A 144,179-nucleotide genomic window follows, 5' to 3' on the forward strand; every position below is an offset into this window, starting at 1 on the left:
TAAACCAAGCTTTATGACCTTTATAGTTATATATTTATATATATTAGTTTAATAAGGGGTATATCTCTAATTCTATCAATTGAATTCAATTGTTACTTAAGATTTATTGGGAAGTATTGGAATTTGGGTCATCTTCATTAATGGGGGGAATTATATAATAAATAAAATATATGTTGAATAATTAATAGGAATTTATTGTGTGGGAAATTGGATTCTGGAAATTTGGTTGAGTTCTAATTTTTTCATAATAGATTTTCTTATGATAATTATAAAATAATTGAAAAATCTTATGATAATTATAAAATAATTGAAATTTCGTTATATTAAGAGAGAAAACTAATTATTGTGGGTTTGTAATTTTGTCTCCATTATATTTATCAATTTCGGAACGAAAACAGGGAGCAACGAGGTTGTATTTAATTAGTTAAATTTTATGGTGGGTTATAATCCGGTTCTTCTTAATATTATTGTAATTGACATGTGGATTGAATCAAAAAGTTAGATTTTATTTACGTTATGCGGAAAGATTGAGATAAATAATGAAATATTGAGTATATTACATTACACGAATACCATTTGAATTATGATATTGGGAAGAATTTGATTAAACTTCGACTTGAATTAATAAATATGGTAGTTGGAATGTTAATTGACATCAAGATTTACGAACATGATTATATTGGGTGAATTTTCGGGTTTAGACTCAACACATAGTATCATGAGTGTTGTTAGTTTTGAAATCTTACAGTATTTTTTATTTGAATAGATTGTAATTATTTTGAAGTCCAATGAAAGGAAAAGATTCAAGTTTCGGAGTGATTGTTCAACTATTTCAGACAAGTGGATTTCTAAACTCTTGTCAGGTGTACGAAATGAGTGTATTTCCTTGTTGTATATATTTGGGAGTAATGAGATTTAGTGATGTGTTGACCTCTCCACATTGATTAACTCTAATGATGAAAAAGTGGTAACAAAAGGCAATGTGATTAATTGTTTATTTGTGATGTGTTGAGAAAGGTTTGAAGGCTTGTTGAATCATTGTTAATGTGATATCATGTTTGAGTTGCTGTGAAATGTGCAATTTTATAAAAATGATCATTTTCTCATTATTTGTGTGAACATGTCATTTGCATTATTCTGAGACATGGTCTTGACAAGTATCATATGCATTGAGAGAGAATGGGAACTTAAACAGGATGTACCATTTCGAGGGACGTCTCAAGCGCCGTGTTGGATACTATATTTCGAGGGATGTATCACGCGCCACGACGGTTTCTTTTTTCTACGGTCGTGTCATGTGCCGCGATAGATGCATGGAAAGATATATCCCCCATGGGTCCTATACTGAGAGAATGCGGGTGCGTATCACTAGGTCAGACATGCATCATTATACTTGACATTGCATTCCATGACATTACACATACTTATCGTTAGTGAACTTGATATTATGTTTTGCTGATCTTGTCAATCCCTTTCTGTGGAACTTGTGATAGATGAATATTGAGCTTGTTGTTGGGGATTGGAAATTGTTAGAGTGTTGTTCTTGAGGATATTTATTTTGTTAAAGTGTTATTGTTAAGAATATGTAATTTATCGAAGTGTTGTTGTTGATCTATGTGCTATGTAAACTGTGAGTTGTTAGATTGGATTGTGATTTATGCAAGTTGTAGTTGTGGAGGTTCGGTTAGGGAGGTAGGAGTACCCATATTTCATCCCCTTAGCTTATGTTTAGACGTTTACATGCTGAGTACCATGTGATTTGGTACTCACCCCTTGCTTCTACAATTTTTTTTGTAGGTTACTATCTAGGATTTTTGTGACATATACTCTTCTTTTCTGAGGCTTCTTGGACATTTCTGAGATAGTTTTTTGTCATCTAAGAAGACCTTATTACTCATATTTATGATCTTGTTCTACTCTAGAAAAATATCATATGAAACTTGTATTTTTCTTTTGACTTAATTGTAATACTTTAGAGGCTTATACACGTGACAACCAGATTTTGAGGGTATTTTTTTTTGTTGAACATAAATTTCCGCATTTTTGTTGTAATGGTTGAGTTTTTGGCTGTCTACTCTTGGTGGAATAATACGAGGGCAATCAAGTACATTTTTAGATCCTAATAGTTCTGAATTTGTTTTATTTATGAAGTCTGTTGAGATCGTCCGTAAAGACACGTGGAGATCGTCCGTGTCGTTATATAGACCTCGCATGTCCGCCATGGGTTATGAATTCTCGATGTATTTCCAAGAGATATCATGTATATACGATTGAGAGAGTAACTGGTATTCTGAGGCATATCACTTCATTGTGTCATATTGCATTGCATCACATGACATCATTCATTCTTTATGATTATGTGTTTTATATGTGGTTGAAAAATACATTATATTTGATTACCTCTATTTGATGAACTTGATCTTGCATATTGCTTATATTGTGAGTGCCTATTTATGAAAGTTGTGATTGTTGAATATTGTCTTTGTAGTTGAGGATGTGTAATATTTTGAAATAATTTTGAAGATATAGGTGCTATGAAAACTGTGAACTGTTAGGTTGGGCTGATTTTTATTCAAGTTGTAGTTGTGGAGGTTCGGTTGGTGTGTAAGGAATACCCGCATTTTATCCCCTTAGCGTGTTTTTAGAAGTTTACTTGCTGGGTACCATGTGTTTTGGTACTTTCCCCTTTCTACTACAATTTTTTTGTAATTTACTAGCCCAGACCTTTGTGATATTTCTCTTCTCCTTGTTCGAGGCTTCTTGTGGAGAATTGTGAGGTAGCTGCTTGTTATCTCAGCAGACCTGCTTAATCCTATTTATGACCTTGTCCTATTCGAGAAACAATGTCATTTCAAACTTATTTTTTTTGTTGAATCAACATTAATACTTTAGAGTCTTGTACACGTAACAATCAGCTTTTGGGAATATTTTTGAGTAAATTATGAAATTTCCGCATTTTATTGTAATGGTCGAGGTTTAGGCTGATTTTTCTTGGTGGGACAAAATGAGTGTCACCACGTCCATTTTTGGGTCGTGGCAAAATGGTATCAGATCCCCAGTTTCATAGGTCTCACATGTATAGAAGTTGAGTCTAAGTAGTGTCTAGAGGATCTGCACAGAGACGTCTATACTTATATTTAAGAGGCTATAATGACTTTTATGAATAATCTGCACTTCTTGAATCCTTATCGTTCAGCCTTTGTTCGGTATAATTCTTATGGCAACCTCCCATTCTCTCTCACTTATGTGTTGACTCGTGCGTAGTTTCTCATGTCAGTAGTTGGTGTTGTTGAATTTTAGAGATGGTACTAAGGTTAGAGTGATATACTTCTGAAGATGTTGTGTGATCAAATTTTAAATGTGTAATGATTCGAAGGAATTACGTGAGGTTATGGTTTGATGCTTCAGTTTGAGGATAACTAAACGATTAAATTTAACAAAGGTTTAAAGGACATCATAAACGTCTTATACAATTCTTTTTTGGTATTCATCTAGTAGTAGGGATTATTAATTCTATGGTATAGAAAATATCTACAGTATTTTGACAGTTAAAAGTGAAATTATTAAAATGATGGCTAGATTATGAACATTTTAACCTTGAATAATATAATTGATATAGTTGTCATAACATTAATGGGGTTTTTAGTAATAATGATGCACCAACTAAGATTAAAATTTCTACTACAATAGTATCGATACTTACTTGGTTAGAGTTATGCAAGGTATTACTTTTAATATCGACCAGACCTATGAAAGAATATATATACCATGGGCTAGGCAGGAAACAAATTTTATAATACTTTACAACTATTCGATTGGTAGAAATGTGTGAGCTATTTTGGAAATATCTTCTTTATAGATATAATGTGTTCTAGTGGTGCATCTACAAAATTTTTGGATATGGTACTAGTGGTATGTAAAAAAATGAAGATGTTGATTTTCTAGTGTGAATACTAAATATTTAAAAAGTTAATAATTGTATCACATGCTTGTATAATGAGATTTAGTGTTGCATTTACATTTAAGAAATCAATTAGGTTGTTAAACTATATATTTGGGGTTAAGCAGTGGATATAAGAAAGATTTTAGTGGTGGATCGGTGTTAATGTGTTAAGTTGAGAAATGTATCACGAGGGTTCTAATAAGAACCGATAATTTTATTTTAATGTCCAAGTGTCACGATAAAAAATGAGTCGTGAGTGGCACCCACACTTAACCTCCTAGGTGGGCGAACCAAGGAATCCAAACCCCAACATTTACCAATAATTTAACCACGAATTACAAAATAATGCGGATGTTCCAAAATATATCAATGTAACCAATCAGATTAACTTCTAGAGTCTGTTACATATTATCCCCAAAATCAAAAAGTCATCACAACAAGGACATCTAATCTCCAAATACTAAGTTTAATAGTATTAAATGCACCAAAATACAAGAATAAAATGGTATGTGTCCAAAAACAAAGGACATCATGCCATTACCAAGATGATCGAATACGAGCTTGAATGAATAGATCACCCTGAGACCTGATATGCTGGAGATTGATTAGAGCTGAGGGTCAGTCAGAGTCGTTGGTACACTCGCTGCACTCCATAAAAGGTTAACAAAGAAAAATATAAGTAGAGCTCAGTATAGGGATACATGTACTGAGTAGAATGACCAACTCAAAATAGAAATTAATATACAATGAATAATAGTATGAACTAAACTATAACACTTAACAGGTGATAAGCAACAAACAACATGAATTAGTGTCAAGAACAGTAAAGTAAGTATGTAAAGAAGTCAACAATATCAAGATCATTCATGAGAAGTCATGCCTCCAACAAAACAATTTGGGGAATTGAGTTCTTTGAGATTGAGTACATTTCGTTAATTCAATATGTTTTTCCTTTAATACTATCGTGTCAGAAAGTGACATTCCGATCCAATTATATTGTGTCGGAACTGACACTCCAATCCAATTATATCGTGTCGGAACGTGACACGCCAATCTAATTATACATTTTCGAAACGTGACAGTCTAATCCAGTTATATCGTGTCGGAACGTCACACTCTGATCTAATTATATCGTGTCGTCACGTGACACTCCAATCAAAGAATACCGTGTCAAAATGTGACACTCCGATCCAATAATGCCATTAATTTATCATTTATTATCACCACTTTCAATCATTGATAATATTTCATCAAGCCTTCTTTATTCAAGACATCACTTCGATAAAGAGGTTCAATATTATAGGTTTTACGGTCTCAGGATTTCAGACCAAATAGAAAAACACATAATACAAGTCACACAACCACATCATCAAGTACATAGAAAAATTCACAATATCATTCATTGCATGACAATCACTATTAAGAGTTTACTATAAAAATAACATAAGCTAACATACGTCCATTGGAGAACCGAAGTCAAGCGAGCTTCTTTCCCATAGCTTTTCCTTTACTCTAAATCCAAATGCTTTCATTTTATGCAATATATGAAATTTGTAAGTTCACGAGTATATAGGCATTCACATTAAACTATTTATATCCTAGCCCTAAAAATTATCAAAAACAAATTTATACTCAAATTTCTAATCTTGAGGTCCATTATTGTGCAAAGTCACTTATTTGCTTAAGGTTAAATCCTTGTTTCTTTGAATAACATAATCTTAATGATATTCTAATATACTACACTTAACATTGAATTATCTATCTTAGTATATCAAAATTTGATTTATAAAATAATAACAAGACGAGAACTTGCAAACTCAAATTTACATTACTCATATGACGTAGATTCATAGCCCCTTAAAATATTTAATTCGTTAAGACATTACATTCCTACAAGTAAAGGACTATGTTGCATTGCAGTACTCAAAAACTGCAAAAGTTAATCCAAAGAAGCCATTTTTCTTCAACCCGCAATGCTATGCCAACCATTTTCCCTATCATTACCAATATAACCCAATAATTTATGATTAAATAATAACAACAATAATCCAAACCCCATTGGTTTTCAACTAGACACATAATAACATGCCATTGTATAACTTAAGACTAAATCTTCAATATACCTAATTCCATATATTTATATACCAAAAGTAAATAGTATTAAATATTGATTCCCTAGAGTAACTATAACAAATAAAATAAAGAACCCCAAAATTGTCAACTTACATACTGTAACTTGAACTGGAAAACGAACAATCATCCATACCATAATAATATTAATTTTATTCCACCAATCATCACCTCATTATTTCCTATCATTATGACAATTATTAGTCAGTATTCTATGTCTTCTTAAGGAAACCATTCTTCTTTTATACAATTAAATAATATTGAATTCCCTCCACGTAATATCACAACAACTATTTAAAAATATATCTGGCTAATACACGTCTAAGATTAAAGCTTTAAAAAACTATTACGTGATTGTAGAACTTGACGCCGCAACAAGTTTCTAAAATGACCTTTGTTTTCTTCTTTTTAACAAAACAATTTTCGGCCATTAACTATAAACTAATAAAAGTTAATTATTTATAAATTTGTGTGAACTAAATAAATTATTAAAATTTACCCATTAATTTTATAATTATTATCACGAATAGCCCAAAATACCAATTTAAAATTTATTTCTATACTCATTTAAAATTTGTTGAAATGTATTTTATGAAATAAAAAGTCTAGTACTCAAAATGACCAATGGATCGTTACTTTAGATACCAATTTACCCATTATTCGTCGTCGAACGATCAAAACAACGTGAGTGTAAGAAAGGGTAAAAGAATTGACAAATATGTGCAAATATCTTTTGTGCATATCATGCTAAGTCTCTGAAATTCTTACCTTAAATGCATTAAACCAACGAATGGGAGAGCTATAGCTCCTCTCATACTACGTCTTAGGTCATATGACTTCTCAAGTGGTAGCTATTGTTGTATGTAAACTCAACTAACAACAAATGAATTTCAATAGCCATAAAAGTTTATCGTACACCCATATGCAACATGTTCTCATGGACCTTGACATAACAATTAGGTGGAATCTTTGTTTTCATAACCATGATAATATGTTGAACCAATATGGATTCAAATCAGAAGTGAACCTAAAATCAATCACCACACACTCATAATGCACAAACCAACATAGATCTTATCAATATTGTTTTCTCACAACATAAATTTCCACGAGCTTAAGTTATAAAAATTTAATCTTTATACACCAGGTACTCATCAAGGGAGAACCAAACTTATCCAACCCAAAGAAGAAAATGATCAAGTAACCACCCATGGAGCGATACACCCAAGCATACATAACCTATTAAAGCATTATCAAAATGCTAGATTAGTAACTATTATGAACAAACTCCTTATCACAAAACTACAATGGTCCTCACATTCCATCACACATAGACAAAACATAATATCGATGATGGGATAAATCGTAAGTCTATCGAAATACTATAAATTTTCATGATATCTCTCTTATAAAAATTCTCATAAGCAAGGTGGTACATGTAGAACAACTCAAATACTTGAACTACACCAAGACAACACTAAATATGTCTTACAGATAATAACCAAGGTGGAATAACTCTAAATACTCCTTCCATAATGTCCATATCAAACATTTTCATTCAACTGACTCTATCTCTTTGATTTTCTAGCCACCCACAATCATCAATTTAGTCCCTACTATAATTGCACGACACTCTTAATACTAACAAAACATCATAACCACTATCTTACTCCGAAACCATCATTATTATTCAAAGTATTTTTTTTATCAAATACATATTCAAATTATAACTATCTCTCTTTCTATTTAAGCATTTCATAACAAATACGATTCACATACAAGTATAATAACACTAATTTAAAATTTTATGGTACCTCTCCATTGAGATAAAACTATTAAATCACACTCAAAATCAACTTCACATACCATGCTTTATCTATCATTCTAAAACATCACATACCTCATGCCAACACTTGGGAAATTCTTGATCACTCAAAATATTTTTTTACTATAAGTTCATAACCTCTATTCACCATCAAATGTCTATATAACATTCTATATAATCTCATCAATAGAGTAGTATTAATCTACCTCTAAATTCTTAATAACCATGTAAAACTGTATATCACCTTGTGCATCATTCTTACGGCATCTATATTAATTTGAGCAATCTAACCCCACATAAAATTCTAAATTTTCTATACCCCTCACTATTTGTCAGCCAAATCAAAATTCAATCATTATAAAAGTCGATGATAAATTCCTAGTAAGTCTGTACTGTACTAGTTCACATCTTACAATCATATCTAAACTCATAGGCAAAAATCAATACAACCTTCGACTACACTCCAAGGTTTTATACGAGAGATCTTTTTCCTTCACTTTTGTGAAATTCTTTTTCATGTGGAGAAAAAGTTCTAAATATTTAGACCCTTCAATATACTAGACTCTTGTTTTTCTAGCTCGCCTACCGACCTCATACTTTTACCAATCACCTATGACATCTTACTTCACACTCTAAACCAAGGCTCTGAGGGAAACCCTTCCTTAGATCCTTTAACAATAACAAAATAACACATTTAACGAATCCAATCATGTGTAACTCCTTTCCAATCTATCAAGTATACCATATTTGTAAATACGAGTCTATAGACATCTATATTGCTATATTTCTAGCATAGATCCTAAGTCATATGTAATTCCTTTACTAATCCGCACTCTACAGTAGACTCTCACCACATTTTGCATCTCCGCAAAACACATTAGACTATCACAACATTTTGCATCTCCCCAAAACTAGTATGTCAAAACTCAACACTATGCCGCCCCATTATATTTATTTCGTGAAGCAACTTAAAGAATCAACAATGACTGCATAATCCTCTTCATAATCAATACACATAAAAAGCTAGGGTTTAAAATTTAAGACCTTAATAAGAAAATCATGTCAATCAATAGTCATTATAAGTCTTGCAATTAATCGATAAATATACCTATTTCAAAAGACACATTTGTTTTTATTTCTGGTGTTGTTATTTCAACTACTAATATTGTACTCTAGTACTAACCACGTATGAAATAGAGTGAAGGAGTTCAATACCAACTTGTATCAACTAGATACAAATTGGATTCAAGTAGTAGCAAGAAAGAAAGAAAGAAATGAGTTTTCCTAAGTTCTTATAGCCTCTCGAATAAAGGTGTTCTCATACAGTTCTGCAAGACTCTACTAGACTTATTTTTGTGTGATGAGATCACCGAACCTAACGCTCTGATACAAACTTTGTCACGACCCAAAATGAGTAGTGAGTGAAACCCATACTTAACCTCCAAGGTGGGCAAACGAAGAAATCAAAACCCCAATATTTCCCAATAATCCAACTACAAATAAAAGAATAATGAGAAAGTTCCAAAACACATAAAAGTAACCAATCATATTAACTTCTAGAGTCTGTTACATATTATCCCCAAAATCTAAAAGTCATCGCATCAAGGATAATTAATCTCTACATACTTAGTCTAATAGTATCAAATGCACCAAATTACAAGAATAAAATGGTATGTGTCCAAAAATAAAGGACATCATCTCATGACCGAGATATTCCAATACGAGCTTGAATGAATAGCTCACCCTGCGAACTGATACGATGGATATTGAATAAAGCTAAGGAACAATCAAAGTCATTGGTATACTCGCTGCACTCCATAAAAGGAAAACAAAGAAAAACACAAGTAGAGTTCAGTACAAGGCAAGCCCAAAATAGAAACTAATATACAATGAATAATAGTATGAACTCAACCATAGTACTTAACAGGTGATAAGAAACAACAACATGAACCTGTGTCAACAACACTAAAGTAAGTATGAAATAAAAGTCAATAGTATCAAGATCATCCATGAGGACTCATGCGTCCAACTAAACCATTTATGTAATTGAGTTATTTGAGATTGAGTACATTCCGTTAATTGAATGTGTTTTTACTTTAATACTATCGTGTCGGAACATGACACTCCTATCCAATTATATCGTGTCTGAATGAAATACTCCGATCCAATTACACCATGTCAGAATGTGACACTCCGATCCAATTATACCATATTGGAACGTGACACTCCAATCCAATTATATCGTGTCGAAACGTGAAAATACGATTCAATTATACCGTGTCAGAACGTGACACTCTGATCCAATAAATCGTTAATTTATCATTTATTATCACCACTTTCCATTTATTGATAATATTTCATCAAGCCTTCTTTATTAAAGGCATCACTTCAATAAAAAGATTCAATATTATAAGTTTCACAGTCTCAGAATTTCAGACCAATCACAAAACATACAATCAAGCCACACAACCACACAATCAAGTACATAGAAAAATTCACAATATTATTCATGCATATTAATCTCTATTAAGAGTTTACTATCAAATAACATAAACCATAACCTACCTCCTCCGGAGAACCGAAGTCCAGTGAGCTACTTTCCTATAGCTTTTTCTCTACTCTACATCCAAATGATTCAATCTATGCAACACACATAATTTTTAAGCTCACGAGTCTATAGGCATTTACATTACTATATGTATATCCTCGACCTAAAAATCATCAAACACAAATTTATACTCAAATTCCTAATCTTGAGGTCCATTACTATGCCAAGTCTCTTATTTGCTCAAGGTTAAGTCCTTGTTTCTCTGAATAACATAACCTTAATGATATTCTAATTTACTTCACTTAATATGTAATTACCTATCTTAGTATATCAAATTTTGATTTATAAAATGATAACAATACGAGAACATGCAAACTCAAATTCACATTATTCATATAAAATATACAAGTAAAAGACTATGTTGCACTGCAGTTATCAAAAACTGCAAAAGTTAATCCAAAGAAGCCAGGTTTCTTCAACCCACAATGCTATGCAAACCATTTTCCCTACCATTACCAATATAGCCCAATAAATTTATGATTAAATAATAATAATAATAATAATCCAAACCCCATTGCTTTTCAAATAAACACATAATAACATGTCATTGTATAGCTTAGGACTAAAACTTCAACATACCTAATTCAATATATTTAGTTGTATAAAATAAATAGTATTAAATCTTGATTCCTTAAAGTAACTACAACAAATAAAAGAAAAAACCTCAAAATTGTCAAGTTACATACTGTAACTTGAATTGGAAAACGAACAACCATCCATCCCATAATAATATTAATTTTATTCCTCAAATCATCACCTCATTATTTCCTACCATCATGACAATTATTAGTCATTATTCTATGTCTTCTTAATGAAATCAATCTCACTTATACAATTAAATGATACAGAATTTACTTTAGATTGTATCACAACAACTATTTGAAAATATATCTGGCTAATACACGTCCAAGATTAAATCTTTAAGAAACTATTACCTGGTTGTAGAAATTGACGCCGCAATAAGTTTCTACGATGACCTTTTTTTCTTCTTTTTAACAAAATATTTATCGACTAACGGTGTTAGACTTTATCAACCTATTTTCATATATAGGTTAGCCTTAGGGTATTAAATGAATAATGGGCTTGGGCCATTAACTATCAGCTAATAAAAGTTAATTATTTATACGTACTCGCTAACCAAATAAATTATTAAAATTTACCCATTAATTTTATAATTTTAATTACAAATATCTCAAAATACTCATTTAAAATTTTTTGAAATGTATTTTATTAATTAAAAAACTCTACTAGTCAAAATAACCAAATGGGTCGTTACACTAACGGAATGGATAGATATCAGAATGACAAGCTTATGTGTAAAAGAAGTCCCAAATAGTATTCTTGTGGGAATGTAATTAAAGATGTCAGTAAGAAAGTCCATATAAAAATGAGTTAGTCTTTTTGATTCAATTGGTATAACTTAGTTTAAGGTGTCATAGTGACAAGAAGGTTAACTTCGTGGTGATGAAAAGAGCTAATTGAACATGATAGTAATAAGATTTCGTAATGGATTATGATTGAGATGCAACTATTTAATAAGGATTGTTGGTTTACAAAATTGTATTCTAATGATGGCTTGCGATTACTAAGGTTGTGGATTGATACTATTTCGTGAGTAGCTTGACTGAATGGAAAGTTATAGGAGGTATCAAGACACTGCTTGTATAAAAATTTAAAACTGCTAGTTTCATAAAGGGAAGGAATTACTTTAATGTATATTAGTTTTTGGAAGGAGGCGATCGAGAATGAAGATTTCTACTCTAAGTGCAAGGACAAAATATGTACATTCAGATAGTAGAAATAAATGATTTTTAGAGAAGTGTGGTTTTATCTATTTAGCTTTACTTATGTTAATAGTGTCACAAGTTAATCATAATGATTAAAAACAGTTCGATAAAATTTGAGAAAGAAGTGTACAGAGCTCGAGTGTGATGATATATTTTGTGGTTTTGAGTTCGATAATGAGTATGGTTGAATTTTTAGAAAAACATATGATATGGTCGATGTATAGGCAATCAATGATAATCTAAGATACATGAATTCATACAAATCTTCAAGATAAAAGCTAATGTTGATATATAAAAGGAATGGGCTACACAGTTGGATTCAACATTCAAGTTTTTCATTGTAAGTTTAGGTTTTTGGCAGTGTGTTTTCTCAAGATATGAACTGGTAAGGTAAGAAATGATCGATCGTATTGAGTATGAAGCATATGAAAGGACTTAAAAATAAATTGAGTAGTAAATTTGATTTTTTTTATTGAATACCTGAAGGGGGTTTCACGTAATGTTTTGATTTAGAGTATAAGATAAAATGTCATCGGTTATTGATCAATTGTTTATAAGTGAGTCGGTAAAACGAACAAGAGTAAAGTGTATTTAAGGGTTTAAGATATTTAAAATTTTGCGTCATGAGAAGAGCTTAAGAAGAGCTGAAGGAATAAGACCTTTCATATAAATCTTTGGTTTGAAGTTGAAGGTTGTATGAATTTTGTCTTTGAGTTGAGAAATGAGTATGAGATGTAAAATCATTCAGCATGGACCTACTATGGATTTATTAGAATTTTCATGAAAATTGAGTTTTAACTTTGGTGAAAAAAAGTGAGGTGTGTAAAATTATGTGTTGTTATGTGGGGCTAAATTGTTCAGATTATGGTGGGTGACTTATTGATACACAACAGTAGGGACCTACATTTACACATGATTATTGAGGATTATGAGGTGTTTGAAACTACAATTTTTTTTGAGACAATATAGATTGTTATGATGCAATAGTAGTGGGTAAATGTTATGAGCTTATAGTATATCAAATTATTGGAGTGACCAAGAATTTTTTATGTTTTGTTTGAGGTATATAATGGTTTTGAATATTAGTTGAAATTTGGTATCTGAAAGAATATATGGAGTTGACATTGTATGTGATTTAACAAATTTATATTGATGGGAAAGTACTTTTAGATTTGAAATTAGTGTTGTCAGCCTTTGGTGGGTTCTGTATCCATCATAAAATATTTATTTGGACAGAGACAACCATTGTTTGAAAGTTCTAGAGGCGATAATGTGTTTTTAAGAAGACTATTATACTAGTGACGACTTGAGAGTAAGTTAAATAACGGGTGAGATTATGATATTTGTTAGTATTAAGAGTGTTGATTTTGGTTTGGTACTGTGAGAAGTATGTGGGTTTAATTAATCGAGTATGCTTACAATTGTAATAGGAACTAGACTAATTGATAGTGGGTAGCAAAAAATCAGGGAGACGAAGTTAGATGGATCAAAGTGTTTGATATGGGCACTATGGAAGAAGTATCTAGTGTTATTCAACTTTGTTTCTCTATTTTCTTATATGACCATCTACCTTGTTTTGGATATGGTTTGAAGTGTGATTTTCTATCAATGAGTGGATTTCTAATGGTGGATCGGATGTACCAATCCTCTATTGTCCTCTTGATTTGGTAGGATCATTTGGTAGACTTGGTCATTTCTGTTATAATATATTTGGTGTTGTCGTGGAGAATTGAAGCATTTCAGTTGTTCTATACATACCATCTTTCTTATGAGAATTTATAAAAGAGCTACCACAAGTATTTACAATTGTTCGAATGTTTTAGTATTCATCCACATGTTGAGATCACGTTCCACATATTTATGATTGAATGAAGGGATAGTTGGGTCTAACTCTACCATTCTTAAAGGTTATCTACAAAATAGCTATTGATCTAGCATTTTGATGGTGTTGTTAGAGGTTCTATTAGTTGAGTATATCGGTAGCTAAGTTGTTACTTCATCTTGTTCTTCTCTGTGTTAAATAAGTTGGATTGTCCCTTGATTAGTACTTGATTTCTAAAGATCAGATTCTTATAACTTAAGTTCACAAAAAGATTGTATTGTCATGTGGGAATCTTGATAAAATTTGTGATGGTTTGAGCATTATTGATGTTTGATGGTTGATTCAAGCTCATTTATGGTGGTATCCAGTATCGATTTAGAAGTTTAAGTGGGTTTGATTTGAAAGTTCTTTTCTTAGTAGTTGATCGTGATGGAACGGTCTTACGGAGGAACTCAATTAGAGATACAAGCATAAACTAGTAGATCATAACTCAAGCTTTTCGTGACTTTATTTATTCTTTATTCTTCTTCCTTATGTTCGAGGACGAACATTATTTTTAGTGGTGGATAATGTAATCACTTGCAAGGTCATTTTTGGAAAATTTCACAAAACTATCATTTTTATCCTTTTCGATAGTTGGCTGAGTCAATTTTGATCAGTTTGTGAAGCTGGATTGAAAATTTTAAACTATTCGATAACTACGATTATTTAATTGATGGACATATGGTAAAAAAGTAATTTATTTAATGGGTGGTTAATGGGTCAACCCATGTTAAAATAACTTATTAAGGTTTATTCCTTTTAATATATAACTATTTTAATAAAATAAAGAAAAGGACGAAGAAATACTTCTGGTGCAAAGCGGCGACCGAATTTATGAACTGACATCTACTGCACATCCATGTACAATTTCTAATGCCTTAAATCTTCTCAATACATATTATATTATAGTCAATTAGGATGCTGAGTGTTACTGGAGGATTTTAGATTTATTACTTTATAAACTAAGAAGAAATGAATTTCTGTTAAATTTTTTCGTTACCACCTTGGTGGTTTGGGAAATTGGTGGGGACAAAGTTATACAATATGTCGATTAATATAATCATCTCACATTACAAATTAGTTAATGTTTATAGGTTGTACCTTTGTTTCATGGGATTTTCACCACTGATTTCGTAACCAGTGATTTTCACGTTTTGTAAATCTTATTTTACTATCACAATATAAATTACGTTTTTGATGTATTGATATAGGTAATTAATTATTAGATGTATGGTATTATATGAATAACATTAGATTGGTGATATCGGAGAATTTGAAACCTAACCCTAGACTTGAAATTTGGAGAAATTAGTTTTTGAAGAGAATTGGCATGTTAATTGAAAATCGACCTCAAGATTTAGGAACTCGATTTTAGTTTCAAATGTGTTTGGGGTATAAGATATACATATGTTCATGTGAGTATTGTTAGTTTCAAAATCTTATTGTAGTTAAGTAATTGTTTGAATAGATTGAATTTATTTGGAGACTCAATGAAAGAGTAAGACTCGAGTCTCAGAGTGATTATTCGACTATTCGAGGCAAGTGGATTTCTAAATCCTTGCTAAGTGTATGAAATTAGTGTATTTCCTTGTGGTATGTGTTAAGAGTAATGAGACTTGGTGAAGGGTTGACTTGTCTACCTTGATTAATTCTATTAATGAAGAGGGATAAACCATATGATCATTAGCTGATATATTATTGACTTGATTTATTACATGTGATTTTGTTTTTTATTGAACCCGTATAATTCTGATAATTGAGGTGATTATATGGCATAGCGACATTTGATTTATTGAAATGTTGCATCATCTCCTTTGTTTCATATAATGTTGTCTACATGCATTGACATGAGATTGGGTACGAGTAAAGACCTAACACGTAGAGATCGTCCGTGTTGAGATCGATTTGTAATTATTTGGACACATGGACATCGTCCGTGCGATTGAAAGGTTATGATTATAATTTGGGCACTTGGAGATCGTCCCTGATGAACTTGTTTGTTTTATGATAGTGCTGTGAGAACGTCCGCATAGACACGTGGAGATCATCCGTGTCAGTATATGGACCTCGCAAGTCCCCCATGAGTCATGAATTCTCGATGTATTTTCGAGAAGTATCATGTATATATGGTTGAGACTATAATTGGTATTCTGAGCCATATAACTTCATTGTGTCATATTACATTGCATCACATGACATCCTTCATTCTTGATGATTATGTGTTTTATTGGTGGTTGAAAAGTATTTGATATTTGATTACCTCTATTTGATGAACTTGATCTTGTGTGTTAATAATATTGTGAGGGTCTATTTGTGAAAGTTTTGATTTTGAATATTGAGTATGTAGTTGAGGATGTGTAATTTTTAAAATGATTTTGATGAGATGGTGCTATGAAAACTATGAACTGTTAGGTTGGCTGATTTTTATACAAGTTGTAGATTTGGAGGTTCAGTTGGTGTGTAAGGAGTTATCCCCATTTTATCCCCTTAGCTTTTGTTTAGAAGTTTAGTTTATGAGTACAGTGTGGTTTGGTACTTACCCCTTGCCACTACAATTTTTTTGTAGGTTACTAGCCTGGATATTTGTGATATTTCTCTTCTCCTTGTCCGAGGCTTCTTATGGAGAATTGTAAGGTAGCTTCTCGTTATCTCAGCAGGCCTTCTTACTCCTATTTGACAATCATATTTTGGGGGTATTTTTGAGTAAATTATGAAATCTTCACATTTTATTGTATTGGTCGAGGTTTAGACTGACTTGTTTTGGTGGGATAAGAAGAGTATCATCACATCCATTCTTGGGTCATGACAAGTTTAGTTGGTGAATATAGTGTTTGAATTAAGTTAAAACTAAACTTATTAAACTTAGATAGTTGTTAAGTTGTTTTAATAAGTTAAAATATATAATGTGTTTAATTTGGTGAATGTAGCGTTTGAATTAAGTTTAAAATAAATAAACTAATTAGACTTAAAAAGTTGTTAAGTTCTTCAAACAAGTTAAAATATATGATGTGATATAGTTGGTGAATATTGTTGGAATTAAGTTCAAAACAAAATTAATTAGACTTTAAAACTTGTTAAATTCTTCAAACAAGTTAAAATATATAATGTGATTTAATTGGTGAATATAGTGTTGGAATAAGTTAACGCTAAACTCATTATACGTAAAAAGTTGTTAAGTTAATTTTATAAGTTAAAAATATCTAAAGTGGTTTAGTTGGTGAATATAGTGTTGAAATTAAGTAAAAATAAACTAATTAGACTTAAAAAGTTGGTTAATTTTTTAAATTAGCTAAAATATATAATGTTGTTTAGTTGGTAAATATATTGTTGGAATTAAGTTAAAACTAAACTAATTAGACCTAAAAAGTTGTTATGTTCTTCTGTCATGATCCAAAAATGGCCTTCACCTTATCCCACCAAGGCAAGTCATCCTGAAACACAACTAATACAATAAAATGCGAAAAATTTACTACAACTTAAATTATATCTCAAAACCTGGTTGTCACGTGTATAGGCCTCTAAAGTATTACAATTGAATTAAAAGAAAATATAAGTCTGATATGACATTGTTTCTAGAGTATAACAAAATCATAACAGGAGTAAGACGGTTTGCTGAAATGACAAACAACTACCTCACAAATATTCAAGAAGCCTCGAAAAAGAAGAGAATATATCACAAAGGTTCGGGCTAATAACATACAAAAAATTGTAGAAGCAAGGGGTAATCAACAAGTAAACCTCTAAGCATAAGCTAAAGGGATGAAATACGATTACTCCTACCACCTCAACCGAACCTCTAAAAGTACAACCTGCATAAAAATCAGTCCAACCTAACAGCTCACAGTATACATAGCACGCAGCTCAACAACAACAACACCTAGATAAGTTACATATCCTCAATAACAACACTTTGATAAATTACATATCCTCAATAACAATACTTTGCCATATTACATATTCTCAACAACAACACTTTAACAAATTTTATATCCTCAACAACAAGGTCAGTATTTATCAATCACAAGTTCCACAGAAAGGTATTTACAAGATCAGGAAAACACAATATCTGACCTAGTGATACACTCCCGCTTTCTCTCAGTTTGGAACCCATAGGAGACATATCTGTCCATGCATGTGTCACAGTGCACGATACGACTCTCAATAATAGTAACCATCATGGCGCACGATATCTCCCTAAAAATGTAGTATCCATCGCACGTGCGATATGTTTCTCAAAATAGAATATCATCTTTAAGTTCTCATTCTTTCTTAATGCTCATAACACTTGTCACAACCATGTCTCAAAATAATGCAAATGACATGTTTACACAAATAATGAGAAGATGACTATTTACATAACATTGCACAATCCACAACAACACAAACATGGTATCACATCGACAATGATTCAACAAGTCTTCAAAACTTTCTCAACACATCATAAATAAAAAATTAATCACATTGTCATTTGTTACCTTTTTTCATCATTAGACTAATATGTACAAGTCAACCCATCACAAAATCCCATTACTCACAAACCTATACCACAAGAATATACACGCATTTCATACACTTAATAAGAGTTAAGAAATCCACTTGCCTCAAATAGTGGAACAATCACTATGGGACTTGAGTTTTCCCCTCCTATAAAGCTTGAAATTAATGCAATCTATTCAAATAAATGACCACAATGAGAACTTGAGACTAACAATACTCATATTACTATGTCTAGTCTAGACTCAAAAACTTATTCAAGTAAACAATCAAACTCCTAATCATTAATTTATTTTCTAAGTTCAAGCCTAGGGTTAAGTTTCATTTTTTTTCAATATCATAAATCTATTACTTTTCACACCTAATACTTAATTTACCTATGTCAATATTTCAAATTTGAATGATAATGTGTTGTTCATAGGAAAATTCCATACCAAAAAAATCAAGAGTAGAAAAACCGTATCTTTACTAAATAACAAACAAAACTTTAACCAACTTATCATAACCCAATTATCAAACTCATTAGTAATCATTGGTACCCAATGATTGTCCATGTTGTTAACTAAATAAACAACAATGACACTATTTATATTTCTTTCGGCCGATTCACAGTGTAAAAAAAAATTAATATTTTATTCTTTCTTTCATAATGCCATGTGCTACTTGTATGCTTATTTTATAATATACCATACCTTGTCCATTTATTATACCAATTTTTTATGTCGTTTGAGGAAGGAAATAAAATCCACCAAATTATTCTATTTATACTCTAATCATAATGATTTTCTTAATCATTAGCATTAACTATACCATAACAATCTCTCAAAATATTAATTCCCTAAGCAACAGAAATAATTTATATGCATATTAAATTAAATACTAAATTCAACTCCTTCATTCATTATTATATTAATATATATTCATCCTCCAAACTTCAATATAATGCAACGGGACTTGGAACAATGCTAGTTCTGAACTACAGAAGTATGCCTCCAATGTTTCATTCGTCTGACGCAGCAGCATATGTCCTCGCGTATTCCCTTTTCTATTGTTTTTATTTTCTATATAAACTAATTTTGTACCAAAAGTGGCAAACCCTAATGGCTTAATTTAATAGGTATGGGTCAAATTATATAGGGAACTAAATTAATAATCAGTTTAGCTCATTTACTATCAATTAAGTCAATTATCTACAATTGTCCATTAATTATAACTCAAGTTAAATGAATAATTCAAAACTTTTACAAATCACCTTACGGGTCATCACATTATCCACCACTAAAAACTATGTTCGTTCTCAAACCTAGACAATGAGATGAGGAATAACAATTGTTAGTAAAAGCCATAGTTATGACCTACTAGTCGAGGTTCATCTCTCCAAGTGAACTCTTTTTTTAAGATCATTCCATCGAGATAAACTATTATGAACTGAACATTCGAATCAAACCTTACCAACCTAGAAATAAGGAATTATTACCAAACCATAGATTAACAGATTAATCCGTTATGAACCAAAACCCTTTAAAACATGACACGACCACAAATAAAAATCTCCTCTAACATAACGAAGATAACCTCCTGAATCTATACTAGCTACAACCAAAATTTAGCTTGAACCAACCACCACACTCATAGTGCACAAACCATCACATATCTTACCAAGATTTCCTTTACACAACACAATTTTTTCACGAGTTTAAGTTAAACAAAATAAAATATGATCTTTAGACATAACATACTCATCAAGGGAGAATCAAACTTATAGAAAAATGATTAAGTAAACGTCCAACATTCAATACACTTCAAAATGCAAAACCTCTATGTACACTCTTAGACAATTGTAACCCTTCACAGTAGTTCTTATATAAGTCCTTATAAGTAAAATTGTGTGTAGACCAATTGGTATACTTTAACTGTGACACCCCGTATCAAGAACAGACGACAAATCAGCTTTTCAAAAATATGTAGGTTAAATCAAAGGTTGACATCGATGGACCGTAACCTAATCCACGGCACGTTCTGCACATCCATCAATTGTGAGTGAAACTCCACAAAGAAATAGCCTAAAAAATTTGAATAAGTATCGAACGACGGAAGTACCTACCGTTCGTAGGTCAAAATACGGTCCGTAGTCCGTATATGTCGATCAAGACCCAATTTATCCACTCTCTAAAAAGAACCAAGATTGACCAGCATGGTCTTTAGATGGACCTACGTACCGTAAGTATGACCATAGGTGGAAATTCACAGATAGTTAGGGGGAAAATGCATTTGGGTCAATTTTAAATGATCATAACTCCTAGAAAAAGATTAATTAGGTGTCCCATGAACAATGAAATGATAGATAATTGAATTAATTTTCCATTACTACCGAGTTTTCTAAAATCAAACCTCCTAGTAAAAAGTTATGCCTACTTTAGTAAAAGTCAATCGAACAGACCCGACCAACGGACCCAAACGACGAAACATCGATTGAACGATGACACATCAGTCCATATCATCATTTGGTCCGACAACAATTATTTCAGTGGTCTTTTGGTTTTTTGCCACTTGGTTTAAACCCTAAGATAGGTCGTTTTGACCCTAAATCATCAGATTTTCGTCAGTTTAAGCCTAGAAACATAACTAAAATATACCTAAGCCAAATCATTAATAAAAAACAATGAAAATTAGAAACAAGAAAGGAGAAAAAGGTCAAGAACCCTAGTTCTAGAACGCAGAAAGGTTCTAAACCTCGAAATCTGAATATTTCTCCATGAATTTCATCACCAGGTATGTGCAATTTTACTAGTAGGTTCCTTTCACCCGTTAGGTCCCTAGTTTTCAGTTAGATTCTTTATTCCCTTATCATGATAAGACCTAGGGTTTCGAGAAATTAAACATAACTTCTTGAATTAATTAGTTATATGTTCTAAATCATACTTCCATGTTATTATTCAGTTTATCGCATGAATTTAATACCCTAGCTATGTATTTCTTTAACCTTGCAAATCTCCCTTTTTTCTCCTTATGTGTAAGTGACTCTTCTCTTTTCATGTGTTTATTTTTTTTACTCTTGAGTTACTGTTGTTTTGTACTTTCTTCCTCTTTATTCTCTCAACCCCACTTTCCAGAGTATTCCTCATAACAACCACCCACAACTTATGACTTTGCCATGAGTCAAGGTTCACAATACCCAAGATTGGGTCAGGGCTATGACAAGGTTTTTTTCTACATTAGCCACCTTCAACATATGCTTTTGGTATAAGATGAGGTGCACATGTCCAAGAAGGGACCAGGGCAAACACATTGTTCCCAAAAGAAGATCAGATGGGGTGAAAAAGAAAGGTCTATTTTAAGCTCAAACTATTTGGATCAATAAAGTATTACTTCATTTGGTTTTACTATTATTTTAGGCTACTGATTGACTATTTTGAACAAGGGCCTATGATCCTCTCCTAATTATCTATTACGACTTACTTTTAGCAGGACTAACTAGGCAAGTGCTAGCTCAGTACCAATGGTGGAATATTCAAAATTTCCTCACTCTCACTTGACATCTCATTACTCTACCAGATTATCACACACCTAGTTCGAATCTTAGATTTAGGATCATGTCGTAGTGTATCTCTATGTCATGTTTAGAGCCACACATTTATCAGTTAAGATGCCTAGTCATGCATCATTTTCATAACATCAACATATCATTTCTGTTTTAGCCATCATGCTTGAGAGTTATACTATGTACACAAGATGTAGGGATGCCGGTTCAATAGTACAAATAATAAGTCTCTTGGGAAAAAAGAACATAGGCAATAAAACTCAAAAAGAGGATCGTGAGTTGGGCTACTCAGACTTCACCCTAACACTTACTTACCATTTACCCCACCCCAACAAAAAGATATTTAATTGTCCCTAATGCATAAAAGAATCTAAAATAATAAAGTGGTAAGGGAAGCAAACCTGAGGCGCAAAGCGCCGGTGATCAACAAGATGGTGGGTCCGGTGTCTCAAAACCCACTCCCATTGTAGTCTGGACAACCTCAGTAGTGTCCTCAGCATCAACATCATCATCAGTAGTTCCCCTCTCTACAATCACAACACCATCAGTAATGGTCTTCTCCGCCTCAACAACTCTGGAGCTAGATGCCCCAGCAGCCAACTCAATAGCCCTCAATGGGCGGGCCTCCTCATCAGTAATCGAGAATCTCCTCGCAACCTCCTACTCTCGGAGCTCCCTCTTCTTCGCCCTAGCCTCATCCTCATCTCAACCTCAACACCTCTTGGCATGCTCTCGTGGCTGAGGTGGTGGCACTGCAGCAGTGGAGAGTAAGGCTGCCAAAATAGTATCCTCGGCAGGCTCTACAGAAGAGGCCTCAGACTCGGGCACCCTAGCCTCTAGAATTGTGCCCTGGTATGCTCTCAGACTCTCTACAGCAGCCTGAAGGGTCGACGGTCCATCGCAGGCTCGACGGTCCGTTGTGGGGGTCATTCATGCGTGACCTAACATATAAAAGTTTGAAGAACATACCAGGACAAGAGGGATGCTGTCCACGGTCCGTCGTAAGCATGAAGGTCCATCGATGGGTACGTCAAAAGGTGCTGCAGACCAATTTTCTGCAGATTTTCTAGTGATGTGATACCTGCAAATTTAACACCTATTAAGCTATTTTTTTCGTATTTTCTGGACATTTTTTTGGACACGGGCCCTAAACTATGCTCTATCCAACACTTCTAAAAAAAGAAAACAAATATTTAGACGGGACGTTTGAGGAAATAAAAGCAAAGAAACATGCAACTATAACTAGAAAATCACGAAAAACCTATTGTTGGCTAGTGGATACATATTGGGTTTCCTCCCAACCAGCGCTTGATTTAACGTCATGGAACGACGTAGGACACTTTATTAATTTAACTTCATCAAGATGGTATGCGTCGATCACTTCATTTGCCGTTTCATCATGCCCCAGATAGATTTTGATTCGCTGTCCGTTAACCTTAAACCACATACCCTCCTTGTTCTCCAACTAAATCGCTCCGTGAGGGAATAGTTGGGTGATCAAGTAAGGACCAGCCCAATTGGACATGAGTTTTCCCTAAAACAAATGCAACCTAGAATTGAATAAAAGCACCAAATCCCCGGCAGTGACGCCAAAAGTTGATACACTCACATTTACTTCTCGAAATGAAGTAAAAGCAATCGCATCAAGTAAAGAACCCAACTAGTGAGGTTTGGATCGTTCTCACGAGAAAAATGATTCAGACTTAACTTTATTATATTATTACTTATATATAATCAATTATTTACCACAAAAAATAACTAATGGGAGGTTTTGATTAATGAAAGCAATTAACTAAATTAAAGTAAACAACTGACAAGTTCAATTGTTGGAGTTTAATCAAGTAATGAGAGTAACTACGTGGTAAGTGTTCCCCACAGGCTCCTAACTCGGTAATTCTAGCTATAACAATCCTTTCCTAGTATCATGTACGCAAAGTGATAAGTTTGGTATACATAAATCCTTGGTCCGGCATCTAGAGAATTCCACTCCGCCCCTTGGTCCGTCTGCGCGTGTTGCTTTACTAAACCTTATCTTTACCTCATATTAAACATCATATTTGATATTTGACTAAGTTGTTTCATTGTACAAGCCGACACTAGCCTATTAGATAGTATAACTAAATCTATATTGGTAATTCTTTTTCTATTATCTACCTCCTTGGTTCGGCAAGTAGCAATAAGGCGAAATCTAACTTTGGCGATCCGTTAAAAAGACTTCTAAGAGAAAGAATTATCAATACATGCAAGATACTATTCTAGAATCATTATTTTATCTAGGTTTTACCTTGTTATTTACCCATGGTTCCCACAACTCTCGTTATGAGTTTAGTTACCCATGTTAATAATCACATAATTCATAATAATAATAATGTCAGAATTCATGCACTTACTTTGATGAAAATGAACAAAATCCATAAATTTACTTTAATAAATCACAAAACACCAATGATCGATTTCGGAAAAGTAATATCAAATCCCAAAAAAAAAAGTTCAATACTAGGACAACAAAACAAAAAACTATCCAAGATTCTAAGCCCAAAAACAAGGTATTTTGGACTATTTATAAGAAACAAAACCTAATAAAAGAGAGAAGTCTATTTAAGGAAAAATCTGCCTGAAAGGCGTGTGAGTCGACGACCCTTGTGATGGACCGTCGTGGACACGACAGACCATCAAGGTCTTCGCACCCCCAAACTACAACCGCAATGGTTATGTGAAGCCCCATAGACTCACACAAACAAGTAGATAAGATAGGAGACCATAGGTAAAACTTTGTTTCATATAACTTGCGACATAATTAGTCATCACTTCATATAGAAATATAATCCAAAAACATATTCATCATAATGACCAACATCAGATAAATGTAACATCATGTATCATAAACATATGCCATTCACGTTATCATGTTACATAAGAACAATCTCCTAAGACTTCCATTAGAGTAAACTTGTGCAATATCTAGGTAGAGTCTCATACCCCTACCTCTTCTAAGTAGACTCCTCAAGTAACCCCAGTCAACATTCATTTACATGACTTTCATTTTACATGAGGGAACATATGCCTCAATTGACATAGACCATGTGATCTAAATATGGAATCGGGTGTTATAAAACCCACACCGAAAAAAAAGTGTCTACCAGCCAAAGTAGAACCTAACATGATGTGTCATTCTAGGTGGATCCAATAGCTAGTATCCTATGGTGGCAACATTGTTCAAGAACTAGGAGATATATTAGAGACCCATAGTTCCACATTACATCGTAGCCTCAATATCATGACAGTCATTGTGAACCTACCTTCCCTCTAGGGATAGGGAAGGGATACCTCTCATATATAGTTCATCGGTGCTTAGCTTAAGTCCCTTTTCTTGAAATAACCTTTAAGTTGTCTTTTATCGTTAACTTATCATAGGTCATAGGAGATTAAATCCTTTTATAAACATGGTCATGATCTCTTTATGATTAGATAAGAATTTCCTTTCATCATAACCCTTCGTATGTGAGATTAATATAACATATCATCCTTGTAAAAGCATACAAGAGCATATCTTAACTTGCAGTTATCATTCTCTTTTCATGATCTCACAAATAACATGTTCAGTGACCAGCATATTCAAATTAAAAAATCATATATACTATTATAACCTAGCATCATGATTTATAAGCAAAGATAAACATTGTAGAGTAATCAGAACATTAGAAGACTTACCTTTTGCTTCCAAGAACCTTACACTACACTATTTTAGGTCTACGACAACACTAAATCTGGACAACGCTTATAAAGTGTTGCCTAAAATACTTTTGGGGACGTTTTTAAAGTGTAGCCAAAGATTTTGACTTTTAGTTACACTAATATTAGCAACACTTCTAAAGTGTACTCTTTAATGGGATAACCTACACTTTATAAGTGTTGTTATAGTTGGCAACAACTATTTACATAAATGGCCACACTTTTAAAGTGTGTTATTTTTATAATTGTTAATACAACACATGAAAAATGTTGCCTTAGTGTTTTCCCAAAATTTTATATTCCCTCTAACATTTTAACATTAAAATTTGATCTCCCTCCATTTTTATTTGGCCAAAAAAATAAAACATTAAAGAAATATTAAAAATAATAAAACATTAAAAAAACAAAATGGGAAACATTACAGAAACTTAAGCTGAAACTTTCACTTTCAGCTGAAGAACACATTTTCATCCAGAATTGAAGAACCCATTTGCAAGAACTGAAAAACAGGATCGAAGAACGGAAGAAATCGATTTTTGTCACAAACTCTGTCAAAGTTCAGTTGAAGAACACCATTTTCAGTGGAAGAATCAAAGAGCAACACGATTCGTCTAAAGCAAACTGAAGAAGAAGATCCTCCTCTCCGAGCTTCGTTGTTCAAGATTGGAGAGCTGAAGAAGACGATTTTCTTCAAAGATTCTTGGGTAAACTGTTGTTCCATCAGATTTTCTTTTGAAAGTTGAAATAAAATGCTTCACAAATCAACTTGCTTCATATCTTAAAGCTTTAGGGTTGTTGGAATAGAGTTTATCAGGTAAGATATTTTATCTTCAAAAGTCTAAATTATAGCTCTAAGATTTTGATATTCTTTTGTGTCAGTCCAAAATTAAAGTTAGGGTTTTTATGACTTGTGTTATTGATACGAATTTTGTTGATTTAGGGAGTTTAGTTTGTAGTTGTATGACGTATAAATGGGCAGATTATCTTTGACAGACTAATTTTTTCTCTTGAATGTTGAATGTAGAAGCTGAAGCTAAGTCAAAAGTATCTGAAGAACTGAGTTGTAGCTAAGTTATCTTTCTTCGAAGAACTGAAGTGTTGAAGTTGGCGATACCTATAATATTTTGTCCCTAATATAGATTTCGTCAAGTGTAAGTAGCTACTCTACATGAATTTGAAAAAGTTTTAATGTATGTTTTAATGTCACTGTTTTTTTAGTCTTTTTTAGTCTTCCCGAGTTCATGATTGTGCTCGTCTTAAGCTTGGTTTGTTCCTTTGTTAACAACATTGATTCTGTCTTGTAGCTATTTGCTGGTAAATTTTTTCTTTTTTCGACTACATGTCTTGAAGTGTCTAGAAGTCATTTGTTGTTTGTCTAGTGCATTTTTCAAGTATAGATCAGAAACATTGGTTCAATATTGCTTAGTTGTTTTGGGATCAGCTTGACTATGAATTTGTTAAACTTGTTTTGTAGTTTGAGTTGCACTATATAGAAAATAAATCATATGCCTTAGAAATTGGAGATATACCATATATTTTTAAAGTCTAGAACGGGTGGAGAGGGAGCAGTAACTTGTGACAGTCTTTTCTGCTAACTGTTACTAGCAATAACAGAATAAAAGTAGAAGATTTGTTTTTGTGGTATGGACAACTTGTTGAGTTTTGGATATTGTTGAAAGTGAGGCTTGCTTCATCTAAGTTTTAGAAGAATTAGGAGAAGTTAGTGCAAACAAAATGGAGAGAAAGTCTTGTATGATGCTAAAGTCTGACCTATTTGATGAGTTAGATGCAACAGATGAGAAAATAGCTTGTAACTTTCCAATTTCATTACATGTCAAGTTCTTCCATATAAAATAGTAGTAAATGAATTGTAAAGACAGTCTATGGTCAAGTGCTTTTTTCCTCACTGACTTTATGTTTCTCCTTCCTATCGACTTCAATGGTTCTGTCATGCTCCACAAAGTGGTGTTTCTTTTGAGCTTCAGGGGGAAGAGACCTATGGTGGTATCCACCAACATGTTTTCTCTGTGACTTCAGTTGTTTGATGCCTTTCCTTTTAGTCTATGTCAAACTGTGGATATTCCAGTTAGTAGTGAACAGGAATAAGCCTACTGAAGAGCTTAATATACATTTATTCTTTTGTAATTTTTGAAGAATAAACATGTTGTAATTTGTACGCTTTCAAGTTTGAAACTTGTGACCATATCTATAAGACTATAGTCTATTCATCTTCGTGATGAAACTAAATAAAAAAATAGTTTTAACATATAAGAATTAACATCAGAAAATAATGTTGTTTTCTTCTTTACATTCCTAATCATAGAGAACCTTCTCACTTTTTAACTATGTTTATCGGACTCTCCAAATATGTTATTACACCATTGCATATTCTGATAAGTGAACTAGAAATTGGACTCTCCAAATTTGAGTTTCACTAGCTAAGTCTACTTTGTCCAAAAAAGTGAACTAAAAATCATCTTTTAAGACTGCATATTCTGCTATCTCCTGTTGTTCTGTCCTCTTTAATATGAATTTTGTCATACATACATAAAGCTTATACTTCTGTTCCTTCGCATGTTTTAAACTCTTCCAGCCAAGGACCTATTTAAAAATGAGAAATTTGGGGTTGTTCTTTACACTTCTACTCCTCACGATTTTCTTGCTGAATAGTGAATTCAAAAGCTCTAATTAGATGATTCATGCTATGTTACTTACCTAGTACTGATTGGATATCTTTTTTATAGTTTGAAGGTTGATCCACGCTGATCTTACTTGCGACTTGTACCATTTCCATGGATCAGATGAATTGATTGAAAAAAATATAATGAAATATGACTTGACAAGTGTAGCATGTGCTAATGAGATAATCATCTCATTTTGGTATATTGAGGTCAGTTTATTCTCCATGTCTTTATATGTAAACATGAATATATAACTTCTTAAATGTCTTTAATTTATAGGACACATGGTAGAAATAAGGTATTAAAACTAGCATCTCTCACTTTTAGGACATGAAGTAACTCATCAAGTATGTAAAGAATACTGAATCAAAATAAGTGATACATACAACAAATATTATCCATTTCCTTTATCAAATTATGTGAAAGTTTCTGCTTTGTCACGATATATGTTAGATATGATATCCATTTCCTTTATACAGTCAATGGCATAGTGACAAAATTTGCTATAGAAAATGTGACGAAGACTAGGATAGTAATTGCAGATAGAGAGATACATATATTGGGATCGTTTTTGAACATTAGGATTGCTAGAGATTCACTTTGTAGTCTCATTATAGGGTCTTCCGCTGGTAAGGTTTATTACAAGGCCAGAGTTGTTATTGCCGAGTCGAGATGCTTTGAATTTTTTTTTATAGGATGTTTAAGTATCAAAGTTTGATTTTTTTTAAAATTATTGGATCTTTGACCAAGTTCTGTCTTTTTCAAAAGATGAACACTTTAAGTATGGAGTGATTATATGTGTACTAGGCGATGACCATATAATTTTGGTTTCATGGTTATATCTTTGTGTTATCTTATATATGCTAATGTTATATAATTATTCGTACTTCTTATGTGGTTTGTTAGACAATAATATGATTATTTCAATAAGGTTAGCTAGGTTGCCAGTGCACATTGTGTTTTGAAGACTTGATTTTATTTTTAATAACAGACTTAAACTTTTTGATTGCTTAACTACTCATTTCAGAGCAAATTAGAATAGTTTGAGACCATTTTGTTGGTGTCTATAATTTTCAGAATTATTGTGTGGATTGTTCTGGTCTATGTTTCTTCCCTACTGTACATGCCAGATATGATCATAAGAGTCTGTGTTTCTTCCCACTTTATATGACAGATATGCTCATAAGACAACACATCTGCATAGACATATTTTTTTGTGAAGTAAGAAAGATGTCATTAATAAAGCATCAAGCAGATGCACAGATTACAAAAGAATGATTTTTCTGTGTCAAGCAAACAGTTAACAACACTTATGATAAATTCTACGTAAGAATCCACACTAAATACGGGAGAAAGATAAACACAACATAAAGAGTAATTAAACATCCTACTTTAATGGTAATCCAACTGAAACAAATTTTTCTGTGTCAAGCAAGAGTATTTTAGAATAATCCAACTGAAACAAATAAATTTAGGCCGGTAATGGAGGTTTCATATCGTCATTCTGATGCTTTCATTATTTCACTTAAAGTTATTTCTTTCTACTCTTATGCTTGACCTTTTGAATATCTTTGGACTATGACGCATAATGTTTTTATTGATTGGGTTGGGTGCATTGTAGTTCTTTAGTTTACATTCATTCATGCCGAAATCTTAATAACATGATAACATTTATAAAAAATATTACACTCACAAAACATTCACCACAAAAAGTAAGGATAAAAAAGATCTTTCTTCATGTATCACAGATACAACAGTTCAGAAATATAAAAACTTGTTGTGTCACTAATACAGTGAAATTTGGAAACTGTTTTATTACTAAGACAACAAATATAAAAATTATTGTATTTCTAATACAAAGAGACATTCATAAGTCGTTGATCGAATATCTATTATAGGATCATAAGAATGTTTGCTTGAATGTTTAAACATGGTATTAGATATTTGATACTTCTCTGATTTTGTGTGCACAAGAATGAGATTTTAAAGCTTTAACTCTAAAAGCTCATAAAACTCTAAAAGTACTAAAGCTCCAAATTCAATTACAAAACTTTAACTTTTAATCATTTGAGTTATATTTATTTATTTTCTTTCTTAATTGTGTATATCCTATTAATTGTACTTATTTTTTTATTTATAGTATCATCAGCATTGAAAAACATTTGTGGAGGTTTAAAGGTTTGATTTGACATAGTGAACGCCTCATGACTAGGTAAGAAATTTTTATAATCTGATAACACATGATTCTGATAGATTACTCGTGACTTTTAAAACTTATTTGTTAACTGGTTCATGATTATTGCTGAAAGACTAAATATTGATATATTCTTCTAGGAGTTCACATATCCCATCCAAGGATTGGATGAATTTAGCAAGGTATAGCAAAGAGTATATTGATGGCATTGAATCATTTCTAGATTTTGCTTACTCTTATGGAGATCCTCATGGAGAGAAAATTCAGTGTCCATGTGTGAAATGTTGTAATATTCTTTGGAACCGAAGGAATGTAGTGTATGATCATCTAATATGCCATGGATTCATTAAAGGCTATACTAGATGGATCAATCACGGGGAATGGGATATCAAGTTGAATGTTGATGATGATATGGATTACTCGTGTGATGATATTGATGGGTTGTTGAATGATCAATTTAGAGATGTTGCACAGGCTGGAGGAGTTTATGATGGTCCAAATGAAGATGCCAAGAAATTCTATAGCTTACTTGAAGAGGCAAACCAAGAATTATATTCTGGTTGTATAGGTTTCTCTAAATTATCATTCACACTTCGCTTATATTTGTTGAAGTGTTTACATGGATGGAGCAATGAATCATTCACTTCTCTTCTAGAGTTATTAAAAGAGGCGATTCCCGAGTTGAACATTCCTCAGTCTTACAATAAAACCAAGTCTATGGTTAAGAATCTTGGTCTGGATTATGATAAAATTGATGCATGTCCAAATGATTGCATGTTGTTCAGGAATGATCATAAGGAAGACGAATTTTGTCACACTTGTGGAGCTTCACGGTATATTCAAGCTCCTAAAGTTGATAGTGAGCTTGAGTCTTCAAAAAAGCAACATCGGGTTTCTGCAAAGACTTTGAGACACTTTCCATTAATTCCTAGACTCAAAAGGCTATTTATGTGCTCAAAGATGGCAGATTCGTTGAGGTGGCATGAAGAGAAACGTTCTAAAGATGGAAAGTTAAGGCATCCCGCTGATGGTCTAGCATGGAAAGACTTTGATAGGGTACATCCAGATTTCACACTAGATTGTCGCAATGTGAGACTTGGCTTGTCAAGTGATGGATTCAATCCATTTCGAACCATGAGTATATCACATAGCACATGGCCAGTTATGTTGATGATTTATAATCTGCCGCCTTGGATGTGCATGAAATCTGAATATTCCATACTTTCTTTACTTATACCTGGACCACGATCACCTGGAAATGACATTGATATTTACTTACAACCATTGATAGACGAGTTAAAATTATTATGGGATTCTGGGGTTGAAACATATGATGCTTCCAGAAATGAAACTTTTCAAATGCGGGCAGCTCTTATGTGGACAATCAGTGATTTTCCTGCATATGCTATGTTATCTGGTTGGAGTACAAAAGGCAAGTTTGCTTGCCCTTGCTGTAACTATGGCACTAATTCTCGCTATCTTAAACATAGTCGAAAAATGTGCTATATGGATCATCGTGTTTTTCTACCGATGGATCATCCATGGAGATCAAACAAAAGATCATTCAATGGAAAAACTGAATTTAGGCCTCCTCCAGCTCCTTTAAAGGGAATTGATGTTCTTAATAGCTTACGTGATTTTGAAAATGTGTTTGGGAAAAAGAAAAAGAGATCAAATGATCGCCCATGGAAAAAAAGGTCAATTTTTTTTGAATTACCTTACTGGCAGCATAACTTGTTACGTCACAACCTTGATGTAATGCACATAGAGAAGAACATAGTTGATAGCATACTTGGAACTCTTTTGGATATTTCAGGAAAAACAAAGGATCATGCAAAAGCACGGTATGATTTGAAAGATATGGGAATCAGGAAGAACCTTCATCCACAAGATACAGAAGATAGTAAGAGAACAAAGCTTACAAAGGCATGCTTCTCAATGACAAATGGAGAGAAATCCATCTTTTGTGGAGTTTTAAAGACAGCCAAGCTACCTGATGGTAGTGCCTCAAATATATCTAAGTGTGTGCACTTGGATGAAAGAAAGGTGTCTAATTATAAAACCCATGATGCTCATTTCATGTTACATTACTTGCTTCCAATACCAATTAAAAGCATTCTTCCTGATCATGTGGCTATTCCTTTGATTCGTCTAAGTTCCTTCTTCCATCGTTTGTGCCAAAAAGTAATCACATTGGAGGAACTAGATTGCTTAGAAGTAGAGATCATAGAAAAAGTAAATCAGTTGGAGCGAATTTTTCCTCCTTCATTTTTTGATATCATGATTCATTTGCCTATTCATTTGGTGAATGAAGTGAGATTAGGCGGCCCAGTGCAAAATCGATGGATGTATTCCACTGAAAGAGAAATGGGTACATTCAAATCATACATTCGCAATAGGCGTTTTCCAGAAGGTTGCATAGCAGAGACACGAGTGGGAATAGATTGCATGAATTTATTCTCAAAATATCTGCATCGGGGTGTGCATACCAGATTTAATAGGAGAGCGCGAAATAATGATGAATGTGACCCAAGTGACGCAGAACCTGTGAGTTTGTTTTCTAACAATGGAGTTCCTTTAGGAGCAAAGAAAACTGATCCAATCATTTTAGATGACAAGTCACTAAGTCAGGCACATGCATACTTATTGGGAAATTGTGACGATGTTCAAGAATATATTAGGTACCTTAATTTGAATATAGTATTCTTTTTGTATAATTAATTTTTATCTTATTTAATTTATTATTTTAACAAATAAAATAAATGTTTTGTAGAGAGCATGAGCAAGAGGTTAATAATCAGTCACGAAGATCTAAATGGAGAAAAGCAAAGAATCATTGTCAAAACTTCTCTCAATGGTTTGAAACTCGTGCTTTGCAAGAGGATGTGTCTGATTTGATAAAACAATTATCTAGAGGACCAAATTCTGTTGCGAAAAGATATTCTGGGTATCTCATAAATGGATATAGATTCCATGTTAGGCAGCATGATACAAGGCGTAAAACACAAAATAGTGGTGTTACACTAATTTCCTCAACTACAAGCTTTGCAAGTTCAAAGGATAAAAATCCGATTGCTGCAGATTTGACTTATTATGGTAGAATAGTTGATATTGTAGAATTAAACTATTACAGCCATTTTAAGGTTGTTTTATTTAAGTGTGATTGGTATGAGGTTGAAAAAGATGTTTATGGTCTTACTTATGTCTATTTTAACAAGAGATGTTCCCAGGAAGAGCCTTTTGTGCTTGCATCTCAAGTACACCAATGCTTCTATGTGCAAGATCCATATGATCAAGATAAACATTATGTTATGAAGACTGTTCCAAGAGACCTGTTTAACATGGGTGATGAAGTTGAATCTAATCTCCCACAAAGTTATGAAAATGAGCCATCTGAACATTCGAAGGGTCCATCTATACCAAAAGATAATGGTGAAGTACTCTTAACAAGGACTGATTTACCAGAAACAATCATTGATGTGCCTGTGGAGGAATTTGTCAATCAACAACTTGAAGTCGAGTATGAAGAAGAGTTTGAAGATGAGTTCGAAGATGAGTCTGAAAATGAGTATGAAGATGAGTTTTCAGATGCGCTTGAAGACGAGACTGAAAATGAGTATGAAGATGAGTTTGATGATGAAGTCGAGTCTGAAGAAGACACACCATGAGTTTCATATAGTGCTCACTCACTGTTTTTTTTTGTAATATAATAGTTTTGTTGTGATGATCATATAGTGCTCACTCACTGTTTTTTTTGTAATATAATAGTTTTTTTGGTAAAACACATTAATATATCTAATCTGTAGAATGTAATATGTTGCCTTCTTATCTGATTATTATTTTATTGAGGAACCTATACTTCTAGATGATTTTTGCTTGATTTGGTTGTTTGTTATTAATATACTTTCTGGTTTCATTTTATTATCAGGCAGTTGGCATTAGAGGCATTCAACTCTGTAGTTTGAAGTTGCTTCTGATTTGGTCGTTGTCCGGAGTTTGTCGCTCCGAGAGAGGTACAACTCTTTACCTTTTATTAATTTAAGTAATAAGAAGCTCTCCAGTTTTTAAACAGTCGCGTCTGCAGTTTTTTGAAATATCTTGTTTCATATGTTATCAATTTTTTCTGTTTGTTCATGTAGTTCTTCCAATTTCAATCCGTCCTGTTTTACTGTGGTATTCAGTTACATAGTGATATTAAGTTACACTCCTCAGTCCCTATTCATTCTGCTTTATTAGAGCCCATTTCTTTACAATATTGAGTTATGCCTTACAAAAAATTCACTAAATCCCACATGCACATTGTTAGCTAAGTCTATAAGCAGACTAATGAGTCTTATGACAAATACCAAATTTAATTAAATTGTATCAACAATTATGCTTTATATCAGTTAGTTGGTATTGCATATATGAATCCTTTATATGAGAGATCCTGACTCTGTGTGTATGATTTTATGTCTACTTCCTCTTTTAGCACCTTTACTCATTATAGTGTTGCACCTAGATTGTTGTACGTATGTGTGTTTGACTTATTATGTGATTTAAAATGTGTTCTGTAATTACATTACTGTTTTGTATAAGTTCTACAATATTATACAGTACTTTAATGTATAAATTCAGGAAATTTTGGAAGTTCTGGATATTAGAGAAATTCTGAAAATTTTAGAAACTAAAATGTTGCAATCTACTATAAGAAGCTATCCATCTGTGAACCTTATATCAAAATTACATTGCTGCTACTTCTTTCACTTAAACAATCTTATTATTTTGTAGGTTTACTTACTATTGGGAAACAAATTGAAGAGATTTAAACAAAGCAAAAACAATGAATCAATCAACAATGCTAAAGAAAAAGGGTTTAAATCCAAACAAAGGTCAAAGTCCATTGAATAATCTGGATGTTGATATGCAATACCGATAAAGTGCTGAATTGGCCAACAAATTCAAGATTAAGAGAGAACAACTTGCAAATGAACGCAATGATAAAGCTAAGAAAGAGCAGGCACTAATATCACATAAAAGAAAGAATTTTGAGGATTTCATTCCACAACAAGGAAAGAGTAAATTGCTTGGGAACAAATCAGTCATTCAATCATCTTCAAGGTTCCATACGTCATTGAAGAAAGATGTTACTGCTTCAGCACATAAGACTGGAACAACACTTGGTAATGGAGAGGCACGACATGATATTCTTGATCTACCGAATTGCAAACAGGTAAAGAGGAAGCCGGTCATACCAGCTAGTACTCTTGATCAGTTTCTAAAAGATCAAGGGATACACAAAGATGATGAAACAAAACGTGACAACAACACAACAAGTGATGTCGAATTTATGCATGCTCCTTCTATTAATGAACATAACAAAGGATTGGATGATCGTGTGGAACAAGAAGAATTCAGTAAAGATAAATGTGATGTCGAAAAGGAAATTGACATGGATTGTAGTACAAAAGGTATGTTTTAAACCTTGTATGATTTAGAACTCATTATAAAAGAAATATCTTATTTCACGTCTGTTAAATCAATCTAGAAATGTCGAAGCCAAAAAAAGTTCAAGGACATACAACATGTAAGGATATTCATGCAAGAAATTTGGAAGAAAGAAAGGAGGTTACATTTGATAAAGGACAAGCGGTGGGACCAACTAATAAGATAGTTTCACAATTAAGCAACTTTATAGGAACAATTGCAAGGAATCCTAGATTCATCAGCTTGATGTACACTAGTTGGCATGTGGTGCCAAAGGATACTAAAAAGCGCATGTGGGAATACGTCAATGTAAGAACTACCACTCATGAGAATTCATATTTTTTTTACTTACTGAAACTAAATATATTTTATATTGCATAGTCCAAATTTCTACTTCCAGTAGAAGGAAAGAAGTGGGTGATGACTGGTCTTCGTGATGCTTGGAGGCGACACAAGCAAAAAATTAAAAAGAATTTTTTTGATAAAGACAGTACCCTTGAGGATATGCTAGCAAAATGTCCTGATGGCATTCCACATCATCAATTCCGCCAGTTGATCGAGTATTGGAAACACCCAACTGTTCAAGTAAGGTTAAAATGGTGCATTTCCACTCATCGACTAATTCTGTGTCATATCTTTTCTTTTTATAGATATCAATTCAATTATCTCTTTGTTTTTAACAATAGGCTATATGCGAGATGAATTCTCAAAACAGGAAAAAACAAAAGTGGAGGCATCGAATGAGACCTATTAATTTTGCTAGAGTACGCGTGGCATTGGTAATACTTAGCTGACATTTCATACAAAATTTGATTTTCATTTTTTTTGTACTTTATAAGAACTTACTGATTTTTTAAAATTTCTTTTGATATAATCTATAGCGTGCAGCCAAAGACAACAACGAAGAACCATCAAAGCCTGAAATATTTATTGCAACTCGTACCAAGACGGGAAAGGAAATCCAGGCTGATACCCAAGTTGCAATAGTAAGTTTTTCAAAGAGGATTATTAGTGAACTTTATTCAGATTTAACATTTATATCGTGGGGAGTTTGACTACATTAAATTTTAATCATGTATGCCTTCTTCTTCTTCTTCTTGTGCAAGTTCAAGGAGATATCAATTATTTGTCGACATTGTTTAATTATTTTTTACGAAAAGTTTTCATAATGTTTTAATGCTTGATACTACTTACAATTCACTATGGATGCCAATTTTATTCAATAGGCTGAACTTCAAAGTCGCCAAAATTCTGGGGAAACAGCTGATGATGCATTTAGGGCAGTGTTTGGAAAGGAGCAGCCTGGTCGAGTTAGGTGCTATGGTAGATCAGTGACAACAAGTTTTTTGAAGAAAGATGAGGAAATTAACAATCTAAAACAAAAGCATGCCGATGAAATCACTTCTCTAAAGGAAGAATTGAGAGAAGAAATGCGACATTTATTCACTCATTTGCTGCAAAACAACCCTGGATTGAATTTTCAAGATATACCCGGGTGTGTTGGATCTAACCTTGCTTCACCTATTGATGCAAGTAGTGCACAAGCTGTAAAAGGCACAAATCTTCCATATTCTTCGGGGTCAGCTCAAGATTCGGTTCATCAAAAGGTATTTTATATTTCAAATTCTCTATTAATAGTGTCAATATTGTTTTTCTTCTAGTTTAGTTGGTGTTATTTGTAATGAAATTCAAAACTTATTTTTACTTGTCTAAGTTTAGTCCACCTATTTATAGCTGTTAAGAATGTTTTTGTTTTTGGTTTAAGCATTCGAATCGTTAGTTGAATAATTGTTCTATTAGTATTGTGCAATTGAGGAGTCTGTGGCTAACACATTATGTTTTATGGAATATTCCAATGGTGTTCAATTAAAAAAATGATGACACTATTGTCTACCTTTAGCTTCTGAATCCAGCTCATTGTAAAGGCTATTGTAGCTGGTCTTTTAATGGTCTGTCTGCACCTTTATGAAGCTATTGCTATTTTATTCATATTGGTGTCTATTAGCTAGGTGGTTGTGGCTGTTAGTATTAATGTGGTGCAGCCTGTGATCTTGTGGGTAGATTTATTATGTTTGATAGATCCTTAATGGTTACTTGTTAAACTACAGACAAGGCAGAGAAAATTGGAGAGGAAAATCTGCAGGGGTTTTTCTTGCTACTGGTCCTCTATTTTTTGTTCATTGTCTGTTTAATCTTTAACTTGTTCAAGATTTTGTTTGTGTCTTTTTATAGCATTCCTTCTCTTCTTACTAAACATTTCTCTTGTCTGTATTTTTTGTTCACTGTCTGATGATGAACCTTGCCCTAGAGATACAGTCTGATGATGTTTGTGTCTTTTTTGTATGTACTAGAGATGCAGTATGATGATGAACCTTGGCCTATGCTGCAGTTCTTTGAAAATATCATGTTCATGTTGTTATGTATTGATTTTTGTGGACACTTCTAGAGTATGTTATGAACCTTGTTTCTAGTGGTCATCACTGGTTTGTTTGAACTACTTGTGTGTAATTTTTACATTGAAGTTTACAACAAAAGACTGCATAAATTAAACTTTTGAAGTTTAATTTTTGAGAGCCAACAACAGAAGACTGCACAAATGTTGTAGTCCTTATAATGTGTAATTTTTACATTGAAATTGTATTTAGATTTTGATTGGTTGTCTTGCAGTGAATTCTCTATGATTATGCACTTCCACAATTAATTCACAAACTTATAATTTTATTTTAAATGTGCAGGAAAATGTAGGTAACTAAATTTGAATTTGGCCAGAAGTAAACTCGATCCATTGTGGCAAAAGATGAAGAAATTTTTGTATTGTTGTCATATACGTTTGAATGACACTTTTGGGTTTTTGGAACTTGTTGATATTAGAGATCTTTAAGCAATCACTTTCTATGTTTTGGTTGTACATGAAATATTTCTCGAAGTTTATTTGAAATATCTCTTCAATTTAATGCTTAATTAGTTCATTTTGTGTTTTAGGTCACTTGTATGTATGTAAATATATTATATATATTTATGCTACATGTAGGCTTATAAATGTTTAAGTTACACTTTGTAAGTGTTGCTCTAGGTAGATAAAATGTTACACTTTGAAAGTGTTGCTCTAGGTAGATATAAAGTTACACTTTGTAAGTGTTGCTGTAGGTGAGATATAAAATCAACACTTTATAAGTGTTGCTATAGATGAGATATAAAGTTACAATTAATAAGTGTTGCTATAGATGACATATAAAGTAACACCTTATAAGTGTTGCAATAGATGAGATATAAAGTTACACTTTATAAATGTTGCAATAGATGACCAATAAAAGGTAACACTTTTTAAGTGTGACCAATTAATCTAAAAAGGCAACGCTTTTAAGTGTAGTCTAACAAAAAATAGGTGTTGCTAATGCACGTCTTCAAAGCGTGCCTTTATACCTATTTGGCTACGCTTTATAAGTGTTGCCAAAGGTGGCAACATTTAAAAAGTGTTGCCTAATGTCAAAGGTTACGCTTCTTTTAGGCAGCCCCTAAAAAGTGTTGCTGAATGTCCAAAAGTGTAGTCTTTTATCAAAGGCCACACTTTATGCTAGTTTAGGCTACACTTACGTGGTGTTGCTGTAGGCCGAAAATGGTGTAGTGTTATTCAAGAACTTAGTTAAACTTACGACATTCATAATCATAACATAGTGAAATACTCAATATCATAATCAAGAACAACTCCTCAAATCATGTACAAGATCAATGCATAATGTAGGGTATAGGAAAGAGTCATTTAAGAGTTTGTGTGGAATAGAACCTAGAAAATACTTACTTTTCATTGAAAAGCATTAATCTAGGGTTAGGAAGAAAATCCATTTCGTAGAGTAAAAAGCCTAGTATTTGAAGTTCTTGAAAACTTATCTTTGAAAGGAACTCTTGGGGAAAGGATGCTAAGAGTGAAAAACCTATACCTTATTGATGAAGAATCCACAAAATTTTGATGAAAAACTTGAAGTCTTCGTCTTCTTCCTTAAGCTTTTTTTGTTCTTCAATGGCATTTGGAAAAGAGAGCGTCCTTGACAGAGATGAGAGAACTTATTTGATCTTATTTAGGACATGTAAAAGTTGTCTAAAACTGACCTATTATAAATATATAGTCTTCCTATGAATTACCAAAAATACCCTCCACTTAAATGAGTTTTTTAAATAAGTAAAATAACCAAAAATACGACTTAAACAATTCTAGGAAGTAGTTGCGCGTTGCGGGCCAAGTCATGTCTTTTTTATTAAATTTTGAGTTGAGGCCGTGAGGTGCGTGGCATCCTCGCGTTTCAAGGTTGACTCTCAAATCTTGAGGCTGAACACCTTGTGTTCACCTCGCATCGCGCACCACACCTCCATATTTTACCTAATAGCAGCCTGCCAGGCAGCCTGCACACCCAGGTTTGGGTCCTCCTGAAGGACCTCTTTGAGTGGTCCTTGGGATGTCGTTACGGGACATTTGGAACCTTTGTACTAAACATACTACCTATACAAGGTCACTTTAGAAGTTTTGGACTTCATTTGACACTTCAAAACATTCACCAAACATAGGGACGTCAACTAGTTCGAATTAGCTAGTTTCCCGACGTGAAGGTCTTTCTTAGTCATTTTGGATCTAACCTTTGGGAAATGAGTTTATTACATTAATATAGGTATTTAAACGTCATTTTAAGATTTTTTTAATATATGAATCTCTAGTCTAATTCATGACATTTCTTGTGTGTTACACTACCATCCAGTATTCAGATGGCCCCTTATGAAGAACTGAATGGGCTTAGATGTAGATCTCGTTTGTTGGTTTGAACTAGGTGAAGCAACTTTAATAGGTATAGATTAAGTACTTTATGCTATGGAGAAAGTGAAATTAATTAGAGATAGACTTAATACAGCCAGAGTCGTCAGAAATCTTACGCAGATGTAAGGAGACGGGAACTAGAGTTCCAAGTTGATCATTACGTACTTCTGAAAGTATTACCTATGAAAAGAGTGATGATATTTGGTAAGAAAGGGAAATTCAGTCCTAGATATGTAGACCCTTACAATATCTTGAAAAGGGTTAGCAAGGTGGCATATAAGTTAGAGTTGCCAGCAAATTTAGCAGCAGTGCATCCGGTCTTCCACATCTTACTCTTGAAGAACAGTGTGGGTGATCCACCCTCTGTAGTGCAATTAGAGAATGTGGTGGTAAAAAATAGTCTTTCTTATGAGGACGTACCAGTTGAGATTCTTGGATGTCATGTTAGAACGTTCTAAAATAAAGAAGCCGCTTTATTAAAGATTTTGTGGAGGAGTTAGTCTATAGAGGGAGCTACTTAGGAAGCAGAAGCAGCCATGAAAGCCAAGTATCCTCACCTCTTTCCTCCGATTCCACTCTAGCTTGAGGTAATTGTTCCTCTTTAATTTTTCAGTCATTCATGCATGAATTCAACTTTAGAATCATGTTCCCTCGGTTTATACTTGCATTTTTCACGTATTTTCATTTTCTCGAAACTCAATTCAGTCAGAAACTCAGTTCTCAATGTTTAGTTGTAGGGATTGCAGTTCTCTCCCTCTATTTTAGCTAGTTTAGTCTTTATTTGAGGACGAATATTCACAAAGGGTTGATAATGTAATACCATGTATAAAAAACAGGCTAAATCATCTTTTCAAAAATTTGCGGGTTCAATCGATGGATTGAATCCTACCCACTGCTCGTGCTGCAAATCTGTCGATTATGATTGAAATTGCCCCAAGACATAGCTCAGAAAATATAACTTAGTGTTGAATGACGGCCGCACCTACAGTCCATAGGTCAAACTACAGTTCGTACTCTATATCCGTTGATCAAGACCCCATTTATCAACTCTCTGAAAAGAACCATGATTGACCATCACGGTCCGTAGATGGACCTATGGACCATAGGTATGAGCGTTTGTGGAAATTAGCAGAGCGATAGGGAGAAAATGTAGTTGGGTCAACTTCAAAAGTTCATAACTCTAAGTACAAAATGAATTAGGTGTCCCATTACCTATGAAACGATAGGTAATTTAATTAGCTTTCCATAGCCATAGAGTTTGCTAAAATCACACCTTCGAGTAAAAAGGTATTCCCTTTTTGGTAAAGATTTATCGAACAGACCCAAACTACATACCCAAACACCGAAACATCAATTTAAAGACGACCCATCAATCCAGGTCGTTGTTTGGTCCGACAACAGTTAACTCAAGGGTCTTTCGGGTTTTTTCCACTTTGTTTAAACCCTAAGATATGTTGTTTTAACCATAAATCATCATATTTTATTTATTTTAAGCCTAGAAATATGACTAAAAATTACCTAAGTCAAATCATTAATAAAAAACATAGAAAATTAGAAACAAAAAAGGAGAAAAAGGTCAAGAACCCTAGTTCAAGAATGCAACAAGGTTCCAGCAGTTCTAACCCTGAAATCTAAATATTTCTCCGTGAATTTCATCACCAGGTATGTGGGATTTCACTAGTGGGTTCCTTTCATCCATTGGGTCCCTAGTTTTCAGTCAAACTCTTGATTCTTATATCATGATTAAACCTAGGGTTTTTAGAACTTCAACAGAACATCTTGAATTAATTAGTTATACATTCCAAATAAGATTTCCATGTTATTATTAGGTTTATCGCATAAATTTTAGAACCCTAGCTGCCACGCCCCGAGCTACCCCCCGAGACGTGGACACGGATCATAGGACCACAAGTAATCCCAAGCTAACCATGTCGGCATAATCATGAGCATACTAAAGATAATAAACTGTTGTGGAAGATAAATCATAGTTAAAATGAAAAGATGAAGAATACCCATATTCTAAAACTGAGATATTTGAAAACAATGAGTTTAATATAAAAGAAATATTAACTTTATACTAAGCTGAATCTAACTATGTCTAAGAATAGCCTCTAAACTAAACTTGAAATATTGGTACAACCCCTTAGCTAAATCTAGCAAAAACTAAAAAAAAAATGACTAAAAACTGAAATGAAACTCATGACTGTTTTTCTCGGAGAATGCGGACTCACCACTGAATCTGATGAACTGGAGATCGGTAAATCGATCTATGTGTGATCTGGATGATGAGAACCTGAACCTAAATCACGAGAAGATGTAGCGCATGTTTGCGTCAGTACTTGAAAGGTACTTAGCATGTAGGATAGAGTAAAGTTGAAATATAACATAACTGAGCAAGCACAAAAAAAGGTATAATAATCTGAACGTGATGTGCTGATTTGTGAGCTAACTGGATGAAATGACTAATTTTTAACATGCTGAAACTGAATACTAAATATACTGATAAATGATCAATGCAGAGAGTCTAACTGAACAGTGGGAGACAATAATAACCGATAATAAAACCACATGAGCTAAATGTGGAGTACGATGTATATGAACCATCGAGAGGACCCAATATGCCCTGCCAAAGGTATAAAGGCATGCTGGCATGATCACTAAACTGATTGCCCACAGAGGGGACTTACAACATACTAGGCTCGTAGTTCGGGGACTATTGGGTACGCTAAACCCTAGTCCAACTCGGTATTATGCTACTCTCAATGAATTTTATAAATTAACTGATTATATCTGAATTTCTATATATTTTGGATAGCTCAAAACTGAACTTGCAAACTAAAAATGCAACAATTAATATGGTAATTATGCATTTATAACTGAGGCATGTATATCTGATGTGTCTGAAATATATGACCTAGCATATGTAATTCAAGAACTAAAGAAATACAAAGCTGAGGTTCAGAAATTCATGCAATAATCTGAGTAATAACACGATAATTTAATGATTTAGGGGAAAACGACGTAACATAGGGTTTAAATGGAGTGGGAAAGGTCAAAAAGACCACTGGGAAGGTTGTTGTCGGGACTCACGATGGCCAGGACTGACAGTCCGTCGTGCGCCCGATGCCCCTTCGTTGGGTCTATCATGAGGTCCATTTTGACAGTCCTTTACTAAAATGGGCATAACCTTTTCCTCGATTGTCTGATTTTATCAAGGTCGGTGGCTATGGAAAGATTATTTATTTATCAATATGTGGGTAGGTCATGTTAGACCTAATTTTTTTTGTGGTACTAGTTATAATAATTTTAAATTGATCAAACTGCATTTCCCCCTAACTGATTGCAAATTTTCTACCAACGGTCCGTAGGTCCACCTACGAACCATGCTTGTCATCCATAGCTCTTGTCAGAGAGTGGTTGAAGAGAGTCTTGATAGACGGTCATGAACTATGGGCCGTTGTTTGACCTACGGGCCGTAAGTCCGTTCGTCATCCAAGACTTGTCTAATTTTTCTAGGCTTAATTTTTTGGGAGTTTCTGAATCCATCGACGGTTTGGCAGGACGGACCGTGGTGCAGGCTACGGTCTGTCGATTCCATCATTGGTAGCACCTGCAAATTTTTCTAACAAAATAATTTTTGGTCTATTTTATCTATGGGGTGTTACATTATCTCCCCCTTGGGAACATTTTCTGAAATAGAAAGAGAGAGATGCAAACTCTACTACTAAACACTGATAACTGACTTCTGACTGAATTGAGTTCTAAGTAGATGCAATTACGCTAAAAATGAAAGTACAAACTGAGGGAACATGATTTTATAATTGAATTTACGCATGAATTACTTTAAAATTGAAGAGGAACTATTACCTCAAGCTGGAGTTGAATCAGAAGGAAAAAGGTAAGGATACTTGGCTTTCATGGCTGCTTCTGCTTCCCAAGTAGCTCCCTCTATAGACTGACTCCGCCACAAAAACTTGACTGAAGCGACTTCTTTGTTTCTCAACCTTCTAAATTGACGATCAAGAATCTCAACTGGTACATCCTTATAAGAAAGACTATCTTTCACAGCCACACTCTCTAATGGAACTATAGAGGTTGGGTCACCCATGCACTTCTTCAAGATTGAGATGTGGAAGACCGGATGCACTACTGCTAATTTTGCTGGCAACTCTAACTCATATGCCACCTTGCCAATCCTTTTCAAGATCTTGTAAGGTCCTACATATCTAGGACTGAGCTTCCCTTTCTTTCCGAATCTCATCACCCCTTTCATATGTGAGACTTTAAGAAAAACACAATCATCAACTTGGAACTGTAGTTCCCTTCTCCTTACATCTGCATAAGATTTTTGACGACTTTGGGTTGTCTTAAGTCTATCTCTAATGAGTTGCACTTTCTCCATCGCATAAAGGACTGAATCTTGCCCTATCAAAGCTGTTTCACCTACTTCAAATCAACCAACATGAGATCTACATCTACGCCCATATATAGCCTTATAAGAGGCCATCTGAATGGCGGAATGGTAGCTATTATGGTAGGAAAACTCAATAAAAGAAAGGTGATCATTCCAACTACCTTTGAAATCGATCACACAAGCTCTCAACATATCCTCTAAGGTCTGAATGGTACACTCTGCCCATCCGTCTGTCGATGAAATGATGTACTAAGGGTAACTTGAGTACCGAGACCTTTTTGAAATGACTTCCAGAATTGAGAAATAAACCGAGGACCTCTATTTGAGATGATAGACATAGGAACCCCATGCAACCTCACAATTTCAGTAAGGTAAAGTTTGGCATTGTCCTCTTCCGAATATGTAGTCTTGACCGCCAAAAAGCGAGAAGACTTAGTCATCCCATCAAGTGTCACCTAAATTGAGTCATGCTGTGTGCGAGTACGAGGTAACCCTGTGATGAAATTCATATTGATCACATCCCACTTCCAAATAGGAATATCGATCTCTTGAGTCATACCTGCTAGTGGTTTATGATGTTCTACCTTGACATGCTGGCAATACGGGCAGTTACTCACAAAGTCTGCTATATCCCTCTTCATTCCATTCCACCTATACACTTCCCGTAGATCAAGGTACATGTTAGTGGCACCTAGATGAATAGAATACCTGGAGTTATGAGCTTCTGCAAGAATATGCTGCCTCAACTCTCCCATATCAGGAACTCACAATCTACCTATTTAGCGAAGTACACCATCTCACCCTTGGGAGAAAACCTCCACTCTATGATTGTTGAATGCACCCTTTAGTTCTCTTGCTTTTCCTTAACCTCCACAACCAAAGACGATTCTTCCCCATTCTGAACTGTTAAACCGATGTCTGATATGATCATAAGGCGAACTCCCAAGCGACCAAGCCTGTGAACATCCTTCACTAGCTCCTTTCTTTTTTCCTCGACATGGGCTACACTACCCATAGATAATCTACTAAGAGCACCGGCCACTACATTCGACTTTCCAGGATGATAATGCACACCTATATCATAATCCTTAAGGAACTTAAGCCATCTCCTCTAGAGAAGATTCAACTCTTTCTGGGTGAACACATACTGAAGGCTTTTATGATCGTGAACACATCTACATGAACACCATACAATTAGTGTCTCCATATCTTGAGTTAAAACACCACTGCTGCAAGCTCGAGGTCATGAGTTTGATAGTTCTTCTCATGCACCTTAAGCTTTCTAGAGGCATAAGATATAATCTTTGCATCAACACACAAGAAAGGCCAACTCTGGATGCATCACAATAGATCACATAACCATATGAACCCTCGAGTAGAGTCAAGACAGGAGTTGTAGTCCATCTAGTTTTCAATTCTGCGAAGCTTTTCTCTCAATCATCTGACCATTGGAACTTGACCATCATCTAAGTCAACCTAGTCAATGGTGGGGCTATGGATGAAAATCCTTCCACGAACCTTCTGTAATAACCTGCTAACCTAAGAATCTTCTTATATCTGTAGTAGAGGTAGATCAGGGCCATTGTTTCACTGCCTCATATTTTGTGAATCTACGCGGATCCCTTCGTTAGATACAATGGGACAAAGCAAAGCAACAGATTGCAACCAAAACTTACATTTACTAAACTTAGCGAATAAATCGCGATCTTTGAGAGTCTGCAGAACAACTCTCAAATGACTTGCATGTTCTTCCTCACTCCTAGAGTAAATGAGGATATCATCAATGAAGACGATAACGAACAATTCTAAGTATTGTTTGAACACTCTGTTCATCTATATTCATCAAATTTCATGAAAGATGTAGGAGCATTGGTTAGTCCAATAACATAACTACAAATTCATAATGACCATATCGAGTTCTGAAGGCTATTTTTGGAATGTCGCTATCTATGTGACTCTAAGCTGATGAACCTGATCTGAGGTCTATCTTTGAGAAATGACTAGTAGCCTGAAGTTGGTCAAATAAGTCATCAATCCTGGGGATGGGATAGTTATTCGTGATTGTGACCTTGTTCAACTGTCTATAGTCAATACACATTTTGAGAGAACTATCTTTCTTCTTTACGAACAATATTGGAGCACCCCATGGTGAAATACTAGGTCTGATGAAGCCCTTATCTAGAAGGTCTTACAACTTCTCTTTCAATTTCTTAAGCTCTGTTGGGCTATTCTGTAAAGAGGAATGGAAATAGGCTGGAGATCAATTCCAAAGTCGATTTCCCTTTCGGGAAGAACCCCGAGAAGAACTTTTGGAAATACTTCTGGAAATTCACAGACTAATGGAACTAACTCAAGAAATGGGGTTGCCAAGATAGAATCCTTATCCCAAACTAGATGATAGAGTTAAACCTTAGATATCATCTTTTTGTCCTTAAGGTAAGAAATCAATCGACTTATAGGCGCTAAGCTACTACCCTTCCATTCTAAGATTGGTTCGTCTGAAGACTGAAAATGAACAATCCTAGTTTTACAATCGACTGAGGCATAACATGAGTGTGACCAATCCATGCCTAGAATGACATCGAAGTCTAACGTTTCTAGCTCTATTAGATATGCTGAGGTGACTTTCTAAGAGACTATGACAGGACACTTTCTGTATACCCGTCTAGCTATAACTGGGTCACCAACTGAAGTAGAGACTGAGAAGGGTTTGGAGAGATTTTCTTGACTGACACTGAATTCGGCTGCTGTATAAGGAGTTACAAAAGAAAGAGTAGCCCCTGGATGTAATAATGCATAAACATCACGGTCAAAGACTCGTAACGTACCAGTGACTACATCAGGAGAACCTGATCATGGTGATCTTGAAGAGCATAAATTATGTTCTGCACGCTGACCTCCACCTGTACCAGATGAGTTACCCTGCTATGTTGGGGGACTTGCTGGTGCTGTTGACTTTGTAGACTGAGCTCTACCATTACAAGCTCCTTGACCCTTTATAGAAGGACGGTCCCTTAACTTGTGATCAGACTTACCAAATAAAAAACATCCTTCTTTTTTGCAAAGACACACGCCTGGATGGTTCTTACCACACTTAGGGAAAGTGGGATAAGTGTTGGGACCTGAAATACTTCCCTGAGACTTAGAACCTGGTGCTCTTCCCTTCTGGTCGTATCTATTCTTGGAGGATGGAACACTAGCTGATGAAGGGGCCGGAGATTAAAACTTCTGCTGACCCTACGAGCGATTTCCACCACCCGATTTCTCTTGAGAATAGTCATAGTTCCCAATCCTAGCCTTCTTATTTTCCTTAGCCTGTTCCCTAAGTTTATCATCCTAAACCTGGTGAGCATGAGTCATAATCCTAGAGATATTCTTATCTACCAGCAACAAAGCATGCGCTCTATCTTCACCAAATCTAATACTCCATACAAGAACTTATTCATCTCTGCCCTGGAGTCAGCAGCCATGTGAGGATCATACCTGGAGAGTTGGTTAAGCTGTAACCCATACTCTTGGACTGACATGTTTCCCTGCCTCAAGTTCATGAATTCTTGGGCCTTTGCTTTTCTTAACTCTATTGGGAAAAACTATCGAGAAAATTCTCAATGAAGCACTCCCAAGTAATTGGAGCTGCATTTGCACCTTTTTTCTCCTTCCACTGAGTGAACCAAACATGAGCCACGTATTTCAGCTGGAATGACGCCAACTCAACCTGATAATTCCCAGTAACCTGCATCAGCTCAGTGATCTTTTTAATTTCGTCCAAGAAATTCTGAGGATCTTCATAAGTCTACCATCCTAATAACTCAGGCAGATTCATCCTAACAAAGTCACGGACCCTTGCTGCTGCTGATCCACTATTTTCATTCATAGGATCATAAACCCGATTGTCCAGGTGAGTCATACTCTGAGCCAACATCTGTATGGTATTCCTGAACTCAATATTGGTGACTTATTGATCTGGGATTGGAGGAGCTGCGTTTGTGTTCCTGGCATTCGCATTCCTAGCGTTAGCTCTACGAGAAGGCATGATCTGAAACATAAAACATCAAGTTAGAATGGAATAAGATCATACCTTACGCAAGATGAGAGTAACAAGAAAGTGAAGTTTTTCCTAAAACACTTTATAGCCTCCCTAACATTAGATGTGGTGCACTTCACACCCATGAAAAGGACTCTACTTAGTGTGGCTTTTTTAGACATTATAGGACTCTTGAACCTAGTGCTCTGATATAATGTTTTGTCACGCCCCACGCTACCCCCGAGACGCGAACACGGAACATAGGACCACAAGTGAGCCCAAGCTAACACTGGTGGCATGATCATGAGTATACTAAATATAATAAACTGTTGCGGAAGCCAAATCATACTTGAAATAAAAAGATAGGGGATACCCATATTCTATAACTGAGATATTTGAAAACAATGAGTGTAATACAAAAGAAATATTAACTCTATACTAAGCTGAATCTAACTATGCCTGAAAATATCCTGTAAACTAGACTAGAAATACTGGGAAAAACCCCAGCTAAATCTAGCAAAAAAAAAAAACTAAATTACTAAGGATTGAAGTGAAACTCATGACTGTTGTCCTCGGAGAATGGGGGCTCACCACTTAATCTGATGAACTTTAGATCGAGAAATCGATCTTTGCGTGATCTGGATGCTGAGAACCTGAACCTACATCACGAGAAGAAGTAGTGCACGTATGCGTCAGTACTTGAAAGGTACTAAGTATGTAGGATAGAGTAAAGCAGAAATAAAACATAACTGAGCAAGCACAAAGCAAGTATAATAATCTGAATGTGATGTGCTTATTTCTGAGCTAAATGGATGCAATGACCAATTTATAACATGTTGAAACTAAATACTGAATATACTAATAAATGATCAATGCAGAGAGTATGACTGAACTGTTGGAGACACTAATAAATGATAATAAAATCACATGAGCTAAATGTGGATTCCGATGTATAGGACCCATATACCCAGCCAAAGGTATAAAGGCATGCTGGCATGATCACTAAACTGATTGCCCACAGAGGGGAATGACAACCTACTAGGCTTGTAGTTCTGGGACTATTGGGTACGCTAAACCCTTCTCCCAATAAATTCTGTAAATTAACTGATTATACCTGAATTTCAATAAATATTGGATAGCTCAAAACTGAACATGCAAACTGAGAATGCAACAATTAATCTGGTAATTATGCATTTATAACTGAGGCATGTATATCTGAAGTGTCTAAAATATATGACCTAGCATGTGTAATTTAAGAACTAAAGAAATACAAAGCTAAGGTTCTGAAATTCATGCAATAATCTAAGTAATAACACGATAATCTGATTTGGAACATATATTTAATAAATGCATGAAGTTATATCAAAGTTATAGAAACTCTCGGTTTAATCATGATAAGAGAATCAAGAACTGGCTGAAACTAAGGACCCAATGGGTGAAAGGAACCCACTAGTGAGATCCGACATACCTGGTAATGAAATCCACGGAAAAATACTTAAGTTTTGAGGCTGAAACCGCTGGAGCTTGTGGTATTCTTGAACTAGGGTTCTTGAGTTTTCTTCTCCTCTCTTGCATCTAATTTTCTAAGTTTTTATTTAATGATTCGACTTGGATATGTTTTAATCATGTTTCTAGGCTTAAACTGCATAAAATCTGATAATTTAGGGGGGAAACGACGTAACATAGGGTTTAAACAGAGTGGGAAAGGTCAAAAAGACCTCTGGGAAGGTTTTTATCGGGCCTCATGATGGCCAGGACTTACAGTCCGTCGTGCGCCTGACGCCCCGTCGTTGGGTCCGTCATGAGGGCCAGCTCGATATTCCTTTACTATAATGGGCATAACTTTTTACTCGGAGGTCTGATTTTATCAAGGTTGGTGCCTATAGAAAGCTTATTCAATTATCTATCTGTTAGTAGGTTATGGGAGACCTAATTCATTTTGTAGTACGAGTTATGATAATTGTAAGTTAACTCAACTACATTTCCCCTTAACTGGCTGCAAATTTTCCACCTACGGTCTGTAGGTCCACCTACAAACCATGCTGGTCATCCATAGCTCTTTTAAGAGAGTGATTGAGGGGAGTCTTGATAAACGGTCACGGACTACGGACAGTCGTTTGAACTACAGAGCATAAGTCCGTGTGTTGTCCAAGAGTTAACCAATTTTTCTAGGCTGAAATTTTTGGGAGTTTCCGATCCCATATATGGTTGTACAGGACGGACTGTGGTTCAAGATATGGTCCGTCGATGCCACTGTTGGTAGCACCTGCAGATGTTTCTGAAAAACTACTTTTTGGTCTGTTTTTGCTACGGGGTGTTACACAAGCTATGTATTTCTTTAGTTCTTGAATTAGACATGCTATGTCTGATATTTCAGTTACTTCAGATATACATGCCTGTGTTATAATTTCATAATTACATGATTAAATGCATTCTCAGTTTGCATGTTCAGTTTTGTACTATCTAGTATTTACAGAAACTCAGTCATAATCAGTTAATTAGATAATTCATTGGGAGTAGCATAATACCGAGTTGGACTAGGGTTCAACGTACTCAATTACTCCACAACTACTAGCCAAGTATGTTCTAAGTCCTTTCTGTGGGCAATGAGTTTAGTGACCACGCCAGCATGTCTTTATACCTCTTGCAGGGTATATTGGATCCTCTTGATGGGGCGTATACATCGGACTCCACAATTAGATCATATGGTTTTATTGTCCGTTATTAGTAGCTCCCATGGATTAGTTAGACTCTAATGCATTTTTTTTAGTATATCCATTATTCAGTTTCAACATGTTATAAATTTGTTCATTGCATCCAGTTAACTTAAAATTCAGTAAATCACATTTAGATTATTATACCTTTTGTGTTTGTTTAGTTATGTTTTATTATAGTTTTACTCTATCCTACATGCTAAGTACCTTCAAGTACTGACGCATACATGCGCTACTTCTTCTTGTGATATAGGTTTTGGCTCTCAGCATCAAGATCGCGCTTAGATCGATTTTTGATTTGCAGTTCAGCAGATTCAGTGGTGAGTCCTCATTCTCCTAGGACAACAGTCATGAGTTTCTTTTCAGTATTTACTCCTTTAGTTTCATTTTTTCTATATTTAGCTTCACCCTATCCCAGAATTTTTAATCAGTTTAAAGGCTATTTTCAGACATAGTTAGTTTCACCTTAATGTTGAGTTAATAGTTTATTTGTATTAAACTCGTTAGTATTTCATTTATCTAAGTTATAAAATTGGGTATTCGCTATGTTTTCAATGTAAATTATGATTTATCTTCCGCATTCTGTTTATTATATTTAGTATGCTCATGATCATTCCAGCAGGGTTTGCTTGGGATCACTTGTGGTCCTAGGTTTTGTGTCCGTATGTTAGGGGTAGCTCGAGGAGTGACATTAATTATTTCAAAAACACCAAATCCATCATAACATAAATGACAAAGACCCAAGGATCCCAACCAATCAATAGGAAATAAGAGGACCGATACATCCAATCCACCACTAGGAATTCACCCATTGATGTTAAAACACACGTAATATAAGTAGTGAATCATATTCCAAATAGTGTCCAATACGAAAAAGGTGATCAAATAATTAAGAATATATAGAACCAAGGTCGAATAACACTAGATACTTCATCCATATTACTCATATCAAACATTTTCCTTCATATAGCTCTATCTCTTTGATTCTTTTAGCTACCTTCAATCCACCTGTATGGTCCTTATTACATTTGTACATGTAATCTTCACGTTATTTCATTAAAGTTACTCTCTCAATACAAACAAAACATCACCACCACTTCGGTCATTTACCTTACTCTCAAACTGTTACTAGTATGAAAAGTTTCTAAGCAAACAAATTATTGCTTCTAAAATTTTCAAACTATGCCGCTCCCTGTTTCAAAATAAGCATTTTATGGCATATATGGGTCTCACCAAAGGCTGATAACACTAGTTTCAAATTTAAAAGTACTTTCTCATCAATGAAAAGTTACCGAGTCACGTACAATGTTAACTCCACGTAATTTTTCAGATACCAAATTTCAACTAATATTTAAAACCATCATATACATCATACCAACACTTGAGAAATTCTTGGTCACTCTAATAATTGGTCTACTGTAAGATCATAACATCTACTCACCATCAAATGCTTATGTAACCATCATAACAGTCTATATTACCTAATAAAAATAGTAGTTTTGATCTCCTCAAAATCCTCAATAACCACATATAGATGTACGTCTATAAGGTTGCATATCCAAAAGTCACCTACCATAATCTAAAAAATTGCCCCACATAACAACACATAATTTTACACACCTCACTTTATTTAACCTAAATTAAAATTCAGTCTTCATAAAAATTGTTGATAAATATCCTAATAAGTCTATAATTAATAATTCACATCCATAGTCATGTTAGAACTTATAAATGAAAATTTATACATCCTTAAACTTCTAACCAAGACTCTATATGAGAGGTCTTATTATTTTCATCTCTTAAATTCCACCCATGGTGCGAAATTCTAAATATATTCAAATCTTCAACATTCCAAACTTCTTGTTAATTTTTTTTAACTCCCTTATCAATTTTATTCTTTGACCAACAACCCATGATATTTTTACCTTATCTACTAAGCCAAAAAATTACGTGAAATTGTATGTAAGTATAACAATCAAAAGTTAAAAAATGTACTACTCAAATTATTTTTAAGTCCCTCCAAATGCTTCATACTCAATGTGATCAATCAATTCTTACCCCTTAACAATTCATACCTTGACAAAACACACTACCCCAAATCTAAACCCACAATGAAAAAGTTGAATTTTGAATCAAACAATGTAACTCAATCCTTTTACCCATTCACATTATCTCATACATTCAAAATATTTACAAATTCACACATTTTAGTTTATTATTTACCACCGATCTAACAATCTTATCATATGCTCTACTTAAAGTTCAACCATATCGTTATCAAACTAAAAACCATGAAAAAATTTATAGTCCCCCTCGAGTTGAACGCATGTACACTTCTTTCTCAAGTATTATCCAATAGTTTCCATCCAATCTAATGAACCCATCAAACTATTACCATAACCAAAGTAAAATAGGTTAAACCATACATCTTTGAACCCAATTATCCACTCTTTTTCAAGAAACATATTTGGCCCTTACAATTTGAGTAAATATCCTTGCTCTTGCCTCAACCTGAAGGTTATAGAGCCTCTCACTGATTCTTTTCGTTGAGGATCTAGCTCATTTAAATTCTATTCGAGTGGTATCCCAAAACCTCATAAAACTTTCCAAAAAAAATATCAAACTAATAACCAATTCAAATAGTTATAAATCATAATCTTAGATACTCACAAGTCGTCATTATAACACAAAAATTCATTTAACCAATAATCTTTATTACATAGTTGCATCTAACTCACAATCCATCACGAGCTCTTATTACCTCATGCTCAATTTACCCTTTTTATCAACACGAACCAACCATTTCATTAATATAACACCTTAAAGTCAACTATATTGACTAAATTCAAAAGACTATCTTAATTTTATACGCACTTTATTAATAAAATTCTCAATTAACTTCACATAAATGTAGTCGGTGAGACTTTCATTACAATAAACTTGTCATTCTGGTATCTATCCATTCCCTTGGACCTTAAGGTCAATTCACTTGTCCTCATTTAGAACCTTCATGATACACTTCACAACTTAACACATTATATTGTATCAACGATCCATCACTAAAATTTTTCTTATACAGACAGTTTAACTCCAAAAATCTGCAATAACAACCTAGTTGGTTTCTCAAATGTGACTGCAACATCGAATCTCATTATATGGGCATGTGATACAACCGATAACTTTTTAAGTAGTTAGTACTCACACTTGACAATTGATGTTTCCGCTTTCATATACCACTAGTACCACATGTGAAAGTCCGTTAAATCCACCACTAGAATAAATCATGCTCTTGCTAAGATTACACTAAAAAAAAAAAATTTCCCATTAATTTACCACAATACACTATCAAATTTCTATTTTTGGTCTCTCATCCAAGGAGATATTTATTATTTCATAGATTAGGTCGACAACAGAAGTAAAACACTCCATAACTTTAACCAAGTAGGCATCGATACCATTCTAGTAGTTGTATATGACCTTTTTTAATGTATACACAATTTATAAAGTCAGTGTAGAGATTTTGTCCTCGGTCAATATAATATTATTCTCCTGATACAGTAAACAACCCATATCTATAAAACTGTATTAATTGTAATTTCCAAAGTTACATGTTCATTATCTAGCAATTCCTTTAATTATTTAATTTTCAATTGTTAAATCACTCTAAATATCATATATACCACACAAGCACTATTAATTTTACTAGGGTAACTAACCTTACACAACCCTTTCAAGTTATTTAACATTCTAAATCTAATCACACATTTTATTTGTAAGTCTATCACTATTACTTTATTACTGAATATAACCTTCAAGTCATATACGACACTCCTACTATTCTCATTAGGAACTACGCACAAGTCATCACATAAATGAGAGCTCATTGAATAAAGCCATAAGAATCAAATCCGACCAAGTAGGCACGATAGAGATTCAAGAAGGGAAGATTTTTCCTAAAAGTCACTATAGCCTCTCGAAGATAAGTATAGACGTCTCCATATCGATCCTCGAGACTCTACTTAGACTCAATTTGTACACACGTGAGACCTATGAACCTGGGGCATTGATAATATTTTGTCATGACCCAAAAGTTGACATGATGACAATCATCATATCCCACCAAGACAATTCAACCTAAAACACAATTAATACAATAAAATGCGAAAAATTTACTACAACTTAAATTGTATCCCAAAACCTTATTGTCACGTGTATAAGCCTCTAAATTATTACAATTGAATTAAAAGAAAATTTAAGTCTCATATGACATTATTTATAGAGTAGAATAAAATCATAAATAAGAGTAAGTAGGTTTGCTGAGATGACAAATAGCTATCTCACAAATCTCAAAGAATCCTCAAAAAAGAAGAGAATATATGACAAAGGTTCGAGCTAACAACCTACAAAAAATTGTAGAAATAAGGGGTAAATATCAAACCATAGGGTACTCAATAAGTAAACCTCTAAACACAAGCTAAAGGGATGAAGTACGGGTACTCCTACCTACCCAACCGAACCTCCAAAACTACAACCTACATAAAAATCATTCCAACCTAAGAGCTCACAGTTTACATAGCACATTGCTCAACAACAACACCTAGAAAAGTTACATATCCTCAACAATAACACTTTGACAAATTATATATCCTCAATAACAACACTTTTGCAAATTACATATCCTCAACAACAACACTTTGACAATTACATATCCTCAACAAAAGTACTTTGTCAAATTACATATCCTCAACAACAACACTTTAAAAAATTTTATATCCTCAACAACAAGCTTAGTATGCATCAATAATAAGTTCCACAGAATGACATCACAATTTCAAGTTCACTAATAGTAAGAATGTGCAATGCAATGGAATGCAATGACAAGTATAATGACACATGTCTAACAAATGATACACACCCGCTGTCTGTCAATTCGAGACCCATGGGGTAGTATTTGTCTATGCATCTGTCGCAATAATAGTAACCATCGCGGCACACGATACTTTCCTCGAAACTTAGTATACATCGCTACACGCATACGTCCTTTGAAATAATATATCATTTTTAAGTTCTCATTTTTTTCTCAATTGACATAACACTTGTCACAACCATGTCTCAAAATATTGCAAATGACATGTTCACACAAATAATGAAGAGACGGCCATTTTCATAACATTGCACTATTCACAATAACACAAACATGATATCACATCAATAATGATTTAACAAGCCTTCAAACCTTTCTCAGTACTTCACACATAAACAATTCATCACATTGCCTTTTGTTATCCTTTTTCATCATTAGGATTAATCAATATAGATAAGTCAACCCATCACCAAATTCCATTACTCACAAACATATACCACAAGAAAATACACGCATTTCATACACTTAACAAGAGTTATGAAATCCCCTCAAATAGTCGAACAATCACTCTGGGACTTGAGTTTTCCCCTGTCATAAAGCTTTTAAATCAATGCAATCTATTTAAATAAATGACCACAATTAGAATTTGACACTAAACAATACTCACATTACTATGTCTAGTCTAGACTCAAAAACTCATTCAAATATACAATCAAATTCCTAATCTTGAGATTTCAATTATCATATTTTCCATGTTTCAAGCCTAGGATTAAGTTCCATGTTTTTTTCAATATCATAAATCAAACACTTCTCGCACATAATTTTAATTACCTATCTCAATATTTTAAAATTTGAATCATAATGTGTTGTAAATAGAAAACTTCCATACCAAGAAAATCAAGAGCATAAAAACCATATCTTTACTAACAAATAACAAACAAAACTTTAACCTAGTTATAATAACCCCCAACTCATTAGTCATCATTGGTACCAATAATTGTCCATGTCCTTATCTAAATAAATAAAAAATGCCACTATTTATTTTCTTTCGGCCGATTCACAGTGTAAAAGAAAAATTAGTATTTTATTCTTTCTTTAATTGTGCCAAGTGCTACATGTATGCCTATTTTATAATATACCATACCTTGGACATTTGTTATACCAATTTTTTAGGTCGTTTGAGGAAGGAAATTCAAGCCACCAAAACTATTTTATTTATACATTATTCATAATGATTGCCTTAATCATTAGCATTAACTATACCATAACAGTCACTCAAAATGCTAATTTCCTCAGCAACAGAAACAATTTTATATGCATATTAAATTAAATACTAAATTCAACTCCTTCATTCATTATTATATTAATATATATGTATCCCCTAACTTCAATATAATGGAAAAGGACTTGGAACAGTTCTTGCTCTCACCTAGAGAAGTATGCCTCCATTTTTCATTCCTCTGACGGTGAGTAATTCCTCGCCTATTCCATTTTCTATTTTTTGTTATTTTCTAAATAAACTAATTTTGTACCAAAAAGTGTCAAACCCTAATAGGTTAATTTAATAGTACGGGTCAAATTATATAGGGTATTGAATAAATAATCACTTTAGCTCATTAACTATAAATTAAGTCAATTATCTAAAATTATCCATTAATTAAATAATTCAAGTTAAACGAATAATTCAAAAACATTAAGAATGACCTTCCGGGTCATTACATCCTCAAATAAGTTAAAATATATAATATGGTTTACTTGGTGTATATAGTGTTGGAATAAAGTAAAAACAAAAATAGTTAGACTTAAAAACTTGTTAAGTTCTTTTGTCATGATCCAAATCGAGTCGCAAGTGACATCCACACTATAACAACCCATTCAGTTTTTTGAGCTCTAGAACTTTTCCTTCAATAAAATAGTGTTATATATAGGTGTTTTGGACTATTTGTAATTATAGTTATAAAATTAGTGGGATAGTTTTAATAATATATTTAGTTAGAGGCTAAAGGAAATAAAATTAAAATTAATAGTTGGTCATTTTACCATGTATAGTTGGTCTTATATAATAATTGGAGAGTTAATGTTCTAGAGGAGGAATAAGGGCTGAGGCGAGTAAAATGGTGATTGCATCAGGTAAGTTTTCACATTCTATGTGTGCGTACTTATGCTGGATTTGACAAATATATTAAGTCGTCATATTATGTATATTGTTGTTATATACAGAGAATAATTGATTATAGTTGAAGTTTAGAGTTCTTAAAAGGCTGAAGGACAGTTCTACTTTAATATGCCTTTCAAATTGGATGATTTTTGAACAAGTTTTGGATGGGTAATTAATAAGTAATGATGACTATTTGGGGAATGATAATTGTCAGCATATGATAGATTTAAACTTGGGATATATGGTTGTTCATGTTCCTCGTGGTAACGTGATTGTCCTTATTTGATTGTATAATATTATAGCATCATGATTATGTCGATGGCTATATAAGGAAGGAATATTAAATATTTTAAGGTGAATATGATTGGAAAATGGAAATTAAGTGTCCCGACCCAAAACGTGTCGTAAGTGGCACCACATTTATCCTCCTATGTGAGCGAACCAACCAATCTAAACCCCAACATTTCAAACATAATAAATAGAAAACAATGCGGAAGACATAAACTCATTAATGAAAATCAATTAAATAACTTCTAAAAACTCAACAACTATTATTATACCCAAAATCTGGAAGTCATCATCACAAGAACATCTATCCTCAAATTACTAATTCTAAGAGTATCTAGAAAGCTAGAACAAGTAAAAGCTAGTCCATGCCGGAAGTTCAAGGAATCAAGACATGAAAAGGAAGATCCAGTCCAAGCTAGAAGCATTAGCTCACCCTGAAATCCAGTGTAATGAAGACTAGCTAGAGTTGCGGTTGAGTTATAGATGACGGTACGTTTGCTGCACTCCACAAATAACAAAGAAAAACAATTACGAGTAGGGGTCAATACAACCACAAGTACTGAGTAGATATCATCGGCCAACTCAAAATAGAAAACAGTATATATAAGATAATATCATAAAATAAACTACAATACTCAACATGCAGCATTTACAATTACCATAATCCTTGGTCACAACACCAAGCACATCAATGAGGACTCACGCCTCCCCATTATACTCATTTGGGAATTAGGTTCATTAAATTAAGTATATTAACATATTTTTAGGATTCATTATCTTTATTCCTGTTGTGTCGGTACGTGACAATCCGCTCCCCTACTACTATGTGCCGGAATGTGACACTCCGATCCCCTAATTCTACGTGTCGGTTCGTGATACCCGATCCCCTAATTCTACGCGTCAGTTTGTGACACCCGATCCCCTAATTCTACGTGTCGGTTCATGACACCCGATCCCCTAATTCTACGTGTCGGTTCATGACATTCGATCCCCTAATTCTACGTGTCGGTTCGTGACACCCGCTCCACTAATCTCATTCTATTAATTCATCAAGCCTTCTCTTATACCAAGGCATCATAAATATCATTACTTTAATTCATCAAGCCCTCTCTTATACCAAGGCATCATCAATCTCATTACTTTAGTTCATCAAGCCTTCTTTTATACCAAGACATCATCATTAACAAGGTAAATTTAGGATTAGAGATTTAATAGACTCATCATGCTTATTCATCACAATTATATCATCACATCATGCAACCACACAATTAAGCATACAGAAGGGTTTTACAATACTACCCAATACATATCATTCGCTATTAAGAGTTTACTATCAAATAGTATAAAAACCATAACCTACCTCCACCGAAGATTCGTGATCAAGCAAGCAATTTTACAAAGCTTTGTTTCCTCTTCGTTTCCCTCTTCTCTCGGTCGTTCTCTTTCCCTCTCCTTGTTCTTTCTATTTTTCTTATTCAAACCCTCTTTCTTTTACCCTAATTGGCATATAATTTAGTATAAAAGATGATGAAATAACCCATTAATTAATTCAAGAGTATCTCCTTTAACCCTCAAGTAGTTAAATTATTAACATTAGCTCGCTAGATTTATAATTATAACAGAAATAGTCCAAAATGTCCCTTAAAACATTTAGAGAAATCCGAACCAGCTTGGGATTACGCAGCCTGTGACGGGCCTTCGTGCCTGCGACGGTCTGTCCTGCTGAGTCGTCACAGAGTTCAGAGACTCAATTTTTACTCAAGGATCTTGGTTGTGTGGTGTGTGGTTGGCCTAAAATTCTGAGACTTTTGAATTTATAATCTTGAATCCTCTCTACCAAATTGACTCCTTGAATAATGAAGGCTTGACAAAATAAATTATTGAGATAATTAGATTGGACTGTAACGTTCCGACACGATAACATTAAAGGAAAGGAATCTTGAATTAACTTAATATACTCAATTTCAAAGAACCTATTTTCCAAATGAGTATGGTGTGGAGGTATGATTCCTCATAAGTGTGCTTGATATTGTGATTGATGGTGTACCTACTATGGTGTTGTTGTCACTATTCATGTTCTTTGTTTTTTTTTCCACATGTGAAATATTGTAGTCGATTTTATATTATTATTCAATATAAATTGGTTTCTGTTTTGGGTTGGACAATGATACCAACTCATTACGTTTTCCTTGTACTGACCCCTAATTTTATTTTCTTCGTTGTTCTTTTGTAGAGTGGAGCAAGTGTACCATCGACTTCGACTCGCCCTCAGCTCTAGCCAGTCTCAAGAACATCAAAGTTAGGGGTGAGCTATTATTTCTAGATCATTCTTGATTCTCTCATTCACGTCTTTATGTCCTTGAAATTTTGAAATGAACAATCTTTTTATTTTGCCGTCTTAAATACTCTTAGACTTAGTAATTTTAGAATAGATGTCCTTGATGTGATGACTTTAAAATTTTGTAAATAATAAGTGTTGAACTTTAGAAGCTTATTTAATTGGTTACTTAATATATTTGGAGGTTCTGCGTGATTGTGGTTATTCTAGTCGAATTAGTGGTATATGTTGAGGTTTGGATTCTTTGGTTTTCCCACTTAGGAAGTTAAGTGTGAGTACCACTCACGCCTCAATTTGGGTCGAGGTGAACTTTGCATCAGAGCATTAGGTTAGATGATCTCATCACACAAGGACATGTATAGTAGAGTCTTGCGGAATGGTACGGGTATGCCTTTACTTTACTTCGAAAGGCTATATCGCTTAAGAAAGTTCATATTTTTCTTTCTTTCATGCTATTACTTAGATCCAATTGGTATCTAGGAGATACAAATTGGTATCTTACCTTCTTCACTTTATTTCGCATATGGTTAGAAGTAGAGCAACAGTTGTGTCAACACCAACTCTAGCAAGAAAGGGTGCTCTTGAGACAACCATTGGGGATGCATATCGAGGGGAAGCAGTAGCGAGAGGTCGTGGTAGAGGTCGAGGGAGAAGGCCCACTAGATGGAGAAGACAAGTACCTGGTCAAACAAGGGATAGAGGGGTGACTCCTCCACCGATTGAAGAAGTAGTGAAAAAGGGTGAGGAAGGGGAAGATGAGCAGATTCATGCTAAGGAAGTACCACCCCAGCCTGCTCTAGACATGATAAATGAGGTTATTCACTTATCTTAGCGGGTTATCTAATCAAGGACAGACGCCCTAGTGTTTTCTACAGCAGCACCTCAGGTTCAGGGAGTACAACATGCAGTTTTTGTTGCTCCACGCATAGATACATCCTTTGAAATATGCTCGTTCCCTCGATTGACTACAGGGTCTATCATAATATGTTACCTGCATGACCTTTTCAATAAGTTCTTGAAGTTGAAACCTGCGGTCTTCAAGGGTGCTGAATCTGAAGATGCCTATGATTTCCTAGTTGATTGTAATGAGCTGCTACATAATATGGACATAGTAGAATGAATCGGTGTTAAGTTTGTGACCTACCAATTTCACGAGATGCTAAAATATTGTGACGGACTTATGTTTAGTGTCGACCAGCAAAGGCACCACCTCTGACTTGGGCATCTTTTTGTAGTTATTTATGGAAAAGCATATACCCCAAACATACGAGGGTTAGGAGGAGAGATAAGTTCTTGAGCCTAGAGAAATGAAGGATGTTTGTTTCTGCTTGTGAGGACAAATTTCATGCACTATCCAGGTATGCCACTCAGCTTTTCTTCAGTCAACAAGAGAGAATTCATCTCTTTGTGAAAGGATTGAGGTAAGATTTGGAGATTCCAGCCTTACATGTAGCTGCTGCAGCAAAATCCATTTAGGAAGTGGTTGATTTTCTGATAGAGGTAGAGGGTGGGTGAAGCCGGATAAATTCACCAAGGTGTCTACATTTAAGAAGTTCCGTAAGGAAGGTGGGTTTAGTGGTTCTTACTCCAAAGGGAAGCGTTCAGGGGGTTATCCATCCCCTCTTATTTAGTCTTCATTAAAGGCTTCAACTGAAGGTCTGTCGTAGAATAGTCAGCCTTTTTCTCAGTCTGGAGGTTATCATCTTCATTAAGGCTTCAAGTGAGGGTCTGTCACAGACTAGTCAACCTTTTTCTCAGTCTTGAGGTTATATCAAGACTTCTTCCTCTTCACAAAGTCCTACACTTGACTCTAGGACTTGTTATGGATGTGGAGGGGCTTAACATATTAGGAAATATTGTCCAAAACAGAGTTACAGATCCATAGTAGTTAGAGGTAGAGGCGGTCACGGTAGAGGTCGCCATTTTGGAGGATGTGGTGGCCAAGGTAATGGTGGTCACCAGTTCCGTCAGGGTGGCGGGCAAGTTGGAACTACTGCAGCGCAGCTTGGTAGGGGCAATAGACGGACAGGTGATAGGGCCCATTGTTTTGCTTTCCCTGGGAGGTCTCAAGCAGAGATATCTGATGTTATTATCACAGGTACTATGTTTAGTGTCGACCAGCAAAGGCACCACCTCTGACTTGGGCATCTTTTTGTAGTTATTTATGGAGAAGCATATACCCCAAACTTACGAGGGTTAGGAGGAGAGATAAGTTCTTGAGCCTAGAGAAATGAAGGATGTTTGTTTCTGCTTGTGAGGACAAATTTCATGCACTATCCAGGTATGCCACTCAGCTTTTCTTCAATCAACAAGAGAGAATTCATCTCTTTGTGAAAGGATTGAGGTAAGATTTGGAGATTCCAGCCTTACATGTAGCTGCTGCAGCAAAATCCATTTAGGAAGTGGTTGATGTTGTGATAGAGGTAGAGGGTGGGTGAAGCCGGATGAATTCACCAAGGTGTCTACATTTAAGACGTTCCATAAGGAAGGTGGGTTTAGTGGTTCTTACTCCAAAGGGAAGCATTCAGGGGGTTATCCATCCCCTCTTATTTAGTCTTCATTAAAGGCTTCAACTGAAGGTCTGTCGTAGACTAGTCAGCCTTTTTCTCAGTCTGGAGGTTATCATCTTCATTAAAGGCTTCAAGTGAGGGTCTATCACAGACTAGTCAACCTTTTTCTCAGTCTTGAGGTTATATCAAGACTTCTTCCTCTTCACAAAGTCCTACACATGACTCTAGGACTTGTTATGGATGTGGAGGGGCTTGACATATTAGGAAATATTGTCCAAAACAGAGTTACAGATCCATAGTAGTTAGAGGTAGAGGCGGTCACGGTAGAGGTCGCCATTTTGGAAGATGTGGTGGCCAAGGTAATGGTGGTCACCAGTTCCGTCAGGGTGGCGGGCAAGTTGGAACTACTGCAGCGCAGCTTGGTAGGGGCAATAGACGGACAGGTGATAGGGCCCATTGTTTTGCTTTCCCTGGGAGGTCTCAAGCAGAGACATCTGATGTTATTATCACAGGTACTATTTTGGTCTGTGATTGAATGGCTTTTGTATTGTTTGATCCAGGATTCACATTTTCATATGTATCTTCCTCATTCTCTACTGGTCTTGATTTACATTGTGATTTTCCTAAGATGTCTATTCTTCTCTCTACTCCTGTGGGTGAGTGTGTGTTAGTTGAGAAAATGTATAGGTCTTGCCTTGTGACTTTTTTAAGGAGCAATACTTATGTAGATTTGATAATTCAAGAGATGGTTGATTTTGATGTAATTCTTTGTATGACTTGGCTTTTTCCAAATTTTGCTATCTTAGATTGTAATGCTAAGATTGTGTCCTTGGCCAAGCATAGGAAAGATCCACTAGTGTGGGAAGGTGACTATATTTCCACCCCAGTTCATATTATCTCTTTTATTCGAGATAAGAGGTTGGTGAGTAAGGATTGTTTAGCTTTATTCGCACATCTCATGGATGGTACTTTCAAAGTTCCTTCGATTGAGTCTGTTTCGATAGTCCATGAGTTTCTAGATGTGTGTCCTGTAGACCTGCCTGGTATGCCACTGGATAGAGATATTGATTTTTGCATTGACTTGGAGCTGGGTACTAGACTCATTTCCATTCCACCTTATAAAATGACCCAAGCTGAGTTAAGAGAGTTAATGGCCCAACTTCAGGAGTTGTTAGGTAAAGGTTTTATTAGACCGAGTGCATCCGGTGCTCCTATTTTATTTGTGAAGAATAAAGATGGAAGTTCTCCGATTTGCATAGACCACCCGCAGCTCAATAAGTTAACTATTACTAACAAGTACCCCATTTCTTGCGTTGATGTTTTGTTCGATCAGTTAGAGGGTGCTTTTGCCTTCTCTAAAATTGATTTAAGGTCTTTTTATCATCAATTGAAAATACGGGCAACGGATATGCCAAAGACTGTGCCAAAGACTGCTTTTCAAACTAGGTATCGGCATTATGAATTCTTAGTAATGTCTTTTGGGCTTAAGAATGCCCCTGCTGCTTTCATTAGCATGATGAGCAAGATTTTAAAGCCATATCTGGATATCTTTGTTATTGTATTTATTGATGATATACTGATATAATCGAAGATCATAAAGGAACATAAGGAGCATTTGAAATTTTTATTGGGGTTGCTAAGGGAGAAAAGGTTTTACGCGAAATTCTCCAAGGGTGAGTTTTGTCTTTATTCGGTGTCCTTATTAGGACATGTAGTTTCTAAGGATGGGGTGATGGTGTATGCCACTGACAATGAAGTAGTAAAGAGTTGGGTATGACCTTCTAATTTTTTAGATGTAAGGATTTTTGTTTGTTTACCTAGCTACTACCGCCGATTTGTCAAAGGATTCTCTTCTATTGCTTCCCAACATGACCAATTTGACTAAGCACAATGTTTCATTTGTATGATCGAATGGTGTGTGAAAAAAGCTTCCAGAAACTCAAGACCTTGTTGACTACTGCAACAATTCTTTTCTTGCAAGTGGAAGGTAAGAATTTTGTTATTTATTGTGATGCATCTTATTCCGGTTTAGGTGCAGTGCTAATACAGGAGAGGAATGTAATTGGTTATGCTTCAAGGCAATTGAAAGTGGATGAACGTAACTATACAACCAATGATTTTCAGTTAGTAGTAGTCATATTTTCATTAAAGCAGTGGATGCATTATCTATATGGTGTCAAGTGTGAAGTTTATATAGATCATCGCAGTTTACAAAATGTATTTACTCAAAAAGATTTGAATTTGAGGAAGAGGATGTGGATGGAGTTATTGAAAGACTATGATATTACTATTTTATATCACCTTTGATGCCTTATCTAGAAAAAAGGGAGCATGGGTAGTTTAGCCCACTTACAGGTTTCTAGACATCCATTTTTTAGAGAGGTTCAGACTTTGGCTAAACACTTTAGGCTGGATATAATTGAGAAAGAAGGATTTTTGTCCTGTGTGGAGGAAAAATCTTCTTTTCTTGACATTAGTAAGGGAAAGCAGTTTGTCGATGAAAAAGTTAGCTGAATTTGAGATATAGTGTAGTGAGGAGAGCCTAAAGAGGCTGTGATTGATGAGAAAGGTGTCTTTAGAATTATGGGGCGAGTATGTGTTCCCTATGTTGATGATTTGATTCATACTATTCTTGCAGAGGTGCATAGTTCGAGGTATTCTATACATACTAGTGCAACAAAGATGTATGGTGATATGAGAAACATTATTGGTGGAGTAGAATGAAGCGTGACGTTGCTGATTTTGTTGTACAATGACCAGATTGTTGGTAGGTAAAGTATGATCATAAGAGGCCAGAGGGACACTTAAGAGAATGCCCATTCCTGAACGGAAACAATTGCAATAGATTTCGTGGTTGGTCTTCCAAAGACATTGAGTAAGTTTGATTCTATTTGGGTAATTGTTGACAGGTTAACTAAGTATGTTCATTTTATTCCGGTCAGGATGGCATACAATGCAGAGAAGTTAGCCAAACTCTATATCTCTTAGATTGTTCGATTGCATGAAGTTTCAATTTCTATTATATGAGATAGAGGTATGGAATTTAGTCTTAATTTTTTTGAAGGACTTTGCATGTAGAATTAGGTACTAGATTGGATCTTAGTACTGCATTTCACCCTCAGACCGATGGGTAGTCGAGCGAACAGTTCAGTCGCTAGAGGATATGCTTCATGCTTGCGTGATACACTTTGGTGGTTATTGGGATCAATTCTTACCCTTTGTAGAGTTTCGTACAACAATAGCGACCACTCGAGCATTGCTATGGCCCCACTTGAGGCATTTTATGGAAGGAGATGTAGGTCTCCCATTGGTTGGTTTGATGCATTTGAGGTGAGACCTTGGGGTATTGACCTTTTGATGGAATTGTTAAAGAAAGTGAAATTCATCCTGGAGAAGCTTTTGACAGCTCGGAGTAGGCATAAGGAGTATGTAGATCGAAACGTTAGGGACTTGGAGTTTTTGGAGGGTGAACAAGTCTTGCGGAAGGTTCCACCCATTAAAGGTGTGATGTGGTTTGGTAAGCGAGGTAAGCATAGTCCGAGGTATATTGGTCTATCTGTTGTTTTGAATCGTGTGGGAGAGGTGGACTATGAATTGACCTTGCCTCCATGGTTGTTAAGAGTGCACCCATTTCATATGTCTATGCTAAACAAAATATCATGGTGATGGAAACTAAATTTTTCATTGGGATTCAGTTTTGCTTGATGAGAATTTATCTTATGAGTAGAAGCCTGTAGCTATTCTAGATAGGGAGGTCCACAAGATGAGGTTAGAGGAAATTTCATCCATCAAGGTTTAGTGGAAAAATTGTCCAGTTGTACAGTCCACTAGGTAGAGTGAGACTGATATGGATAAAATATATCCCCACATTTTTACCGATTCAGATACCTTTTCTTTCCCTCGCCTTTCTTTTGATTGTTCGAGTACAAAAAATGGGTAAATTGGTATCTATTGTAACAACTCATTTAGTCGTTTTGAGCGCAAGAACTTTTTCTTTGATAAAATACTTTCTGATAGATTTTAAATAGGTGTTTTTGACTATTCGTAACTATAATTATAAAATTAGTGGGGTAATTTTTAATAATTTATTTAGTTAGAGGTTAAAGGAAATAAAAATAAAATTAATAGTGGTCAATTTACCATGTAGAGTTGGTCTTACATGATAGTTGGAGAGTTAATATTCTGGAGATGGTATAAGGGTTGAAGCGAGTAAATGGTAATTACATCAGGTAAGTTTTTACAACCTCTGTGTGCGTACATATTTTGGATTTGATAAATATATTAATTCGTCATATTATGTATATTATTATTATATACAGAGAAGATTGATTATAGTTTAAGGTTAGGATTCTTAAAAGGCTAAATAACTTTGATATGCCTTACAATTTAGATGATTTTTGAACACATTTTGGATCGGTAGTTAATAAGTAAAGATGATTATTTGGGTAATGATAATTGGCAGCCTACGTAGATGGAAAGGTTAGGATATATGGTTGTCCATGTTCCTAGTGGTGACGTGATTGTCATTATTTAATTGTATTATATTATAACATTATGATTATGCCTATGCCTATATAAGGAAGGAATATTAAATATTTCAAGGTGAATATGACTTGAAAATGGAAATCACGCACTTATGGGACGAAACTTTGGTGGTAAAATGATTGATAACCAACTTTAGGTTCTGGACTTGTTGTTAGTTGGCCGTTGGTTTCGTAACTAGTGGCTTTCACCTTTGTATATTTAAATATTTTGTTATCACATTGTAGACTATATTTTAGTTATATTAAGATAGGTAAGTAAAAATTAAGTGTATAGAATTATTTGAATTTTATTAAAGTTGTGGTAATTGGAGGAAATAAGACTTAATCTGAGGTTTCACCCTTTAGGAAATGGATTATAGAATTAGGTAAGTCAATGGGTATAGGCTAGATATAGAATAATTTAAGTGTTTATGGGCTTATTAACTTACATATTATGCATATATATACTTGATATATTGGAAGGGTTCAGAAGCATTGAGAAAAGGAAAAGCATAGGAGAAGTAGTGCTTGAACTCGTTTCTTTGGAGGAGGTAGGTTATGATTTATTTCTATTTAGTAGATAAACTCTCAATAGCTATTGATATGTATTGCGTGATAATGTGAAGTTTTCTATGTACATGATTGTGTGGTTGTATATCTTGGTTATGTGGTGTCACGCCTTGAGCTACTCTCGAGATGCAGACACGAAACCTAGGACCACAAGTGATCCCAAGTTAACCCTGGCTAGCATGATCATGAGCATACTAAAAAATATAAACTGATGCAGAAACTAAATCATAATTCAAACTGAAAGGATGGATAACACCCATATTCTATAACTGAGATATTTGACCACAATGAGTTTAATACAAAGCAAATATTAACTCAAAACTAAGTTGAAACTAACTATGTCTGAAAATAGCCTTTAAATTGGACTAGAAATATTGGAAAAATTTCCCAACTAAATCTAGTAAAAACTAAAATTAAAAGACTATAAACTGAAAAGAAACTCATGACTATCAACCTAGGAGAATGAGATTTATCTAGTGAATATGCAAAACTGAATATCGAAAATCGATATAAGCGTGATTTAGATGCTGAAAACCTAAACTTACATCACGAGAAGATGTAGCACACACATGTGTCAGTACTTGAATGGTTTTGAGCATGTATGATAGAATAAAGCTGAAAGAAAATATCACTGAACAAGCACAAAAGCAAGTATAATAATCTGAATTGGATATACTAAATTTCTGAGCTAACTTAATGCAATGGCTAGTTTATAACAATCTAAAACTGAATACTGCGTATGCTGATAAATTTTCAATGCAAGAGAGTCTTACTTAATTATGAGATCTAATAATAACTAATAATAAAAACGCATGACCTATATGTGGAGTTCGATGAATACGCCTCATCGAGAGGACTTAATATATCTGCCAAAGGTATAAAGGCATGCTAGCGTGATCACTAAATTGAATGTCCACAGATGGGACTTATAACCTACTTGGCTAGTACATCTAGGACTAATTGGGTACACTAAACCCTAGTCAAACTCGTTATTATGCTACTCCCATTGATTTATGTAGTTAACTGAGTATGTCTGAATTTTCTGTAAAAACTAGATAGCTTAAAATAGAACATTCAAACTGAGTATGCAACATTTAGTCTGATATGATGCATTAAAAACTGAGGCATGTATAACTGAATAGCTATAATATCTGACCTAGCATGTGTAATTCAAGAACTAAAGAAATACAAATCTAGGGTTTTGAAATTCATGCGATAAACTAAATAATAACTTTACAATCTGATTTGGAACTAATAAATTCATGAAGTTCTATCAAAATTCTAGAAACCCTATGTTTAATAATGATAAGAGAATGAAGAATTGACTGAATTAGGGACCCAATGGCTGAACGAAACCCACTAGTGAAACCCCACATACCAGGGGATTAAAATTACGGTTGAAATACTTAGATTTCAGAGTTTAAACTGTTGGAACCTTGCTGCGTTCTTTAACTATGCTTCTTAACGTTTTTCTCCTTTCTTACTTCTAAATTTCTAAGTTTTATTTAATGATTTGACTTAGGGTAAGTTTTAGTTATGTTTCTAAGCTTAAACTTACTAAAATTTGATTATTTAGGGTCAAAATGACGTATCTTAGGGTTTAAATGAAGTGGGTAAAGACCAAAAGACCCCTGGGTTAATTGGTGTCGGATCAAATGACGACCTGGACAGACAGTTCGTCGTTCTATCAATGGTCCGCCATGTGGGTCCGTAGCTAATTTTTCATGTGGGTCATATGATTTTAGCAAGGTCGGTGGTGATTGAAAGCTTATTCAATTATCTGCGTGTAGTGATTCAGTTCTGATACATAATCAATCCTATTAGTTTTGTTTATTATATATCATGGCTCACCTAATTAATTTTTTTCTAAGAGTTATGATCAATTGAAGTTGACCCAACTGTATTTACACCTTAAATGTCTGTTAATTTCGACCTAAAAACCATAGGTCAGTTTACGGCCCGTGCTGGTCAATCGTGGTTCTTATTAGAGAGTGGCTGAATAGGGTGTCGATCGATGGATACATAATACGGACCTTAGTCTTACCTACAGACCGTCAGTTCGTCTATCGTTCGACACTTAGTCAAATTTTCTGTATTAAGATTTTTGATGGTTTCTTACTCCATCGATGGATTTGTAGGACGAGCCGTGGGTAAGGCTACGGTCCTTCGATGAAAACCGTCTGTTGCACCAACATATTTTTCTGAAAAAAGTTGTTGGTCTATTTTGGATACTGGGTGTTACATTATCTCCCCCTTGGGAACATTTGTTCTCGAATGAAGACTAAACTAGCTCGAATATAGGGAGAGAGTTGCAAATCCTACAACTAAACACTAAGAGCTTAGTTTCAGACTAAATTGATTTCCGAGAACATAAAAATACACTTAAAATTCAAGTACAAACTGAGGGAACATGATTCTAAGACTGAATTTACGCATGAATGACTGGAAAATTGAAGAGGAACTATTACCTCATGCTAGAGTGGAATAGGAAGGAAAGAGGTGAGGATACTTTGCTTTCATGTCCAAGTAGCTCCTTCTACGTACTGAATCATTTACAAAACCTTGACTGAAGCGACTTCTTTATTTCTAAACCTTCTAACCTAACTATCAAGAATCCTAACTGGTACATCCTCATAAGAAAAACTATCTTTCACTGTCACACTATTTAACGGCATTACAGAGGCTGGATCACCTACACACTTCGTCAAAAGTGAGATGTGGAAGACTAGATGCATTGCTGCTAATTTTTCTGGTATGTCGAACTTATATGACACCTTGCCAACACTTTGAAATATCTTGAAAGATCCTACATATCTAGGACTGAGCTTCCATTTCTTGCCAAATCTCATCACCCCTTTCTTAGGTGAGACTTTCAGCAAAAACCCAATCATTAACTTGGAACTCTAATTCTCTTCTTCCCACATATGAATAAGATTTGTGACGACTTTGGGCTGTATTAAGTCTATCTCTAATGAGTTGCAATTTCTCTATAGCATAAAGGACTGAATCTGGCCTTATCAAAGATGCTTCACCTATTTCAAATCAACCAAAAATAGATCTACATCTACGCCCATACAAATCTTCATAAGGTGCCATCTGAATGCTGGAATGATAGCTATTATTGTAGGGGAACTCAATCAGAGGAAGGTGATCATCCTAACTACCTTTGAAATCAATCACAAAAACTCTCAATATATCCTCTAGGGTCAGAATGGTATGCTCTGCCTTTCCATCTGTATGTGGATGAAATGTTGTACTAAAGTTAACTTGAGTAACAAGTTCTGAAATGACTTTAATAAATGAGAGGTAAAGTGAGGACCTCTACCTGAGATGATAGACAAAGGAACCTTATGCAACCTCACAATTTCATTAATGTAAAGCTTTACATAGTCCTCTGCCGAATCTATAGCACTGACCGCTAAAAAGCGAGAAGACTTAGTCATCCTATCAACTATTATCCAAATTGAGGCATGTTGTCTGCGAGTACGAGTTTAACCTGTGATGAAATCCATATTAATCACTTCCCACTTCCAAGTGGGAATATCGATCTCTTGAGTGATACCTCCTAGTTTCTGATGCTCTACCTTGAGTTTGATGGCAATAGGGGCACTTACACACAAAATAGGCTTTGTCCCTTTTCATGTGAAATGCACCATTAGACTTCTCGTAGATCCTGGTACATCTTAGTGGCCACATCATGAACACACAACCTACCCTGGTAGCGAAGTACACCATCTCCCTCTTGGGAAAAAACCTCCACTCTGTGATTGTGTACTGCATTCTTAAGTTCATGCAAAATTCGGTTACTAGCTTTGTTTTCCTTAACCTCCACTACCAAAGAAGATTCTGCCCCATTTTCAACTATTACAACATTGTATGATGTGCTCATAAGGCGAACTCCTAAGCGAGCAAGCCTGTGAACATCCTTAACTAGCTACTTCCTTTCTTCCTCAACATGGCCTACACTACCCATTAATAATCTGCTAAGAGCATTGCTACTACATTCGCCATACCAGGATGATAATGCACACTCATATCATAATTCTCACGCCCCATTTTTCGCAAAAACGGGTTTTGTGTGCACGACCTAAAAACTCTTTTTGGATTTTGAGTTTGGAGTCGCAACCTAACGAATTAAGGAGCGTTAGGGCACCTATCTAACCTAACTAAGTCTAGCTAAGGTCAACGAGCCAGAGATTAGGGTAAGAATTCAAATTACCTCGAGGGGAAGGTGTTAGGCATCTTTCGAGGTCCATAAATGTGGGTCTCGGCCGTATCTCATGCAATCTAGGTGGGGGTTACAAGTAGCAAATAAGATCACTTCATTTATTAATTTATTTAAGCTTGCTAAGTGATAACAAATATAAAATAATTAAGAATATTTTCTTATTTTTATTAATTTAAACTTGCAAGATTAGGTGATACCAATAAATAAACAATCAAGTTTATTTTTATTTATTTTAACATCCGAGACTATGTGTTAACAAATCCAACAAAGATCTCATATTATAATTTTAATTAATATTTATATATGCGATTCTAAGTGATAAAATATTCAACAATTGAGAAATAAACTTATTGTTATTTTTTATTAGTTATATAAGCATGCAAAACTAAGTGATAACAATAAATAAACATTAACTAAAAACATAAAGATACGCGAGAGGGCAGAAAAGACGCAAATATATAAGCATACAATTTTATTATTTCTATTTTAATCTACCCAAAATAAATTGTCAAATGGTTAAGACTATTTAAATTATTTATTATTTGAGTATACGATCTATGTGATAAACAAATATTGCAAATATTAAGCAATTAATAAAGAGATAAACAAGAAGACATACTATGCACAAAAGATATAGAAAATTGCTCGATTTAATTTATTATGCTACACCAAACAAGAATAATATGTGCGAAAGTAATGTTTTGAAAAATTGAGTAAGTTTTGAATAGAAATTTTATTAAATTTTTTTTTCTTTATAGGGGTGATGCCACGATATTGTTAATCGCGCTCCTCCACCACAGGATTGAACAATGACTCTTTTTAAAAAACATGTTGCAAAACATAAAAAAAAAATAGTAGAACATTAATGTAGTAAATTTATTAAATGCAAAGATTTTAATAGGAAAAATATTCAAAAGCCAAGTAATTTGTTAAATGCAACAAATGATTTTATTTTATTTTATTTTTATGGTTAGATCTAAAATTACATTACCAAAAAAAATTCAAATAAATTACGAACCTATATGCATGCTTTCTAAAGAAGATAAGTTTGTAAAAAAAATGAATAACATACAACTTCCCCTCATGCGGTCCCCAAATATTTCTTATGCGAGAGCTTTAGAGTTATACAAATATTACAAAAATTCGAATAAAAAATATATATTCAAATATATGAATTAAATGAATTAATCCCTCTTCATAGCTAACCTTCAACTTGAACTTCAAGTTTAAAATATGCCAAAACAATCAAATGGCTATACAAGTAATCACATTTATTTAGACAATATTAGACACATATGCAATTGTTTAACAACAAGTTATATATATAGGGGAATAGAACAATAAACTTTTGTAAATGTATGAACGTGAAAGGAATATTAACCGGTTTAGCAGAAAGGGATGGTAGCAATGAGAAAGAGTTGATCCAAATTCTATTTCATCAAAGCAAAGTAGCCAAGTAGGAGCAAAGAAGAATTCCAAAATCTTAATTTGTTTATTAGTAGTAATAGTATGAGTGGTAAGAGGATGATAGCTCTTGTATTGAGAGAGAGTGAATAAGTTGATGAAATAATGAAGTGAAGGGATTTAATTTATATAGCAAAGAGGGGGAGAGCACATAAGGAAAATAAATTTTTTTAAGGAATCAATTATGATACCATTTCCTTATTTTGAAAGAAGTCAAATCAGCCAAATTAATTAAATATTTTTCACCAAATATAAGCAAGTAAAAAAATAAGAAGAGTAATATATATTTCTTTAAATAAAGAGGAGCCAAAATCATAAAAATATTTAAAATTTTCATTATCAAAAATAAATAAGTAATCATAAAGTTATGAATACAATATCCTTTTACCTCAAATAAAGAAGAACCAAAATAATATTAAATTATTTTTACGCTACAAAATATAAATAAATAATAATAAATTAGGGAGAGTAATATATTCCTTTAATAAGGAAAGGCCAAATCAAATTTGTTATTTTACCATATAAAAACAAGTAAGAAAATAATTTTGAAATAGGGAGAAATATTATTATTATTTTTAATAAAGAATAGCTAAAATCAACTTTTAAATTATTATTATTATTTTACCAAATATATGAGCAATTAAATATGACAAGAAAATAGTTTAAAGTTGTCAAACATCTACCTGATAATAAATTACCATGAATACATCTACACAAACAATTTAAGAAAAGGGGGTCAATTAATATTATTCTTATTTCAAGAGAGTCAAATGAGTTTAATATATATATTATTTTTCTTTACCAAGAATGTAAAAGACAATAGAAAATTAGTTAAAATAAAGTAAAAGAGATCAGTAACCATAACAGCACAATATATGACAAGTAAAGAACATAAGAAATGGTAAATTGACATAATCAAACAATGATATATATGATTAAATAAAAGAAGGGAAAACACGAGAAAATATTATGATCATAATTTCATGGGCATGTTCCACTAATTTAGTCAAATATATTCTATTTCAAATAATCATTCCAAGTTATCATGAATAAGAGAGTACCGAACTACATCAACGGATATAAACTGACTCAGAGATAACTAAAAAATTTTCCGAACTAATCACAATAAGTCACTTCAAAGTTATATAAGGGAAAACTTATCAATGAGACATAATGCAATACTGACAAATTCTACAGAATTTGAAGATCAGACATGCTCAAAATGAGCCGACATAAGCATATAGAATTATCTGTTTGAAATGTAGGATAGAACGAGAATTAATACAAGCTTTTGACAGCACATCACACGTAAATGGATTAAAGCGAAAGATAAAGAATGCAACTATTTTACCAAATGAGCAAGAGAAGAGTGGCTATTAGGGAAGAATTTTGATCAAAAGCAATACCATAACAATATTAAATAAAAGCTATTTAAGTAAAACAAACTAAAAAATATATCAATGAATTATAACACGATATTTCGAAAACAAACAACCATATTCATGAGGAATTGAATTCTGGATAAAGGGAATCGTACCTAAGGAGGATTTGAGAGATCCGCCTTACCTTTGATTTGCTTCCCAATTTCTGATCTAAGCATAGACTCTAGTGAGGTCTTGTTGGTCACTTTTTAATGTTGCTCATTGCTGGTTCATGCTGGTTGCTCGTTGTTGGAGAAAAAACACAGTTTTCACCAGAAAAAAAGGTGAGAAGTTGGAGCTCGTCGGCTGCTTAATGTTTCTGTGCAGCTGTTGTTGTTTTAGAGGAATTTCTGGTGTTGCCGGCTGTCACTGCTGCTGGACTGCAAGCCGTCAGTCCTTCAAAAAAGGAGAGGGAAAAGAGGACGAAGGAGAAGAGGTGAGAAAGAGGGGGGGAAAAGAGAAGAGGGAGGCGAATAGAGGGATTCAGGCGGGGAGAGAGAAGGGAATAGAAGAGACGATGAAGAAGAGAAGAAGAGGAGGACGGCGGAGAGGGGCAATTGTTGGTCGGAGAATGGCGAGAAGAGAGGGGAGCATCGCCGGAAAAAGAAAAAGGAAGAGAGAAAGGGAAGGCGGCGCTGATAGAGAGAGGGGAGGGAGAGGAGAAGACTGGAGGGAGAAAGAGGGGAAGAAGGAGGGAGAAAGAGGAGGAGCGAAGGGAGTTGGGAGGCGGCTCCCAGAAAAGAATAGGGAGAAGGAGAGATGGGTTTGGCGGCTACCAAGGAGGGGGAGGGAGAAGAATGATTTAAAATTTTAGGTTTTGGGTCTTTTGGTGTTAAACAAAGGAAAAGTTGATCTCAACTATTTGATTAGATAGAGATGAAGGGTTAGGATTCAATTGGTATTTAATGGATGGGTGAGATTGAAAGGTAATATTTTAAAATGAGATTGTATGGAAAAAATTGATCTAAATATCGGCTACAATTAAAATGAAGAGATGACTATAATTGAAATAAAATTGCAATTGAATATGCTAAAATTGAAAGAAATTTAACTAAAATAGGCTAGAAGTTAAATTTTGAGGAAAATTGATGAAATTTCATCCAATTAAAATACTACAAATTTTGTAACTATTTTTACATAATCAAAGATTACTTGAATTTTAAAACATTCTAGAATCATCAATGATTTAAAATATTTTAACAATAATTTTATAAAGTAAACATAAAAAAATATATAATTTCATGCAAAATCGACTAAAACTTTTTACAAAAATTTAAAATGCGTTTTTAACCGAATAATATTCCTAAAAATGGTTAAAGGTCGGTCAAAATTGGGTGTCAACAACTGTCCCTTGGTTGATTGAGAATGAAGAATGAAATGTCAGGCAACCATTGTTTACATAGAAGAAGATTTTGTCCGACCGACGAGAGATGTCAGTTTGATAAATTGAAACGATATAGAGTTGAAAAAGGGTAAGACCGAGACTTTGCTATCAAGTCGCCTACATATCTCTGGTTATACGAGAATCAGGTCGTGTGTAGTTCTAGATTCAAGAGCAAATGAAAATCTTTAAAATTGAGAGAGAGCCAAGGTATTCGGAGGGCACCATATCCTCTTGAATGGATAAGATTAGAGTAGCGAGAAGAGAGAAATTGAGAGGCTAAAAGAGTATGACAAGGAAATGAGTAGAGCATGATAGAGTGAGATTATCAACTTTTGAGCGAGGTTTGGAGTATTAGTTATAAAGAATTGATAGGGTCTTTGTTGTGATAGATGATAGCAGGATAATTGTAATCAAAGGGCGATCGATCATATCTGCAAATTCTATTATGACTAGATAAAATGTTACCTTATAAATTGATAAAGTATGACCAATATTAATAAAATATAAGTTCTAAATAAATGACAAGAGGTGCTAAGAAGTGTATCTGTTTTGAGACGTAGTGCAAGCCTTGGTAGTCTTTGGCTTAAATTGTTGAAGAATTGCAACCTATCTCCATAGGTTAAAGTCAACCTCCAATAGATCTTATAGTATATAGATATAATAATATAAGGAAAATGCCTGGTTGTACGGTGGATGTACGTAAGCATCCTGTTTCAAGGCAGAAGAGTCTAAAAGCCGTTTTTAGGTAGACGAGCCTAAGTGTCATTGTAAGGTGGACTACCTAAATGTCGTATAAAGCGGACGAACAGAAATGTCCTATGAGGCGGACAAGCCCAAATGTTTTTTTAAGGCGGATGACCTAAATGTCCTTTTAAGGCGGACGCGCCTAAATGTCCTTTTAAAGTTGATGGGCCTAAATGTCATATAAGATTGAAAAGCCTACATTTCACATTGTAAGGCGGATGAGCCTAAATGATGCATTGTAATGCGGACGAGCCTAAATGTCGCATTGTAAGGTGTACGAGCCTAGATGGAGATACAGTAGGTCACAGTGGCAAGTTGAATCCGAAGATATCTTCATGGTAGCTGAGTAGCCGAAACGATAATGTGAGTAGCCAAGAATTTGTCGAAGCCTTCATTTGTTAGAAAGGGAACAACCATTCAAAAGGCAATTTTGTTTGTAATCTACACAACTGTAACTTGTATTAGACTGGCTAGAGCGGAATAAGCGGTAAATGGAAACATGATGCAATTTCCCATATTGACCATGAATGTTTTCCTTAAGACCATGAAAATGATTTGTTAGGCTATGATGCCTAGGGCCATGATACGCAAAATGTATCCTCAAGTCATCAAAATGTTGTCTGCAGAAAATGACGCCTTTAGACTATGACACCTTCGGATCATGATAGACAGAAATTAAACCATGATATGATGTCCGCATGCCATGAGGATGATGCCTTTAGACTATGATTGCTTAGGAACATGGTAAGCATAAAATAAGTTCTCAAGCCATGACATGAAGTCCGCAAGCCATGAAAGATGATGCCTTTGGAGGATGACGACTTTGGAATACAAATAATGAGTAAAGAGAAAGTATCTAATTTTTTTTGGCATCTGTTGATACTTGTGACTTTATTTGACTAGGGAACATGCAAACTTCGAGCACGATGCAAGCTTGGGATTATGCAAACTCCGGGTGCAATGCAGTCTTGGGCATAATGCAGCGATGCATTTCTTCGCGTAAAGTGGAATGATGCATTTCTTCGGGCAAATGCTTTATCGTCCACAATGCAATGATGCATTTCTTCAGGCATATGCAATGATGCATTTCTTCGGGCACATGTAATATCGGGCACATGCAATGATGTATTTCTTCGGGCACATGTATTATCGGACACAATGTAATGATGCATTTCTTCGGGAAAATGCATTATCGGGCACCTGAAATGATACATTTCTTCGGGAACATGCAATATCGGTCACATGCAATGATGCGTTTCTTCAGACACATGCAATATCGAGCGCATGCAATGATGCATTTTTGTGGTCTCGAGCATAGTATAATGATGCAGTTCTTAGAGCATAATGCCATATCGGGCATAGATGCAAATGATGCAATATCGGGCAAAATATAATTTGGCAGCACAACAGTTGCTTGAGGGCGAACGATTGCTTGGGCATTCCTCTTATTGGAAACCGTGTCTTTGAGTTTCGATTTGATTTACTCAGAGCAATATTGGAGATGTTTTTGCGTAGGTGCCTATACTCTCTATATTCAAAGAAAATTCATGAGTTTAAGAAATGGGGGGAAGGTTGATCTGCTTGGTCTGATGTGTTATCCTTTGGCTCTCCATCCATACCTCTTCGAGCGCCTATTTTTTCATAAAAAGGGAGAGGAGCTTTGAATGTTTTTGAAATCACCATTTAGTAAAAATTGATGTCGAATCCTTGACCATGGCATAGGTTGAGACTTTACAACACCTGAATCAAAAGTAGATCTCTCATTCTGATCGTTATTGTAAGCTGACTGCTTTTTGAGAAGAAATACTTTTGGCAAAATTTTTGAGTTTACTCAAAAAGTCAGCCCTCGTATGAAGATGTGCAAGGAGAAATCTTGATGGAATTTTTGAGACCCTCTCTAAAATTCTTCCCCAGTTATAAATAGAAGGGGAAAGTGAAAGGTTTATTTATAATACGACCGAACCACATAGGAGCGCCTACGTATCCCCTCTTAAACGAGAATCAGGTCTTACGTAGTTAAAAATTACAAAGAGAATGAATGAATCTCTAGATTTAAAATTTTTTCACAGAATCTAAATTAACAGGGTTTGGCCAGACTTCTCTATCCATTTTTGCAAGTATGCGGGCCATGCTTGTCAATACGCGAGAGACTATGTACGGACCTTTCCAAATTTGTGAGAATTTATCCTTTGCTTCGTCTTGATTTGGGAAAATGCGCTTCAAAACTAGTTTCCCAAGTGAGAAATGTCTGGGTTAAACCTTCTTGTTGAAAGCTCTGGTCATTTTATTCTGATAGAGTTGACCATTATAAATTACGTTAATTCTTCATCCATCTATTAATCACAATTCTCTGCCCGACCTTGTATCCAGTCAGCGTCACTCAACTTTGCTTTTTGAATGATTCTTAGGGAAGGTATCTCTACTTCGGCGGGTATCACAGCTTCAGTGGCATAAACTAAGAAGTAAGGCGTGGTGCCGGTGGAAGTTCTTACTGTGGTATGATACCACAGCAATGCGAAAGGTAGCTTTTCCTGCCAGTGTTTGTAGTTATCAATAATCTTGCGCAATATCCTTTCGATGTTTTTGTTTGCTACCTCAACAACTCCATTCATATGTGGGCTGTATAATGTAGAGTTTCAATTACTGATCTTGAACATCTCACACATTGATATCATTAGATCAGTGTTTAGGTTGGTGTCGTTGTCGGTGATGATTGACTTACGAATTTTGAACCTACAAATAATGTTATTTTTGACAAAGTCATCCACAACTTTGTTTGTCACTGATTTATGGGTAGTCGACTCAACCCACATGGTGAAATAATCAATTGCGACAAGAATGAATTTGTGGCTAGTGGATGTTGTTGGCTCGATTGGACCAATGACATCCATGCCCCATGCTGTGAACGGCCAAGGTTAAATAGTCACACCGAGTTCGTAGGGGGGTACTCAAATCATATCTGCGTGAGTCTGACATTGACGACATTTGTGAACGTAGAGAATGCATTCTATCTCCATAGTTAGACAATAATATCCGAATCTCAAAATCTTCCTTGCTAATGTAAAACCGTTCATGTGAAAACACATTTGCCTGCAAGTATCTCTTCAACCAGCTTTCGAGCCTCTCCTATGTTGACGCATCTTAGCAGCCCCAAATCGGGAGTTCTCCTATAGAGTATTTCTCCACTTAAAAAGAATTAGGTTTCAAACCTTCGAATTGTACGCTTTCGTACATTTGTTGCATCTTCTGTGTATTCACCACTCTTCAAATATCCTTTAATGTCATTGTATCAGGGCTTTCCATAAGGATCTTCCTCAACTTGGAAATAATAAGCTGGTTGTTCATCCGTGTAAATGTGAATAGGATCGATGTAATTGTGATCAGGTTGTCGAATCATGGAAGACAAAGTGGCTAAAGCATCTACGAATTCATTTGGACCCTTGGTACATGTTTGGATTCTTTTTTGACAAACCTTTTACATAGCCTATGCACTCACTCTAAATATGGTAACAACTTTCAATTTTTTGTTGCCCAATCATCTCGAATATGATGGATCAATAGATCTTAATAACTCTAGTATGCAAGCTTCGTATTCGGCCATATTATTTGAGCGAAGGAATATGAGTTTTGCTAATACCGGATAATGTTGGCCGGTGTGTGAGATCAAAACAGCCTCGATGCCGGATCCGTTCAGATTTTTAGCTCCATCAAAGAACATTCTCCATCAATCATATTTATCAGAAATATCCTCTCCCACAACGGTCACCTCTTCATCTGGGAAGTAGGTATTCAACGGCCTCTAATCATTGTCCACTAGATTCTCTGCCATGTGGTCTGCTAATGGCTGTGCTTTCATTGCTTTTTGCGTGACATACACTATGTCGAACCCGCTCAACAATATCTTCCATTTTGCCAGTTTACCTGTGGGCATGGGATTTTGAAAGATATAATTCAAACAATCCATCCTTGAAATCAGATAAGTAGTATGCGATGAGAGGTAATGTAGTAACTTTTTGCAACCCATGTTAGAGCACAACAAGTGCGCTCCAATAGAGAGTATCGGGCTTCGCGCGATGTGAACTTCTTGATCATGTAATATATTGTGTTCCTTCCTCCTTGTTTCATTGTGTTGTCCAAAGATGCAACTGAAAGCATTATCCATTACAGAAATATACAATAGTAATGGTCTACCTTATACTGGTGGAACTAACACAGGATGATTGGATAAATAGTATTTGATCTTGTCAAATGCCTGTTGACATTCACTTGTCCATTTCACCGCAGCATCCTTGTTTAAGAGCTTGACGATAGGCTCACAGATGACGGTAGGCTGAGCTATGAAATGACTAAAGTAGTTAAGTCGCCCGAAGAAACTCATTACCTCCTTCTTGCTCTTTGGCCGGGGAAGGTCATGAATGGCTTTGATCTTTGATTGGTCCAATTCTATACCTCGACGACTGACAATGAAACCTAAAAGCTTTCCAGTTGGCACGCCAAAGACACATTTTGCCAAATTCAGTTACCGATTGTACTTGCGTAGCCTGGCAAAGAATTTTTGTAAGTTCTCCAGATGATTTGAACTTTCCTTTGATTTGTTGATGACGTCATCCCCATAAACTTCAATTTCCTTATGGATTATGTCATGAAACAAAGTAGTCATTTCCCTCATGTACATAGCCCAGCGTTCTTTAATCCAAAAGGCATCACCTTGTAGTTACAGATGCCCCACGATGTGATGAAGGCAGTTTTATCAGCGTCGTCTTCGTGCATCTCAGTTTAATGATAACCGGAAAAGCAATCCACAAATTATAGAGTTTCATGCTTAGCATAATTATCAATAAGTATGTGTATGTTTGGTAATGGAAATTTATCTTTAGGGCTATTTTTATTGAGATCAAGATAATTCACATAAACTCTGACCTTGACGTATTTCTTGGGCACTGAACGACATTTGCGAGCCAAGTTGGGTATTATGTCACTTGGAGGATCCCAACATCTAATTGCTTTGATACTTTTTTTTATTTCCAGACACAACTCGGGCTTGTACTTTCTCATCTTATGCTTTACCGGAGGACATGCTGGATCAGTAGGCAGTCGATGGGCTACGATTGAAGTACTTAGCCCGGTCATGTCTACATAGGACCATGCGATAATATCCTTATTCTCTATGAGAAACTCAGTATACCCTTTCTTGTGTTCTTTTATTATATGGATGCTTACTCGGGTTTCTTGTATCACCTCTGCATTTCCCAAATTCACCACTTCTGTCTCTACCATGTTTGGATTGGGTTTTTCCTCGAATTCTTCAACCCTTTTGATTAACTCCTCGGGAACCACATTGTCTTCAACTTCTTCTAAGTCATTAATGTTAAGTTTAGCAGTCTAATTGTATGCCATAGTCTCATATTCAACATTTTTATAGTGGATTTTGCTTGTGAGAAATAAAATAGCAAACAATTAAATTTAAGGTAAAAAATAGATGAATGGGGAAAAGAACTTTATTGATAAAAAATTGATAGTTTCATAAATTCTAATTTGAAAACATTACAGGGGATGGGACTTAAACGTTTATTCAAAACTCTTTTTATTTAATTTAAAACTTGATAGAAAGAATCTTTAAACGCTACCCAGATGCTCGACGAGGTCAGGATGGAATCGAGGTCAAGTTGCTGACGCTGATCTTTGAGTCCTTGCTTCAACTAGGGCCCCATTTCTCCTCCTCATCGATCACGACGTTGCAAACTTTCCCTTCTTCTTTGGTTAGCAACAACCCCTTCAAGTCCTCTAAGATCTCATCAATAATGCCTCCCATGAAATCTGATGATAAAAATTATTAAAGCAATGACGCTATGGGTTTCTTCAATGAATAGTAGTACCCATCGCTAGTTTGTTTCCGATCTAGTTATTCTTCGGTAGTGTACTTATATCCCAAGCCCAAAGTGGTGGAATGTCAAACAGGTTATATAGGTTCCACTGTCCCTTGCAATTAAGCCCCCAAACCTTTCCCATGCTTGAAACAAAACCAGGCCATCATATATATGATTTCTTGGCTAAACCAAGGTTGCAACTTAATATTACCAACAAGCTCCACTGTACGGTAAATTTCACCATCCATATGCTTTCTTCCTTCAATCGTGTATACATGATGCCCTTTTTCTCTATGTACTACAACGTCTTCGTAGTCCAATTCAAACTTCAAGCATTGGTGAAGAGTATATGGGACCTCTCCAGCCATATGAATCCATGGACTACCCAATAATAAGTTATATAATGAAGGGATGTCCAAGATTTTGAATGATATTGGGAAAGTGACTGGACCAATAAGCATGTCCAATGTTATGTCCCCAATAGTGCCTCTCTAAGAGACGTCAAATTCCCTTATATTCATCTTCCATGTCTGAATTTTTGCACTATCTACGCCCAACCTCATCAGTTTGCTCAGAGGCCAAATGTTTAAACCTGACCCTTCATAACCTAATGCTTTGTTTATCACCTTATCCTGATACTAAACCAAAATGTACAAAGCCTTGTTGTCGGTTGTTCCTTCGAGTGGTAGCTCATCTCTGTTAAAAGATATCTTGTAAGCCTAAAATACCTGCCCCACCATTTGGGATACCTCTCTGTGAGTGATGTTAGATGGTACATAAGCTTCACCAAGGATCTTTAGAAGGGTATTCGGATGAGTTTCGTAAGATTGAAGGCTCGAATTGATATTTAGGATGGGGTTTTACTCAGCTGCTCAATGACAGAGTATTCTTTATCTTGAACCTTTTTCAAAATACCCTGATCTTCAAGCTCTACGACTAGTGATTTGGATTTCCTAGAGCTTCCCAGAATCAAATTTTCAGAAGTGTAAATTCTTCCAGATCTGGTTACACTTGTTACAAAATCTGTCTCTTCCACTTTTGTCTCTCTTTTGTTGTAATCCCAAGTTACAACATTTGTATCACATTGTATTAGGGAAGATGACCTATAGACAGTGAAAGATGGTCTGGGTGTGGCAACTTCTACTTCAAATGGGGCAATTCCTTGCACTATTATCGGTGCTTGGGCGGTGATAGACATGGTTTCTTCTATTTTGAGGGTCCAGATAGATTCTTCCAAATCCCATACATCACCAACTTCCACCATGTCGACATGATGGTTAGGAAGAGGATTATTTTGCAATATTTGGTGTAGCATCCTTGAGTTGGATGATTTTTGTATCAATCAATAATTGAACCTTATCCTTAATGGTTCTACAAATTTCGGTAGTGTGACCCTTCATCCAAGAATGGTATGCGCAGACCTTTTCATGGTCGTATCATTTTGTGCGAACATCCATAGGTAATGCAAGAATTGGGGAGACATACCCAGCCTGTTTTTTAGTCTTTCATAAAGTTGTGTTATGGGTTCAGCCAAAGGGGTATAATTTTTTGTAGGTCTTCTTTCATTGGGAGGTCTGTTTCGGTAATTTGTTGTCTGAGTGGGTGGTGGAGTTTGGATGTATTTTGGTTCAACATTATAGATAGGATATGAGGCATGCAAATATTGAGGTGGATTGTTTTTGTAATATATTGGCATGGGTTGGGGAGATATAGGGGGTGGAGCTGAGGGATGTTGAGGGTATGGGGATGGTGGTGGGCTTGTTTTCTTGTGCTTCAAAGGGGTTTTGGTTCCATGAGCCATCATTATAGAACCTGTTTTCTTTAAATTTTCAGTCATTCCACCATATTTCAGAGCTTGTTGGTTGCTTGTAAAGCCTCCAAGTTGATGATAGTCCCATTCTTTATGTCTTCTTCAATTCTTTTGCCTGGTTTGATGATTTCAGTGAAACTTTTTTCAGCCACCAGCATCATTTGGTCATAGTATTGTGGTTCCTGTGACGTCATGTTTTGTTATGCTATTGTTTTCGAAATTTTTATGTTATGTTTAATCCATATTTCCTTTCTTACTTCCGTATTTTCCCTTATCAATGATTGTTTCCGTTGACTTGTCTTAGTTGGATAAGACAGATGTCGTCACACCCAATTTTTGAATCTTGCTAGTTAGAACTTTTATCTCTTCATGTCGTTTCTTTTTTAAATTGTAAAACTTGATGATTGTTTTTTTCTAAAGCAATGAAGAAACAATCTGTTGGGAAGGGTTTCAATTTAATTGCATTCATTGAAAAATTATATTTTATAAATAGGCTTATTTTTTCTAATATTTATACTATTTGTCTCCCACATCGGAATAAATTTATCTTCAACTATTTTTTTAATTTTTTTACTAAATAACATGAAAGTATTACTCTTAAACGAAATAGTTAAACAATTAAGAGGACACATATAAACACATACAATAGAACAACTAATTTTTAATTTCGATTACCCATAAATTATTCGTTCATCAAATTGCAGGAAAAAGAGCATATTTTTCAATTAATTTGAAATTGATTTTTTATTTTATATTATTAGATTCTATATTATTATAGAAACAACTACACATATATTGTTTTGTATGAATTTCATAATCTAAACAAGTTTAAAGAAAAGATATATGGAGTCTTCCACTCCAAAATATAAATTGAAAACAATTTAATTTTAAGTCAAGATAGCTATTATCTTTTGGAAGAAAAATATTATAACCTCAACCATAATTTCATGTCCTATATCAATTTTGTAGTGATTCTTATGGTTTGCATTAAATATGGTATTTGACCAACTTTATGAAAACTATTTAAATTTATTTGGTCAAAGACTTAAAACCAATTATCATGTATTATCCTTAGAAAATGACTAAGGTAATTGAAATAAATGATTTTAATAAATTTCCCAATTAATTTCAAAATATCACTATTAGCAAAATAATAAAATTCCTCACAATAATTTATTTAAAACTCAACTCTGTACACACCTTTGCATTTTAAATTTATCTTACCTTTAATGGACAAATAATAAATTTTCCAAAATTGAACAAACATATTTTTCAAGAAACAACTCTGCAATCTAGATTGTACATATAAAAGGCGAGATGTCTATTTACTTCTTCATTTTAATTTTAGTTTTTGAAAAATATATAAGCAGTCAAGAGAAGACACTTGAATCAATACAGGTTTGCTTCTTCACTTACTTCATTTTTAAAAAAAGGGATTAATCAAGAGGAACATGTGAATGTTATTGAGAGTATTGATTAACTCGTTCATTCTATTCAATTCATTTTTGCCTTTTATTTTCTTGCATAAAAGAATCGAATTACGAGATGGTGAGTTTGATTCTATTCAGATATTTTTTTTCTCAATTTTTTACCTTCTGTTCATTTATAAATTTAAAGTTCATTTTAGCAAGTGTCCTGTTTTTGAACAGGCCATCTCTAATAAATTTTAAAACCTATAATAAACAAGATTGATTTTTTTTATTTCTCATGCGTGCAATCCAATTTCAATTCTTTTGTCTATGGCATATAAAAAAAAAACCATCTGAACCCCAAAAAAGTTATAGTTAAAGTTGTGCACATCTTCCTATTTTCAAACCCTAGTTTTTGTATATCTGACCCTTTTCATATCCTATTTGTGGGATGACATCAGATATGTTGCTTTTGTTGTTGTGTATGGATATGCATGAAAAATCTCAATTAGAACGAGAGTCATCGAAGGATGATGCTTTCTTAATCCCTTAAAATCATTCCTATGTGCTCTTAAATCAAAAAGTGTTGTTTCATCTCTAAAATCTATATGTAATATATATTTATATTTATTTCAAATAAGTTTTACTTTATGAATTACAATGCATAATACGGATATGATTAGAATAAAGTGTATATAGCTTCAAAGGCATATGTGTATAATAAATTACCTATATTTCGTTTGTGACTTCTAGAATCTCATTTGGATTTCAACTTATACTCTTTCGTATGAAGGGAAGATCTTTCTTTTTTGTGAGCATGATTTGTCAATTTGAATAATTAGTTGATCTTGCCTTTTGGTTTTCATTCACTAGTATATGCTGAATATGCTTGAAGAAGAAAATAAAAAGAAAGAAGAAGCCAAGAGGAATAAGAAATCTTCTGGAGAGGACCAAGGGGACTCTTCCAAGAATATACTAGAGAACAAGCAAAAGGAAAAACTTATTTATAGTATGTAGTTAATTACTTCAGCATATTACAACTAATTTATGTTGATTATTGATTTCCTTGTTCACTTTAATAAATTAAAAGAGAAATAATTCCTCTTTTTTTAAAAAAATTTTTAATCTTATTATTGAATAAATTTTTAAAAATTAATTGGATTATAGCAGTCTAAAAATTAATTTTAATGTATCATTAGTAACTCTTTTTTAGCAAAATAAAATATTTACTATTTGTTTCAAGGGAACAAGAAAAGCAATTCGCAACTTTCCATGAAAGAGAGGAAGGATGCAGACAATCACGAACAACAAATTATTCATGGTACGTACTTTATTAGTTTATTCAACAACACATAAATGACTTATACTATTAATTATCTTTCATTTGATTATTAATAATTTTCAGGTGAGTTTGAGAGCCTTAGTGAAGATAACCATTATAGTGCTATCATAATAGAAAATAACACTGTCAATACGTGTTTGTATCCCCTCCTTTCTGCTTGCAAGGTAATTTTTCAACACTTGCATCTATTTAAAGATCTTTTATTGAGCACGTTTATTTTATTTCACAATAAACTTTTCTATCTCCAATTGTTTATTAGGAAATAATATGGATTTGCAGAAATTAGAAATTGTGTAATTTAAAGAACATAGTGAAAACAACATAAGCCGGGATCAAAAGGATTCTTTTGTGGAGGAACTTCTTGGCGAACGACAAGAAGAAATTATTGATGGTACTTAAAGAATTTTACATCTTTTAAATTAAATTTATTTTAATTATTTGACTTTTTTTCATCGAAAGTACAGAATTACCCTAAATTTAAATCGATGAGCGCATGGTAATTTAAACTCTTCCCCTAAATGGAACATAGCACATTGGTAGCCTAAAATACAGTCATTAAATTCAAGTTCCAACCTTACTTTTTGAACTTCTAATTTGTTTCACATATATCATGCAATGTCGCATAAAATTTTCAGGTGAGCTAGATATCAACAAAATTAAATGCGAAGTTGATACCCAGATAATTCTGATCACATTATAAATGAAAAGATTATAAACTATGGCTCGAGACTTTTGGCAAAAGATGAAAATGGTGGAAACTATCATATCACAAAAGGAATTCCGAGAAGTATCAAATTTCGTTCCATCAATAACCTTTATAAGGTAATTCATATAAAGCTTTTGTCTATCTACATCATGTATTTAAAACAAGTTTCTAATATTATTCAACAATAGTTTATTTTTTTCTTTACCTTTGATACTCAGATATTTGACAAAATAAAATAAATTTCTAAACTTATTTTGTTAACTCACCAAATTTCTTTCCATTCCACAGTGTACTATCAGGCTCTCACCAATTGAAGATGAATATAATTGGAATCTTCCAACTAAGAAGACCAAAATATGAATCATTTAGCAAATGAAGATTCTAGTATCAAAACAAACAAAAAGAATGTTAGTTGTGAGAGAAAACGGAGAAACAACAACTGAGAAAAGGATGTTGATACTTTTTCCCCGTAGATTCAAGATTGCATTTTAATCATATATCCAAGCTTAGGTTTTCTCTTAATAATTCTTTTGAATGTTGAATTTTATCATTTCATGCAAAACTTTAAATTTACGTGGTATTCATATAGTTTGTCATTTGCTTCTTCAGTTCTTGTTTATTAACTATACTTTATTAAGTATTGTTTTTTCAAAATTCATCAACAAGAACGGTGTCATTTCTTTCGAATAAAAATAGATCAAATTCGATACCAAGGGTCTTTAGAAAACAAACTATCTACTTCTACAAGATAGTGATAAGGTTTGCATACAATCTATACTTCCCAGATACCACTTAGTGGATTTCACTAGGTATGTTATTGTTGTTGCTGATAGTATACCAAATCAATAAAGATAAGTATTCTCAACATCAATATGCTTTTTCACAACTAGTTTATGTATTCATAGAGTCTTATAAATAGGTCATACTATATGTAATAGATATTCTTTCCTAAAATTCAACATAATGATCTTCATAATAACTAAATAAGGAATTGAAGACAAGAAGACACCAGCCATGAGTCCTTAAAAACAACTTAACTATAATAAATAAACGAAAGTGGCAATAACATATTTTGCCACTATATTGTATTTAATGGAAAAATTTAATAAATGTGAGTATTTATAAACCAATAACCTATATAAATGTCATTAAAGGTTTTAGTGAAATTAGATGCAATGACATTAACTCAATTACTGCTAAATGTTTCTTTTTGTAGTGCTTGTGCTCGAAGTGTCACTTTCACAACCTATATATGACTTATGAAGACGAGAAGCGATCGTGGAAAAATACTATATAAATGATGAGAAGATTACAACAGAAAAATAAATATATTGAAGGTCTAGATAAAACAAGATTATATGTTGCATGCTACAATATTATAATAGAAAAAAGTTTGAACAAGCCTATCCCTACCCCAACCCAATACTTTTAAGTTCCTATCTCATATAGCTTAACTAGATTATTGGATGCCATTACCGTTGTAACATAGTTGACAGTTATTATCCAGATTTATAATGTGGCAATTGCATTGTAGATTTATCTGATGGAAGTCGTTGTAGTTGCATTTGCAACTGGTATGTATGTTACTTTAGAAAATTTAGTTGGTCTAGTCGTAACTCTCTATTTTATCGGTTGCATCTCTTTCACTGTGTTTAACTTGTCTATGATTATTCTTCTTGTAAAAAGGCCTACAATTATAATTACATTGACTTTGAGAGTCCCTTCATCAACCCATAAAATATTTTTCTTACAATGTCATTGATTATTAATAAGATTAAATGATGTTTAATGATATACCTTATGAGGTAGAGATGTACGGGAAGAGTGATAGTTAGTCAAGAAAATTCACGTCTAGAAGATGAAGATTAATGAGATGAGGATGCTCAAATGGATGTGTGATCACACGCTGAGAGAGATATGATTAGGAATAATGTTTTTCGGTACAAGGAGGGAGTAAATCTGTGCCAGACAAGATGAGAAATATGAGGCTAAGGTGGTTCTGTCATGTGAAGAGGAGCTGCGAGGGTATGCCAATTAGGAGATGTAAGAGGTTGGTTGTAGAAAGAGTTAAGAGAGGTAGAGGTATACTGGGAAAACATTGTTAGACATTACATATAACTTAGCACAACTCCAACTCAGTAGGTTTTTAGGTGTTCTCGTACTTAACGTTGGAGAATTTGGGGATAACCTCCTCCTTTTCCTCTCTCATCATTGCAGTAGTATTTAGTAATTGTAGAGACTCCTATTATTCTATGTGTTGCACTAATTATTTTTTTATTTTCATTATGTCATGGTATTTGGGTTTATAATTTTCTTGCATATCTTACTTTGATAACATTCCCTTTGACCAGATGGTCTATTGAAAACATTCTCTTTACCTAATAAAGGTGGACGTAAAATCAACATACATCGTACATTCTCTAAACCCTAGTTGTAGGATTACACTAAGTAGTGTGTTATTATCGAAAAATATAAAAGAAATATTAATGATGACGAAGGGAGGAACAATATAGTAATTGACAATCTTTTGTGGTCTTAATTTAAAATCCATTGCACAGAATATGAAATTTGTATCTTCAAAATAAGGCGGGTTACTTGTGATAACAACTATAACCTAATGGACGGAGTATATATATGTTGATGAACAACACTTACCAAAGTCTTTATCTTAAAGTGTTTGTCTAATGTGGCAGGCTAGCACATGAACGTGCAGAAGTGTGTATTAAAACATCTTAAAATGCATATCTATCTCCGAAGTTCGAGAATGGCCCATACCACAAGGGACTATGTTGTGCAGCCTTTGCATTCATACTGAACTTTCTTTCCATGGCTTGAATTTTTGACCTTCTTAAATTAAAAAAATTAAAATTATAAAATCAACATCTTCAAATTTTCCTTTTATATAATATAATTTTTTGACAAAAAATATTCAATTGTTAGTGTTTAATTAGCATACGTGGCTTCACCATTCAAGATAAGAATTTGGTTACTTGTTATTAAATTTACACAAATCAAAGATTAGAATTAAATGTAAATAAATAAATATAGGAAGAACAACTTTTTTTGTATTAATATGCTTCAAGTTATAGTATAGTCCTAGTAAGAAAGAAAAAATGGATTTTTTTAAAAAACAATTTATGTGGATTTGTGCCTTATAAGGCTCAAAAATTCATGAGCCTTGTAAGACTCATGAATTTTTGAGTCTTACTTTTAAAAACCCTATAATTTAAACCGTTAGGAAAAGTAACGAAATGTTTCCCTCTCCGTGTAAAAATATATTGAGTTGCCCTACTGAAAATTTTGAAATTTTTTTTTCCCTTTCGGTTCCATTGGCACGACCAGATCCTAGACCCTAGACGAGACCGGTGTGTTTGACCTCTCAAAGGTCGCAGACAAGCCTACATACATCATCGTTACTTCATCTAGGTTAATTTTAGCGAAAAATTTGAACTTTTTGTTTTTTAACATGCATGTAAGTCATTCTAGTTAAACTCATATACGTTCACCATTAACCATCTAACATTAAGATCATCAAATGAAAGAAATAGTACAATGCTGCATTAAATTTATACTTTCCAAAATGGCCGCAAAATAATGTCTAAAATAAAAACAGGAAAGAAACGCTAGTGGAACATACTCCACTAGCTCAATCCTATAATTAAGCTGCATTAAAATATGCAAGTGTCCTCGAATGCATGAGGTCCTACCAAGTCCGGATGTATGCTCCACGTCCTGATGGCTTCATCGTCGACCTGTAAGCTCTAACGTCCACCTGTGCCTGCACCTGAAAATATAGTGTTATATGGGATTAGGACACACTTGTACTAAGTATGGGTAGATGCAAGCTCACACCAAGGACAAGTATGAGTAAGAAAATTTCTTTCCTAACAACATGATTAATGGAAAGTCAATTCATTAGATTTTCTAAATTTGGATTAGTAAGGTTAGTGGACTTTCTAAATTGGATAAGGAAGGTCACACCATGAGAGTAACATGCATCATCATACGTATCATATTGCACACATCACATAACGTCTTATACATAGCACATAACATATTGCATATAGAACATAACATTTTTCATATCATAGGTTTATATGCTATGAGCTTTGGAACTATAGGTTTGACATCAAGACTTCCCAAAAATGAGGTCTCAACATATGGGACCTCAACTAGGGAGCCTTCTTTAGAAAACACAGAGTCTTCTTCATTCATTCATACGTACTTAAATTCATACATTCATAGGCTAGTGTAAACACCAGCTATCCCTAGGATGTAGTTTAAGACATTCATCGGGTTTGCTGCCCAATGATCAAGAATGACCAGTGTCATTACTTAAGTCTAGCTCACCTAACTGATTATCGTATCCTAACACCTTTGGTATAATTCATTTCCTTATGTGCATCATTTGAGGTTGGCCTCATTCATTAAATATTTCTTTACGTATGACTTATGTGTCAATACGGAATCGGGCAAGGAAACCCGATTTTGAATCCCTTTAACAACACTTAATATTATTTTAAACTTGATAATTGAATTTTTCAGATTTGGGAGACCCTAGTTCGATTTTTATCAACCCCATAATATTTCTTTCTTATTCTCCTATACTTTTTTGTTTTAAGAAAATGAGGTTGTGGGTTCAATATCCCACAACCTCATTATATTTCTTTTAATTTATCTCTTACCTTTCTCACCTATCCAAGAGGTTGTGGGTTCAATCCCCACTATCTACATTTAATTTCTCCTTTATTTTTCTCCAAACTCTCTCATCCATTCAAGAGGTTGTGGTTTCAATGTCCACTCACCACATCTATTTTTTCTTTCATATTTATCATGAAATTATTATGTAATTTTCATTTGGTGAGGTAGCTGTGTTCATACTATTATTTATTGTATATTAGTTTGTATTTTGGGTTGGCAGATGATACATATTCAGTATATGTTGCCCCGTTCTTAGCCCTTCATGTGTTTTTCTTTATTTTCCTTTTATGAAGTGTAGAGATTGTACTAAGGACTTAGAATTTCCCTCAACCCTAGCCAGTCTCCCGCATATCAGGTTGCAGGGTGAGCTATTCATTAAAGCTCATTCTAGATTCTCTCGGTCATGACATGATGTCCTGTGTTTTAAGACACATACAATTTAAGTCTTTTCTTTTTGTGCATTTGATACTCTTTGACTTAGTATTTGAAGTTTAGATTTCCTTGATTTGATGACTTTCAGGTTTTGGAAAATGATATTTAGTAAGATGTTTGAGCTTCCGCATTATTTTTGTTATTCGCCCACTTAGGAGGTTAAGTGTGGGTGCCACTCACGACTCGTTTTTGGTCGTGACTTACATCCCTTGCTTTACAAATCCCGCAAATTATCCTTCAACTCTTTCAATTTAGTCAGTTCCATACGATAAGGAGGAATGGAAATAGTATGAGTTCCTAGCTCCACATATATACAAAAATCGATATCACGCTCTGGTGGAAGACCTGACAAATCTTTCTGGAATACCTCCAAAAAGTCACTCACCACCGGAATAGACTCAAGCATATGAGTCTTAACACTAGTATCTTTAATGTGTGCCATGTAAGCGAATCATTCTCTCCCTAAAAATTGATGAGCCTTAAGAAATGATATCTCACCCTAAGGATGGTGACTAAAGGAACCTCTCCATTCTCCTATAGGGATTCGAGGCATAGCTAAAGTGATCTTCTTGGCATGGCAATTTAAAACAGCGTGTTAGGAAGATAACCAATCCATACTAAGAATCACATAAAGATTTACCATATTTAAGACCTTTAACTCTACATGACTGTCATACCCCATCAAGGTAACAATACATAATCGCTACACACGGTCTATAACTAAAAAAACCCTAACATGAGTAGAAACATGTATTGACAAATCAAGATACTCACATAATATATCTAGACTAGGAGCAAAATATCTGGACACATAAGAATAAGTAGATCCCGGATCAAATAAAATAGTAGCTGGTTAATGAAAAACAAGAAAAATGCATGTGATAAAAGAACCTGAAGCCTCAGCCTCTACCCTACTCGGAAAAGCATAATAGTGAGAAGGACCTCCTTCATATTGTGAACCTCCACGACCACTACCTCGACCAGAAGGAGAACCACCTCTACCTGAATGAGAACCACCTCCACCACTCTGTTTACCACCCCTAGCTGGAGGTTGTACAACCCTGAAAGTCGAAGCTTGAGAACCTTGATGTTAGCCACCATGCCTTGTCCTAAGGCAGTCTCTCACAAATTGTCAAATATCTCCTCACTTAAAACAACCCCTATGAGACAGAGTCTGATGAGGGCTACCTTAATGACCATAATTCTCTCCATGAACTACAAGTCTAGATAATGAACCTTGTGAAGTATGCACTAAGCTTGAAAAACTATGCCCACCGTAACCATTCTCAAAAGCAGGTATAGCACCATGAATGGGTCTGCTGGACTGAGAATGAATACCTTTTCCTAAGTAACCTCGACTCCCAGGCGGAGCACCACAATAGTCACCTGTATATCGAGTCCTCTTGCCCTCACACTTCTCAAATCCCTCACGTCAAATTATATCTGTAAGGCCCCAAAAATGACTTAGGTAAAACTAGAGACTAACATTGTTGTCTTGATGGTATAAAGTTCTAAAATGGTTTATAATGTGGGATTTATAAAGTATATAAGAGTTTAAGTGCATTGGAAGTCAAACTTCAATGGACGACCAAGATATTCGACGAATAAGGGACCTATGTGCCTCGTATGTGGTTTAATGTTTTTATATGTGATTCATAAGTTTATAAGGTCCTTAAATGGGTTATTATAGAGTATATAGTCAGTGTGTCATATTATATGATGTTTGGAGGTCAAACATCCAAGAACGTCTATGACGTTCGAAAGGTTTGCCTTGAAACCACCTTGTACGTCTATGTATGTTTCGTTGAGTTTCACATATTCGTTTTGGATGAAACTTATATGGTAAGTCCTAAACTCCTATACAAACATATTTGGGATAAAAACGTCAAGGTACGAATCCATCTAGCACCCGCAAGGGTCCCTAAAAGAGGACCCCCATATTGGAGCTCAACACTGCCAGTCAGTGGCAATCGATGAACCAAACGACAGCCATCAACCAGGAAACGGCCCGTTGGTGGTTCATTTAGATGGATCCACTTGTCCTGAAGGTTGGGGAGTTGCAGGTGCAACCCACGAGACCCCCATCGACGGAACGTGGTCTCACCCACGTCCCGTCGATGCATCCGTCGATGAGCTGCCTGTTTTCTGCCAGCTTTCTGTTAACTTGAGGGTTGAAGTCATAAGTTCACCCCAAGTCTTATTCAATGTGACAATGGTTTTTTTGAGTTTTTATGGGTATTTTAAGAGTACATAAGTCATTAAACTCTCAATATAACCCTGACACCTAAATAAAAGCATATTCTCCCCAAAAGATTCTCTAGAAACCTCCATGTGAGTTTAAAGTGAAGATGGAGCTCGCAGATGGGTCTTTAATGGATTTTCTTATTCAATAAGCTTTGGATTATTCAAATAAGGTATGATAATTCTTCATATAAGGCTTTCTATCACCTTATTGCTAATTTCAAAGATGATTTTCAAAGATGTCAATTTATCTTTTTTTTTAAAAAAGTCCAATTTCTACTCTAATTCTTGGGTTCATGCATAAATGGTTTCCAAATTTTTATAAATGATGAAATATATGTATAATTTATGTTTTACAATGAAATTTTCTTTGAACCCTTGACATTCACAAATCTCTCAATTTGACTAAAACATTGGTTAAGTGATCATACTCTGAGATTGATGAATTTATATGTAGATTGTTATGATCTTTTGATTCATGTATAGATTATGGTTAGTTGGTTAATAGGTTGTTTCAATTTGATCAATTGAGTATTGAATATTCTTAGATCTATTGAATGTTAGACTTATTGAATTGATATTGACTTAAGGCTTAGGATTTCTAATGTAATCTTCTAGGGGCTATCTGACGATGCAATAATTATATTCAATTGCTATATAGATTGTATTAGATTGATAAGTATGTAATGAATTGACCTAGTTTCACTAATTGTTGATATGATTATTTTGAATGGTTGGTTATGGACTTGGGTAAGAGGCCTTATGATACCGAATTTAATGCTTTAGCATTGAAATCAAAGTGGTAAGATTGAGTGGGGTATGCTTCCATATTTATTTTTATTTTATGTTAATTAGACTTCAATTATATTTTTAATTATATGGTCCACTTATGGTGGTGGGTCTATGTCAATTGATGTTGCCTTGTCAGCGTTACTTTATGCAATATGATAATCATGGCCTTGTCGGCACTACTTGAAGTACTATGATGTTTTGTATAGTTGTTTTATGTGAAGTACGAGTATATATATCTATTGTGAAGCAATGTGAAAGTATATGTTCTTTCTATGTATGTTAGGAAATCGTGTAAACTATGACTATGTGCTTCTATATGTAGTCTTACGGTTGATGCATGATTGTTCCCGCATGACTATATGAGTCTAAAATAGTTATATTGATGATGATATAGAAGTGTTTAGAATGACTTAAAGATGATAATGGTTATTCCTATGTGCTTGTACAATGATTAGTAGTATGTGTAAAGGTAAAGTATATAGTGTCTTGTCTTGGTTGACTTGTATCCCTTGCTTGATGCTTGTATGAAAGTGAATATGTAATTTCTTTACTTAGGATGCTAAATTCTCTTAGTCTTGAATTTATGAATGATATGTAACCTTGAATGATTTTAAAAGGGTCTTTTATGTGAAACCTTGCACATATTGGTAAGGTTATAAATATTGAAGTTGAAAGTCGTAATGGTATCATTCAAGTAAAGGAATAATGGACTTAAGGTTAATTGGATGGAATGACATCATATTATTCCTTAGTAAATTCATCACGAGCTTCTTTTTGCCATTGGAAGGTAGCCCTAGAGGACCTCTTTGGTAGGGTAAATGTGATTAGGTTATGAACTATATATGAAACCCATTTGTATAAACCTTTAATGTGAATTACTATATGAGAACGAAGTCTATCACCGAGTGAGTATGGTAATGGAAGTGTTCAAGTTAAGCGTGAGACTAGAATACAGTGAACGCCCTTCATATTCCTTACCCATATGCCTACATGGGATTTTTCCTAGTTATACCATTGGCAAGTAGAATACCCTCATCGAAGTAAGTTTGAACTCCAAATTCCATGATTTTCTACCATGGTATATGTCAATTATTTTGTATTTATCATCTTGTGGGATACCGATTAGCATTTGAGAAAATCTATGAAGTTTAGGTTGTGGTATGGGACGCTATCGAAACAATGCACAATAGACATTTAAGATGTTATTTGGAGTCCGTAGGTCTTGTCCAAGACCATTACTTGAATGTCCTTTATTTTATGAATGAGTCTTAAATGAACTAATGAATGTAATGACTTAAGCTAAGAAAGTATGTTAAAAGAAGTAGTACTTATCTAGAGTAATTTAGGGTTGTCTAGTTAAGGTGTGAAGGGGGCATAGGAATGATCACTTCTTATATTACCAATATAAGTCTTAAGAATTACTCTAGTTAGGGAAGTTTGTTGATTATGTAGACATGATCTAAGCCTTAGTAGACTTATGGATTACTTAGGTAATCTTGAAGTGGTCAATATGGACGTTATCTTCTTAATTTACTTAAGTAAGTCTTTCGATAGCCTTCGGAAGGATAATTTCATATCATCTATATGGTAATGTGTTAAGTGAGAATAATTCTATCTTAGGGAGTCTATAGGATCTCTTAAGTGTGTGTGTAAGGGATTGTATAGGCGGTCGCTTCACAACTCACGCAAGTGAGACTTAGAATAACTTTTTGTAGGAGAATCTTACCTTGATGTTTATGATGCTTTATAAGTATGTATGTGACTCATTATAAATAATCTAGAAAGGCTGTCTGGGTGGTACTTATTTGTGTGACTTAAGTGATTCTTATGATAGATTTGACTGAGAAGATTACGTGCTAAAGGGTGTTTAAAGTGAAGTGAAGGAACATCGTTGTAACAGTGAATTGAGTTCACAGTATAGTGAAGTGAATTCACTGTAAAATTTCTAAAAAAAATGTTAGTATTGTCTTAAGTGATTTCTTATGTATTTCTAAGTTGTTAAATATTGTTCTTATGCTTATAGTATGATGTTTTAATCGAAATTCATGAAAAGCATGCTATTTACTAAATGTCCCTTTTTCATGGTTTTTGCTTGGCTTCCATACGTAGTACATCTAATGTGACAACCCCTTATTTTCCCTTTTTTACTAAAGTGTAGGGAATTGGAAGTCTTGATGTGTCATGAAGGATTGATAGGTTTCTAAGAATTAAAGATGAAGTATTGGTGAGTCCTTATTGATTCGAGGACAATATCTACATGTCCCTTTTGTCATAGACTTTATTTTATTGTTTTGTATGGAATTAGTTCCTAAGTGTTTTATACTTAAAGTTTAGAAGGTTCAATTAGATGTTGTAAAGATTTAATGTTTCAAATGATAGTCTTCCGCTTGTGTAATGTTTATGAAAGATTTCTTCGTGTGTGAAGAAAGTATTAAATTCTTACCTACTTTAGAATGTTTATTATGGAATGAATGATACGAGAGGCTTAGATGAGACTTCTTGAAGTATCATTTGCCATGTGACGACGCCAGAATGCTCTAACTTCTAGGATGTACTTGCGGGTCGTGACAATCTCAAACTCCTTAGCAGCATCAACCACTTTTTGTAAAGGAACAGCTGAAGAAGAAACCTCAAAAACTCCTATAAGAATCAGAATAATGAGCCCCTTAACAAACCTTCTCACTCTCTCAGCCTCTGTGGGAAGTATCATAGAACCATGCCTAGCCATGACATGAAATTTACCCTGATACTCTTATACAGATATACCACCTTGCTGTAAACCCTGAAACTCGGCCCTCTTGCGCTCCCTCTCACTGCACGAAAAAAATTTAGCTAGAAATATCTGAGTAAACTGAGTCTAGGATAGTGGAGAGCATCCATCTGGCCTACTACTAATATAATCCCCCCCCCCATTTCTTGGCAGAGCCAGTCATCTGAAACGCTGGATAGTCAACTTAATGAGACTCCACTAATCCAAGATTATGTAACCTCTCATGAAAACTAACTATAAATTCATATGCATCCTTAGATAAGTCACCAGTAAAAGTTGGAAAATTCATTAGTCTGAACCTCTCAAAAATCTTTTGATCATAAATGGTCATAGAAGGCTTTTTCACCAAATGAGGAGCTACAATAGAAGTTGTATGAGTCTTGGGAGTCTGAGTGTCTGGAGAAACTATCGAACCTGGAGTTTGACCTCCAACACAGGTCTGTGAGCCATCAGAAGTGACAGGCAAAGATCCTCCCTACGACATCCCCTGGAGGCTTCCTAACAAACGATATAAGGTATATTTATGCACTGGTGTGGCAATAGTACTGGGTAGAGCCATAGCCAGCCCATCTCCCTCGACACAATCTTGCACATCCCCATGAATAACATCTGCTTTAAGAGGTAAGGTCCTATCACGACCCACGGTAGCTATTCTTACTTGACCTCCAACAGGTGCTTGCATACGATAACTACCTCGACCTCAACCTTGGGTTCATACCCTCCCTCTACCTTGGATAGTATTCCCAAAAGCTGGCGTATAAATAGGCTTCCGACCTCAACTTGTCGATGTATGAGCTCTCGCCATCTGAGAGATAATTAGATATCAATATTAGAATTTCAAGAAGGTCAAGTGCACACAATAATGAACGAAAGAAGAAAAAATTTTCTGAATGTTCTAAAGCTTTTCAAAGATAGGTATGGAAGTCAACATACTGTTCCGCAATAATCTAATAGACATCGGTCTTGTAGTCGTGATACCAATGAACCTAGGGCTCTGATATCAAATTTATCACAATCCAAATTCACAAGACGTGATGATACTTATGTTCCCAACGAATAGGTAAGCCAACCCAACATATTTTACCAATTTAAAGTAAATAGTGAGAGAAAGTAAACATTAAGTGAAAATATCCATACAAAAAGCTCTTTATAAGTATGAATTGCGGAAAGGTAAAAGTACCACCCAAGAATTGGTTTCATAAGTACAAGAACTTCTAAAATACGATGCCAAGTTTAAAACTGAAATGACAAATACATCACAAGGGATGTCCTGTTTAAAAACCAATATAATAGAATAAGGGAAAGATAGAAGGAGTTGTGGGCCACATAACAGCTAAGCAGCTCAGCACAACTCAAACATACTCCAATATAGGTCTCAAATCGTACCACGAGATATGCTCGTACTTGGAATCGAATCTGCACCACAAAGAGTGCAACAAGAGTAGTTTGAGTAAGAAACCAGGTGGACCAAGTATATCTATTTGACCAACAATGAAGAAGTAATGATTGGATTTTATATAAGAAAAAACAATTATGTAATTACACAAGTCTATATTACACTTATCAGTCAAGTTTAGTCAAAATAAAGGCAATCAAATATCTATTATTTTTCAACCACCAATAAAAACACATAATCAAACAAGAATGAAAGATGTCACAAGATAAAGTGCAATTCACACTATGAAATGATATGCCTTAGAAGACCCAGTACTCTCTCAACCGTATATACATCATACTCCTTGAAAATACATCGAGAGTTTATGACACATGGGGTCTCGCGATGTCTATATGCCGAAACGGACGATCTCCACTTTTTTGTGTGGATGATCTCAACGCACTATCATAAAAATAAACAATTTTCGCACGAACGATCTCCACGTTCTCAAACTATGATCTTTATATCTAAACATCCCTGCACGGGCAATCTCCCGTGCCCAAGTTATACTCAATCTCATGTCAATGCCTATGGACAATATTATTTCATACAAGGGGATGATGATGCACCTTAATCAGTAAAATATCCACATAATACATAATCACCTAAATTATCACACTATACGTGTGTAATTATGAAATCCCAATAACACAAGAAATTGAAGTCAATAATATATAATCTAATACCCATATTCTTTGATATTCTCAAACTTTAATCCACATTCTACAGTAATAACTTTCCCTTTGTAACACCGGTACTCGTACCAATGCCCTTCACACCATTGATAAGAGACCCCAATCTTTTGCCCTTACCTCTTTGTCAATTTCTTTTTTATCTTTAATTAGGAAAACATCCTTAAACAAGTCTGAAAGCCTTAACTTACCTTAAGTGCCAAACTCGTGCCACGAATCCTCAAGATAGTTCTGTCCCTTTTCGCGAAGTTTACGAACGTTCACAATCTACCAATGAGGCATTATTCGTAAGTAAGAGAGATCGTAAAGATTGAAATTATTATAGGTCTATCATAGACCCTAAAACTCACTCCAAACTCTAATCGGGCTCCAAATCTTTATATAATTTATATGCTCAAATTATCATATTGCATAATTTCAAGCCAAGAATTTAACCTTAATCTCTTTAAATACCCTAAAATTTAATATTAGATCATATAATTACACCTAATAATTAATTATCTATTTCAATATATTAAAAAAGTATCTTGATTTGATAAATAAGTAAAATTAGAGTCACATTCCTCCGATTAACAACACTAGACATAGCACTGCTGCAAGGTGACCATTTTTAAGAAAATTAATTATGCACAAAACATAAAAATTTTTCTAAAAGTCACTACTATATGCCAATAATTGGCATGATTGGTCTATAATTCTTGTCCTCCCCACCATTTTAATATCTAAAAGCAAAATAAGTAAAGAAATTATAAGCAAATTTTTCATAGATCCTACAACTACGAGATGGAAAAATCATAACCCCAACCCTTTAATCATTTTCATTCTTGTAATCATTGTTTAATGATTGCATTGTAATTATTATTAATTAAACAATCAGAAACTCAACGTAATTATTGTACTAGATTTTCTCTAACATTCCAATACCAAGTCACAACAAAATCATGCAGTATCAACACAGTATTTCACGCCAATGATTTATACGACTTATCTGCGCTTATGCAGAAATTAGTGTCGACCATAGAATGCTTTTTGCCTGAAGTATTTGTTTTTCCATCCGTAGCTCTGTATTTTAAACCGCACAAATAAATTTTCAACTCTTTTGTTTTCTCTTCTTCTCAAAACTAACATATTTTAATTACATGGGTCAGGTGGTTAGTATTAATTATATATGTGACCCATTAACTATTCATCTATGATACTCATTTACCAAAAATCATGAATTAGATACTCATAGTAACTAAATTTTTTAAAGAACTCTTTTAAATTTTTCAACAAGAGTTAAAATATTCCTAGTTCTCCAAACGACCTAGCGGGTCGTCACACCTTTCTAGCCATCAGAATCATAAGAAACTATCGGATTTTGAGTTTAACCTCCAACACGGGTTTATGAGCCATCAGAAGGGACATGTAAAGCTACTTCCTAAGCCATCCCTTCTACGATTCCTAACATACGAGATAAGGTATCTTGATGCACTGGGTTGGCAATAGTACTAGGTAGAGCCTGAGCTGCCCATCTCCCTCGGCACGATCTTGCAAATCTCCAGGAATAACATCTGCATCAGGAGATATGATCCTATCACGGCCCTAGGTATCTATTAATACTTGACCTGCTACAAGTGTTGGAATACGACCCCTTCCCCTACCTCAAGCTCGAGCTCGTCCCCTGCCTCTACCTCTGATAGTGTTCCCAAAAGCAGACACAAGAATAGGATCCAGAGCACCATCTTCCGATGTACGAGTTATCGCCATCTAAGAGAGAATGATATATCAATATTAGAGTTTCAACAAGGTCAAATGCACACGATAATGAATGAAAGAAAAAAAATAGTTGCTAGATGTCCAATAACCTCTCGAAGATAGTTATGGACGTTAATATACCAATCAACAACTAGACAATGCTTTGGTATTTGTGAGATGGATGTATCTAGGGATCTGATACCAAATTTGTCACGATCAGAATTCACAAGTCGTGATGGCACCTATGTTCCCTAATAATAGGTAGCCAACCCAACATATTTACCAATTTTAACTAAATAGTGAGAATAAGTAAACACTAAGTAAAAATCTTCACAAAAAAATCTCTTTATAAGTATGAATTTCTTAAAGATAAAAATACCACCGCACAATTGTTGTCATAAGTACAAGAGCTTCTAAAATAAGATGCAAGTATTAAACTGAAACAAAAAATACATCATAAGAAATATCCTGTCTTAATACTAATATAATAAAATAAGTAAAATATAGAGGGAGATGTGCGCCACGGAACATCCAAGTAGCTTACAACAATACAAACATACTCCAAGCTAGGACTCAACTTTTTCCATTTGATGTGCTCGTACTTGGAAACAAATTTGCACCACAAAGAATACAACAAGTGTAGTATGAGTACAAAACAATGTGGACCAAGTATATCTCATTGACCGACAACGTAAAAGTAGTGACGGGATTTTATATAAGCAAAGTCAATTCTTTAATAACCCAAATCTATATTAAACTTATCAGTCAAGTTTAGTAAAAATAGAGGTAATCAAATATCAATTATTTTCCAACCACCAATAAAAACACATAGTCAAACAAGAATGAAAGATGTCACAAGATACAGTGCGATTCACACCATGAAATGATATGCCTCAAAATATCTAGTACTCTCTCGACCGTATATACATGATACTCCTTAAAAATACATCGAGAGTTCATGATCAATGGGGGTCTCATGAGATCTATACACCAAAACGGACGATCTCCACTTGTTTGTGCGGACAATGTCAACGCACTATCATAAAAGTAAACAATTTTTGCACGAGCGATCTCCACGTGCTCTAATTATGATATTTATATCTAAACATCCCAGCACCGACAATCTCCTCGTGCTCAACTTATACTCAATCTTATGTCAATTCCTATGGACAATATTATTTTAAATAAGGGGATGATGATGCACGTTAATTAGTCAAACATCAACATAATACATAAGCACCTCAATTATCACAACTATACGGGCGTAATAAAGAAAACACAATCACACAAAAAATTCAAGTCGATAATACGTCATCTAATACCCATATGCTTTGATATTCTCAAACTACAATCCACATTCTACAGTAATAACTTTTCCTTTTCCCTTTATAACACTGGTACTCGTACCAATGCCCATCACACTATAGATATGAGACCCCCCATCTTTCGCCGTTACCTCTTTGTCAATTTCTTTTTTTTATATTTAATTAGGAAAAAGTCCTTCAACAATTCTGAAAGCCTTAACATACCTTAATTGCCGATCTCCTGTTACGATTCTTAAAGATAGTTCCTTCCCTTTTCGCGAAGTTTACGAACATTCACAATCTACGTATGATGCAATATTCGTAACTAAGCGAGTTTGTAGACATTCAAATTATTATAGTTCTATCATATACCCTACAATTCATTCCAAACACTAATCAGGCTCCAAAATATTATTATATTTTACATACCCAAATGATCATATTGTCAAATTTCAAGCCAAGAATTTAACCTTAATCTCTCTAAATACACTAAAATTCAATATTAGATCATATAATATACACTTAATAATAAATTAACTATCTCAATCTATGTAAAACTAATATCTTGATTTGATAAATAAGTAAAATAAGAATCAATTTTGCCCTATTAACAACACCGTACCGAGGGCTTCTGCAACGTGACCATTGGTATTTTAGAAAAATTAATTCTGCGCAAAACATGACAAATTTTATAAGAGTCACTACTAAATGAAAATCATTGGCATGATTGCCCAATGATTGGGCTATGATTCTTGTCCTCCCAACCATTTTATTACTTAAAAAAATAAAGAAATTATAAGCCAAATTTTGCATAGATCCTACAAGTACGAAACTGAAAAATCACAACCCCCACCCTTAAATAATTTTCTTTCCTATAATCAGTATCTAATGATTGTATACTAATTATTTTTAATTGAACAATCAGAAACTCGTGATAATTATACTAAATTTCCTCTAACTTTCCAATACCAAGTGAATACAAAATTATACAGTATCAACACAGTCTTTCACGCCAATAATTTATACGACTTATGTGCGCTTATGCAGAAATTAAAGTCGGCTAAAGAATGATTTTTACATGAAGTATTTGATTTTCCATCCTTCGCTCTGTATTTTACACCGCAAAAATAAATTTCCAACTCTTTTTTTTCCCTTTTTCTCTAAACTAACTCCGCTAACATATTTTAATTACATGGGTCAGGTGTTTACAATTAATTATGTATGTTACCCACTAACTATTCAACTATGATACTCATTTCACAAAAACCATCAATTAGATACTCATAGTTACTAACTAGTTTAATATACCCCTTTAAATTTTTCAACAATAATTAAAACATTCATACTTCTCAAAACGAACGAAAAGGTCTTCACACCTTTCTAGACATGTCAATTGATAAATCTTGGATTGGCAAACCACAAAACACTTTTGAATATTTAAATGGGGTAAAAAGACAACTTGATTTTGCCTTTGAGAATCGGTGCATTGACTGTGATGTAATTAAATGTGCATGTCGAGATGCGATTTTAATATGTGGCAAAGAAGAGGTGTAGTTCAAGAGCACCTAACATTAAAAACTTCTCCAATAAATTTTAAAATCTAGTATTTGCATTGTGAAGGCTTAAATACAACTATTTCACAACAATTTAAATGTTCACAGGTCACAGCAAAAACTTTGCAGACTACTTATTCAATGGAGTCCATCATTATTTACATATTTTGATTCACTGGGAACAATACGAATGAACCTGATGTGACTATGAATAGAGAAGAAATTTTAAATGAAGAGCATATGGAAAAGCCTAATGAAGATTAAGCAAAATTCTATTAATTGATCGAAGTTGACAAGCAACCATTGTATGAAGGGTGTACGAAGTATTCCAAATTATCCTTTCTACTCAGATTATATCATCTAAAGTGCTTGTATCGAATGACTAATAAAGAAAGGGTATGAGCTGGAATTGTAAAAAGATGCCTTTGAAGATGCCAAGATTCTTGTATCCTTTTGTGAGGCCAAAAAATCATCAAAAAACTTGGTCTTAGTTATACGAAAATCCATGCTTCTCCAAATGACTGTATGTTATATTTTGGGGAACACGATGAAGGATTGCAAGAATGCAAAAAATGCAAGACATCTAGGTGGAAGGATAGTAAAAAGAAGCAACCAGCAAAGATTTTGTGCTACTTTTCTTTAAAATTGAGGCTGCAACAATTGTTCACGTACTCAAAAACGATATCGTATATGAGATTCCATTCTTTAGGGGGTAACAAAGATGGATTGATGAGGCATCCTAGGGATTCTCAGGCTTGGAAACCATTTGACTAGCTTCATTCTGAATTTGCTTCTGATCCTCAGAATGTTTGACATTACCTAGCTAGTGATGGTTTGAATTCTTTTGGAGCAATGTTATCAATTTATAGTAATTGGCCAGTGATTCTTATTCCATATAACCGTCGTTATTTGGAGCGTACGAAAGAATCTTCATTAATTCTCTCAATGATCATTCTAGGAAAAAAATTCTGGAAATGACATAGACTTATACTTACAACCTTTATCCAAGAGTTGAAGGAATTATGGCACGATGCGGTCCAAACATTGGATTCTTCAAATAATGAAACATTTAAAATGTGACTTGCTTTAATGTGAACAATAAGTGATTTTCCAGGACTTGGTAACTTATTTTGATGGATTACATATACTCAGTTTTCTTGCCCTACATATAAGTTTGTTATAGACTCCTACTGGTTGAATCATAGAAGAAAATGGTGTTTTATAGGTCATCGTTGTTTTCTTGAAAGATACCATGGATTTAGATTCAAACGTCTTTGTTTTAATGAAAAAATCAAGCAAGGGGAGTCACCAGTTACATTATCAGGATCAGACATCTTGAAATTAACGGAGGGAATTAATGTCAACTTTTTACAAGCACCCGAGTCAAATAATATTTGCAAAAGAGACACAAAATCTATAGGGAAAACTGCGATTGCTAGAAAATGGAGAAGGAGAAGCATATTTTTTGACCTTCCTTATTGATCACCTAACTTGTTGCGTCATAATATAGATGTTATGCACATTGAGAAGAATATTTGTGAGAATGTTATATATTCTCTTCTTAGTGATTCTTAAAAATCAAAAGATAATCCTTAAGCTTGAAAGGATCTTTGAGAAATGGGTATAAGAAAAGAACTTTGGCCAGTTGAGAATGGAAATTATCGTCTTTCTTTGTTTACTATTTTAAATACAATGGAAAATGGTTTTAAAAAAGATGTACTTTCTGAACTCTGAAGAATATCAAAATGCCTAATGGACATGCAATCAACATTTAAATATTTATTGACATGAAAAAACAAAAACTAATTGGAATAAATAGTCATGATTTTAACATTATCATGCAACATTTATTACCAACTACAATACGTATTGTTTTTCCTGATAAGGTGACTGATGTGCTAATAGAGTTGAGTTCGTTTTATCGACACCTATGTGCGAAAAACTTAGGTCACTAAGATATTAACAAGCTCCATGCAGGATATGCAAACACTAGTAACCACTTAGAAATATATTTCCTTCCACATTTTTTACAATCATGGTTAATTTGACTTGTCATCTGGTCTCTAAAGAAAAACTTGGGGGTCCAGTGCAGAATGGATTGATGTATGTTGTTGAAAGGTAAATACAATTTCTTATTTGTTATTGGAATTTATTGATTAAGTCAATGATATAAAATTGTATTGTTTTACTATTTATTCATCTTTTCTTAGGTATTTAGGACACTTGAAGTCCCTTGTGCGAAACATGTCAAAACAGAAGGTTCGATAGCGGAAGGACATGTAGAAAAAGAATCTCTTACCTTTTCCTATCAATATCTTGAAGGGTTTGAGAAAAGAATTAATAGACCATATCGAGTTATGAAATTTTGGGGATAAAGTCTGGACAAATTCATCTACCTTGTTCCCACCTTTAGGTAATGGAGTAGGAGTTGAAATATTTGAGTCGTCACCTATGGTAAAAAGTAAAGCTCATCAATATGTGGTACTAAACTGTATGCAAGTCATGCCATTCATTGAGCGAGTATTTACACTATCTTTTTATCTTATACACTTTCCGGCATTTCAGGTATGAGTCTCCTTATATCTCCTAGTTTTCGTACCTATACTGCCAATATAGGGATCTGGCGGGGTTCAATTCCCATGTATGCTAGCATGTTTTGGGTCACTTTGGCCAGTGATTCCACCTCTTTTCAGTGTGGGGTTTCATGACACTGGATTTCATGATTCTCACATGATCTATGTCGATTAAAGTTAAAGTTCCCAGTAAATAAATGAGACCAGCCTCAAATGATGCACATAATGAATCGAACGATACCAAAGGTGTTAGGATAGGATAATCATGAAGTTTTTCATATTCAAGTAATGAATGAGGTCATTCTTGTTCATTGCACAACAAACCCGATGAAAGTCTTAAACTACATACTAGGTATAACTGGTGTTTACACTAGCCCATGAATGAAATGAAATGAAGTACGTATGAATGAAAGAAATAGACTCTGTGTTTGCTAAATCCGACTCCCTAGTTGAGGTCCCATTTGTAGAGCTATCATTTTTGGGATGTCTTAATGTCAAGTCTATGATTCCAAGGTCTCCTGGCATACAAATGAATGATATGAACAACATTATGTGTTTTATGAATTGTGATATGTGATGTGTGTATAGTGTTGTGTGTTGTGTGCAAAATGTTTAGTATGATCATGCATGTTACTCTCATGGCATAACTTTCCTAATCCAAATTTTGAAAGCTTATAAACTTTCCTAATCCAAATTTTGAAAGTTCACTCACTTTCCTAATCTCAATTTGGCAAGTCCACTGACTTGACAAGCTATAATCATGTTGCTAAGAAAGAGCTATTCTTACTCATGCATGTCGTTGGTGTGTGCTTACATATACCCATTCTTAGTACAAGTGTGTACTAACCCTATGCAACTCCTAAATTTTAGGTGCAGGCACAGGTGGACGCTAGAGCTACATGATCAACGTTGCCGAGCATTCATCCAGACTTGGTAGGTCCTCATGCTTTCGAGGATGCTTGCCCATTTAGATTCTAGTTTAGTTGTAGGACTGAGCTAGTGGAGTATGTTCTACTTGCGTTTCTTTCCCGTTTTTGTTCAGACATTGTATTGGTGTCATTTTGTCAAGTACATCTTTATCGTTATAATAAACTGCTTCTTTCATTTGATGATCTTAATGTTAGATGGTTAATGGTAAACAATTATATATGTAATAGAATATTCAGTAAGCATGTTAGGAAATAAAAAGTTTCAAATTTTCCCCTAAAATTAACCTAGATGAAGTAAAAATGACGTATGTAGGCTTGTGTACGACCTTTAAGAGGTCAACGACGCCGTTTCGTCTAGGGTTTAGATTCTGTTCATGACAATTCCCTTTTGTTAAATTTTCAGAATTGATTCATAATTGTGATCATGACTTTCATGTGCAAAACTTAGATCAATTTTTTGGTGACATCAATTATCTAATCTTGTTTACCGAGGATGAAGCTGATGAATTGCCAGTGCAAGACTAGGTTAGTTTAAAATTAGAATCATATTTTGATTTCTCGGTCTATTTTACTTAGTTACTTTCGTTCATTAGTTACACCAGTTGATTTTTTATTTAAGTGTCCATTTGTGTGACTTTTTTAAGTAGACTAATTTTTTTTATAGTAATTACTTGCGTTTGAATAATTTTTACTTCAACTACTGAAATAAATCTTCATCATATCTTTGTTGTCTTTAAAATTTGCTATATGTGTAAAAGTTTTTTATCTTTTTAATGTGTACGCAGGGATGCCGAAGAAAAATAAGTATAAAACAAGTCAACATGTCTCATCTTCATCAACTGATGGAGAATCTTCAAAGCCAACAAAACATAAAGACAATGAAGACAATCATGATTGGTTTGTCGATGTTATAGGTACATATAAATGATAAAATTTGTTATAATATTTAACCTTCTTAGGAACTAACGTAAATTTGGTCTTTATTTTGTTTTAGATAAAATTGAAGTAACAAAAATGGTTAGAATGAAGATCCGGGATGTCCATAACATGGAAAATGGATTCCAGATAATTCTAGAATGTGATGAATTGCAGGAGTTATGGGACATTTTTCCACCAATGCTCTGTACTTTTCCATTAGCTTTAAAAAATGGTCAGACATGCCAGATTGTTACTTGGATCCTGTTTTTAATGAAATCATAATTGTACTTCCTTGTTAAATATTTTGCTTAGCTTGAGTCTTTTAGTTAAGACTGCACTACAACATTACTCTTTGAAGGCTCGATTTCTTTGAATGATTGATCATCAAAAGGCAAAAAGAGGGGTTGGCAGTAATGTTAACAAAAAGTGGAAGGACCACAAGCATAAACAATGACATGCCGCAGAAAATCCATTATTGAGTAAAGAAGAGATCATTAGAAAATCTCATAGTGGTATACCCATGGATCAATGGGAACTGTTTGTCAATTATCGCATGGACGAGAAAACACTATTACTGCTTCTTCTTTTCTGTCTCATATTTTTTCTTTACATGAATATAATTGTCCATATTGTTCCAATTTAACCTGTAGAAACTACGCAAGAAGAATCAATAGATTCGACAAAATCAAATTCATCATATCAGGAAGCTATGAGTATGGCTAGAAGTAGAGCTTAAATGGTAGTTTAGTACAATGTTCTTAGATATATATACTCTTAACTAATCATTAATGTCTTACAATTTAAAATTGTTAGGGGGTAAAGGAAACAGATGTTGATCAAGGCAGAATGTCGACTGAGACTTATAAGAGAAAAGATGGAAGTTATTTAACTGAGGCGGCTAGAGAGATTGGGGAAAGTATCTTATAATATATGATTTCTCGAGTAACTATTTAATCAGATTTCTGCTTTTAGTGACAGCAAAAAAACTAATGCTTCAATCCTGATACTGAAATTGAGGACCAAAAACTACTTTCCTTAAATACTTTTATGTATGCATATAGTTGATGTTAGTGTAGTATGGATTTTAGCCTATGTACTTAAATGCAACGGTGAGGTCTTCCTTGAGTAGTAATTCTACTGTGTAGTAGCAACAACATGTTGTTCTTTCCCAATTTTCTTAATGGGTTTCCTGTTGAGAAGCACTATTCCTAATTCGGTATTAAGAACTTTTCTTAAAAAATTTAGATTTAAAAGTGTGTTTTATTCATATGTGGATTTCTACTAAATGCTCTAGATGTTTGCAATCTTTATTCAAGTATCTACTTAATGATCTGGCCAACAAGTAAGTAATAAATAAATTGCTACTCAAAACTCTAGATATTTGCAGCATTTCCATTCATATTTCTTGAAGTATCTACTTGGTTGCAGCCGCTTCTAATATTAACCATAACCAAGTCCCATCAACTCTAGAATCAGAGGAAATAGAATTTGAAGACATTACCAAATTGTACAATCTCAAAAATTTATAATTCAAAGATACATGGCCCCTCTATCTTCATAGAGTCATCAACTAGTATTTGACAACAATAGTATGCTTGTTTTCTTTTACACAGGGGAAAATTGAAGAAATTCGAAGGCAAAGGACGAAAAGTATTCTTGAAGTTTCACCTAATGATGAACTTTGCATAGTACTCGGTCCAAAACATCCAGGCCGTGTTCAAGCGGTAGGCTTCGGTGTTGTTCAAACTAAGGCATTCAAACAAACATCTAGGAGATTTGTACATGTTAATGTGAGCTAATCTAGCTCTAGACATCAAACTCCAAAGTGGCAGCAAGAGATGACGAGTATGAATTAATACATGTTAATATGAGTTAATCTAGCTCTAGAAATCCAAGTCCAAAGTGGCAGCAAGAGATGACGAGTATTAAATGACAACCAAATGCGCTACTTATCTTATATCAAAGGAACATAAGAAAAACCTATAAAGAGTTGCTCACTTCTTTCCACCTTCTCCACAGGTATGACCAACATCTTTGTTTTAAATACACTCTTTCTTAACATACTTTTTGGTGCTACGAATTCATTTCTAATTTGCCTTCACAGACTTCATACTCTCTAAATCCACCAAATAGTAATGTTGCTTTTTTGTAATGCAGTGTTTTTCCTATTTTTGATACTACAGTGTGGGATAAGGATCTCGATAATGTGGTTTGTCAATAAGAAAGGTTCAAATGTTTTAGGATTAGTTGTCAAGATGAAGAAGTGATCAAATTCTAACTAACACTAACATAGTACATCTAACTTGAAGTGAATTTATTCCCCCTGCTAAAGCAAATTAAGAGTACACGTGGCTCGCTAATCTATAGTTCCGGATACAATTCAAATATTTTTTGCTGAGTGCACAGAGATCCCCAAGTGTATATCTATGTTTCTTATATTCTAACAATGAAGTTTTCATTAAGAGTGTTTGTTTTGTGAATTAACTTTTTATTAGAATCACAAAATAAAATACATGGTATCTAAATTTTCAATAGTAGAGAAAGCTAAGCCATATATATCTTGAAAAGAGCAGATATTCTTTTCATATTCTGCTGGATCATTCAATCTTAGTTCATGATCATTTGGAAGTTACCTCTACGGAAATGCATAATGTATGGGGAAATTAATTCCTTTTGTTGGGCTATTGCCCATGTTCCAGCGAAAGGCTCATGGCCTAATCCTACTTTAAAAAGGGTTGGAATTATTCTCTTTACTTGGTTTCCAATTCTATTAGGAAAATAATTGGAATAGTAATTCTATTTGTAGTTGATTTTGGCTTTCTAAGGAAACGCAAAACTCTATAAATAGAGGATTGTCTTGAGAGAATAATTATTTTCTCATTGGTATTGTCTTTTAAAGACATTAGAACATAAGAGAGGTTTTTGAGAGAGCTTTCAACAAGAGAAAAATAGAGAAAGAAAAGGGTTTTTTTGTTGTAGTCTTTTTATTCGACCAACAACGTTCAGATCGTGTTTCCCTATTAACTAACCATTTGATCGGGCTTGAATTTGGACTGAGTGTTCCTGACATCTTGGTTGTTGATTTGAACGGTTGAGATTCGATTCAGAGTTCAGAAAGATCTTGTTTTTTGTTCCGAACAGAAGCTGGATTTGGGTGGTGTTTCTTTCTATTTATCTTTTGTTAGTGTAGCTATTGTTTATTCTATTTTTGCACTTGTCGTGTATCCATTAAAAGAATATTTGTAACCCTTTTATTGGTATAGTGAAGAAATTTGTATCTTGTCGATCCCGTGGTGTTTACCTTCGATTTAAAGGGTTTTTCCACGTTAACTTGGTGTTCTTTATTGTTAGTTTTTGGGTTTAATCTTTTCGTCAGAACAACTTGTATTAGAGCTAAGGTTATATATATGTAGGGGAATATGATCAAGATGGTATGTCTAAACGCAAGAAATTACAATATATGGAAAAGCAAGATGAAAGATCTATTGATCGTGAAAAAGATGCATCTTTCGGTTTTTTCTTCTCATAAACCCGATAATGTGACCGATGAAATTTGGGAATTTGATCACCAACAAGTACGTGGATATATAAAACAATGGGTTGAAGATAATTATCGCAACCATATTGTGAATTAGACACGTTCTAGAACATTGTGGGAAAAGTTGGAGATGCTTTACGCTTAAAAAACAGGCAATAACAAGTCATTCTTGTTAAAGCAATTGATGACCTTTAAATACAAGGAGGGCAGTCCTATTCTTGATCATATAAATGATTTTCAGGGTATTCTTAATCATCTATCAGGAATGGGTTTGAATTTTGATGATGAAATACAAGGACTTTGGCTTCTTAATACTCTACCCGATTCTTGGGAAACTCTTCGTGTTTCTTTAACAAATTCTGCTACTGGTGGAAATGTGACTATGGAATATGCAAAGACATGTGTGTTGAATGAAGAGGTTAGAAGAAAATCTCAAGACACATCTTCAGATTCAGATGTTCTATATACAGAAGAACGAGGGAGACATAAGACAAGAGATTCGAGGAGTAGAGGTAAAAGCAGAAGCAAGTCAAAATTCAAGAATCTAAATATTAAATGTTATCATTGTGGAAAGAAAGGACATATTAAAAGATTTTGTAAACAATTGAAGCAAGATCTTAAAGATGGAAAGATGGAAGAAAACAACGAAAATAATGTTGTTGTTGTTGTCCATGATGACCTTTTCTTCGCTTGTGATAAAGAAGTCATCAATTTTGTATCTCAAGATACAAGTTGGATAGTAGATTCTGGAGCCACATCACATGTCACACCAAGAAAAGACTTCTTTTCATCTCATACTTCTATTAACTCTGAGGTGTTAAAGATGGGTAATGCTGGTGAGGTTAAGGTGTTTGGTGTTGGCACTTTTTGTTTGAAAACCAATACTGGTTCAACGTTGGTCCTTCAGAATGTCAAGCATGCTTTAGACATTCCAATAAATCTAGTCTCTATAGGACAACTATATGATCATGGATATCATAATGACTTGTGAAATGGCCGATGGAAGCTCACGAAAGGCTCAGTGATTTTAGCTCGAGGAAGAAAACATTCAAATTTATACGTGACACAAGGATCGATTCTTGGTGACTCTATATATTTGGGGGAGAGCGAGACTTTATCACAATCGTGGCACAAGAGGCTTAGTCATATGAGCGAGAGGGGGATCACCTATTTGTCTAAGAAGAATTTGCTTGCTGTTATGACACAAGCAAAGGTGAAAAGATCTGTTCCTTCCTTAGCAGGAAAACAAAAAAGAGTTTCTTTTCACAGTCATGCTCCTTCAAGAATGTATGAGCTATTGGATCTAGTACACTCAGATTTGTGTGGTCCTTTAAACGTGAAGTCAAAAGATGGTGCACTTTACTTTGTTACTTTCATAGATGATCATTCTCGCAAGATTTAGGTATATCCTTTAAAATCCAAAGATCAAGTGCTTGATGTGTTTCAACAGTTTCAAGCCTTATCTGAGAGACAAGCGGGAAAGAAATTATAATGTATTCGCACTAAGAATGGAGGTGATGATTTTGGTCCCTTTGATTAGTACTGCATATCGCAAGGAATTTGTCATCAGAAGACTCCTCAATTAAATGGTTTGGCAAAGAGGATGACCAGAACATTAGTTGAGAGAGTTAGATATGTGCGTTCAGAGTATAAACTTCCATATTATTATTGGGCTGGAGTTTTAACACTGTTGCTTCTGTTATCAATTTGTCTCATGTTGTTGCTTTGGATGATGATGTTCCAAACAGAGTTTTGTTTGATAAGGATGTTTCTTATGATCACTTGAAAGTGTTTGGGTGTAAATCTTGTGTGCATGTTCCAAAAAATTAGAGGTCGAAATTGGATGTAAAAACTAAGCAATGCGTCTTCATTGGTTATGGTCAAGATGAGTTTGGATATCGCTTTTATGATCCAATTGATAAGAAACTCATTAAAAGTCATGATTTTTTTTCTTCGAAGATCAAACTATTGAAGATACTGACAAGACTGAGAAACTAGATTCCTATACTGATGAGAGCTTAGTTGATGTTGATCCAATTCCTATTATTGATACATCTTTTGCATATGAGGGAACACAATGTAATAATCAAGATAATGATGAGAGTGTAGAACATATAATTGTTCGTACTGATTATGTTATGGTTGATAATCGACCAACTCGTATTGGGAGGACCGCTTCGGATGCTCCAGAAACCTCTTGTAAAAGATCTACTAGAGAGAAGTGAACCTCAACATGTTATTCTCATGATGACTATATTATATTAACTAATATAGGAGAACCTAAAGGTTATTATAAAGTCATGTTAGATACGCATAGAGATAGGAGGGAAGAACACATCGTAGACAATCCTGAGTTTTGTAGAAGTGTGCCAGGTAGGAAGCCTATTAAAAGTTTCTCCACTTGAGGTCCATTTATCCCTTTGCTGGAGTGGGAGTTTGTTGGGTTATTGACCATGTTCAAGACAAAGGCCCATGGTCTAATCCTACTTGGAAAAACATTGGAATTATTCTCTTACTTGGTTTCCAATTCTATTAGGAAAAGGATTGGAATTATTCTCTTTTGTTGGTTTCCAGTTATATTACGAAAAGGATTGGAATAGTAATCCTATTTATCGTTGATTTTGGCTTTGTAAGGAAAAGCACAACTCTATAAATAGAGGATTGTCTTGAGAGGATAATTAGTTGCTCATTGGTATTGTCTTTTAAATACATTAGGACATAAGAGAGGTTTTTGAGAGAGCTAACAATAGAAAAAGAGAGAAAGAAAAGGGTTCTTTTGCTGCAGTCTTTTTCTCCGCCCAGCAACGTTCAGATTGTGTTTCCCAATTAACTAACCGTTGGAACGGGCTGAAATTTGGACTGAGTGTTCCTTACATCTTGGTGATTGATTTGAACGGTGGATATCAAATTCGGAGTCATAAAGATCCTTTTTTAGGTTCCGAACAGAAGCTGGGTTTATGTGGTGTTTCTTTCTATTTATCTTTTGTTAGTGTAGCTATTGTTTATTCTCTTTTGGCAATTGTTGTGTAGCCATTAGAAGAATATTTGTAACCCTCTTGTTGGTATAGTGAATCACTTTGTATATGGTGGATCCCGTTGTATTTACCTTCGGTTTGAAGGGTTTTTCTATGTTAAACTTGGTGTTCTTTATTGTTAGATTTTCGATTTCATCTTTTCATCACAACACCTTTTAGTATACATTTTGGCATCTTTTATCTCTTTCGTTTCTTGTGATGTGAATCTATGGTACGATGAATGTTGATTACTCTGTCTTATGTGAAAAAAATATGTGCATTTGGTCTGGATACTGACCTTCTTAAATTTTTTTATAGGTCACATGCATTTTTTTTTGCTTTTGCCTTTCTATTCAATAAACGTATTAGCTACTTAAGAGAGATATTCATATATTTGTTTTTTGTTTTACCCCCATTCATTCAGGAGGGACGGAGTCTGTGCAAGTGTCACCTGTTGTGTGTTGCATATTTTGGATTTGACTGGACAATCTACGCATTATTGGGGATATCATCTGCTCTAATATGCCTCTAGGATGAGGGGAACGTTATAATTAGGAAGCATCCACATATGGAGTATGATTTTTTATGTAAACATTGTTCTTCACTTGAACTATTCAAATGCTAGTCTTGTTTTTTCGTTTTGATTACTTAAAAACAAGTGTATATCTAAGCCTCAGCTGCATCTGTCTAGCATCTTTGTTTGCAATTATTTGAAGGTCATGCTCAATAATGTTCGCAGCATAGTCTTAGGGTTATATTTCTATACATGCCATATTTTACTAGTTTTCATTAATACGATAAATGATTGAACAGAATAAACCATATGAAGATTTGTCCTTGAGAATATTCGCGATCGTAGCCCCCTAACCTTTTTTCTTGTGTCCAATATGTAGTACTCGTAGAATCTTCCATGATTCACAAAACAATGTTATTACATTTTGGAGATGCTGAAAGTATTTGTCGTACAATTATGGTTTCTAAACCTAACAGTGTCGTATGTTGGTTGTATTCGAGTCCTGTATGTTGATAGAACTTTGGTTCAAATGTATTATCTGTTTATATAGTAAAATCTAATGGGTAGTAAAAATAAATTCAGTGAAACTAGTATTATTGATTTCATCCCCATAGTTCATTTACCGCAAAGAGAGAATTAGGCGTTAATTAATGTCCGAAAACTGAAGTGAAACAAGAGATGGTAATTTTCACTCACAGACTATAAAGTCCATTTGATGAGAGATGGATGAAGCAGCTTTGTTTATTTGTATCAGTTTTTTCAATTAGTTTTTGGACAGCATTCTACAAATACATAATGTTTTTACAATCTTTATAGTAGGTTTCTCTATTTCAAAATAATTAGTGGATTAAATTAATACTTATATTCATTACATTGTTTTTTTGCAGGCCTCAGATATAGAAAGTGGTGCTCATCAGTCACCAATCGGACCAACCATTGTTTAGAATATTCAAATGAAAGTAAAAATGATGGAGGACTAAGTATAAAATACAAATCATTTTTAGTATATTTTTTTGGATATTCTCTTTGAATGATACTTGAAATTGGTATTTTGATGATGTAATTTTAAAGTTTTAAATAATCTTTGAAATTGGTATTTTCATGATGTAATTTTGGAGCTTTAAGTAACACTAGTATTTCGATGATGTTATTTTGGAGTAATTTTGTCTAAGATGATGAATATTTTTTCCTTTGATCTTTTATGTAGGGTTAAAACTACACATTATATAAGTTTAAATATAGAGGGTTCAATATATAGGATGTAAATATGAATTGCCAAAATTAGAATATACGATTATTTATGACGCCACAAACTGATCGTTACGACGTTTTCAAACTGTCATTATCTATAATCGATTTACTTTTTAACATGATGGTTTTAAACAATTGCTCTATACAACAAAAAATGTCGTATTACCAAAGGAATATTATCACGCTTTGTCGTAATACATTTGTGACAGGCGAGATTACGACATTTTTGTAAAACGTCATTAAAGTGCATTGTGACGATTTGAAACCGTCATAATAATCGATTTTTTTGTAGTTGTATTTGTTTTAAAGCCTCATACGTAGACACCCCCTTAAACTTATCAGGATATTGCATTTAGAAACTCAAATTAAGTCATGTTTCAATCGAACACTTCAATGCCTAATAAAGTGTTACAATATTAGACACTTTGTGATCAAATTTTGAAATTTTTTTTACACGTGTATTCATTTCTCGATTATTTATTTAAGTTAATCATATAGAATATGTTCTTCGTGAATTATATGCATCAACCTCAAGTTGAAAATATCTTATGTTTTTAACGTTTATTCAGGAGAATACATAAAATTTAAAGAGATGATAAACAATTTTTATGCTGTTAACTTAACTATTTAATAGACAAATGGGAACACACACAAAAAAAATTTCAAAATTTAAATTGAAAGTGTTCTAATGAAAACGCTTAATAGAAGTTGTGGTGTACAATTTAAACAAAGCTTAGTTTGAGTGTTTAAAAGAAATATTATTAAAAGTTTAGGGGCCGCCTATGTATTAAACCTTATATTAAATATCTTGAAATGGATGTCATACAGGTCCAAAAACTAGTAGAAATATATATCATAACGTACTCTTTATTGAGTCTTTATGTTAGAATATCATTAAGATTCCATGCTGCTGAATTTTATATGGAGTGACCATGTGATATCATTGATATTAGGGGAGGAGCTATAACCATTGGCCGAACATACCATATATATATATATATATATATATATGTAAATCCTGGGCACGTGTGTCACACGTGTAGTTAATGCTAAGTTATGTGGAGTTATAACAATATTTATATATAGTTTGACACATGTATGTTGCTCCTATATCCCATGCTAATTAAGTACAAGATCTTTGAAAATATTATAATAAGTGTGTGATAAGTTGCACAAAATTGAAGAAAAATATACAAATTCAAACTAACGACTTCAATTATGCAATCCTCATAATTTAGCAAGTATTCCATTTGGTAAAAAAATCTTTTATTTAATATGCCATAATTCATAATTAAAATGTCAAGTGTGATTTCAAAATATTTATTGTCTTTGAGATTTTCATATTATTCACCTTTATAGTCTCCACCTTTTCACATTTGCATATGTCTTAAGAAATTGTAGAATGATGAGATAGTGTTTTGGAAAAGTTAAATAAAAATGGCATGTACATGACCATTGTGTGATAACTTGCATAGTAATTAAAGAGAATATACAATCTTAAAGCAATGCTGAGTCTATTTAATCAAGATTATTGTCATGCCCCGAGCCTACACCCTGGGCAGGACTAGAACTCGTAAATCATTGTAGGCCCCAAGCTAACCCTTGATCTGACTTAATTACTCAACAAAAGACATAAAAACACAAGAATAGTCTAAATAAAGAACTTGTGAAATAAACTAAGAATGTCTTAAAAGAAATATTCCACTGACCAAAATGGCTACTAAAGTCTCATACAAAAACATCTGGAATACAAAGCTAAAAGACTCATAACTAATTGTTTGACTATCTATGAAGCCTCTAAAACAACTCAGATGAAAGTTAGGACAAGCCCCACAACATCCTAATGGATTAATTGTAACATTTCGGAATACCCCCTAGATGTAACCGGTGTCATCGTCCTATTTGAGAAATAAGACTAGATTTTTAGCTTTCATCATTACATTCATAGGTAAAAACTAACAAAATTTTAAAACATTTCATTACTTCTACATTAAGGTTTATATTGACCTCTCTACACATAATCGATATATATCGAGTATACATAGAACCTTCGTATTGGAAAATTACTTAAGTTTTCTACTTTTATTGCACATAGATATATAGAATATAACATAGTCTCAAAATAGTCATCTAATCTCATAACTATCTAACAAAAGTACATCAAATTGGGCCTAGCCCATACATCAATGCAATATGACCACGAATAGGTCATACAATGTTTAGTATCCCAATTGAAAGGAAAGAAACATAAGAGTCTTTATACTAAAAACAACTCCATAGCTTGATAGTGGCATTGGAAATTTGTTCACTATTTTCAGCTTCTTTTTATCATTATTATACATTAATTCCTAAGGCATAAGTGGATCATTTGGTGCATCGTTAAGTGTAATCTTTTTATGATTATATTTAGACAAAAATTACCATTGCAACATTACACCACTTTTACACCTCATGATTTACACAAACATTCGCACATAAAATTCAACCATAAAAATGTATCATTGTTAAGGCTTAAAACCAAAAATAATGTCACGGCTTATACACACATTTTTCACGAAATATTGGCAGACATACTTCAATGTTTATACAATTCCGAACACATTATAAAGAAAATCACACTTCATACCTAATCTACCAGCAAACATACCAACCTAAGATCAGTGATAGCTGCTAGTGACAGGGAACATGTAAAGGGGAACAATCCTAGTTTCTGAATAGCGTTATCTGAGTCTAAAGGGTCTCTTGGGAAAGGGAGCAAGACTAAGAAAATCCATACTTGATTTTAACGTTGTTCAACACTTGAAATTGCTTCCCAAAACTTCTCCAAATTCACGTCCAATCTCAAAACTCACACTTTACCCGACTAGCGTATTACGTTTTGCTTAACGTTTTCGGATTGCTTTCTCATTTGTTTTTTGCGTGCAAGTTCTTCAAGTGTGATGAAATTTTGTTTTATGATTTTTTCTCACGTTTGGCAGCAAGAAAGAAAGTGTGAAATGAGAGGGAGATAGACGTGAAGGAGAGAGAGATAAACGTGAAAGAGGTAAGTGGCATAGGATTAGGTGAAGTAGCTTAGACTTAGTCAACTAGGACTCTTTCAAACATTGAAAATCTGATTTAATTATTTTACTGAAATGAACATAATGTTCTTACAAAATCAAATTATAAACCTCAATTTAACCCACTTAATGTTTCTTCCATCGAGGTTCAAACTCGTGACGTCCCCATTGCGAAAACGAGTCCCTCCGGGTCGACCCGACTCAAACCGCCCCACCTACGTTCGAACCTTGGTGGAGCAAGATTTTTCTAAATGGTCAATTTTGGACTTTTCTACCCAAAATGCCCCTCCAACTTATTAATTAAATAATTAATTACATATTTAGGGTTATTACGGTACTATACTTATCCTGTAAAAAGACATTTTACCCCTAGACCCTCAAAACATAAGATTTTCCCTTTTTAAGTCCGGTAAAGACTTATCCGAGTAAATCTTCATATTCGGGTGCCATATATGGCTGTACTCAACCTTTATATCAACTAACTTCCCAAGTTAGTTTGATTGTCTGTAGCAAGGGTTCAGAGGTCTTGTTCTACGCGCATCAATCTGTGTGAAAACCAGTCTAATCTTAGGCATTCTAGACACATTAATAATTACTTATCATATTTATGTTAAGGGTTGTTACCACTTCGCTCAAAAAGTTCCCTTATCGCCAAGATCAATCCCAATGATCTAGTTATCCAAATTCAATTCAAATAATACAAATTCCTTCATGATTTATCTAGCCGTTGGTGTAATCAAATCTACATATACTCCATCTGATTGCTAGTGTTTCCATACACCTAGATGACTATTAATTCCTCCAATCTAAATGAGTTGGGGAAATTCCTAGTACTACGAACAAAAACATTCCGAACCAGATTTTTCTCCATTAACATTGCTATAATGATGAAACCTGATCCTTATAGTAGATACCAATTTACCCATCACTCATCTCGGGTGATCAACTAAGACATGTAGACTAGAAAATAAACAAAGTAATACCTAATTTGACGAACAATTGAGGATAATAGTCTAGCATATCCTTTTCAGTCTCCCAAGAAGATTTCTTAACAGGACGATGTTTTCGTTAAATCTTCAAGGACTTAATCTCGTTCATCCTTACCTCACAAAAATCAGAATCAAGAATAACAGTTAGTTCCTCACCATATTTGAGGTCCTTGTCTAGCACTATTAATCCCACTAAATGATTAGTCACCATCACCGTGATATATTGTCAACATAGACACATAAAATACTAAATGTACACTGGAAAAAATATGGGGTCACACCAATCTATAAAACACCAGAAGTAGATGTTCAAGGATCTCAAAAAGATCAATATAGATAGGACTCAATTACCCCTCTTACCAAATCTCATCACCCCTTTCATGGGTGAATCCTTGAGAAGAATATTCTGGCCTATCTGGAATTCCATGTATCTCATCTTGTGGTCCGCGTACTTCTTTTTCCTACTCCGCACGGCTATAAGTTTATCTTGAATTCTCCTCACCTTATCTTGAGTCTCCTTTAATAAATCAATACCCAATGGTTTTACATCTCTAGATTCGAACAAACCTATGGACGATCTATTTCCCCTACCATATAACGCCTCAAATGGTGTCATACCAATGCTCAAGTGATAACTATTATTATATGAGAACTCACATCCTCCAACACTTGTATAGTCCTCTATAATTCTCTATCTTCCTAGGATTCAAGGTTCTACTAAAAGTGAGTTTTGTGTTCTACTAAATCTGAGATGGTGGAAATGGGAGCACCATGCAGGTTCACTTTCTTATTTACATAAATTCTAGCCAATTGTTCAGCGTTGCAATCCACCGTTACCAAAATGAACTGGGATGAATTAGTCAATCTATCAACTACAAGCACAATCAAATCAAATTTCACAAATGTCTTGGGAATACCAACCACAAAAACCAGGTCTATCATTTCTCACTTCCATTTCGGAATTGGCATCCTTTGAAGTGCCTCACAGGAGTTTGATGTTCATGCTTCACTTTTTTACAATTTTGACACTTCGCCAGAAACTTCTCAATGTCTTGTCTCATTCTCGACCCTAACAAACTCGCTTCAGATATCTATACATCTTGGTCATACACATATGAATAGAATAACGTGAGCCATGAGCCTTCTCCAACAACCTTGGAATCAATTCATCAACTCTTGTAACACACATTCTACCCTTATAGTTGAGCATACAGTTAGCATCTAGTGTGGTTCGTTGAGACCTATTGCAATTCTAAGCTTATCTGTATCTCTATATTCAAATTACTTGGCCTTGTTTTCTATATGAACATGGACTTAGCATCAACTCTAAATAACAACCCACATCTTTCAAAAATTCCCAACTGCACAAACTTAGACTCTAAGTTTTGAATTTCATTGGCCAACAATTGCTTCAGTCCATTCAAGTGAGCTAAAATACCCATACTTATTTTCTTTCGACTCAAAGTGTTTGCCACAATTTTTGGGTGAATGCATGCTGCAAACTACGATGATCTATAAATTCCTCACACTAAAATCCATACAAGTAATGTAGCCAAATTTTAAGACAAAATACCACTGTTGCCATTTCCAAATTATGAGTGGGTTAATTCTGCTTGTGCCCCTTTAAATTGAAATGAGGTATAAGCTATGACATTCTTATTTTTCATCAACACAACACCCAATCCAGAATGCGAAGCATCAAAATAAAAAACAAAGTCCTTACCCTTAATTGATAATGCTAGAATGGGCGCGGTGGTAAAAATTGTCTTAAACTTTTGGAAGATGTCCTAACATTATTCAATCTATTCAAACGGTACCTCTTTATTGGTCTGATAGATTAAATGAGTAGGAATTGAAGAAAAATTCTTAACAAAACGATGATAGTAACTAGAAAGTCCCGCAAAACTTTTAACTTCTCTAACTGAGCTAGGTCGTACCTAATCCTTTATCACCTCAACCTTTTGCGGATTACCCTTACCCCTTATTTTGACACCACATGCCCAAAAAATGCAACCGATTTAAATAAGAATTCACACTTGGAAAATTTTACATATAATGTTTGTCTTCCAAGGATACCCAAAAACACTACGAAGATTTTTAGCATGTTCTTCTTTATTTATTCAAATACACCAAAATATCATCGATAAAGACTATCACAAAATAGTCAAGAACATGCTTGAATACTCCATTCATCAAGCTCATGAAGGCTACAAGTTCATTAGCCAACCCAAATGACATAATTGAAAATTAATAGTGCCCATAACGAGTCCTAAATGTTGTCTTTGGTATATATTAAGGAATAATCTTGCATTAATGGTACCCGTTTTGTATGTCAATCTTAGATATGATCGTTGCACTTTGTAATTGATCAAAAAGATCATATATCCTAGTAAAGGGGTATCTATTCTGTATAGTGACCTAATTCAATTACTTGTAATCTATGTACAACCTCATGCTACCATCCTTCTTTTTAACAAACAAAAGTGGAGCACCCCATGGGGAAACAATAGGACGAATAAAACCCTTATCAAGAAGCTCTTGGATAGAGCCTTAAGATCTCTCAACTCCACCGGAGCCTTGCGATATGGAGGAATAGCAATGGGGCACGTACTAGCTCAAAGTCAATACAAAAATCTATGTTTCTATTCGAAGGAATGTCGGGCGAATCATTTGGAAAAACATCAAAAAATTTGAACACCACTGAATAGACCCCATGGATTGAGCTTCAATCTTACCATTCCTAAAAAATGAGCCAAGTAAGATAAACAACCTTTCTCTACTATTTTAGTAGTCCGGATAGAGGATATGATCTTATCTTTCTTATGCTTGTACACGCCATTTCACTCTAATTTTTCGCTTCCTAGAATTTCTAAAGTCATAGACTTAGCATTACAATTAAGAATAGCACCATAGGGAGACAAAAAGTCATGCCAAAGATTATGTCGAAGTCATCCATGTCCTGAATCACAAATTCAGCCCAAGTATGAAATCCTATGAAAAAAAAATAGGGAAGCATGATAAATATGGGTACCTATGACTGATTTTCCAACCAGGGTAAAATATATATAGGATCATCAATATTATCATGCAATATCTAAAAATCATAGGCGAATCTCATAGATTCATAAGACTAGGTTGAACATGGATTTAATAACACATTAACCATTAGGTTGTAGACTAGAATAGTGCATGTGATCATTGCATTAGATGCCTTTGCCTTATTTTTGCGTGGGAAGGCGTAACATTGAGCTATATCATCCACTTGAGCTTCCTCCTTTCCTGGTTGTGTGTTACCTCTACCTTCGTTGTCGTTTCCTCTGACTCAGTTTCCTTTTTTATCTCCTCCTCGTCCTACATGTGGACGTCCCCTACCATTATTACCATTTCCCACGTATACAATTTCTCGAGAAGGTTGCTGTCCAGAGTCAAGTGGACACGACTGTGGGTAGTTCCTCATCATATCTCCAAGTTCCTCACAACTAAAGAAAGTGTGGAATCTAGACGGTATGCTACCCACCACGTTCCCAACAGCCTGATCAACTAAATTTTTTTATAAGGAGTGCATGAATAGTTACCACTTGAGACGGGCATGTCAAACTAATTTGGCTTGGCTGCGAGTGTAGATCGATCGGATCCTCCACCATAGGATCCCTAAAAATTTCAGAATTTTTGACTCTTTTAGACAATGCATTAGCTTGACCGTCTCGCTTCACCCCCTCCAATTTGTTGGCATAATCAATGGAAATAAGTTCAAATGGGATAAAAAAATTTGTTGATAAATAAATTCCAATTTGTTGACTTTTTCTCAGAAAATCTTTCTCTATAATCAGGTTTTCTCTTGTAGTCCAAATTATCCCGTACCATGACGTATCTGAAACAGTAGTAATTAGTGAAATAAAAAGTCTTATACAAACCATCAAAGTAATTCCATCTCCTACGGTCCAAAGATGAAAATCCTTGTATTATTCTGAGCCAAGCAATGATTTCAACCTGTATAGAATCTCTCCAGCAAGAATGATTGGAGGCCTGAGCAAATGATTAATGTTCATGAGAAGATTGAACGGAGATGAGGTAATCTCGATCTTTTTTTTGGGAGGTTGACAATTGAATCCGATTTTGACCATTATTTTCATATCTGTAATAGCGCAAAAAGAACGCCCGGCTCCAAGTTGTTCAAGAATAATGGCGTCGAGTTTCTCGACCATTTGACTTAGGATTAGTCAGTTCTATTTCTCGATGGGGCAGGGAAGGGATATAACTCAGCGGTAGACTGTCACCTTGACTTAATGGAAGTCATCAGTTCAAGCCCTTTAATTTCTTAGGGGAATCGGCCTTCTTTAGTCAAAGCTTTTTCTATTCTTTTGTTAACTGATTTATGTTGGTATTATCGATACGATTTATCTAAGATTAGATGGTCTAGATTAATGCCAAAAAATTGGAAAACTAGGGTTGATCAAAGTTGTATGGCTCAAAATAAATATAGAAACTTAAACAAATGGAATTCATAAGAAAAAGACTAATTACTTCATTACAAAAAAGAAAATAATTCGAAAAACCACCCATCAGAGCCATGGTTAATCATTGGTCGTTATGGGATATTCTTAAAATCCCTATATCTACAGCTATGGCAATAGGGGCATGATTTTAGTGGATCCCACGTTAGCCCCAAGACGTTGGTCTCTAACTAGAAAAGTATATGCTTAATCTTGAGAAGCTTCTGGTCCAGTAGGCCGTAAAATTCACTAGGATAAGCGGTATTATTGAACCAGATAAAACAACAAGCAATGAAAGCAAAGACTGCTAAAGCCCCCAAACATTTAACAGCCGAGGTCAGAGCTTCAACTCAGTAATGTCTTTTTAGCACCCCATACCCTACTACAATTCTTATTCAATATAATGATATTACTAAAAACTAGAATTATAGCAGAATGGCTTCAGGAAACTGCTAATACAAGAGTAGAGGGATTGGAATGATTGCAAGACCCTCACTTCCAAGACTGGACGGTTAACTTCAAAAATAGGAAAGAGGGAAAGGCCCCACACAGTTAAGAAGCTGAAAGAGAAGCTACTGGGCGACCTTAAGGAATATATAAATTTACCCGGAATTCCTAGCAAGGACTTTGCCTGCTATTCATTCCTAAATCCCTTTCACCCTTAACTAGCCAACTCGATGGGACGTCAACAACGGGAATTCAAAAAGCAAGACCTGGAACTGGTTCACGCAGTCAAGCAGCAAAGACCTCTTTCTCTTCGGGGGCTTTCGTAACGGCTATAAAGAATGCTACGCACCTCGTGAAAGGCAATTGGGATCGATCCCTTTAACTCTCCTTGGCGTGGAAGGTCCCAAGAGAAAAGAAAATTATTAGTTTTTTGTGTAAAGCTTCGAAGGATACTTGATATCCGAAATGCAGGAACGATCTTGCTAGAAAGTCATTCAAAACTTGATCGAGAAACCTGCGTATGGGCTAATTCATAGATCTTTGGGTTTTGATTACCAAGGAATAAAGACTTTACAAATAATGCCCGAGGATTGGCATTCCATTGCTGTCATTTTTTATGTATATGGGTACAACTATCTACGCTCTCAATGTGCCCCTAAACGTCATTATTTAAAAAAACAGCGCTAACACCCTATCTATAGTAAGGGGCCTTTTCAATTGAATCTCCCACTTTATTTCGGATAGTCAAATAGAAAGACTCTTCTTAAACTCTTCGTGCCTTCTTAACTCCTCAAACTACACTAAGACTGTCCAATTAGAGTATATCCGGAAGGAGCTTATTTAAACTCCATCATGTAGAAGTCATGTGGAAAAATAACACTTTAGGCTCAAAATTCAAACCTATAATGAACAATCAGATCCTCTTCTCTTGCATGGTAACACACTGTGTAGCATATCTAGATGAAAGGTGGAACTTGGGTTCATACGTAGCCACATACATACTACCCCGCTAAAGTACCATGAACTCATCCTTCTTGTAGTATGTGATAGTCCTAGGAACATATTTCTCTAAAAATAAGGCATGAAATTGGGTCAAACGAAGTAAAGGTAATGTAGAGGCTTTGTTCCATGTAAGCTCTCCACCATTGCTTGGCCTCACCTTGAATTTGAAAGAACACGAACTTAACCCCATGTTGGTGAATGATACCCAACTTATGCAACCTCTTATAACAATCTAATATGAACTCGTAAGAGTCATCTATTTCCGAACCAAGAAATACCGTGGCTTGAGCTTCAAGAACATGGTCAACATATTTTTCTCATTATCGTTCATCACAAAACCCAACAAAGGACGGAATAAGGTATCATTACCTCGCTCCTCAACCAGCTTGGGCATATTGTTAGCAACACTGGATTTTGCGGGGGCTAGAGTAGGTGGAATCATCCCTGCACCAGCCAACCCTTTCTAAAAGTAATGATCTATTGAGATACTACTGGATCCATACGAGGGATTCCATGGCTTTAGCTTGCCCTCCTTATTCTTATTCAACCTCTTCAACATTCTCAACGTACTCATCATCTTCTATCACCTCCTTATTTGATAGAGGGTTCTCATTCACCGGAACATGGTCATTTGGTACCTAATTCGCAATAAGCGCCACTCTTCTACGGTCATTAGTCTTACCTCTTCTCTACCCATGCCTCGACTGTGACCTCTCACTACGGGTTCCTCAGCTGGAGCATTAGCATGAACTTTGGTCTTAAAGTTGTTATACCTAACCATCTATAGATACAAGAGTGAAAGAAGTTAGATACCAATTTGAATTGTCAAATACCAATTGAAATCAAGTCATAGAGAGAAGTCGACAAGAGAAAATGGAGATTTCCTAAAAACAAAAGTAAAGGTGTCTTTGTACGGTTCCACGAGACTCTAATAGACTTGTTTCGATGCATAGACATAAATGAACCTATGCTCTGATACAAACTTTTTCACGACCCAAACCATCATGATTGACACCGAAATTATAACTCATTTGGAGAACCACTAGATACCAACTAAAAAATAAACCAAAAAAATAAGTCATTTAAGTTATAAAAGCAAGTTAAATAATTCAGACAAGGTTCCGTTACTAAATAAATATGTAATAACCAACTAACAATGTAGAAGATAAGCCTAGAATATTAAAGTTTATGTACCAAAACTAGAAACGATAACCATGTCTAACAAGAATTTCTAATGAACTATCTAACTGAATAAAACAAGGTATAGGTCCAAACATTATGGACATAGACTAAAAAGAAATACATGGCAGACCGGACGACATGGCTCACCCTTGAACTTGAAGTGATTACCGATATCCTTAGTGAGATTTGTCAACAGTTGCATGAAGATACCCTATTCTATACAAAAATAATAGCAAGTGCATAATCAGTACACAACCAGCGAGTACTAGTATGATTACGCAGCTATCCCACTAGTGTAACCTAAACAAGCAATTACAACATTATAACACAAGCATAAATATAAACATATACAATACTATATAAGAACCAATATCATAGTTCACATGCTTCATCACATAGTTGGCCCTCTAATGAAATACAAATTCAAACTATAGCATGCCGAAATTTGGAAATCCGATACTATTTTTGTGCCAGAACGTGGCAACTGATCCCAGTAAGCATGCCGAAATGTGGCAATCCGATCTATGTTAAAGTGCTAGAACGTGAAAGTCGATCCCATAGACATATCAATAAACATCAACATCACACATTCAAGTTATGATTTTATGGTATCAATATTCATATATCTCATTTCAATATCTTCGATCAATATTGCTACATGCATACATATAAAAGTATCACAACAAAGAAAAAAAGTGTATATCACACAATCATAGAATCATAGCCATCACCTACCTCAAAACTTGTTTGAAACCGTAGACAACTTGATCCTTCCCTTTCGTTATTGTCCCCGCTTGATCGTGATCTACAAACAACTATTTATACACATGAACCAATATAAAAAATACTAAATTCCAAGAATACTATCAAACTATGTACCCTAGTTAAAAACCATAACCCCAACTAGTCAATTTAGGGTTAATTCCACCACATGATTCTTCATGAAATCCTTGCTTATTAATATTGACCCATTCTCAAACACTATACTTATTCAAAAATGAATTTGGGGAGTGAAACTTACCTCTAGCTTTAAGAATGACGAAAATCGCGTAGGGATACCCCAGGGGTCGTCTCCTAACTAAAAATTTTTAATAAATATAAAATAAGGTTGTCTAAGGGTTTTATTTATAATTTTGAAATCCCTCAACCCGCTACAACGTAACCCATTGCTCTATATGGTCATAGCTATAGCGACACTAATCACGCTGCATCAGCATGAAGGGAATTAGTAATCTTCCATAAAAACAATCCCAAAATCCTTTAATTTCAATTCCGCGTCGCCCGCTACAATGGTGCCCATCTTCTCTAGCGGTGCTGCTGCAGCGACAGTAAGCAAGGCAGGGAGCTTGTTAAGGGAATTCCACTATTCGCATTTTACAACATACTCTTAACTCACTACACTCAGAAGTGCCCTTAATACCAAGATCGATTCATGATGATCTACTTATCCAAATTCAACTTCATAAATTAGTTCATACTTAATAAGTGTTTAACTAACCGATTATGTAATCAAATCCATATTTACTCCACCTATTGCTACAAAATTTCCCTACACCTTAATGACTCTAAATTTCACCAAATCTGGACAAGGTTGAGAAAAATCTAGAACTACGAAAAAGATTCTTTTTACCCCGATTTTCCCCCATTAGTATTCCTATAACAAAGAAATCATGTCGTTACACTATTCTAAAAAGCACTAAATGAATAATGTAAAAATTATGACCCTTCTCTACCTATGATGCCTACATGGCTTACAGGGGCTGGGAGTTATCTGAACTACCCCCATACCTGTACTAAAAACTACTCCTAAAACATGATACGAGCTCTTATGTTTTAAAACATACTCCTTTATGTGATGTGAGATGATTTCTCAAAAACTTAGCTCAAATGCTATATTGGAAATCAAAGTTTTCACTCTTGCTTAATTGTGAAATAAATTACTCTTTTCTGAAAAGTATCTCAAAGACTCTTTGGAAATCTCAGTTTCTGTTTTTATTTAAATATAAAAAACACTTAAAACTTCTTGATAATACCTAGTTCCCATATACTTATTTGAAGAAATGAACTTCAAATCTGAACTCTTTGCTTAACCTTAGATCTTAAATATTAAAACAAGTTAAAGTATTTGTGAAAGACTTTAAGAATTTATCTTGACTTAACTATCAACATCTTCACTTGATTCTTAACTTCTTGACTTGACTCTTAATTTCTTGATTTAAATCATGACTTTCCTTGAATTAAATTATGGATTCAAGGATCCTGCTTTGTGATAGAAAAGATCTCACGATGTTTAGAAATGATTTTAGATATGAAGAACAAGGTTCTTGAAGAATTTTGGATGAGAAATTGAATAGAAACTTTGAAACCCCTAGCTGGAAAATAAATAATCAACAAAACCTTGTGTGATATTCCTAAATTCTTAATGGCCATGAATTATGATTTTTCATGAGTAAAGATGAAAATCTTAATGTTATTAACCTTTTATTAGTAAAGAAATTTGTTTATGGTTTTCTTGGTGGTAAAAAAATAAAATAACCCTTTTTAAGGTTTTCTTGTCGGGTAATTGGTAAATACACTATACAACTTACTAAAATATTCATAACTCTTTTGTCAGAAATTTGAATGACGCAAAATTAGTGGCATTGGAAATTAGGTCAAATTACATTTAATTGAATGGGTTATTTTTCATGTAACTCTTAGTATTCAAAGAGATATGCTTGTCTAAAGTTGACCCAAGATCTTTCCAATCATATCTTGAAATACACCTATACCATCATTATTTAGGAGTTATGTCCGTTTGAAGTTAACCAAAAACTCACTTTTTCACTATTTCCAATTCTTAGCTTCTTCCTAGTAATTTCAAATTGAGAGATTTTAAAATATATACCGCTTGGATGCATTCTTCCTCGAATGAGATTACTCTTACTAGGCTAAGGGTGTAATATGCAACCATTCATTTTGAACACCAAACAAGCATGCAAATACAAAATGCCAACTCATCATTAAATGGTACTAAGATGAAAATTAGCTCCTTGATATGGAGTTTTTTCGTATCAGTAGAGATGTGGTTATATCTTCTTCATATCCTCTTCAACTTCCCAAGTAGCTACTTCAACAAATTGGTTCCACTTAAGGACTTTGACTAATTCATCTTTATTTTTTTCTCAACAAGCTAACTTTGCAATCTAGAATCTGAACGGGAATCTCCTCATAAGATAAGTTAGCGTTGATCTCAATATTTTCAGTTGGTACGATCAGTGGAGGATTTCCCATGCTCTTCTTCATCATGAAAATGTAAAATATCGGATGAACTGATGCTGACTCTTGTGGTAGCTCCAACTCATAAAATATATTGCCAATCCTTTTGGATATTCTATAAGGTCTAATATACCAGGGAATAAGTTTCCCCTTTTTACAAAACGTCATAGAACCCATAATAGGTGAAACCTTAAAATATACTCAATCATTTACTTCAAACTCTAAATCCCTCCACGTAACATCAGCGTAGGATATCTGACAACTCTGCACTGTTTTCAACATCTTCTGAATCACTTTCGCCTTCTCCATAGCTTGATGATCAAGATTTCGTCCTATCAACTCTGTTTCACCGTCTTCAAACTATTTAATAGGGGATTTGCATCTTCTCCCATAAAGATCTAATAAGGAGTTTTTTTTATTCTAACCTGATAACTATTATTACAAATGAACTGAAGGAGTGGTAGGTGATCATCCCAATTACCTTAGAAATCAATCACACAATCTACATTGATACCTCAAAACCATATCTCCCCCTTATTTAGAAGTAATAACTTTTTATTTATGAATACTTGACTTTAATTCAAGCAACAAAGGATCTTGGTCTTACTTCTATTTTAGTTCTGACACTAATGATGATTGAACCCCATTCATGAACACTCCTCCTCCTTCTATTGAATGGAATAATCAAACTCCTAGTCGTGAATGTCTAAGCGCCTCTTTTGCTAACTATTTCCTATAATCCCAAAAATGAGTTGTACTACGCATAGACAATATACTCAAGGTATCAAAAATGAAAATAGCCTTATATAGGTGATAGGATACTCATGTCATAATCCTTGAGTAATTCTAACCACCGCCTATGTCTGAGATTAAACTCCTTCTGGGTGAACACATACTGCATGATCTTATGATCAGTAAATATATCAATATGAACACCATACAAATAATGACGCAATATCATCAAAGCGAATATTAGAGCAGCCAACTCTATTTCATTGGTTGGGTAATTATTGTTATGAACTTTCAACTGTTTTGATGAATAAGTTATAACCTTTCCCTTCTACATTACAACAAAACCCAAACGAATTCCTGATTTATCACAATGCACCACAAAACCTTAAGAATCTTATGGTAATGTCAAAATAGAGGTCGTAGTGAACCTGTTCTTCAATTCCAAAAAGCTTTTATTTCATGCTTCAGGAGTTCCCCTAGGTTGTGTGTTGAAGAAGCGAGGTTAAGTGATAGCTTATGCCTCTAGTCAACATAAGGTTCATGAGAAGAACTATCCAACTCATAACCTCTGATGAAGCCCCTATCTAGAAGGTCTTCCAACTAATCTTTCAATTCCTTAAGCTCTGGTGGAGATATTCTGTATGGAGGAATAGAAATAGGCTGGGTATCTGGAAGGAGATCAATTCCAAAATTGATTTCCTTTTCGGGAGGGACTCCGGGAAGAACTTCTGGAAATTCACAAAGTACTGGAACTGACTCAAGAGTTGGTGTTTTAAGGATTGAATCCCTAAACCTAACTCCTACGCAAAGTTTTTGAATGAAAAAGGATTCATGAAACGGAAACTTACATTGGAGCAGCGGGTCCTTACGGGAAGTCTCCCGACGATGCCAGAGATCCACAATATCTTCACAAGACATCGACTGAAGCGGACAGCGCGTCTGTTAAGACGTTATAGTGAAGATTTGGTCCGAGATTTTTACGCCACCTAAGTAACTACTCTATGGTCACATATTAATTGGTGGGCTTCTCCCGCAAAATAGGCCCTAATAGAGCATGTCCGCGTACATGGCATTCAGCTTGATATCTCCCTGCCTGCCATCCGTCGGTATCTATACAACGAGAATGTTGATGAAAACCAAACCCCTCTCATCGTCGAGCTTAATACCGGTGGCAAATTGTCAAAGATAGACAATTCCTACGTGAGCCATCGCTGAGAAAGACCACCAAGAAGTGTATTGCCCTGCACTTTTCCGTTCATGAAGAGGGTGCTGACTAGGTGACCGAGCCGAAGAAAGCCACCAAGAAGGATAACCTGACCTTCACGACAATGTTTTTGTGATTGATTGTCTATTACTGATTTTCCCCCACAGACGCTGATAATATAATCACATGGGATCACGCAGTATTGATGGCGGCGATGATAGCCGGGTTTGAGGTGGATTTTTCTTTGATTCTACAGAAGATCATGCATGAGAGGGATTTTAAGGTCACAAATACTTACCCTTTCCCATGCATGATATTTTCTCTATGCAGGTCCGCAAGTGTGCCTATATGGCACGTTGATCAGCTTAAGACCCCGCTGGGCACTGTTGATCGACCTTATCAGGGATGAGGCCAATGAGTTATCTCTACGCAGAGGGCCCTTTCCAGAGTTGCCTCCACTTGGTGATAATCTGGCAGATACGGTAGCACAGGCCCGCACGCCTACGCCGGCGGCTTCTACTGACACTACCCTAGTCGAGTCTATCCCGGGTAGTAGCACTGCCCTAAGCTTCTCTTGCTCAGCCTTTTTCCCTGCTTAGGTCCCACTTGCTAGGGTCCAGAAATTAGAGGCATAGATTGTTACACTTCTGCAGCACATCAAGCCTTGGATGCAGAGGTCTATTGTTGAGGCAGAAGAGCGCGTTGAGCAAAGAATGGTCCAGCACACAGAGCGGAAGATCGCTGAAGTTCATCAGTGTTTGGCCGCTTTTGACTTGCGGGTGCTATCCTTGCCATCCCGTCCGATGGATGTGTCGACCCTTCAGGCTGCAGTCGGCAGTCTTTGCACAGACATCGATATAATCTTAGAGGCTAGGGTGCCTGAGTCTGAGGCCCCTTCTTCAGAGCCTGCTGAAGACACAGTGATGGCGGCCCTATTCACCTCTTCAGAGATTCCACCACCTCCGCCCTCGAGAGCATGCCAAAAGGCATAGAGGTCGAGAGGAGGATGAAGCTCGAGCAAGGAAGAAGGAAAGCTATGAGATGGAGTTTGCGAGGAGAGCCTCTCTTGTTAATGAAGAGGCACCTTTGATGAGAGCAGTAGAGTTAGCTGCTGGGGCGTTTAGCTTTGGAAACGGGGAGATAGCACGAGGCACTTCTGATAGTATTGTTGAGGCATAGGACACTACTGAGGGTGTCAAGATTATAGAGGTAGTGGGTTCCGAGGAATCGGACCCACCAGCTTGCGGATCGTCGACGCTTTGCGCCCCAGGTTTGCTTCACCTACCACTCTGGTATATCAATTTTTTATGCATTGGGGACAATTGCATGTCTTTTTGTTGAGGTGGTAAATGGAATGTGAGTTCTAGGGTGATGTCTGAGTAGCCCAATTCACTATCCTCGTTTGGGGTTTTCTTGCCTGTGTTCATTTTCCCCAACATACTGATTATTTTTTCTGTTGAACCGACATGTCTATATCTTGTGTACATAGTTTAATTCTGAAGCATGACGGCTAAAATGATATCTTGATAAAATGAAAATGATGCATTACTAGGCATAGCAATGGCTAAATGTGTGGCTCTAAGCATGACATAGAGGTACACCACTGCATGGCCCTAAGTCTAAAATTCGAACTAGGTGTCGTATAATCTGGTAGAGTAATGAAATGTCAAGTGAGTGTGAGGATGATTTGAATAGTCCACTATTCGTACTGAGCTAGAACTTGCTTGATTAGTCCAGCTAAAAGTCAGTTGTAATAGACAATTAAAAAAGGATCATAGGCCCTTATTCAATCTAGCCCATTTTTATCCTAAAAAAAAAGTAAACCAAATGAAATTAATCCTTATTTGATCCAAATAATTTGATCTTAAACCAGACCTTTTTTTAACCCCAACTGATCTTTTCTGAGAATATTTTGTTGGCCCTGGTCTCTCCTTAGACATGTGCATCTCAACTTATGCCAAAAGCATAAGTTGAGGGTGGCTAATGTAGTAAACAACCCTTTTTATGGCCCTGACTCATCTCTGTGTATTGTGTATTTTGACTCATTGCAAAGCCATGAGTTGAGAGTGGCTATTATGAGAAATGATTTGAAAAGTGGGGTTGAAAGAACAAAGATAGAGAAAGAACAAAAGAATATTGACTCAAGTAAAAAAAAAGAAGGATTAATGAAAAAAAAAAAGAAAATAGAAAGAAGAATAAAAAAAGGGAAGAGGAGGTAAAAAGGGAAAAAAAAGAAAAAGAATAAGGATAAAAAAAGATGAAATAAAGAAAGGACGAGGAAGAGAAATAAAATTTAAAAAAAATTAAAGGAAAAAATAATAAAAAAGAAAAAAAAGAAAAAAGGATAGGGAATAAGTATAAAAAAAAAGAAAAAAATGAGAAGAAAGAAAAAAATAAAAAAATAATACATGCAAGAAAACAAAAGAGTCACTTACACAAATGAAGAAAGAAGGGAAAATAGCAAGGTGAAAGAATATGAGAAACTGAGCAAAATAAAATGATAAAAAGTAGTATTTTTAGCCGATATGTCAAGGAGGGAAAAAAGTTACCAAAGTATACCTAAACATACTCTATTTGACCCTGAGCCTATGTTACAAGCTAAGAAAGTCCTATCGAGATTCTAAGAGTTGTATAGCGAACTTAAAGCTGTGAAAATAAGGGCAAACTTATGGCAATATGTATGAATGAGTGTGAATTTGTTCTAAAAGTGAGTGTTGAAAAGTAATCCTTATACTCAAACTGAAATCATTGTGTGAAAAATGAGGATTTTGTTTTGAAGTGAGGACACTAGTTGCAATACCGGAAATATTAGCACCTCGAAGAGAAATTGAAGAGGATAGGTGTTAGTTTATGGTGAGTCTGTGTCATGGTCTGATTCCACAAAATTCAAGCCTAATAGTTATAGCATCCATAAACATGATGAGATCGATCGGGATTGATAGCCTAATAATTGCGAAAGATAAAACATGGACACTATTGTATAAAGATTTTGTATTGAGTCATAGTGCGTCTCTTGAGGACAAACAACGAATTTAAGTTGAGGGTGTTGATATACCGTGGTTTCACGATATTTTTAATACTTTTTCCTTAAATATAGTGTGTCCAAAAGCCTTTTTGTGCTAATTTTTATGTAATTTTCTCTTTATTTGCAGGAAATTTGTCTAAAAGATGAATGCGGAGGTTTTTGAGCAACAAATACAGAAAAGTACTACCTATAGAGCTTCTGCCATTTCGTCGTGCTTGTGTCGGTGCGTAGGTGGCATCATAGTGGGGCTGCTGAAGGAAGATGAGAAATTTTGACCAAGTGTGGGGTTACGGAGTGCGTGATGGACCGTCGTAGCCATGATGGTCCGTCCTGCTTGTTCGTCATGAAGATCATAGAAGTAGTCCCAGTACCCAAATTCCAAGAGTTCCAGTGTTTTGGAACAGAGAACCTCGACAGACCATTGTGCCTGTGACGATCCTTCAAAACCTACCGTCGAGGCTAATGAAGAGAGCAGAAGAAGAAATTCCACAAGTATGGAATGACGGAATCCATGACGGCCCGTCGTGACCACGACGATCCATCGCGAGGTCCGTCGACCCAGCCGTATTTTGACAGATTTCCAGCAAATAGAGTCCTTATTTAATTAGGTTTTTTCTACAAATAGGTTTAAAAACCTCGTTTTAGGGGTTAGACTCTTGATTATGTTTTAGACTCTTGGTTAGCCTTTTGAATATTTTTGGACTCTTGTAATTTATTGTTGATGACTTTTGTTGATTAATCAAGTGAACTTTTGGATTTTATTATTTCTTATTGAAGTAAGTGCATGAATCTTTATATTACATATTTGAATATTGTGATCATGACTATGGGTAACTAAACTCCATAACTAGGGTTATGGGAACCATAGGTGAAAAAATGTGGTAAAACCTAACTAAAATAAAAATTCTAGAATAGTGTCTTGCAGTTATTGATAGTTCTTTCGCTTAGAGGTCTTTTAACGGATGACCAACGTTAGAACTCGCCTTAATGCTACTTGCCCAACTAAGGAGGTAGATAATAGAAAAAGAATTATCAACATAGATTTAGTATATACTATCTAACAGGCTAGTATTGATTGGTACGAGGTAATAACTTAGTAAAATATCGAATACGATGCTTAATATGAGGTAAAGGTAAGGGTTAGTATAGCAACACATGTAGCACAACCAAGGTGCGGAGTGAAATTTTCTAGATGTCGGACCAATGATTTAGCAATACATAACCTATCACTTTGCATGCCTGATACTAGGAAAGAACTGTTATAGTTAGAATTTTAAAGTTATGAACCTAGGCGAACACATAAACCTTAGTTACTTTGATTAATTGATTAAACTCCAACATTTGAAGTTGTTAGTTGTCTCCTTTAATTTCTATAATTTTTTTCATTTATTTATAAATAAAAAACCCCTCTTTCATCATTTTTGCTTTCCAAGAAAATCATTGACTGAACACTAGTAACAATATTATGAAGTTAAGTCTAAACAATTTTCCTCGTGGGAACGATCCCAACCACATTAGTTGGTTTATTTACTTGACACGCCCGGTTTACTTCTTATTTGAGAAGTAAGTTTGACCACGGGGAAATTAGGTTTTAGATTAACTTAAACCTATTACAATAATTTAGTTAATATTTTCTTGATTTTACTTTGTTTTGTTGTTTTTGATTCTTGCAGAACCATCTTCCTTGTATGCAAAATAAACGGAGAGGAAGAGAACCCTTGTTTCCCTATGATCACAAATTAGATCGTACACTATGCAATATGATTCAAAACTTAGGAATTAATTATGATGATCCAAACTAGAACATCCCAGCTCTGATTGATGTTCATGGTCAGTTGTAACCCGATGCTCCGGGTGAAAACCAACAGAGGGGACACAATCCCGCTCCACGTCCCCAAGAATACTATAGAGGGTATGACAATATGACAAACTCCGATAGGCCGCTTGTGTTTCCCCGTTTACCACCAGGCCACACCTTTGTGGTAACTAGTAGCCTGATGCAAATGCTCAGTGCCAGAGGTTTGTTTTCAGGGCTACCTTCTAAGGATCTAGATGCCCATATGGCTAAGGTAAGGGCAGTGTGTAAAAGTTGTAAAGGGAGGTCTGACATGGACTTGAATGAAATAGGACTAAATGTGTTTCCTCTCTCACTGACGGAAGAGGTTGCTATTTGGTTCACTGGGCTCTCTTACAACTCAATTTTCATCTTGGAACAAACTAAGGGACGTTTTCTTAGCAAGCTAAAACCAGGTCTCCAAGAAACTAAACCACAAAGACAAAGTGAACAACTTTGTGGCACTAGAAGGAGAGTCAGTTAGTTCTTAGGATATATTAACCTCGTTTTTGAGAAGCATCCTTAATAACCGTATAGATGATGAGTCACTGAAGGAATACTTCTATCGGGGATAGGAATATAATAAGAAAGCGATGTTGGACACTATAGCAGGTGGGTCTTATGTGGAGTGTCCTTATGTTGAGATTGCTAAAGAGTTAGAGAAAATATCCCGTAACAATAAAGCTTGGAGTACTAGGAAGTCAGATACTGGGAGAAATACCTTTGCAGTGTAATCCACACACAACCTAAACACGGATGAGATCCGTGAAGAGATGGCAAAGATGAGACATGAGCTAGGGTTGGTATTAAAACATATCACTGAGGGTGCAGAAAAGATAAATATGGTTAACTACTTGTCTAAACCACCACCACCTTTTGATAAATGCTATTATGCAGAGGATTCCTATGTAGTAAATGAGCAGGGGGGTTTCTGACTGAGTGTCAAAGGCTCAAATCAGAATAATTGGCGCCAAGGTAAAGGGAACCAAGGTCGGATATATGGTAACTATAACCGTGAGGGTAATTATGTACGAGATGGAAACTACAACCGCGACACCAACTTCAAAAGGGGTAACTAAGCTAACCAAAATTATAGAAATGGGCCCTATGTCCCTTCTAAAAATCTTCATGTTGAGATAGTATGGCGCGAGTTGAGGATATGTTGCACAAAATGATGAGGAGGTTTGATGCTAGTGATGAGCATATTATAGAGTTAAGGAGTGATTTAGCGGGTATTAGGCAAAAAGTTGATACACTTGCAATATCGATTAAGCAGATCGAGTTGCAAATGGCCCAATATTTTGTGACTTGAAACAAACGGCAACTGGGCACTCTTCCTAGCAACACTCTCCAAAATTCGAAAAATGATGCACATTGTATGACAATCACTACTCGGGATGGTAAGCAATATGATAAGGTGGTAGAGGGAAGTGGTAAAGCAAAAGATAGCACTGGAAAAGATGCAAAAGTCCCTATGAAGGTAATTTCCATGCCTCGACCACCACCATGTTCTTCTCAATGATTATTGAAAAAGACCGAGGATGGCATATATCGGTGTTTTGTAACAATGCTGAAGCTACTTTTTATTAATGTCCCTTTGGTGAAAGTTCTAAAAGAAATGCCCGGTTATTCCAAATTTTTTAAAGATCTGGTTACAGAGAAAAGATTGGACACTTTCGAGGATGATGATAGAATGAAGCATTGTAGTGCTATCGCCACAATATCTCTCGTACAAAAAAAAAAGATCCAGGTGCGTTCACTATTCCTTGTACAGTCGGGTCATTACATTTTTCGAAGGCATTATGTGATTTGGGGGAAAGCATAAATCTTATGCCCCTCTCGATATACAAGAAATTGTGTTTGGGTGACAAAAGCCCACTACGATGCAGCTAGTGAAGGCTCATCGAACAGTGAAAAGGCCTATAGGGATACTCGTCGATGTGCTAGTAAAAGTGGTGTCATTTATATATCCGGAAGATTTTGTTATTCTTGTTTGTGAAGCCAAATTTGAAGAGACTATTATTGTTTGGAGGCAATTCCTTGCTACGGGTAGAGCCTTAGTTGATATGGAAAAGGGGCAGATGAAATTTCAGTTGAACAATGAAGAAGCGACCTTCAAAATTTGTAGGTCCATGAGGCAGAGTGGTGAGCGCCAATCAATATCTGTTGTATCCTAAAAAGAAAAGACGAAGAAAGATAATGACCTAAAAAAGTGAAATACGAGAGCTTATGGTTGGGGATTTTGTCTTTTTAACCAGTTCTAGGTTGCGTTGTCTTCCTAGAAAGTTCAAGTCCAAACGGACTGGCCCTTACTTGATTACCCAAGTATTGCCTCATGGAGAAGTTGAGTTAGACACAAAGGAGGGAGTGTTGTTTAGGATGAATGGAGAATGAATAAAAGTCTATTTTGGGCATACTACATTGGTGAATGAAGTGATAGAGGCATACCATCTTTACGAAGGTTGAGTAATAAAGTGTCGTCAGTCGTGCCGCGACGTTAAATCAGGCGCTTGTTGGGAGGCAACCCAATACTCAAATTTTTTTTAGTAATGGTAGCATTTTCTACTAATGGGTTTTAAATATGCAGGCACATCATAAGGAAATTTTGCAGAAAATCACTCTGCAACAATCACTGACGGATACATCGATGGCCTGTCACAATTGTAACGGATCGTCGCTTGAATCTGTCATACCAGATACGTCTTTCTGTTAT

The 144,179-nt window shown here is 34.6% G+C and overlaps 1 long non-coding RNA gene across 1 annotated transcript; it reads right to left on the reverse strand.

Annotated features, from left to right (window-relative positions):
- Window positions 1–9,417: 9,417 nt before the first annotated feature.
- On the reverse strand, window positions 9,418–11,542 carry LOC138349440 (uncharacterized). The gene is made up of 2 exons (XR_011221928.1): window positions 11,442–11,542; window positions 9,418–9,706 (listed from the first exon to the last, which is right to left on the reverse strand). It is a non-coding gene; the product is annotated as an uncharacterized lncRNA (long non-coding RNA).
- Between the last annotated feature and the right edge of the window lie 132,637 nt (window positions 11,543–144,179).

The sequence above is a fragment of the Solanum lycopersicum genome, chromosome 7 (assembly GCF_036512215.1).
Source record: "Solanum lycopersicum chromosome 7, SLM_r2.1".
Lineage (NCBI taxonomy): Eukaryota > Viridiplantae > Streptophyta > Magnoliopsida > Solanales > Solanaceae > Solanum > Solanum lycopersicum.